This window comes from Anser brachyrhynchus (assembly GCF_964034855.1).
Source record: "Anser brachyrhynchus genome assembly, chromosome: 5".
Classification (NCBI taxonomy): domain Eukaryota; kingdom Metazoa; phylum Chordata; class Aves; order Anseriformes; family Anatidae; genus Anser; species Anser brachyrhynchus.
This window is the reverse complement of record NC_137699.1, coordinates 14,410,152-14,554,330: the sequence shown is the minus strand read 5'-3', so window position 1 is coordinate 14,554,330 and position 144,179 is coordinate 14,410,152. Positions and strand designations below refer to the sequence as shown.

The window sequence follows — 144,179 nt, the reverse complement described above, 5'->3', positions numbered from 1 at the left end:
ATTTGCATTATTTGGTAATCAGATCAAATTAGATGGGGAACAAATTTTAACATTGTAAATAGTCAAATAGTCTGGAGATGCTGATTCCAGCAAGTTTCCTATTAGCCAAAAGAAAAAAAGAAGAAGAAGATAAAATAAACCCCCAAATCACTTTAGCTCTTTTTAGAGCAGTGTCTGTGAAAAGCCTCTGCTGTGCAGTGGAGAGAAAGAAAGAAGTATCAGGGACAAGCCAATATGTCTATCCTCTGTGCCCTTATCAAAATGCCGATTGTATGCTGCAGATATGCATCCTTTCCCTTCACAACAAAGCAAGTTCTGAAGACACGGAATAGATCTGAATCATCAGGGGAAAGTGTATGTGAGGTAGGAAAAGAGGGAGGAAATATACTTAAAACAGCTTTTTAAAGTTTTCTCTATCTCATCTGAAGTTTCTCAGTAGCATTTTAAGGTCAGAAGAAAAGTTAGAAAAAAAAAACTCACAGTGCCTTTAATAAAGTCTCCCTCAGCAACCAGCTTGTTTTCAACAAACTAGGTAAAGCAAAAACCAGTGACAGAAATTGGCTCGAGCAGTCTAACATCATGGTTCCTTTAGCTTGTCCGCAATGAAGGAAAGGGAAGAGGTGCTACTAGGAAGTCCTGCTCCCCTTCCAAATTCGTGGAAGTGGCTTTGATTTTCCAGCTCTAACAGTCAGTGTTTGCTGCCTGTCACTTACATGGGCTATTCATACCCTGACACAAGGCTTTTGACGGTGATGTCTGGGGAAGGGGCCTGATCAAGTGTCATTGTAATTGCTGTGGGATTGGAGTGTGCAATGAAGATTAGAGGCAATGAGGAGCCAGGATCTAGCACCATGACTGAACATCAAGGGGCCAATTCTGCTTTTGCCTTAAATTACCCTGTTAAAATCATTTGAACTGATGAGTGTAAAATACCATTAACACTTTCATAAGTACTACAAACTTGCTTCATTAGATGATAGTCTAATGACAGATTTCTTATGAAACAAAATCACCTAGCTCTTCTGAATTTATGTCAACAAAAGAAGTCAGCAAAGAATTTTTCTCAACTGAAAAAAAAATGCTGTAAAAATGTGCATTTCAAATATGTATGATGAATGTTAAGATGTCCTTCAAGAAAAACACATTTTTATCCTTTTTCCCAAAATTACTGGTGGCAAAAATCTTTATTTTGGAAAGCTCCGGTACAGGTTAGAACAGTAAGCCTGACACATAAATTTGATGGATTCTTCATAATCTTTCCTCCTTGAGAAAGAACAGCTTTCCAGAATACGAAAATTACTTTCTCGATTAACATCCTTTATTCCAAAATACTCTTCTTATGGCTGTTACCATATAACAAGAATTACTCTGTTGCCTTGAAAAAACTGAAATTATTTCTGATAATCAAGCTCTTTCCTCAGGCCCTGAAAAAATCTCTCCTGAGTAACACACAACTGACAGGTGAAGAAGCAGAATTTAGCAATAAAAACTGTTTCATTACCTTCTAAAAGAGATTTCTGTTCTTTATTTGTGGTTCTTATAAATGAAGTGAGTGGCTGGACTCTGAGACATTATAAATATCTGCTAAGAGATATTATTTAAGCAAAGAGCTAATTTTCTTCAGAGTAAACAGCTGAATTGTTTAATTGATTCTGCATTTATAAAAAGATTGACATGGGAAACATTCACTGCCAAAATCAGAAACATTTTGCACAGCATGGAAAAACTACTGTTCTGCAAATATGTTGGTCCAACATAATGTAACACAGAAGTTAGAGAACAAGTCTGTAGTTCAGCTATACATGTATCCAAGTCCAAGCCACTTACCTCATCTTTCACTTCCTAATGTATGACTAATTAACTGCTTTTGCTTATAAGAGGATTACTATTTGTAGTCATTACTACTAGTAATCATTTTAAAAAAAAAAAAAAACATTTTTCTACTAGAAATGTGTTTTTGTGATAAATTAATAGAATTAATATTTGGATAAAGAAATTACTCTTTTTTCCTTTCCTCTGATCTTCAGCTCATAAAAAGATAATTTGAATTAGTTCAGTTTATGCTTGCAGATTATGCTCCTCCTGTCTCTAAATTTGGCCCACAGATCTTTCCACAGTCCTCTTAAATACAGCTCTACAAGCATGCCCATGCTGCATACATCAGGGCTGCAATGCAGGTGCTTTGGTGACTCAAAGTGTCAGAACAGTTTCTTTAAGTGTACTCCTGGACTACTTCTGGAAAGAAAAGGGAAACGGAACAGAAGACGTTGTTTAGCTAAAAGCAATGTGGTTTAACTTTTATTTGGCTGTTTAGACAAGTTCCTGTTTTCCAAACCATCCCACCCATTCACAGCATTTTAACCACTGATCTTGGTCCACATGGGGCCCTCTAAAGTCAGCATCAGGCTCTCTGTTGACTGCGGTGGGTCTTGTTATATATCCCCATGAGAAGCTGGTTTGTTAGGCTCTTTGAAGGCTGCAAAACAAAATATGGATGCCACCATGAGAGCAACCTCCTTCATTTCTAAAATAAGAGATTTATAAAATATGCTTCAAAAGCTGACTGCTAGTAAGAAATCTAAGAATGGGCATAAAGTAAGGGAAGATTTTGTTTTCAATGTTTTATTTATTCTTGAGGGGACAGAAAGAAATCCTGCAGCCTTTGAAAATATCAGGGTAGAGTGATGGAACAAGATTAAGGTAATACTTCCTGAATTTGAAAAACAATGTTTGAACAGTCCTCTGGAGGATGTATTATAAACTCAAAATTAAGCACTTTTTTAAAGAATGATTTTTAAAGTTTATCTTCATCTTTCTTTCTTCTCATAATCACTGTCTACTTTTCATGCTTCTACAGAAACCTGAGGGCTTAACATACGTATTCAGCTCACAGTAAATCTCATTATATTTCAATGCTAGGCATCCCATTGTTGTGCCAGCAAAACAGGCTACTTGTGTGAGCTTCTGTGTATTATGCTCTTTCCTAGTTCTGGATGTATATGGATCACTCAAATAGGAGAATATAGCAGTTCCTCCTGCAGATGTCCATTTATTTACAGAAGTCAAAGTTTTGTATACCAGCAACATAGCATATTATATGCCTAGGAAAAATCTTGGCAGAAGTGAAGAATTACAAAAAGCATCCAAAAAGGGGAAGTTTCTGCCCTGCACTTTGAAATGTGAACTCTCTGTGATCTATTCAATTTGCTCCAAGACTGAAATGTTTTCAACTGAAAAAAACTGTAAATGGAGCTCCAATCACCATAACTGGCAGCAAAGAATCATTAGGAATGACAAGTGGAGTATTTTTATAGTATATTTGGAGAATTCTTGAACATACACGATACTCCTCAGCCTTCTTTATTCCCCATGTAACTGCCAAGCCTTGCTGATGAGAGTGCACGCTTTGTTATTACTACACTACAGTGTAGTCCTTTGAATGGAAAAGGAACAACCTGAGGCTTTTTCTTCTACTCAAATGTTGCCTGGGTCATGGAGAGAGCAGCAGCAGAGCTGCGTCTGCCAGCCAGCAACCAAACACTAAAAAGGCACTTAGCTGGATAGTGGAGTTTGTCATCTGCACAGTAAACGGGCCACATATGTTGGTGCTATATCACCATAGTTAGACCAAAGTGCAATTCCTTGGGATCTGCAGGGTATAACTAATCAGATAGGCAGCAATAAGTGAGCTCCTGTGAACCACAGAGCTGTGCAGTGAACTATCGCGCTGTGCAATGGACCTAACAGACTGTGCATTAAGATAACTCACTATGACCTGACATAACACAGGGAAACTGGGAAAGTTGCAGTGAAATGCATATCAGCCAGAAAACAGACTTAAATAAAATGAAATGAGCTGCAGGACTGCTACGCAGTAAAGCTTGGAAAAGCGTGTTCACAGAAGAGTGCTGCAGTGTAAAATGGTAAATATATGAAAAAGGCAAATAGTTATGTGAGTGAGCTATATACAATTTAAAAAGAGAAAGAAAAAAAAAAAGAAGAAGAAGAAAATGGGAGCATCTGTTAGCATAATGTCTCTTTCATAATTTGCTGATCCATGTAACATTCTGTAGGTGGCAGTGTGGATAAACCATCTCTGAATTCATAGTGCAGTGCTTGGCTTCTTTGCATAAATAAGACAGCAATAGCTAAGCTAGCACAGGCAGACTTTGTCAGTAAGAAAACACATTTTGCATTTTTGAAAATAAACCTACTGAACATTCATGTGGCAAAGACCTCTTGGGACATACTTGTTTTCGGAACTGCAGCTACATTAGATCCTATTTCTCTCCCCCTTTATGTATCATGACAGGCCTAATTAGGATTCAGCTGGAATACACCTAATATTAATACTTTCACTTATGTAATGGCTTTTTGCAATGTACCTACATGGTTTTTTAAACCTAAGAGTTTTGAAATGTTTAGAGCCGTTTAAATCTATAACTGAAATTGTTTATAGGAGAGATGGACCAGATGATCTTAAAGGTCTTTTCCAACCTTAATGATTCAATGATTCCTCTGAGATGGACAACAAAGGCCCTTCAGTTCTTTCCTATGCCAAATAAGAGCCCTTATATAGTTTGGGTACAGGTTCAGTGGTCATAATCTTTAAAGAATATGATAACCTCAAGGTTGGGTTTGGGGTCCCGACCAGTGGGCATGGTGTCAGCCCAGCTGGGAGGCTGCAGGCGCTGGAGCTCAGGTGGGGCCCAGCAGCGGGGCCTGGGCCCAAAGCAGCTGCCATGGAATGGGGCAGGCCCTGCCCAGGCCTCACCGCAGCGCTGCTGGGGAGCCTTGCCCCAAGGCCACTGCAAAAGAGGGCAGCTCTTGGCTACGCTGGCCCTGGGCCCCCTAGGGTAAATCCCCCAGAGGGGTAAGCACTCAGGGCCCTGCACCTCCAGGAGCAGTTGAGGAGTTCAGGTTTCATCTTGAGGATATCTTAAGGAACATGAGATTAGACTGAGGCCTGCACCATAGACGCCTACATGTATTCCACTGCATCGGCATACAAATGCATGCTCATACATGAGGATCACACAATTGATCCTTACAGAAAATGGCAGAACTACTTCCCTAAATGTTATTTTCTGTGACTCCTGAGAAAGACATTAGCAGACACAAAAATGATTCACTTAGAGCTCTCAATGCATCATTCTTACATCACACTGTTTTTCCAGCTGACTCCACTTGCAGAGACATGCATTTCTGGCAAAACTCAATCCTACAGTATATCCCTTATTTTAAATTAAAAATATTTGCTCACCTTTAAAGTTGAGCAAATACAGAATATGTTGGTTTGAACTCTGTTTACTCCTTCCTCCAGTAAGCTGGATGCTAGAGAGCTGCATCCAATTTTTTATTTGAACTCTGAACAGTTCAAGGATGAATGAGACATGTTTGGCTCCTTGCTTCCTAGTTTGGCTCATCCTTACTTTGTTTTAGATTAACACTGACTGGACATTGATTTAACAATGAGAACAGTGACTCTGCACCACCAAACCAGCACTGATGAAACCCGAACGGTATATAACATCTACTTGTCCAATATAAACACATGCTATCAAGTCCTTTTAAAGAAGATACCATTCAGAAAATGCAGAATTTGTGCCTGAAATGAACTATAGCATTTTCTGATGATAACTGATTTCTACGCAGAGGCAGGGGACAATTCATTGGTCGTTGTATCACTTTATGTAGCATCGCCACCCCAGTCATGTCAAATTGTCAGACAACTAAAATGAAAACTTTCTGTACTTGACAGATATACTTGAAAGAAAATATTTTTCATTGCCAGCAAGCTGTTTTCTTTTCATTACACTTTTTTTGTTTGTTTGTTTCTTTAAAAGGGAAAATTCATTTAAAATAAAAAGATTAAATGAGGATTTTGAGCTTTATCAAGTGGAACAACTCCTAGTGTTGGTATATCCTGCCTATGAAACTAGGATGCAGACTCCCCAAAAAGGGGTTTAATCTGAGACATGAGGCTTATGCCCTTTTCTCACCTTGTGAAAAATACTATGTCATTTTAGCACAATCCAGGCTTCAGGTTTCTTTTTCAGTTTAAAGTTGGCACATTCATCAACCCAATTCCTTACTGACATTCAGTCAAGGAAATGATACATTTCATGAAACTCAATCCAGATCCACCAACACTTCATGTGGTACTTGTTTTTCCCACACATTTGCACCCAAAGTTGCCCTCAGTTACAATGTGTTCTTGTGAGGTCATGCTTGCTGGTTTTGTGGGGAAGGGATGCAGCTTTCCCCTGTGCTAGTACTGTCTTTGAGGTTAGTTGCTATGTTTCTATGCATTACTGAGTTAAAAGTTACAAACATTACAGGCATCTTTTTTTATTACTGCTGTTGTTTTATTGTGATAAGTAAGCATTCATCCAATCCAATAAACTCATTCAATACTAAAGTGCAGAGGAGAAAAAGGTTAAATTTTTTTCTCTTAAGTTATTCATTACTTTTTTTCCTTTAACATCCAGCAGGAAAGGTTTTTAAGTATCTTTAGGTACAGCTCACAGAACACACCAAGCCTACTCAGTAGGATATTTTAACTAAAGAAGCACAGACTTTTTTATGTAAGCATTCTGTTAGGCATTCATTATATCAAATATTTATCAGAAATCCATTCTTTCTCCCATATGATTTACTCATAGATCACCTACTTGCTCTTTTTGTTCTTTTTCCAGCAAACTTCCCAGTCCTATTCTACATAAATTTTAATTTTATATTTAAAATATCTTCTCTGATTTACCCACATAATTATTCATTTATTAGATCTCTAGTTGCTCCCTCCTTCGGGTCTTCCTGACCACAGGGAGCTTTGCACAGGGAAAGTCACAGAGTGGAGACTTGCTGGAGATGCTCTGCTGATACCTCTGGTCAGTGTCCCCTTCTCCTGCTTCAGTTCAACTTATGTTACCAATGAAAGGCAATATTAGGAGACTGGTCAGAGGCATATTCATACTCTAACTACTTTGATTTCAGCTGAGGTTTTCTCACAGTTAATGTCAGACAAAATTCAAAGTACTTTTGCTCTCCTAGGACACAGCTGTTCAGAGGTAAGCTCTGTGATATCATGAATCCCTAATCTTGAGAGAGGTTTAGGTAAAACATTCTTATGTTTGTGAAGCCTATGATCATAAATATATATATATGTATATTTATATAATTATCATAGGCTTCACAAACATAACACAAACATTATATATATATATATATATACATATATAAAGTAGAAATACAATTAATTTTGCAGAATTGTGCTCAGGACTTAGCAGGAAAACACTAGACATTTTAGTGAACTATTTTTGCATTTCTTTCTGACTGTCAAGGTCTGTATCTATGTACTTAGTGCAGCATTTGTGTTTGCTTGGTTTTAACTGACACTGTGCTCACCTCCTCTGAAGCTGGCTCCTGGTAAACATTTAAAAAATATATATACCCAATGTTTTTCTCTATTCAGAATTTCATTTATTTATTTATTTTAAGTCTCATTGTCATTCATTTTCTAATAGCCATCTGTTCGTGTCACTTTCTGATTAAGTTGCTGGTTCAATCATAAATGCAACGACATTTTTTAAAAGACCCAAAGTATATAATATATTTCTATATTGCCAGTGGAATAAGATTTGCAGAGACCTTCTCTTTGTTTCCTGTTCAGAAAGGAATTTTAATGACTCCTATTAAAGCTCTGTGGCAGTGTTAACCAATACTAAATATACAAAATAAAATAGAAACAGGCCTTAAGATTTTCAGTTAACATAACGTGACTGTGCAAAGCAAACCTAAGTCTATTACCTGCCTATAATGCTGACAGTTTAGGTCTGATTATTCTCATTTTTAAAGGACAGTGGATCTGGTTCCATGAGTTTTCCAGATTTCCACTGAAAACATAAAATTATTGTTAGTTTTGGTAAGCAATAACTTTGGTAATTAATATATATTAAGATTAAACCATAATTTATCTCAACAAAACTCCCTGTCTTCCACTGGCATTCTTTTTATATTCAAACATTGTGCCAACTGCCTTGAAATTTTTATTGACTTTAAGAAGGAGAGGGGATATAAACTTACTGTCTTTCTTTAGGGTTACCTGCATTTCATGTTGGTTTTAGCACAGCTACTGGAAGATCAGATGTAACTGTCAAGATATGCACACACAGAAAGCATATATTTTAAAAACATTTTTTTTTTCACAGTAAAGATTTTATTGCCTTTAAAAACATGGCAATGAGAAGATATATAAAACTAAATCTATAATTGCAAGATGGAAAAAAGAAAAAAAACAGAATTCATGGGCAATACACATGTATCAGATTTGTGGCCCTGCAGTAATGTAAATATGCCTGACTGAGGCTTATTTCTAGTTATTTACACTGCCAGTTTTGTGTTAGTTTAGACACCTTTTCTTATTTAGGTTAGAAGAAAGTGTTCTTAATTTTTTTTCCATCTCATGATTGAAAGTATCTGGCAAGTTGCATCTTAAAATTTTATGACTGCAGTAAAAATTTGAGTCCTACTTATATTTCTCCTGATTGACTTACAGTAAAAATAGAGCAGAGATGCATCTTTATATCAGTTAATCATCTGCATGCTCTGTCTTCATAATTTTTTTCATTAATACATGAATACGGTCTCCAGCTAGACTGAAATCCAATCTAAACTGTTTTCTGTTAAGAAATAGTTCCCTTCCTCTCTCTTCCACTCTGTAGGTAGTTCTTTCACATTGACAAAGCCTTTGTGATTGTTTTTGATAAACCATTAAATCAAGAACATTCGTAGAAGATAGCCTTCTGATAAAATCGATAGATCTACTCAGCAGGACTTCAGATTTCTAATCAGAAACAGGTTCTCTGTAAACTCATAAACAAGTGAAAAATCAGTACATCAGTCTTGTATACAAACTGGAAATTAGTTCTAAAATATAATCGCTTGTCTTGCAGAGTTTTGTATTGTCATGAAAGTTGTAAGTCAGGAAATCCATCTAAGTACTGCTAGTGACTATAAAAGCCAAGGCTCAGGACTGGCCTGATCTGACTCAAGCATTAGAGAGGCAATAACTGATAACAAATGTTCAAACACTCCAACAAATGACCAAACAACTTGCTCGTCTGTGCAAAAGCTATGATATACTCCACAGTACTTTTCACATAGGAAAAAATCTTTTTCTACCAAGATGATGTCAGCTACGCCATCTTGAATAATTTACTTTCTCACCCATGGCAAGGTGTATTTGATAAGGATTATAAAAGACACGTGCTCCACACAGACAATTCCTCTGGTTCATCTAATCTTCCATTACCTCTAGATCCAGAAAGATAAAATTCTTTACATAAACTAGAAGAAATATACCCATTACCATGTAGGCAAACTTATTCCCATAATATACCTATTACCCATGCAGGGTTGGTCCTTCCTCAGTTACTTGCAGCTTATGCCATGCTCTGGTTTTGTTTCACAAATAACATCCTCCATCAAACTGACAAGTACTTTTCTTTAACTTGCTCCCATAATAAATATCGCACCTACTAAATGTGCTTTCATTAGCAAAGACATGGGTGAGGCACAAAGGCCTTCTATGTGGCAGAAGACACTTTAATTTTCTGTAGCTATTGTTGAATGCTTTTATTTGTGTTTTACATCAATTCATCCTAATGCGTCTTATTATGACTGACAGGTCTGTAACGGGATTTTTTGCTATTGTCATCATGTTTCAGAAAAAAAAAAAAAAAGGGACAAGTTTTTACCAGTTTAGACCTGTAAGCATTTGTCAGCATTGGACTTACAAATTGCTGTTTATCTTTCAGCAACTGGTTGGTTAACAGGCAAAAAATAACAATGGCAATGGCAATTATGCAATTCATCCATTTTGAATTTTTCAATTTTCTGAAATTATTTTCTCTGTTTAGATCTTTAGCAAAATTCCTACTCATCTGGTTTGTGATAACAAATACAATTTCCACTTACATAAAGAAAGAGTAATGGTGTAAGGCTTTTTTAACTACCTATAGTCTTTGCTTACTTTTTTGATTCCACAGAGATGATTTGTCTTCTAGCTTATCATGCCTTCAAACAGGAAGCAATGTATTATGTATTATATAGTAGGTCTTCTTAAATTTTATATCAAATTAAGCTCACATAACATTGAAAAAAAAATCGTTGGATCAAAATGATGATTAATATCTTGGGCATAGCAGATTAAAATGTGAAAATTAAAAAGACTCATATGTTTGGCTAAACTTTTTAGGCTGGAGTCTTTTACCAAAAACTCCAAGAAAAATACATTCTTAGCTTGTATTTTTTGCAAATCAGAATGTTTTGCTTTTGAGCATGCAAAATGCTTTGGAATTTGAGAGTGTTTCTGATTAGAACCAATCACTCTGTTGAAGAAAGTTGCTGGATTTGGACCAGTTTCTGAGGAAAAGGAACTTGTAGCAGAAGAAAATCTTTTTTTTTTTTTAATATCTGGTTAGTTAAATTCTGTGATTTCAACAGATTACCTAAGGACTGAAAGGCAGAATCAGAAAGGAAATGACTTTTACCAGTGAAGGTTTTTTCTTGCAAGCAAGTTGAAACTACAATGGGAGAGAAGGGGAAATTCACAGAGCTGCCATTTATGGTGAAATTGTTGTGTTAAACAGAGCATTTTTATTTCAGATCTGTCATTTTTTGCAGTGTTAAAAATCCCAAGAGTGTTTTTGATTATGAGTGGAGTATCTAGGTGGTTGAAGGTTGCCCTACACTGCTGCAAAAAAAAAAATATTCAAACGCAGATGAGGAAAACATGCTTCTGTATCTTCATTGTGTGTTTTGTCTGCCAGCTTGTATTTCAAGGAACATTGCCCTTTGCTTGAAACAGTATAATTAAATGGGATTTACCTGACAAATGGTTAGTGATATAGAAAAGTAATATACCAAATTGGAAAGTGCAAAATCCAATTGCAACAATTATTAGGAAGCTGTTAACTTCATTAGATAATCATAATCAGCAAATAACTAAACAAATGATCAATCAAATGCTTCATCTAAAAATGCAAAAGGTCTGCAAGGAGTGGAAGAGCCAGTTACAGTACATAAAGTGTTTAATGCTGCTCCATTTCCAAAGATAAAAAAAAGAAAAGAAAAGAAAAGAAAAGAAAGAAAAGAAAAGAAAAGAAAAGAAAAGAAAAGAAAAGAAAAGAAAAGAAAAGAAAAGAAAAGAAAAGAAAAGAAAAGAAAAGAAAAGAAAAGAAAAGAAAAGAAAAGAAAAGAAAAGAAAAGAAAAGAAAAGAAAAGAAAAGAAAAGAAAAGAAAAGAAAAGAAAAGAAAAGAAAAGAAAAGAAAAGAAAAGAAAAGAAAAGAAAAGAAAAGAAAAGAAAAGAAAAGAAAAGAAAAGAAAAGAAAAGAAAAGAAAAGAAAAGAAAAGAAAAGAAAAGAAAAGAAAAGAAAAGAAAAGAAAAGAAAAGAAAAGAAAAGAAAAGAAAAGAAAAGAAAAGAAAAGAAAAGAAAAGAAAAGAAAAGAAAAGAAAAGAAAAGAAAAGAAAAGAAAAGAAAAGAAAAGAAAAGAAAAGAAAAGAAAAGAAAAGAAAAGAAAAGAAAAAAAGAAAAGAAAAGAAAAGAAAAGAAAAGAAAAAAGGGAAAAAAAACACACACACAGGTTAATTTCAGACTCTGTGAAAATACTACCTTTTGCAGACTGGAGATATAAAGTTAGTTGACATGCAGTACACCAAAGGATGCTGCGGTAAATGCACAAGCCGCATTCTGTATTACCATACAAAAGATTTCAGGAGACTAGGTATGAAATTAGTTGGGAAAGAGCTAAGTATACAACATGTTTCCAGAAAACTGAAAATATCAGAATTCTTGCATTTTTGTCAACAGCGACAAGTCTGTTTTCATTTAAAAAAAACCGCCAGAGAAAGATAAGGAAAAGATAAAGCAGGCACATCTCAAGCTATCAGATTCTTCCATCAACAGCAGACAATAGCAGCTAGCTAACAGTTGCACAAATGAAGTGGCTAGTTGATGCCTAAAAATACCTGCATGAGCTGCATGACACCACTCACAAATTTGTACAACATTTAACTATGATAGTTTTTATTTATGACTTGAGTTGTAAACATATGAGCATGATGCTTTATGTATATGCTTTACAGCTATAACCTTTGGACCTGTTTCGGATTAGATTTTGCCATATAAAGATACAAGTGAAAGAAGGATGCACAAATGTTTGACAAGCTTTGCATGCAAAAGAATCAGGATTTCTTAGCATCAGCTATGAGGAAAATGTTTTATACGTGAGGCTACTCTAAAGCTGTGAAAAGTGAATCCCCACCTGTCATCAAGGCCTGATGTTGTACTGCAATAAGCTGAAAAGATGCCCAGACCCTGTTACAGATGCAGTGCTAACAAGGCAAAGTACAACTGCAACCCTCCCTTCCTTTCTCCCCCTGTAAATCTTTATTTACTGTTGTGTACTAGTCTGTGTGTTCATTTTCAGACATCCTTTGTTTTCTGAAACAAAGCCAGGGTTTTGCATACAGTTGCTATTTGTATGTTTGTTTCAGGGGAAACCAAATCTTGTAAAAGGAATGTTTCCCTTAACCCACCTCAAAATTCACTGGACAGTTGCTCGGATAGGTATATTTACCTGAGGGGGTCAGGCTTTGAAACACACTCAGTTTATGCATTCAGGCATATGCTTGCTGTTATAAAAATATGCTTACCTAAATGGCTCCTCCTTAATCCCTTTTGCCAATGACTAAACACATCACCCCAACAAAGACTTGATTTAGACAACTTCTTATGCACAAGGCAGAGTTCAGTGTAGCTGACACAGACAGTGGAAGACTCCTGCTACTTAAAGACCACATCAGGTAATAAAGCACATGTATAACCATAGGACCTGAAAGCTTTCCTTCATAGTCATTAGATAACATTCTAGTTTATTTAGGAATATGTGATTTTATGAAGGTTATCAGTCTCCACAAACAGCACAAGTACATGTCCTTCCCATTGCATCTCATTCCCAGTTCATTACAGTTAAAATTTATTTCAGGAGAAACCTGCTGAACTGGTAGCTTCCACTGGCTTTATTTAAAACCTTAAAGACAAATGCAGATGTTATGAACTAATTTAATAAATGATTATAGAAGACAAAACCTCAGTTTACAGTATATTCCTAGTCATAATTAAAACAAGCAGCATGTGGACTTAGCTGGGGGAAGCCATGATTAGCATTCAGTGTTAGCACTGTTCAATTACAAACATTTATCCCCGGCTTTTTTCCTACAACTCAAAAGCTTTTACAGTTCATGTAACGTATTCAGTTAAACACCAAAACCAAAACATCATACATAAGCCAGTGTCAGAAAAAAGGGATAAGGTTTACAAGTGGTGGGTCTGATACTGATTTCTGTTACTCCAGGTTTTCATTACTGACTTGTAAGATTTATGAGACAATAAATTACAGCACATTTCTTTCATCTCATCATTTTCTTCCTCAGAATCATATTTTCAAAAATTATTTCAATTGTATTACTTTGATATTTCCAGAGTTTGATGGATTGGTTTTATTATTTATTTATTTATTTTTAATGGAAAGGGGATTCAGACTTAGTGAAATTTCAATTAAAAAAAATAAAACATGCAGGCAAAATCCTATGTTCATATTCAGTGATTCCATATGGAAAAGAAACTAGAAATCTGCCCTTGATACATGTGATTTACTTGGAAAAAAAAAAAAAAAGCCTATATTCTGTACACTATTAGACGCTCAGTTTTAAGATCTGTTTTTATAATTTGATACTTGCTCTGTTTACAGGTAAAGTAAGTTGATGCCACAAAGTCTTCCAAAATGAGTACACCAAACTGGACAATACTAAAATACTTCTGTTGTCTGTTCTTTATAGTTTCTTCCTTTCTTGACATATGTCAAGAAACTGTGTATGACTCTGAATATCTATAATGTCTGGTAGAGCTGAGTGTTAACACTTTGAGGAAACCATATTGCACTGGAATGTACACATCAAGTTAAAGCAACTACCTATTATGCAAAATGCAGTGATGGCAACCTTTTGCTCTGGAGAAAAGTCATCCTGAAAGGCAAACAACCCATTTTCATGTTATATTTTAAAGTCATTTGTTTCAAATACATTCATGTTGTATTATGTCATGTGATGGTGCGAAAGACCTAAAATCAAGAGGTCAAGAAAAATACTTTTTTTTTTTAACAGAAAATTTTGAAATGTACAGATTTAACTTTCATGCATGTTGAAGTATGACTCTGAAAGGGCCATGTCTCCAGTGGAGTGGAATTTCATTCCCTTACAGATTTTATCCTGTGAATACTGGATCCAAAGTATGTTATTTTAGCACGTGTTTTTCCTTCTGGCTGATTTGTTTTTTAGAACTTCAGAACTAGACATTTTTCTGATGGTCATGTGCTAAATTAATATCCTAGAAGAAACAGTTGTCCATTTAGTTGCCTCATATACATACATAAGTAAATTTTTGTTTTCTTGCCTTACAGAGATGAGCAAAGTATATTAGAGAAGATCAAGTTCATCTCCCTTCTAGGTTACTATTTGGCTCTTATTAATTCTGACTAGTAATGCATAGAGTGAGTTCATATAAGATGGCAATTTGCAAAGAACACTGAAGAATGAGAAGAAATTGAATAAACCAACTATTTCAGTGCTTTCCCCCTGGTTTGCAACATTTGGTTGCCATTCACTAGGCCATCAAACTCAATTAGGATCCTTCATAACAACCTGTCAGTCATATCTTGAAAACCCCGTATCTGTCACTGCAGCCTCCTCAGTGTCTTTTCAGTCTCTTCCCTAAGATATGTGAGTGGGTTTCAAAGTATTAGAGTTCATATTTACTGATGCTGTTTTCTTCTTCATTACACACAAAAATACTTGTTGGCTTCTTTATCCTGAAGTCCAGCTACGTTCCCTCTGGTATTTGGTACACTTTGCCTCAATTATCAGAATCAGCAGGAAGATGTGGGTTGCATGGAAGAAGTCTAAGTATTCATTACCTCTAAAAGGGATAGCAAAACCTGAAACTGGTACAGTGACAGGAACCAGCCTAACTATGGTTGATTCACAAACAAGATACCCTGAAATTAAGAGCAGTGTTGCACTTAAATTAGGAATTGCATCATTACAGCTGGACTCCATACCAGACTGGTACCACTTTGTATGCATACGTGCAGGCAGCAATGAAATGAAGCACAGCAATCCAGCATAATGGTCTATGGAAGAGGTCACATCCTCAAAAAAGGTAGTTGTTAAAGGAACAGATTGCCTGAGTTAGCCAGAAGAAGTCGGATAACTTTTTTGAAGTGTAATTTTTCGATCCAATTCAGCTTTATGAAATCCTTTCTTTTCTTTCTTTTTTTTTTTTTAAACATATACAGCTTAGAAATACAGTAACAAAATTGATAACTGAAAAATAATTGTGCAAGTCAGTGTCAGCAATATCAGAATGTGTATTTTCTTTGGATGACATTACTGATATAAACGAACAATTTGTGGGATGTCAATGGAGTTCTGTGGACAGTAAGAGACATATAAGATACTGATTAAATTGCTAAGGCTACCTGAAACTGTATGAGCAAAAAGAATATTAAGTCACAAAAATATTACTGAATGTCTCCAAGGGATAATTAAGTGAAAGTGTGTGATGTAAAAACTTGATGATGACGAAATGGGGAAGATATGGAAGAAAAGGAATGAAACCACTGAGATACAAGGCATCAGTGGGAAAGACAATTTGCAGTGGTAAAACATGATGAAGCCTAATTGTTGGAAAAGAAGGAGAAACTATGAACCAGACAAGTAATAAGAGTTGCAGGAAGTTAAAAATCTCCATTTCTTAAGATTTTACTGCAGCACTTTAAAAGGAATTGAAGTAGAAACTTATAGTTCAGTCAGAAAATCTTATCACACACAATACCGCAAGCAAAGTAAGTTGTTAGAAAATGAGAAGATTTTTTTTTCTCCTGAAAGTTGTAGCATAAGGATGAGAAAAATACAGTGACAAATGAATAAAGTTTGACTGATTTTTTGGAAAGAAGTGTGAGAAAAAAAAGTGCCATATAGTCTTTTCACAACATGGATTGACAAAAATAAAGTTCGAGTCTAGCTGGGAGCTCAGAGTGAAGCAATTCAAAGTGTACATGGAGACATATGAGCCAGAAAAATACCTAACTGGAAAGCATCAAAAAGTAAAGTAATTCACAATTACTGATAAAGCATTTAGCATGCTTACATCAGAATAAAATGATATAAAAACAAGAGAATATGTACCCAAGTGGATGGTAGAAGATGTTAAATAAAAGAGCATAGGAAAGAAAACAATTGATAATTAAAAAAACAGTGCTTATTGCCTATGATCTGGGAGCTCTTAGGGGAATTATAATGCAGCAGACATTATTCAAAAGAAAACATAGGAGTGACGTTCATTCCTCAGGGATTATGACTGTAATTCTTACTGGTCTCTTACTGGTTAGAAAAAGTAGAAGCAGGAATCAAGAGTCACGGTCATGGTCAGGAATGGGGGGAAGCAGCAATAGATCTTTCTTAGAAGCACAGCTTGAGTAGTATTAGAAGCCAGACTAAAGACCTACAGCAAGCCCGAGGAACTGATGTATATTATGTCAAAGGATAAACACAGAAAGACTATGGAAAACCAGTGGGTCAAAATGCTAGAAAATATAAAAAGCAGGGTCCAAGAATAGGAGCAAGTGCATAATACTAATTATTTGTGTTACACTAGGATCTTCTTTGCACTGGCACTCCATAAATTCAAAATTCATTGTTACAATTACTGCTTCAGTAAAAAACCTTTAAGGTGATCTGGAAAATACTGAGTAACAAAGGAAGTTTCTCACTCCTAGGTGAAGATGGACTTGCATTAGGGGTTCTAGCACAGCTTTCTTCTTCCTCATCCCTCAGATCCTGGTTGATGAAGAGAAACAGTAGTAGTGTCACTTTGATTAATAATAGAAATGATAACCTTGCTGGCAGTATAAAGAAATTTGAGAAAAATAAAATAATATAAAATAAAATCCAGACATCAAAACTGCTGTTTTAAGCACCCTCCATTCAGACTGCCTCCCATTTATCAGTATAGTAATGTATGCTATCTTCCTTCTGTGAAGAACCTGTTCTACTCTAAGGAAGGCTCACAGCTTTCTTTTTCTGCTTGGTGTCATCACAAGACAGCAGATTCCGTACACCATAAAGCTTGTCCTTCCTCTGAGGAATTTGAAATAGGATGCCCCAGGACCAGTCAGGAGGGCATTTTTGAAAACTATTAATACAAATTTTCAGAAGAACCATTTTTATTTTCCTTTGCTTACTTCCACTACTCTGCAATCTTGCGTGATTTTGAAATGAGAGGAAAGAGATGCAAGCTTCCTAGGACATCCTTGGACAAGACTGATGGCACTGCACGTTTTTGCTCATTCCAGCTGCCTACCTATCATCGCTGAAACAATAAACACTAGAGACGTATATAACCAAAAGGTGGTTGATTACCACTTGGAGTTTCAGCTCCTTGTTTAGAAAGACAAATCCAATTTCACCTGGGTGTGCTGACTGACATTAAGCTGTCTTCTGCAACATTTGTAAACAATTACCTAACCTTGGAAGTTCTGCCCCAAGGAAATGCAGAAAACCACAGCAAGGTACATTGGAATTTGTAAACTATTTCAGTGCTGTTAAAACTACACAAAACATTTAGGCCCAATGCCTCTGCTTCTTAGAGTGATTCTTCTTATTTTTCGAGTGGTTTTAATCAAATGTCCAAAGTAAATATAAATAGCTTATGCCAACCATTATGATTTGATCTTATGGTGAGACCCGATGTGAAAAGCTCTGCTCTGCTCCAAAGCTGGGTGCTATTCTGTAATTGGGAGTGCTGCACACAGCACACGAAGCATCATATGGACTCTGCATTCTCTCACAGACAATTTATTTTCACCATTGTTTCACTAGCAATCCTTGAGCTGAAATAAATATGATCTGGTTGAAAGCACAGGGTGGTCACCAATGTATAATCTGAAATCAAGTTTACCCTAGGGCCACCTGCTGATTCTATTTAGACCAAGATAGGAAGAATCAAAATATCACTTTTTTTTTTTTTTTTTTTTTTTACAAAAGCATTTGACTCACGTTCTTGATGTAATTTGACAGTTAAGTTTTTTCACACTACAAATACGTCAGCACATTTATGATACCAAATGCTTACCGATAGATCAGACAGGGCCCCCCAGGTTTGTAGAAACCGGCTGTCAGCTGCAGCTTGTACAGTTCTAACCGAACACCAGGTCCCTGCGTTTCCCAGAGCCAGATGCAGGCAACAAGAAATAGGTGGAGTAGGTGGCCATCAGAGAGAGGAGAATCTGAGACTTCTTTTGGTACCTGTCGTGGAGCTCTGCTGTGGCACGCTCCTGGGGCACCTGTTCTGCCAGTTCCCAGAAGCTGCGTGCACACGTGTGTGCGCACATGTCTGCTGACATACATAAGACGGAAAAGTGCAAGAACGGAACTTGACTGACATTTCCCTTGGGAGAGCGAGCATGTGGTGCTTGTGCTAAGATAGCTGTTGGCTATGACAGCGAGTTTTGAGAGCTCTAGGATGTCATTTACAGGGCTGTCATTACTAGAATAATTGTAATTACTGGCACACACAACAAAGCCTTCAGAAAAGCAGAAAAATGTAAGTGCTTTGCTAGCGGCAAATCTACTGAAAGATGATGACAGGTCTTGAGCAGCTGTGGAGAAACTTGCTACAGATAAGTATGGCTACATAGCCTTTATCTGTTTGTTGGCTGTTTTTGTTTTTTTTTATTTTCTTAATAGCAATATCTTTTATTTACATAGATTCTGTATGGACATATGAAAGAGAAGTTAACCAAAGATAAGGTGCACTATTCCATTTTCGCCTTCTCTGCTTCACAGCCTGGGAATCTGCAGTGCAGTGGATTAAAAGCAAAATTTTCCAAGATACCTAGCAGGCATGTGTACAGCACGAGCTGAGCATCACCCGGAGACTCTACATTAGTGCCAAATGAGCTGGCTTGGGAACTCTAAATAGTAAAGTAGCACTTAAAGCCACCCCGTTAAGAGACAGAGCTAATTAATTTGAGCAGAACTCCGTGTTAACATGGCTATACTGCTACAAGGACCCAGGGCAGTTTCTCTGTATGACCCTGTGGTGTGGCTTGTTTTATGCTGTCTGTCGCACTGATTATTTTGGTCACACTAGTACAGCATGTCATTGTGCTATGTGGACATATTTCAGAATACATCTTTTGAGAATAAGTTCAGAAACCATATACAAAATTAAGCCAGAAACCTGTGTAGAAGTGGGAATAAGGATTCCAGTTCTCCAGGAAAATCTGTGACTGGTGCTTCTCACTCTCTCTCTTTAAATGTTATTTGAAATACACTGAATTTTGGGCCTCTAAGTCCTTGAGGAACTTCAGACTATTCAACACTGATCTTCAAAAACTATTACCCAGATTGGAAAAGTAACAACATAACATTGTTTCCTGACAAAAAAGCTAGCTAAGGGAAAATGGAAAAACCTCTCTAATATTCACAAATAACGATACTTCTCAGTTCTCTGACTGGATCCTTCCAAGCAAACCCTCATCCATGTGTACAGCTCAATCAGTTTCCATCAGCATACGCTCACAGATTCAGACACATGATTAAGTAGCATTAGGAAAACATCAGTCCTAAGTGTGTAATTGCAATGTGCATTTTCCCTCTGCAATGCATCTTAGCTGAGTTTAACTGTGTTGCACCCTGCCCTGCCTAGACACATCAAGATATACACACACTTGCAGCAATACTACTTTCCTTAGGACTTCCAAGCATCTAGAAAAAGGTGTTTGACAAGTCATTTGCCCAAAAAAGAATGGGAGGGAGCATATGTTCGCTTGTAAATAATTCATGGATTTTTTCCTTCTGTTCTTCAGCTAATTTGTGGTTGTTTGGAGATTTTTCCCCCCCTATTTAAAATGTGCAAATGCCTGACAAATCATCTCAGATGCTACATTATCTGGAACCATGCCAAAGGATCACAAACAAAAGTTAATCTGCTTGCTGGTTCAATAATCATTGGGTATAGCTGATAGGAAATCAAGGACTACACATAATAGTCTTTTGGCATCTTGACTTGCTCAGGGATATTGGTTAATGGGCTGAGATGTTAAATTCCATAGTACACAGAGTCTGTGATATGGTAGATAAAGTTAAAAACAGCTAATTACTGCAGAAGATCATACTGAGAGCTCAGTCACAATTTTTTCATGGTGAGAGCTCCAGGGATCCTCCACGTTGCTTTTTGCACTCACTGCTCAGCACATAAATCCAGCAATCCCTATCAAGGACTAGTTAAGCCAAGGAGAGAGCAAAGTGTTTCACAAAAGGTGCTAAGCCACTGTGTGGATTGTTTTGAACATTCCACATATGATGATTTTGACTACTGAAAAGTTGCAGCTTACTAAGGCTGGATTTTGAAAACTCTTTCATTACCAGTAGTCACCACAGAGAAGCAAAAGAATGAGCATTCTATTCACCGATACTTCAAAACCTTACTGTGAATTGCTTTGAGATACAGGAATGATTTATCTTAAAAGGAAAAATTTAAGGGAAGCTACCAAACCATGGAAAAAAAATCTCTGAAGCTTATCACATGCTACAGAAAGTGAATATTGAAGGATGACATGTAGCAGTGCAGCTCTGGCACTTGTGATTGCTTTCAAGATTGGTTAAAGAATGCTACATAAGAAGAAGGATGTGTCTACTGTTTGTTGTAGGTGTAACGCTGATAGTGGAAGCCTATTATGGAACTATTGTTATGGTTATTACCATTTACATTGAAGTGCCATGTTGAGCTCAGAAAAACAGGAAAATATCCTAACAGCTTACTGTTGGACGTTCCAATCGATTATACACGAGATACAGCATTAGAGATATTTTACGTGAGTGTTTACAGCAGAACAACAGTTGGAACATCTGACTAGTTTTGAATCACAAAAATGCAAAGGATGTGTGGAGGCTGCAGGGTTTTCAGTTAGCCCAGACATCAGCTAAATCTGATACAGATTGCTCAGATATTCAGAAAAACAAACAAAAGCTGGTGCCCTTACCCTTTGTACTTGTCAGCCTCATCAGCTTCTTAATCAATTTGAGTATCACAGAATTACCTGTATGTAACAATTATATAGACTGTTTTTCAGGTTATTCTGCAGTGCTCTATGCATTTAACTAATTGCCAAGCCCCATACTGAAGATTAGCCTCAGTGGAAAGTGTCACTTCTTAAGTAACCTGTGAATGCTGTGGATGTGCATACAAAATATGGAATAGTGTATTTACAGCGAAAAATTCTGACAGTTTTTGAATATCTAGAACAGTATATTTACTGCACTGTGGTTTTAAAAATCTTGGAGACACAACATAAAATAACACTAAAGGTTTTAAAAGTAAAGTGATTTTTTTTTTTGGAGTGCTAATGTGGATCAAGCCTCTAGTCCTAAATATTCCCTCAACAAATAAGCTAGTATAGAATGATCAAAACTGTGGTGGCACAAAAGTATTGTTATCCAATAGTATTCAAACAGTCTTTTAGTTACTAGCTACTTAATTTTTGACTAGTAATATACAAGCTTTCTGTTCAGACAGAATATAAATTGGCAGAGATAAAATTTTAATATGGTACTCTCAAAGGAGAGTAACAGCTCATTTGAGTGCACGTATCATTTACATTTAGTAGTCAGAATGGAGCAAGGGGTAAATATTCCCATTGTAACTCCTGCCAACGCCTCATCTGTACCAGGAAAACCAATCATCCATTCAGTAAATGGAATTCACAGAATCTCAAATATATACATTTGCTGGATAATTTTTTAAGAGAACACAAGAGCAATGCAAATTTAAGAATAAAGATGTGTAGCATTAGAATCAAAAAATAAATAAATCAGTTGTACAACACAGTGAAAGAAATGAAAAAGAATTGCTTATCTTAATTGAGAAGAACAGAAATGTAGCTGTCTGCTGCTACCAGCAGTAAACAAACTGGTAGAGGCCTCAAAGCTCAAAGCAGCATATAAGGAAGAGCCTTCTCATCCCAGAAATGGAATTTCAGGCCATGCCAATGAATTAAGAAATTAATGAGAAAGCAAAGAGGTTTTTAGGAATTCAGAGTGCCAGTATGAGGAAATGCTTAACTGAACACAGGATACCTCTGCATTTCACTTCCACAAGTGGTGCCTGTGTTCAGCTTACTTGGCCCCTGCGACTTTCTGCTATCTCTGATGGCCCCGGGGTCTGTGAAGGCTCTGCAAACTAAGCAGCAGAACTTCACTTGTTGTAGTGAAAAGACAAGAGAAAAAAAAAAAAAAAAAAAAAAGGAAAAAGAAAAAAAAAAGAGAAAATCCAAATTATAAATATTAATAGAACAGTATTGGCTCTGAGTTTTTTGCATACTGTGCAAGAATTGCACTACTAAACTAGGATCTGAAGTGCAGCTGCTGACCAAGACTTCATGGGACAGAAACTGGAAAAAATTTGCATCCACTGGGAAAAACAAACAAGATCTATCCTGCTAAAATAGCATGGTCTGCATGGCATGAATACCACTATGGTGCTGTCATTTCACTACAGCAGAAACTCTAGAAATACAGGTCATGAGTCACAATGGTAAATCTAAACTCCGATCTCCACAAAACACATAATCTAACTCTGTATAATCTGTATACTTCATTTTTTTTTTCTATTTGATTAATGAGGAAAGTAACACATTTGCTTAATACATAGGGTCACTGAGATTAAGGGTAGAGTTGAGAGCCTTTATTTCAACATATTCTGCCTTTCAAAGTACTGTCTAAGGGGAGACTACTCCAACTGATTCATCTTCCGCTCCCTGAACTCTGATGAAAATGGGCCTGCCTTGTCTCATTACCTCTGCTTCAGCCCTTGGAGTCACCTCAGGGTAGTTATGACTGCTCTGCAATACATCACGAGAAATGGTTACTTACCCTCATGGGGCTCTGAACGATGGTGATAAAAGCCATGTCAGAACAGACAGTCATACATTGAGATGCCTAAGGTAGCTCTCCTTACTCTACCAAAAATAGAATGAAAAGGCAATAAGCTAACAACTACTGAAGAATTCTCTCTCCACTGTTCAACAGTTTTAAGGCACATTAATTGTTGCCTTTAGATTTTCCTGGTTGCTGGCTTACCATTCCAATTAACCTGCCTAAACTTTTAATGATGGTGTCACATGACAGAATGTAAACCGTGCCTTTTCAGTTTTCAGCTTGTTCTAAACCTTGGTAGTGAGTAAAAAGACATCCCTTTTGGCCCTTGAAGACTCCATTTTTCTCCCTAGCAAGATCATTTAAATTACAGTCCATTGTACCTAAACAGCACTGTTCCTGAGCTGAAAATGTATCTCCTGGAGCACCACCAACAAAGGCTTGCTGAACCCATCACCAGCAGGAGGCACGTGGACTCATTCCTCTTTTAAATGCTGGAACCTGCAGTGTTCTATCTGGCTCCTCTGGGACTGGATTTCATTGATTTCATTCAGTTCCTTGCTCTACTCTTTGTACATCTAGAGATTCTAGTAATATACCAAAAAGTTCCCATCAGGACATGGAATTGTGTCCCCTTATGGAGTATTCAAAAAATTTCGATCTGTAAAGGAGCTCCAAGAAAAATGTAAAAAGAGTAAACAGTAAGAATAACAATGGGGCTTTCTAATAGGTAAATACACAACACATCCAGTTCTCTCTGATACCCCCTAGACATCATATTGATGTGATTAATAGATAGCTTATCTCCTTGCTAATCTTTTACTTAAAAAGTCTTTCCTCTCCTTGCTGTCTCTGTTTAAGGACTTCCATTCTTCCATTCTAGATAGATGCTGGTGCACTCCAGACCTTTTTACTTAGTCGCTGTGGAAGGTGGAAGAACAAGGACAGCTGTTTGTACTCATTTTCGTAACAATAAATTTCACTGAACATATTAGGATTCTTTCAAGATACCAATATCCTGATCAGGTTCTGTGCAACAGGGAGGTCGTGTTGTACTGACAGCTATGCCTTGAGCCCCTTAAGTGAGAAGATAGAAAAAACACAATTTCTTCAACATATGCATAAATTATATTAGCATGGTCAATTGGCTACCCTGATGGTAAGTCGATGATTAAACCTGACAAAGAACTGACAGACTGACAGTAACTGTTTTGTCAAGACCATCCTTTTAATGGGAGAAAGATGTTACATGCATGACTAGAATTCTGTTAAAGTAGAATAGCATTTGTTAAAGACAACCTGACACAAGCACAGTTAATCCAAAATGACTCTGGCTGCACTTTTGTTGGCTTTTTGTAAAGTCATTATAAACCAACTACTCAGCTGTAGCTAGTAGAAATGGTTGCATGTCCACATGAGCCTCTGATTGATGAAAATAAAATGTAGGTTACAATGAAAAGAAATGTTTAAGTGCCTAGAATAGCTGCACGTGTTGTCATCCTCATCAGTTCAGAGAAGATGGTTTCAGTGAAAGAGCTAACTTTGCATATGTGGAGCTAAGAAAAGAACTTGCTAGCTATTTCACACCCAGCTGATGCATATTCATTCCTGTGACCATGGCAGCCCTCAAGCTTCTCTAACATTAGATTATCAAGGCACAGAGCAGCACTAGAATTAGAGCTGTCAAAAAGTGCTAAAAGCACCTATTTGCACATGTCTTGACTTACCATACTCCCAAGTTCTGGACCATTCTGTAGTGAAATGGGACTGACTTCTAGTGTGGAAAAGTTCTTGTGTTTTAACTCTCATGTAAGTGAAAAAACATGAAAGATGGCTGCAACTATGGAAGATGGCTGCAACTGAGGGGCACTTACAAAACTTAGGTTCTATCAGTTTTTGGTCCATGCTGCATTTAAAACATTTGCAAGCTTTTTTTATTTTTTGTCATGTTTGCATTGACATGAAAGAATTTACAAAATCCATTTATACTCCGTTTGTCCTGCAATGTGGTTTTACACCTTGTCTTGACTGACAGATCAAAAAATTATATATTATTGCGGAACAAACGAAGGAAAATCTTTTCATGAAATGGATGAACTATGTGACCTAGTTTCTTAGCATATAAAAATGAGGTGATTAACATCCTCCTACCTTCCTGAGGTGTTCCCAGACTTTATAGATCAATAATAAGCTATGGAAAAGTCAAATATTATTTGGGAAGCTGCAATCCAGATAAAGCCACCCTGTTAGTTATATATATATATGAAGGCTAACATGTTTCTTTATCTGAAATTTTTTAAGACTTCAGTATCTAAAGCCACAATCTGTCCATATATGACTTCCACAAAGCCAGTGAGCCCCTTCAGAAATTAATGAGCTATTCCTAAAGATTTTTCCTTAGCAAATGCAAGGCTTCATTACTTTAAAAAGTGGCATTTTTTACTTCTAGAACTGACATATGTGAGGTAAAAATGCAGTAAGGACAATACACTTCAATTTTCCCAGAAAGTAAAATCACCAAGGTCAATCCCTAGATAGGAACAGAGAAGAATATAGCTATATTACAAGAAAAAAATAAGCTCTAAGCCTCTCATGTCTAAATTTTGCACTGGGGAGTACTGCCAATGGAATGATCTTTATGACCTTGAAGAGTTAATGCTTGCATTACTTAGAGCTGTTGACTAAATGTTCAGCTAATGCTAGCATCCAGAGGCGAATGTCAAGAAATCACAGATACATAAAGATATTTATTTAAAAAATCAAGCTCATTTTAGCTACAGAAAATCTGGAAAGACCGAATGTAATGTTTAGTTTTTAAACCAATCCTCTCTACGTCTGGGTATAAACTTAGTTGTAATAGAAAGCAAACATAGAAAAAAAGACTTGCACAGTCCAACTTAATTACTGTTCTTACCATTAAATTCTTTGAGGAAGTACTGACAGGTTTGACTAGTGTTCACATACCTGTCAAATGCAGTCCTTTACTTACATATACATTTTTCTTGAAAAACTTCAAGGCTCTCTTGTAACTACTGGCTTGTTATTGAAATACATCAATATAATCTGTGTAGTCTCTAGTCTTCTTCCCAGGTAATCAACTGCATGCAAGTCTCCTGAACTCCTCATAGTCCACAAAAACCTTGGAGAATCCATTTAACTACTGCACATACTTTAGTCCTCCAATCTATTGACTGGCAAGGTAGCGTTCATTTGCCTCCCAAGTCTTCTGTTGACTTGTTTTACACCTGCTTGTAATCCCTGAATAAAAGGGCCTCCTTTATGCAGAGAAGATATCATCAATTTTCTAAAGAGCAGAGCTAAATTCTTCTGAGATCCAATTTATTTTCTGTACCAGAACACACTTAGAGAACTATTTTAACTCTTCCAGGAGTGATCTGCTAGTAATCTCCATAACGCACTTTAATACAGAAAAATTTCTGACCATGTCCAAAGGGCTAAATCAAAAGTGGAGGCTCAGCTGCGTCTTTCCATCATAAAAGTACCAAAAAAAAAGTCAAATTCTACCCTTTAGTACTCTGGCCATTCAGGCTATTTTCCTTTCCTTCTCCCTTTAAACCCTTCCAGGCCTTGCAAACTCAGCTGGGAATATTGCTAGAGGAAAAGGAAGAAAGGAGAAAAGCTTCACTACGTTCCTCTTGTCCCAGAGTTTGATAATTTTTATAGTATTAAAAAATAAAAGCACGCCAATTCTTTATGCCATTCCTGCTAGCAGCTCCATTGCTTCTTTCACATAATACTGCATTGTGAGTTATAAGTCTTGAGTGTGGCACCTGAAAGGCTGGATCTAATAGTTTCGCTTATAGCATCCTTTCAAAGACTAAAAGGGTAATGGTTCAGGTATTTCATGAAGACTTATTAGGCAACCTAAAACAGGTAACAGCAGTAGAACAATTAGTTACATTCATCAAGATCACCTGAACAAATAAGGAACAGCATGTCAGAGGCATTTGTAGTAACATCAAAAAAGAATGTAAATGTCTCCATATGTAAGTGCAGAAGGCTTGTCAGACTTTCATGCCTTCAATGTTATATTTTCCTTTCATAGAATCATAGAATGATTTAGGTTGGAACGGACCCTAAAAAGCAGCTAGTTCCAGCCACCTTCCATGGGCAGGGACACCATCCCCTACATCAGGTTGCTCAAATGTGCTCATTCCACACTGTGAAAAGTTGCTAGCATAGAGTTATGTCTTTCAGTTCTGGAATCTAGCCAGGTTTTTTTGCAGTCAGGTGTCTCCTGGCCTACTAATAGCAGGAAAAAAAAAAAAAAAAAAAAAAAGAAGAAAAAAAAAGATTAACTACAATAAATCAATGATCCAGCAAAGGGGAGAAAAAATGCAAGTACACTGAAGAGAAACAGAATGTTAGCAGTCAGGACCTGACAGAGCTGGAATCAGTTAAAAGTGTTATTCATGAAACTTGCAGGTCTCCATATTTTCCTCCCTTTCTATAAGCGCAGTGATTAAGAACAGAAAATCAGTGTTAGCATTTCCAAGTTACAGCTCACCTTGTAGCAATTAAAAATATAATCTCTCCTGCATTGCACCTAATTAAAGGTGGACTAGGAAATGGAAATACACTTAATGGCAGTGCCAGTATTTTAGAGGCATCTGCCTGTACTGACGGGAGACACCAAGGTAAGAAAGTATTAGACAATCTACGCTGAAGTCCATGTTCACCACAGACTTCCTGTAAGACTGAGCAAGTCACTGTGCACTTCAGTTGCTTGTCTGCAAAGTGAGGATGTTGGGATTTCTCATCTCTCACAAATCTTCAATATTCTAGCTGGGGTCACATCAACAAAAAACTCCTATGGACAACCAGATTAAGTTTCAGAATGGCAGGCTGAAATTATTTTTTCCCCCCACATATGTCAGATTCACAATTTTTTAATCTCCTGGAACAAATATTAAATATACCTTTGAATTAAACTTTCTTATTAATAGGTTTGCAGTACTAACAGACTAATTATACATCTACCTTGCTTAATCTCAGTAACGGTTTCCATGAAAAACCTACTAAGTTCATGACACCTCCAGTCATATTTGCCTTAAAATTATGAAAGCACAACTAGCTATTCCGAAGTAGCTTATCACCTTAGTAACCTCACTAGGAAAGCAATTTTCATAAAGATAACTTTTTTTTTTTTTTTTTTTTTTTACAACTCAGTAGTTGGAGAGCAGTGCTAAAGCATTAATTCTAATGGTATTTATTTTCAAAGGTAGCTGACCAAGCTTAAAGTAGGATGCTCAGCTATCCCAATTATGTTAGTATGATTTGTGCTAAGTTATGTAGCTATCTTAAAATTCCATCTTAGTGGCTTTTTTAGCAGTACTGAACATCCACAACAACCAATTCAAGTAGCAATTGACTTGTTACCGACTTGCACAAGTCACATAGCGAATGAGTGTCAGACATGAGAAAACAGTTCAGAGGTCACTAATCTCACCACAGTCCAATGATATTCAGAATGACAAAGTGAACATAGATGCAACGCAAGTAGAATAAAGGGCACAAATACCTTCCTTATCAAAAAGGAGAAATAGCCGCAGGAGAAGTATCAATCTTAAACAAAGCACTGTGGAGACGTTCATGTGTGCGCATTTACTTTAATTAGTAAGTGGCTATCTGCTGTTCTAACAGAAAAGAAACTTCAACAAAATAGAATGAACCTGCATGACTCCCTTGGCAAGTACAAAGCAGAATAACATTCTTTTTAAAAAGGATAGAAAGATCAGCACAAAAAAGGCAAAGACAACAAGCATAAAAAATGCACCCTCAACAAAATATGGGACTAAACTACATGGTGGATATTACACAAATAATCATTTGAGAATACAGACACTTCCCCTGCACCAACAGCTCCAGAAGAATCACAGCAGGGATGTGCTTGCTATTATACGGGTGGCATCCCTTCTATTAAATATTTTTTCATTGGTTTTTATTTTTTAAACAGTAAAAAATCCTTCAATTATTGAAAAATGTTTTTACTTGCTAAGATCTTTGGGTAACTGTATTGGAGATGTAATTTAATACTGTATGAATTCTTCAGTTTATCATATTTATTCTCAATATACTTCCTTACGACTTTGTCATACTACAAAGATCATATTGTTTGGGAAAGAGCAGCTACACATGTACTAAACATCTCCAGTTCCAAAAGGCAGAGCAGCCACTGCTCACTCACTCCATTTCGGTATGAACTAGCCTGCCAGTGTAAGGTGCATGAACTTGAGAACTTTGGCCTTGCCTTTTCTGCCTATACCATCACATCGTGAGAGATCCTGTTTGCTTGATTGATTGCTTTTTGAACTTCACACCGTAAAGTAGAAGCACTACTTCCACATTCTGTTTCTAGTTTTTGTTCTTCTTGGTCTTGATTCAAGAATTCTAATGCTTCAATTTACACCTCTGTAGGGAATTTTAGTATTCTTCTCCCATTTTTCTTATTTGGATGCCTTTTAAACCTGAAACATTTACTACAATATGAATTGCTTCTATTGTCATCCACGGTGGATTCTGTCTGTGCTTGGGGTAAAACAATGAAACCAGTACTGTCTTCTCCCTGTAGCGAGTGGCCCTAATGTTTGACTTTCAAGGCGTAATGGGACGGCTGGAGACATCTGTTTGACACAGGCTCTTGAACTTCATTCAGGAATTACAAAGGGGAAGGATGAGCAGAGAGGTTGAGGGGAACATTCCTAGGAGTGACTGTGGAATATACAGTTAACTTCATTTACTTGTAGTACACGGAATTATCCCTGTCAGTAGGGTTTGCAAGCTCAGAAACAGCACCTGGAAGGGCTCTGACAAGAAAAAAGAAAAACAGTGAAGAAAAAAGTTGACTTTCAGGTTGACTCATGCAATTTGCCAAGACTTAAGCGCAATGGGAGCACTGGAATTGAGAACAAGTGCAATTGCATTTCTTCTTTTAGGAGGGGGTAGTTCCTACCTAGTGCCTGAGGAAATTAGAGAATGTAATGACGCCTCAGTGCCAAAAGGCCCCAAAAAGTATATGCACAGCAGGGATGGTGAGGGGAATCAATTGACTTAATCTGACTTTAATTAATTCCATAATGAGCATATAATTTCACCCTTCTGCAGTATGGAACATATTAATTATGAGTACAAAGAATAAACCCAATAAAAACAAAGCAAAATTAGAACTGTAATTTCCTTTCCCATACTGCTAAATGGAGAAGGAAAAACAAGGCAGCACTAGCCCACAGGTTTCTAGCTTGTGCCTGACTGAAAACAAAAACATACCAAAAATCCCAACATAATTAGCTAAGCATACAGTACATTTTTCTAATTTAAACCTTTCCAGTTGTTTTGATTTTTATGGAAACATATTATTTCATTAGCCCCAAAAAACCTCGCATTTCAGCCCTTGCTTAAAGCATCAGTAATAAGATGCAAAAGGCCTGTATCATGAAAATTGAAGATTACAATATGAAAATATTTTAAAAGTTCTTAATAGTTTGGTACAGGTTAAGGTATGAGAGAGCAGAGCTGGCTAACTGAATATTCACCCAACCCTGCCAGACCTAGAAAGAACATAATCTTCAAGTATCTTATTCTTGTTGAATTGTTTAAGCCAACATTGTTAAAAAAGACCAAAACAGGCACTATTTCCAGACAACATGTGACCGGTTACATTATAATGTATTGTATCAAGGAACACATGCCATGGTGCATTTCCAGTGCCCAGCATAGCAGTAGTGCCCAGCGCAAGAGGCAGTGGGCGCAACCTGGAACAGGTTTAAGTTCCATCTAAAGATCAGGAAGCATTTCTGTACTGTGCATGTCACGGAGCACTGGCACAAGTTGCCCACAGAAGCTGTGGAGTCTCTCTCCTTGGAGATCTTCATAAGCTGCCTGGACATGGTCCTGGGCAACCTGTTCTGCGCGGCCATGCTTGAGCAGGGGTTGGACCAGATGAACCCAGAGGTTCCTGCCAGCCTTAAGCGTTCTGTGGTTCTGTGGTTTCCTTCTCCATCCTTTATAGACTTCTGCTCTTTCACCGACTCATTGCTTATGGTAACCAACATACTTTTTTGCTCTGCTTCTTCAGTTTTCACGTAGATTTAAACAAGGATGCCTAAGCTCTGGACAATGTAGTGTGGATTCTGCTGGAATGGATCACTGATTCAGCTGTGCAGCTCTATGAATAAATTCCCACAGATGGTGTGAAGAGTCAGGTGTGAAGAGTCAGATGCTATCTCCTGTATAAATTCACTGCATTATTACTAACTAATAAATGTCACCTGAAATATCACCAAGGAGCAGAAAACCTTTCTAGCATGAAGTCATCTGTCAGCCTGTGCACTACTGTGAAAAATTCTGGTCACCTACGTAGTAGCTACTCAAAGCTCTGCAGTAACAACTAGGACAGAAATCAGCCTTCACAAATTAGTTTACCTGTGGCAATGCTAACATCCTGCCAAGTCATAACAGGTTTTTTCCTCAGCACAATTCTCCTTTTTCACAGCTGTCCCACAAGTGAAGATATATTGCTAGTTTTCGGTAAGACAGTTATGATAGGCAGCACCACAGTCCAATTCAGCAAAAAGGAAGAATACATACACATTTGCCAATTTGTCCCAACATCCAGCAGTGAATAAGTGAATGATTTCTCATGTCTCCATTAATCTCAGATGTGTTACTGTGCATTCTACATGAAGATTAAGAAGCCGTTTTTGCTAGCAAAAGTACTGCAAAATATTAGAAGAAGACACTGCAATAAGTTTAATCAAAAGTATATAATCACTCATGGGTTTTTATTTTCTCAAAGGTGACAAATCTGTTTGGAGCTTTCACTTTGCCATTAGGGAAAGGAGGGGAATGCTCATTTCCTCAAAGCTACACTGCTTTGCTTTTGACCTAAAGGAATTATGTTGTCAAGAATTATAATGATGCAACAGCACTTTGCTTCTTCTGTATCTGGAGGAAAGAAAAGGGACATAAGGAAAAAAAAAAAAAAGAAAAAAGCATGCAAGAAAGCAAAAGAAGCAGAACTAGCTAACAAAATGAAATTAGGAGATAAGGCAAATAAATTAACGTATCTGCAAGACTTGCCTTGCTAGTGTGCAAAGGTTTGATTCTGTTTGCTGGGTTGGGAGAGGGTGAGAGCTACACTTGGTGTTTTTTTTGGAACATTCACCACACAATAGCAGACATTGCTGTCACCTAGTATGGGATATATTGAATCCAAGTGACACAGCTGACAAAAAGAGTTATGTAGTTTCATGAGCTTGTGTACTTTATTGCTCACATTAGTTCCTGGGAAAGAGAAAGAGGGATCTCAATGGGCTGTAAATCTTCACTGACACTCCTCATGATACTGTCTCCTTGTATTAGGGAAAGTGAAGGTGACATGCGGTACCTGCCTATCATGAGTATGGCCAGCAAGAGATGTTTCTGATGCTCTGCTGTCTGACACATATCGCAGCAGACAACCAGAATCCAAGAGTGGACTGCAGAGAAGGCAATTTGGCAGTACAGCTTCTCAGAGACATTTTCATTCTTGTTACTCACATTCCTGTAGGAAGTCAAGGAATGTCAGCTGAGGGAAAGGTTTTGAATTCTCCGCAGAGTCCTACTAAAACAAAAGGGCTTGGACTCAAAAATAAATAAAATAAATAAATAAATAAATAAATAAATATGAATAAACCTCATTGTCCTCCTCTTTGCTCAAGCAATCTGAAAAAGCTGCTGAGAACTGCACAAATTGGCTCTATTTGACTTGCCTTGCAGTGGCAGATCTAACAGCTGCCAAGTCACAATGCTGCCTCCCACCAGTTGTCATGCTGTCAATGAGTATATGTGTCAGAAGGTGTAAGGTAGGCTGGTTTACCCACAATGGGGACATCATGAAGGCATCCGCCTACCACAGTGTGATGAGCTGTGGCTAGATCAGGCTAGTTCACAGGGACACATATCTGCTGGTTCCTAAGCCTGCTGAGTCAGATCAGGCTGCATTTAGATGGTTTGGAGTTTCTCTGCTTTCCTTTGTTATTCTTGCAGTCTGATGCTCTCATTCCCAACTGACTGCAAAACTGATGCAGATTGAAAAATAACAAGAAAAAGACACAAAAAGCACATTTCACCATTAGCAAGTTTGACAGCTACCTGTCATGAACCAGTGTCTCTGATGCCACAGAACATACTTGTGCCACTATATCCATATCTGACAGACAGTGCCATAGTTTTATTTCTGGTCTCAAGCGTCCTGGCTTAGAGTGAGTTAGTTTAGAAGGACTCAAACTGAGTAAATGCAGTGCTACCCAAACTGCTTTGTACTCAGGCACCAAAGTAAGCATCTTCCTGTTAGTTTGTGGGCCTGGGAAAACTGCTTGCTCCAGCAACGATAAATTGCTGGAGCAAGTAAAGACATACCTTACTTCTTATGATGCAAGACCTAGAGGTCCAGAGGAAAGACCTAGCAAAGCAGGAAATTAAGAATTATAAAAATGTGTAGACCATAGTGTCATGTGAGATGGAATTGATTTTAAATGATTGGCCTCTCACACAACAGTTATCATTTTTGTTATTTCCATTTCAGAAAGGGCTGTTTGACTACTGCGTTACTAATGCCATTAGCACTGCTGCTGGAGTGTAGTCATGCAGATTCTGCATAAGGTTTCATACACGTATGGCATTACAAGCATGACAATTTGACATCTGTTTAATTTAAAGCATATTTACAAGAGATTACACAAACCAGGAGAGTTTATCCATCTTTCTTTCAAAGATTAGATTTGTTAGGCAAAACCAAGAATACATGTATCCAGTGCATTGCAAACAGCTGTCACTTGTTTCAACAAGTCAGCATAGAGTTGTTTTCTGACACTGTTTGCTTAAGCCTTCTATGACTGTATAAGACTGCTGAAAATAAGCTAACTAATTACAATCTATGTGCAATGCAGAGTTCTCACCTAGAAGACACAGTACCAAAGGAAAAGCAGCTTTGTATTTCTGTTTAGCATAATAGACTGCAATAATAGTAAGACCTCCAAGTTCTGTTTAGGACCATTCAAAGTAATTTATAAAGTCATTCCCATAGTTCCTCTTTTTGCAGGGTTGAAACTGAGGCACTACAGTCATCTTATTAGGATTATTGATACAGACAGGAATAGATCAACTCCTTAGACCCAATGAACTACAGCACTACATTTCCATTATTCAATGTAAATTTGTTGACAAACCTCAGCCTTCAAAGTTCTACCCAGAGTAGCTAAGTCACAGTATCAGGACGGTTATCTAAAACATGGATAAGCCTTGTGGAGTCAGGGAAAATCAAGTTAAATAACTACCTGAGTACTTACAGAATATCCTGTTTCTGAACCTTTGCAGAAAAGGACATCACTGTTTTTTATGATTAGTTTCACATAAGCTGAATTTCAGATACTTTTAAATGATATAGTTGTTTTTTTAAAAAAATGTATGAAACTTGTTAAAAAGAAACAATTGCATTGCTTCACCACTTATGTCATGCAAATATATCTCCTATTAATTAAGTATGCAGCCACCTCAAAGTGTTAATGAACTTATTGTTGCATTTTCATTTACAAGATAAAGAACTATCACCCCCATTTTACAGACATGATTCCACACTAGAAAGATTACCTGACTTGCATATGTTAATCCATATGCAAGAGGAGGCAGATCAAGTAATTGCTCAGCTAGAGACTGTGCTGTGCTTGGAGAGGAATTCTAGAAATACGAATCAGGGATCACAAAACAGGTTTCCATGGTACACTAAACTCCCCTAACCACCATCCACACTGTTTTCCTTCTACGCGACATCTTTTCCACTCCTTCCAGCTTTCTGTTTTAAGTTAATTAATAAATTAATGACCTCAACATATTTCTTGCTGTAGAGAGTAGAAAAGGAGCTCCTGAATGAAGCTAGCAACAGCAGCCTGCACATATTGAAGTCCGGAGAGCTAGGATTTTGAAGGGAAAGATGAACAGGAGATAGAGTAATGAAGGTGAGAAGGAGTAAAGGACCGAGAGAGCTCACAGTGCAAACTCTAAACGTGACAAACGAAAAGGAGGTGAAATGTGGTGAAAACGTAGTATGTCTGTGATTCTCTTTAAACCAATTTGCTTGTCTCGGTGACTAATGTTAGCTGTCTGCCAGCAATGGTGGAAGTTTTCAAGTCCAGCTAAACTTTTCCTATACTACTTTTTCGTTGCAATGCTATACATAGCAAAATTTTGACTTTATATTAAGGCTAAGGCAAGCAGTGCACAATATTACTTTGCAGCCTTCATACTAGGTCAATTGAAGTCCTACCCAAGAGACAGTCACATACACCGTCATTATACTTCTCAACTTGGAGCACTCAGTCATGTTCAGGAAAATCCTTATAGGAGAACACAGAACTAACTATGCTTTGTGCTTTATTCTTGATCTGTGATTTGGGATATTACAGAACATATTCCAGGCATGCTTTCAACAGACTCACACAGGCTTTACTTTATATAGTTACTGCATGTATATTTTATGTACATATAGCTATACAGTGGTGAATAATTCAAGGAGCTGGATACACTTATAACAAGGGAGATGTGATGTTCTCATTTGATCTGCTCTGGTAAAATTATTTTCCATCACAAAATTTACACCAATGATGTGCATTTTAAATATTTAATACTATCAGAGACATCTACATGTATTTTCCTCTGAAAAGTACTTAATTGTATCACTTTAAAATGAAGCTAAAGCCAAAATTGTTTAAATTGGGTTTAACATAGGCTAGGCAATTCTTGCAAAAGTAGATGCTTTTTTTGGTATCCTGTACAAACTGTATACTCCATGCACTTTTAAGTTCAAGCCCAGTTATAAGAATAGGCCCACAAAAAGAACATTATTAAGCTCTCTATTTACTCAGTGATTCTATGTATAGTTTGTCTGGATTTAGAAGTTAGAAGATGCAGGCAGACATGCACACATATACACACCTGTATAATTAATTGCTGCAAATTCTGTACAAACACATGGTTCTTTTTTTCTTCTATTCTCTCCAAAGTAATAACAAAATGGAATACTATTTTGCTGAAAATTCATGAAACAGGAGGTGAAACAGCAGAATCTCCCCCATGGAATTAAGAATCAATGTATTTGATATTAGTATTTGATACATTAATTGATATCTCTATTCAGCAATCTGATAGGACTTTATAGACAACTAAAGAAAAAGAGCTTGTAAGGTACGCATGCAAATCTGAATTCTTACTGGCTATGTTTCCAGTTAGTTAGTCTGAGTCAGCTCTGGTCCAGAAGCTATATTGAGCCATGTTAGCATAACACCCTAGCCAGAATATGCATTTCTTCTGATGTCTTCTAACAGGGTATTTAAAGATTGTCAATGAGCTATATTTGCTCAGACACTGCACTACATATGACTCCTCGATGAAAGTTACATTAAATATATCCACTTTGACTTGTGAGCAGAACAAACTATTGCAAGTACATTTGTAAATGTAAATCTGCATAGTTTTGTAGGATCAAATTAAAAGCATTCATTATGTTCCTGTAACCTAAGCTGCATACAACAGACAATGGAGTTCTATCAAGTGTCTGCTACAATATTGCTAGATCTTCTGGTTGTGTGATAATGACTCTTTCTAGGATGCTACCCAGTTTAGTTTAAAAACAAAAAGTGAGGAATATTTCCTGCATGGTTACTTCTCTAGTAAAACTTTTACACCAATGCCATAAAAGCTAAACAGCCCGAAGCGTTAGGTCCTTTATTCATGTAGTGGATATATTAAAAGCATTTCTATCAGAAATAGGTCTCACATTGCAACGCGTGCTTACTAACAGAGAGCCATTTTCAACGGAGACAGAAGATAAATGAATACTACCAGCAATCAAAAGAACAATCTCCCTGTGCCTAACAAAAGTTACAAGAGTCTTTCGAGAGAAATCATTATACAAGGCAGTCATTTGGTCAGATTCTCTACGATCATAGTAAAGACTAGCTCCTTATTGCACCTGGCATTTCACAGAACCAGAAGAGCAACACTGACTGCATCTCATCCCTTGCATCTTCTGCAAGTCTTCCATTGCACCCTTTACATTTTACCTGTGCTGCCTATACACAGCCCTTCCTTTTTCCCTCAGTATTGCAAACAGTGAAAATGTGTAATCATGCTTTCATAGAATGAAGGTCTTTCTCTGAAGTTACTAGAAGTATCAACACACAGAAAATTTTAGGCCCCAGCATAGCTGAAGTAAATAGCTACACAGACTCAGTACAACCCACACACCCCAGTACACATACAGACAACTCTCTTGAAAACTACCAAGTGCTTAGTTAGAAATGACCTACCAACTAAACACAAAAAGTGCTATTGAAGCATACAACACTTTTCCTAAGTGTAGGAAGGTATCATTCCAGAAGTTACACTTCTTGTTGTTATCTGATTTTAAGAGACCACAGAGATAAAAGCCTTAAAGTTTTCTACTGTCAAAAAGTTTCTATGGTTGGGAAGGTTCCTTGATATACAGGCTAGATCTTTATCCTAAATCTCTATTACTCTTATCTAATCCTCATTAAACCACAATAGATAATTCCTCGTGTACTTTGGTGTAGAGAGTATCTGTACATGGCTTATCTTTTAACCAGTCTATTTTGTATAGCCTCCTTTTATCTTTCTTCCTCAGTCTAATTTAACCATTCCACACTTCCTCCACAATGCTGACTGAAAAGGCCTGAAGCTCAAAAGATTTCTGTTGATGCAGTTGGCATGTGGATCAGGTGTATGACTTCCTTGGAAAATGTAAAAGAACTACTCTTTTCTGTCACTATAACCCATCCCCAAGGTACCAAGAAAGTAAGTTTACGGGATGCTTCTTCTTTTCTTCTTAATACCTTCCGCCGGGCTTCCATCCTTCACTGAAATTAGTGTTCCAGACAAATATTAAACTGTTATGCTTTGCTTAAAACACACAAACAAATAAATTAATAATAATAAAATCAGTATCTTGTTTTGTTCATCAAAAAAATGATATATTTGCAAATTGACCGCCACCAAATACCACCTCATTCTCCTGAGATAAGATTGAAACAACATGGCTGGAGACACAAATCCGATCTGCAAGTGGAGTATGTATATCTAGGCACTTTATAAACAGAGAGAATAACTGCAAAGAGGCAGAATGTCATATTAAACCTCGGAAGTTGTTACAATTCACCCCCTTTCCTTCCAGAAAAAAAAGGGGAAAAAACAAGTCACTGTCTCAGAAGTATTAAGTGCTGTTGGAACATGGTTGTTGCTCTCCAAGAGTACTGCAGAACTAACACAACCAACTGCTTGGCTAAGGAAACAACCCAGTACAAGAGACACCAAAGGAACCTGCCTGTCTGAAGCCCCAGCTGCTGCTCCCCATTACCCACCGTGTGTTCCCCCAGCCAGCACCCAGAGGGGTGGCAGTACCCAGGCCCTGCTCACATCGGGCTGTGCAGCCCTGGGCAGCTGCAGGTCCCATGTGGGGCTGCGCAGGGCCCCTGGACACAAGAGCCCCCGGGTGCCCTGACAACTTCCTTAGCTCCTCTCTATGCCAGCTTCCCTCTTCAGAAGATGACTATACTTACACAGTCTCAGAACCATGGATGAAAACAGCTCAGTAACTTTCCTTATTACATTCCACTTCAATAAGTTGCTGTCATTAATTAGAAAAACAAAAATTATTGCTAATGTGTTGTACACTAATAAACACCAGGGCAAAATTCCTTCCTTCATTCTGCAGTCTTTATTATAATACTCGTAATTTTAAATTTGCATGTCCCTCCAAGCATGTAGAATTCAGCCACTTATGGAGGGAGAGGCTGGAAATCATCCAGCAAATAGCAGAATTATTCCACAATTAGGGAAGAAACAATTAGGTCAAGAGCAGTTGGACAGGGTCCTACTATGTCTTGGCAACAACAACAACAAATGGAAAAAAGGGAAGAAAAGGCTTTGAAACCCAGACCCAAGTTTTCCTGCTATAATCAGACTGAGTTGTCACTATTTTCACTCTTTTGCCATTGTTCTGGTGGGTTCACGAAGGCTGAGCACCTTACACATTTTCTGGTCTCTACATTTAACATTATAGGTGAAGAAAATCAAGTTTAAGAGCAAAAAATGACTGACACAAAATTAATGTCTCTTATTTGATTTGTCTGCATGTCTTAAGACATTTGATTTCATCATCTATCATTAAAAATATCTGCATGAATTTTCATTATGGCAGAAGGTTGTTCCCTATGACCTCTGTTGCCTATGACAGTACAATAGATTTTTTAAGGCTGCCACTGCTACTGCGTAATAACAGAAAGACTCTTCTAGAAAGACCACATGGGATACTGTCAGCTACTCTCTCAATAAACCTGTGGGAGAACATATATCCATTATTTATGCCTCATAAAACTTCCCAGAATTTCTGTTGCAAATACGTGGTAATTGTGTTTGGTAAATCCCAGTGGCAAAGTCTGTCCTTTCACAACTCCACAATGCACACACTATTCAATAGTCCGCATCTCCATATCACAAGCTATGTTAACAGCTGGAAAAATGGTCAAAGATCTGCCCTCCCTTCCCAGGCCATCAATGAGGCCTCTGTCCTAGTCTTGCATAATGTGGCCAGAAATATAATTGGATACGTAGCAATTTGAAGAGCCTTGAATTGTGCAGAAAGATTGGAAAGATTCCAGGCAGCTGGAACAGCAAATGTAGTAGGGGTGAAAGATGCTACATCAGATCCCCACGATGTGACAGGGTCATTTTTCATATTTTGTTTTTCATTTATGCAGGTGAAGCAAATGTTACCCTGTGGGAACTGTGCAGTTAAATAAGGTACATTTAGTAAAAGTTTTAGAAGTACCAGATGGAGAAGGACCAGAAGGTAGTAGTCACTCAACAGTATCAGAGAATGAGGACATAGCTTATTCTCAAGTGCCCCTCTAACAGTTTTATTCCTAAGGTGACTCAGGCAACTCCACAGGAAATGAGAGGATGTAAGCTTTTTTCCAATACAGTTGTTTTTGGCAAGCAAAATGCTACCACTTTAAAATTCAAGAAAAATGTACCTCTGTTTTAAAAGAATATTAAGAGACAACTAGGCATACAAGTGGGGAAGAAGAATTTGATACTCACTGAAAGAAACAGCTGATGGAGAGGAGCACTCAGGGATCAGAAAAAAAAAAGAAAAAACAAAAACAAACAAACAAACAAACAAAAAAAAACATTCTGTAAGTGAGGCCAGATCCTGTAAAAAATAAAACAATAATCAAGCATCAGGCATGAACATATCAACTGACATACAGAGATAGGGAGAATCAGATGATTTTTTTTCCAGGCTCCATCACTGAGGTTGCATACCTGCGCCCAAGAGAGAAACTCTTGACAGCGTGGGCAAAAGGAGGAAACAGGAATTGGCAAGAAGAAAGCAACAGGTACAGGTATCTTGGTTATGGAAGAACTCATAGCTACAGTACATTTCTTTCTAGTGAGAAGTAATGGAGAGGTATAATTAAACCTCAAAGGCATTTTTTTGTCTTGTGCAATTTTTCTTTGAGTAGAAAACAAGCTTTGAGGCTGCCCCAATACACTTTTACATTTGCTATAGCTACAAATGCAAAGACAACAGATGAAGACACAGCATTGATTTGTTCTTCGGTTTTATGAGAGGAGGCGCATTAATATTCACCGGGGACAAAGCACTGACCAGAAAAGAAAAAAAATAAATAAATAAAAGGAAAAGAAAAGGAAAAGCTGTCATTTCTATACTTAAAGGAATAAGGGAAAATATTATCAGGAATTGCAGATTTTTACTTCAAATGATCAGCTGAAGCACTCTGCCTTGCCTATGAATATGTGCATTTGCATGAATAGCAGCTGCTTGCTAGCTTTCATGTGGGGAAAAATTGCTAGGAGTGCTCAAAGTGATGCAAAAGAGCTAAAACAGAATTCAAGTAAGTTATGTGTAAATTAGGTTTTAAATGCTGTGAATGCTTGATTCTAAAATCAGCAGCAGTACAACAGAAGTATTTGCACTTTATTTTTTGTGGGAATTTTTGTGCATTTGGGATGACCACCACACATTACTTCTTAGTTAACTGTGTAAAAAGCATTTTAAGAAGCATGTTAGCATCCCATTTTCTCTAAGGTGAAGCAAGTTTCACAACACAGAAATCTCACATTGCAGCAGCCTTTCTTGTTACACAGCTTCCCTTCCAAATCCAAGAATCACATCACCAGTTAGGAAGGCACAGACACCTCTTTCCTGGAGGGAAGCAACTGTTAAACTGCACATAACCACACAACGTTTTACCTCAGCAGAGATCTTCTACAACTGATATAAAACATTGGCCCGATTCATACCAATACAGTGCCATAACGTTGTGGCCTTTGAGGATCAGGATTGCACACTCAAAATCACTCAGAGCACACAACAGTCCTTCCAGCTACATGTTTTCTGTGGGTGCATCAATCCAGGGCAGCCTGGGATCACACCTCACGCTCTTCCCATTTTTTTTGTTAGAAGGGGACCCAAAGAAAGACCTCTTTCTCTCCTCTTTCTTTGTGCCCTGGTTTCTGTGAGAGGAATGCCAGGGCCATAGACTGTACTGACAAGTGGGAGACAGAAGTCCCAGACTGCAGAGCCTTGCACTTGCACATGCTAAATGCAGCCCTCAGTAATTTGAACGTGCCTTGAGTCAGGTCCTTTGAGGACACCTTTGCACATGAATCTCGTCCTTTTTCCTTTTCATTCACACGCTGTATGAACATTTCTAAAAATGGTGATAAATAATACTGGTCCTGAAGTCAAGTCAAAAGACATATTTTTAAAAGTCTCTCTTTTCTCAGCACAAAAAGAAATTTTGTACAAAATATTTTTAATTTTCAAAAAAGTCAAACAAACCAAAACTACCTTCGGAAAGAGCTATAATTTCAGAAAAATATATTAATTATATTACATTATATGTATTGTAATATATTAAATATTGTATATGTATATTAAATATATTTTTAATAATATTTCAGAAAATAAATTCAGAATTTCAGGAAAACAGGCTTTATATTATCTCAAAGATAAGTCCTGAATTTTAAACTGTTACTCTTGCTGTCTTCAGGGGTTTATTTTTATGTATACACAGTTAGAAGAGAATCCATGGGACACTATTCCCCATTTGTGATTTATCCTGTAGCTTTTAAGCTATTCTTTTATGCTTTCACTACAGCTAAATGAATGCAGCAATTATTTAATTTCACTTTTGTTCCTGTTGCATTTCCTCTTTGTGTTTATTATTATTATTACCTTATTTATTTGTTTGTTTATTTATTTGCTTCAGGAAACAGTTTACCAACTTTGGGAATTAGAGAAATAGCTGAGGAGGTTCTTTCAGCTGTGCATAGATGTAGCATCAAAAGGATATTATCACTGAATAATGTTGCCAGAAGGAGAATACTATTTACAGACCCTCTGGTCCTCTAACACTGTAATGATAAGAAATGTCACTGTGGCATATTGTGCTGAATAATAAACACTCCCTACCTAACCCCTTTTAAAGTGCAAGGTGCTGGAGCTGCTAGTTATCATTAGAAAGGAAAAAGACATTCTGCTCTTTCTTCTTGGAAATGCACTGAAAATCTTCCTGCTAATTTTATCTGTGGTGGAGCAAAGAGTAGAAACTTCTCACAATATCTATATTAGGCATATGAAATATAGTTTGTCCATTGTAATTAAACAAGTTCTAAATATAACCCACTTTAATTCCAGAAACTAATTTAAAATGAAATTAGTTAATATTGCTGTGTGACATCATTAAATAAATTGTTCATGTAAAATGGCAAAAAGCCCGATAGGAAATGTGGTGTGTGTTTACTGGGATCCCTCCGTGTTCTTGATGGTGATCAGAACAAAAGCATTCTGCATGCAAACAAAAATACCTGCTGGAAACCTTTTTGTCCTTTCCAGCATAGTCTTGTCTATATTGAAAGCTATAATAGCTTTGTAGGCAGGCTAATAAACTCTCAAGTTATCTTGATAAAACTCTCGCTTCTTCTAGTATAAGTTTTTCTTTTTGTTTGTTTTTCCAGTTTAGTTTGCACTACTTTGGGAGCACCCTAAACCCTAAACTACGGTGCCTGTACAGCAGATAAACCTTACCGTGAATGACTTACTGATGCCACAGTGGAGTCACAATTCTAATGCTGTCGCAATTCTAAGTACATATTGCATGAAATTACACCAAAGGTAATCCATTCTGATATCATCACATGGATCACCACATCACCAGTCAGTCACTTTGTCACACATATGAAACTTGCAGCTGCAACTGAAGTCCTATGCAATGGTCTCATAAATGTTATGTTTTTGCTAGTTCCTGCTTTTCTTCATTGGTCTGGATTGTGACTGCACACCTCTCCCCTATCCGGATTCTGTCCCAGAGTTGATATCAAGCTATTTGCCTAATTCCTCTATCCTAGCAGTGTTTCTCTCTCTGCTTGTGGATTTGAAGAGGGTAAAGGGTTGATGAAAAGACCTAATCTGAAGATGGAGATGAAGGCATTCTGCCAAAGCTGCCTTGCACGGGAGTCGGTACAATGGATGGAGCTCACCATATGCAGTTCTGAGTCCAGCCAGGGCACTGTTTAATTTCATAGCTGCAATTGGGCCAGTTTAATATTTCATAAATACAAACCCTGACTTTGGTTGCTGCCAGTATCCGCTTTTTTTCTACTGCTTTTTTCTTGTTTATGTTTTTACATTTATCCAAAGACAACACCATAGAGCAAGAATTCCTTATTAACATTGCTCATACAAACTCATTTTTCTACTAACATGATATTAGAGCAACAGAACACAGACAAATAGGAATTCAATAGGGTGTAGATATACTCCCACTTGTGTAAAACAAAGGTATGTTCATTGTTCTTTGAAATATGGTTTTTTTTCTGTTCAGAGATTATACAAGCATTTGTATAAGCAATACAACCACAGTGAATGCAATTTTCTGTTTTGTACATTGTCATATGCACAGCTTGGAAATTAACTTTACTTCAGTTTAATTACACAAATGTATGTGGAAGTGAGCTCAAGAGGAGAAGGTGGCACATGAATAATATAAATTCATATGAAAATATGAGTTAAAATTTGTGGGAAATTTATTTGCATTATTGGCTCAGCTCTGTTTAGCACAGAAGCCATTCTTGAATACCCCTAATCACTGTTTTGTGAAGATAATTATTTTTCTTACCAAAATAATACACTGCTTGATATCCTGTCATATTTCACACTTCATTTTGCATTTATTGAGGTAATAAATATGAGGCAAATTAGAAAGAATTCTAAGAAAAACTATGATTTGGGGTGACAGGAAAGGTAATATTTTTCTGAAGAAAATTTATTACAAGAACGGGCAAATTCAGAGTTTGACTTCAGGCATCCTAGAGAGAACATTATCTGAAGTAGTCATCTGAAAGTACTTCTAAATGAAGTAGTATGAAGGCCTTTAGCTGGCTGTTATGCTGGAAGTGGCTGTTATGCAGAGAATGACAGGCTAGAAGTGTCTAAGAGAAGGGAATACAAGTTTGAAGTGTTCCCAAAAAACTTATTGCAATTCATGGGATGAAACTGAGTTTAGACAAGCTTAGGTATGTTATTGAGAAACTCATCATAACTATGTGAGGAAGTGTGAAGAAGTCTCTCCCAGAGAAAGGACGGAAGTTTCATCATTTGGGTGCCTAAACATAGATACAGAAAACACTGAAATTCTTTTAAATGAATGGGGAATAAACTGGGAGGCCAATAGAGAAAAAAAAAAAAAAAAAGAAAGAAAGAAAAAAAAACTTTGCACAGCCAAAAAATAACCAAGAAACAAATATTACTAAGGAAAAACATCTTTGCTTAAGGAGTTAGGCTGTCTGAAAGTGAATGTAGCATATATGATTCCTGAATGGAAATGACTGCATGATCTCAAGAGGTCCCTGCCAGCCTAAAAATTCTGGGATTTGGGGACTTTAATCCTTCTCTGTGGACATGCATTTTACTTTGGAGATTCAGTAGGACACTTTGCTCTATCATGGAAAATAAGTTATGATCATTTAGTCACATGGAGAATTAAACACTGACATAAATCTCTACCTAACTGCTCATGCATGAAAGAAGGCTATAAATAGCCACTAGAGGATTAAAATAGGAACTTGGGTGAATCTTAAGCAATACTTTTTTTTTTTTTCTTTACAGAAGTTAAAGTCACAGTAGCTCATTTTATTTTCCATCATTTCTATGGATACAAATGAAGCATAGGAAAACGGTCATTTTGAATTACTGTCTCTAAACACTTGAGCCACATTTTGGCATGACATTAGGGATAGACTTTATCAAAGCCCTGAGTGCACCAGCAGGGTCTAATTGCCCTGACCAGCCTGTATCCACTTGCTTCTTCAGTCCTCCTGTGCAACCTTCTCTCTTCTACCTTCACAATGTGTGGGATCAAGCTGCCTCTGTTACAGGTCTGTCTGACTACTGGGCACCTTGAAGCAGGCTCCTGTGAAAACAGCTAAGATGTGAGAAAGAGAGGTGAGAAGCCCCATCTGGGTCCCCCGTCTGTGTACTCTTTGCCTCGAGTGCTGCACCTGGGCTCATGCCTTGGCCCTTGGTCCCTGCCTGAGCTACACTGGAGGTATGCCATGCCTGTCCAGGGACCTTGCCAGTCCTGGCCTTGCTTTGTTGACACAGCTCCCTGGCGAGATGCTGAACCCCTGTAGGACAGTGCCCTTGTCAGGGAGGTCTCTGTCCTGCCTTGCTGTTAGCTCACCTTCCTTTGTGGGGAAGCCCTCTTGCTGCTCCCTTGTTGGTCTTGTGATGAACACAATAAAAGCAAAAGAAATCTAGGAATTAGATATATGTCTTTGTTAAATGGTAGACTTCCAGAAGAGTTAAGTATCATTACAGTTAATGTTAGTTAATGTTGAGTCATTCCAAAGTCTGGTATTTTGATTCCAAAATTTTTGGCCAACTATTTTGAAAGAATTGAGATTCCTTCTTCCATTCATTTTCTAGACTGTAACATGTACTCTTACTAGCTAAACAGATGGTATTTTATATTTTCAGAGGTTCTAGCTGGAGGCTAAAATTACTCTTGCTCATGGAAAGTAAGTAAGCACTTTGAAGTCCATAGAATCACAAAGGAATCCTATAAATGGAATGTATGGTACAATCACAGCCATTAAAGAACTATGTAGAAAGTTCACAGATTCATCTACTTTTCCAGGAAACCTAAAGTCATTCCTTCTTAATTTGATTAACTGGTTAAATTATGTATTAGACAAAGAGATTTTTTTGGTTTTGATGTATTTTAACTGCAAGGTTTTGAGGTAATTAGAAGGTTTTGTTGAACAGCGCCATAAAAATTAAATGCATTCTTATTAAACTGTTACCTCCAGTGCTATCTACTGAAAGCTTGATAGGGATATTTTCATGAATCTCCCTGTAGGTTTCCAATTGACAATGAATCACAGTGCTATTTCCCTAGCTAAAAGATGCCTGCAAACTTCCACTGTTTGGCAATAGATATTATTGTGGTTATCGCATCCATCTGAAGATAGCACCAGCTTTAGATAATTACAATACTTTGTTGTACTATATCTTTCACGCTGTTTCTAGTGTTTTTCCCTCACTAATCAGTTCTGGAGTTTAATTATCGTAAGAGCTTTATTTACGGTAAAATAAGTCCTGCTATCTTGTCAGAAGTAAAAGTTTGCTTTCTTCCAAGGAAATATCCATGACATCTATCCACCACACACCTTACAGTTCTTTACAGGTAAATCCTGTCAATATGTGTAGATGTTTCTTGCCTTTTCTGTTTCTGCAGCTACTTATGTTTGCTGTCTTTAAAGCCTTTGGTCTGTTCTCCATCTTTTTCTCATTGGTTCTTCCATTGTAAATGATCACAAGAGTTGGGCAAAATGCAGTACAGTTGGTGGTCCATTTTGTTTCAAATCAGCATTTGAAAGAAAAGTTCTCCCACAAGGTCTTGCCTGCTTATCATTGTAATGCAAACAATGGAGCACAAGCACAGTTTCTTGGCAGCCGTTGGCTACACAAAACATACACAAATGCTAATCATAAGTAAAGTTACACACTTGCTAAAGAGCGTAGCTTGTATATTTTGTGTTCTTAATTGCCCATAATTAAGATAGCAAATGTGAATGCTTTTGTGATAGTAGGAAAAGACAAATGAAGAACATACTGTATGTAATTGTCTGCACTGTCCCTGGACAAAGTTTTAATCAGATTGGTCCCATAGAGAAAGTATATCCTTATATGCACATGCATACTATCTGCTTTCCTATAGTCACCTGCTGAGAAAGAGTTAATTTGTCCTCAGACAGCTCTCTTGGAGCAAAGGAAGAAGGCATCTTGATGCGCCTCCTACATGGTAGGCAATGCACCATGTAAATAAATAAATCCCAAACAGTGTGCCGTAGTCCATTTGACTAATAAAACCACAATCAGCTAATGACAAGGGAAATAGACCTACCAGAAAACAAGCTGATCCAATTTTTCTGGATGTAAGACTAATTAGATAACAAGGTCTCTCAAGCCTGGTAAATCATAGCACAGCCTGGAATTCTTATTGGTGGCCACAGGGTAACTGTATAATGATTCATTAAATTGTAATGTTTTCAGATCTAATAATTCCTCCCAATCTGTTCTCCTCTCCCCTCTGCTGTGTGTAAGCGTCCTGTTACCATGTCTCTTCTGAAGAGCGAGACTCTAGATATTAGCATATGAAAGTGCACTGGGATTGATTCTACCTGTTGCAGGGAAATGAAACCACTTTATTAAGAGAAGGGATTTATGAATTTGGCCAAGGGTAGCTGCTTTGCTGCATATATCTGACACAGAGGTGATCACCCTCCCCACCCTGCTTCCTTTGCTTCAGTGCAAGATGGATGGAAACGATATAGAAAAGGATGTGATAATCTCTCAAATAAAAGGAAAAAGGTTTCCAGGGGACCACCGAAAAATGAAATTTGTACCTACGAAAATTCACTCTGCTACTTGTTCCTTCCAATAGTACCAGTAGACAGTCATTGAGATTTACTTTTTATATTAAGAAACATTGCAGTACAGCAAGTCTTCAATTATGTTCGCTAGAATAAACAGATATTTTGATACACTTCAGAGAAGCTGTATGGCTTCAGAATCCTCCATACTTTTTGGTCTGAATCGTTTTGAAATATGTTAAGCAAACACTACACTTAGCCGGTAAGCAGTTTTTCATTTGTTCATTTGTTTTGATTTTATTTTATTATTTGGTTCCATATTGGGCCAAAACACTGAAAATTATCTGTACATAGGAAGTCTGATCCCCATGTTTTCAGACTAAATCTGAATCTGAATTCATCCTCAAATATTCATACAGGTGGTGCAATAGGAACACTCACAGTGTTGCACAAGCAATATTTAGGTCAGATTTAGGATTTCAGATTCAAAAAATTAAATTGAAGGATGATTATTATATGATTATATATATATATAATATATTATATATATTATATATATATATAATATATTATATATATATATATATAATATATAATATATATATATTATATATATATTATATATATATTATATATATATTATATATATATTATTATGATTATTATAGACATAGTTTCAGAAATACAGAAACTGAAACAAAGAGAGGTGTGATCACCTATTCAGGGGGTAAGAGCAGAACTCAGGTTTCTTGAGCAAACCTAGTTGAATAGTTGTCTGCCTTGCAAGAAAATTTTACTTCTAGGGAAGAAAGAGAGGAAATTATAAGGATTTCCAGCTATGAATAAATTTTAAAACAGAATTATAGAAATAGTTTACTAGAAGCTATGCTTAAAAATTACCAAAAACAACAACCAGAAAGAAGAAATGTAGGAAGACAAAATCCGTCTTCTGATCTCCACTATACCTCCCAATGCTTCTAATTTCCAAGCTCCTTCCCCACGCCTAATGGAAAGCAAAAGGAGTAAAAGCTCTGCAAGAAGCCCTGAGACAGTAGTTGGGTGTCAGACGAGATAGAATATATGAAAATCTTGAGGTCTCTATATCCAGAGTAAAGCCCATCCCAAAATACAGATCAGATCCTAAATGCAGAAAACCTGGTAAGAAAACTGATAACCTGCAAAGCCTCATCTCAGGCTGACCTCTGACCAATTTTAGGTGCTTTGACAAAGGCCTTGGACTCTTGACCCATACGTAGAGCTCAAGTTTCCCAGATGAACACGAGCCACAAAAACTAGAATACCATCTGCAATGTAGCAACCAGACTTCCATGCAAATTTGCAGGAAATTTGTTGTTGATGTTTTTTGATGAACATTTCTTCATTTTGATAAATCAAAATTTCTGGTTAAAACATATTTTGTCAGAGTGGAAGTATCTTTACTCTTGACTCCTAGTTCTTTAGATATCATGACATTGCCTACGCACTCTCAGAAGTTAAGACTAAGTGTTTGGTTGTTTTGGAATATACACATTGTTTGTATAGACAATCTAAATATATTATCATTCAAACTGGAAAAATCTCTAATATATGGAAAAAATGTCTTGATTAAAATAAAAATTTAACATCTTGAAGAAGAAAAAGTGTTAATCACCTGAGAGAAAATTATTGCATAGTAAATATCCCTGGACATTAACGCAATAGGATTTCTTGTCCTTCTATGTTTCTGCAGAAATTCATGGAATGTCCTTTGTATGTAAATTATATGAGTCAAAGATTGGTTCTATTTTCTTCAGTTACAATTGAGTATTTCTGAGAGCCACGTTTTAATCTTAAAAAAAGCATGAACATTTTTACTCATGTCAGCAGTCACCTCTAACTACAATATTACCATAGCAGGTTCTCAGTGCGGTAATCTATGGCATCAGGAGCTATACCTCAGACTGAGACGAAAACCATTATCAAAAGCTATTTTGATTTTTATTACCGAAATACAGACTACATATATCTTGCCCTTAATTTTCATGAAGGAGCTGTGTTGTTTTCAGACATACTTGAGATAGGCAGCCTCAAATTTGAGAGAACATGTTGCAAAATTGCATTCAAACTACATGAGGTGATAGTATCAGCTAAAAAGAAGGGCTCACATGAATTAGAACTGGAGTTAAGCCTGTCCTGAATATAAACCAGAGAGTAGAGGATGGAACTAAACATGTTCAGGCCCCTTGTGATCTCGTCAGCCTCATGCCATATTTGCCATTTTACTCAGCAGTTTGTGTAGCATCTTCAAGTCTGGTTTTGATTTTAAAAAAATGTATCCTTAACAAGGCTTTTAACTTCTGATATTACCTGCAGCAATATGTTGGTCTTGTGCATGTGTAAAACTCCAGAACAGAACCACTGCTTCCTGTCAGCTGCTATCTCAAATGTCCTGTGCAGGACTACACAATTCAAAAGGGCTTGCTATCATTTTTATGCATTAAAGAACATTAGAGAAAGCTATTGAAAGCTTTTTAGATTATGATTATTGTCTGCCGTCTCTGGTTACAGCTGAGGAATGGCATGAAATGTGCGCATCATGCCATTTAGACTTGAATCCCTTTAGTCTTTTAAGAAATATTCACCCATTAAGGGTGAGAAGAAGAGAGATGCAAAGACCAAGATCTTTTAAAAGTTACCAGGATGGAAGGGTAGAGAAATGAAACTGGACTCGGTGGAATAAAACCATCTGCTCACATCTTATGTTCATACCTTATTTAACGATGTTATTTAAAAAATTTAAGAACAAGAAAATTCAGTCTTTTGTCATGTCAGTAAAATTAGGTGCCTGTTTTTCTGAATTTAGTACTGGTCTTAAAACACCTTTCCTGTAAAGATAATCTCTGAAATGGATCTTTAAGTATCTTAATTGTTACCCCTTAGTAAGAATTAGCTATAATTGATTAATAATAGCTATAAGGTCTAGAAGTGTTGTAGTTCATTGTGCTATATTTTGTGCTAAACCATTTGATAAATTTATTGGATCTCATTTCATTGCTTCCCTTTTTTCACACTTCATTATAATTTTGTTTTAAAAGAACTTCTGTTAGTTTCCTATGAATTCTGAAAGAGGACTGGGCTCAAACACAGACCCAAACAGACAGGACTTCAGGGAAGTTCAGACCCTCGGCTAAACTCTGAGGCTTACAGCCATTCTCTCTGTCTGTCCCCCACCTACCTCCTTTCCTTCTTTGACCTTGCAGCACTGTGATCACACTTAGTACAACAGAGAAACAGTGATGTGGAGAATAGTATTGACAAGGCCTTGGCCCATCTTAAAGGGTAGTACATGCAGCACACTATGTAAGTCCCCTGAAATTGAAGGAGCACTGTTTAAAGATCTGTCTATAAAATCAGGAGAGTGAGCAAGCTCTTTTTGTTTTTAAGCAAATACTATGTTTTCCTTTTAAACGATTATGACTCTCATATATATAGTTGACTGAAATCCCCAGAGCCGAAACAGTAAGCGCTACCAAATATAATAAAATGTCAGAGTTGAGAGTATAAAAATTATTTTAAGCAGGAAATCTCTGCTGTGGTTTTAATTGGAATATTATGGAGTTGGCAGAGGACTCCTTAACTTTAATTTATCTTTTTTTTTTTCTGTGAGCTAGTGATTTTTTCACTGAAAAAATCCTGTCACTGATAGTTTTCTAGAGGGGAAATATAACTGCTAATACTTTACTTTTCATTCATAGTACAATGGAATGGTGCCTGAAGTTGATAATGCAGTAAATGACATAATCAAAAATATTTTTCTCTTCATCTGCCACTTTTCCAACTTTAACAGTAGTAGTGCTTGATTCTTTTTTTGTTTGTTTTGTTTTGTTTTAATGTTAACCAAAAGGCTTTCTTTACTATTATGATGTTAGGGAACTGATTCAGAATGCTTGTATCCAAATTCAAGTCAATTGTGCAAACTGTTACCTGGCCCACAGTGGTCTTAGATGAAAACCTCTATGCTGAATGTAAAGAAAGAAAGGCCTTGGCTTCCTGCTCTGTATGCCAGTGCTTAAGCTAATGGATGACACATACATCTTCCTCTTTTTGGTAAATAAAACTAAGACTTTGGTTCTGGATAGATATGTTTGCATAATCCAGATTTTTGCAAACATTCTCAAAAGATTTCTTTTTAGTTCCGCTGTGGGAAAGAAGAAATTAACATTTAAGACATTGTCACAAAATAGAATTCAGCTGTGTTTATAAGATGCTTATTTCACCTCCTTGCACCCTTCATTAGTCGCTCTTTGCAGAAGGACTAAGACAATGAGTCACTATTCATATGGGACTTTAGAAGGTGTATAAATGTTACCTTTTATGGGAATAAAAAGAGTTTCTGAGTCCAGTTAGAAAGGAATGCACTATTGTAATGAAAAAGACTTCAGTAGTGGAGACATAATGACTGTAAATCTGAAGCAAATTTATCATTATGAAAAAATGCACCCACTCTTCCCAATAATTCTCTTTCATTAAGGCAATCTCTGGCATAATGCTGTTTTACCTTGGCAAATCTACCTATGTTTCCCACCTTCACAAATCTTGTTCCCCCAAGACAGCTCTGTAATGAGAGTGAAGTGTTTTTATTATTGCTTTTGTTAATCATGCTGCCTGCATCCTGCAAAGTGCTTCTTATTCTAAACTGTGCCAGAATTATTAGGGAATTAATCAATACTTGTTACCAATCATGATCAGAGCTGTTAATCACAGTTGTAATTACCAATTGATTAATTAACATAGCCCTGTTCAAAAGACAAGAGTCATTAAATTTCCAGTACACATAACTTTAAATTCAGCCCAATATCTACAAAGTTCTACAATTATTTTTCAACTCCCATAATTTATTACATACCGCATTTTATTATTAACTTCTATTTATTATAGTTTTTTCCAGTAACCCAAACTGGATTCCTAATCTATACATAGCTTTACACTGCATACCTACTCTAACTGTAGTAATTCATTACAATTCCTAATAATAAATGATGATGAGGTCAATGAAAACCCAACTGTACATGTTTAGGGACCTTGCCTCGAGTTATCCTTTCAGTGTGATAAATGCCCTAGCCAAAGAACAACATTTGGGTGTATTCCAGAGGGCTGATACACCAAAGTTATTTACTTCCTTCTGCTAGCAGATGCAATTTATATTAGCTTAACGGCATTTCATTCTATTAAGTTAGGTAGTGGCTTATTTTTACTGGACAGTGCATACCATCCAGCTGCTAATTCATTGACCTTTTTCCCCTATTGTTACAAGTAAAAGAATCTGAATCCATTGCTTGACATTTTAACAGAGGGAAAGGAGCCAAGCTACCAGTTACAAGTAAGACACATTTTTTTTTGCACCTTATTACTTATTAGATTTCTAAAAGAAAAATAACCAGTCTGCCTTCTGCTCTCACTACTCCATTGAAATTGCTCGTACTAAAATTCAAAGGTCAATCATAAGGCCTTGTTTCATCTGCCTCCATTTTGACACAAATTACTACTATACCTTACTTTTTTTCCTCCATTAAAGCTAATTTTGGTGGTGTCACATTGCCTTTGTTAAGAGATGTTAAGAGAAAGCACATCATAACACAACTTCTGTCAGACAATCACCTTCTTATTCCATCTTTCTCCTTCTGACTTGTGAAAGGGGCAATGCAACCAGCAGACTACTACAGCCTTTGTGTGAGCTCAGTCACTGTCGGAAGCAAAGTGAAGGTTTCACTAGGGCACCAGCCCCTATTAGTCTGGATTTCTTTTATACTCTGGAAAGTTCATGTGGGACCTATTATGTCCATATATAATCATAAGAGTTTCTCCTTACAATCTGGAATTTTGTTTTCATGGCACCACCTGAATTAAATTTTGTTTCTTCAGTCTCTCACTGCTTTAGTGTTCAATTTTGAGTAGGCCCACTAAGGTCTAACATTGTAGGTTCTTATTCAAGAGATTAGTCCTAAAATTCTCTGCAGCTACTTGTATGAGAAATGGTTTGATGTCAGCAAAACATGAATTATCTGCACTTGAGTGTCTCAGAATAGTTCATTATAACTAAAATCTTTAACCAGCTGCTGCAGCCCATGTGGAGCTCCTGCAGTAGGACAGTCAGTAGGCCTCTAAGTTTCCTTCTCCTACCTGGGAAACTTTGGTCCCGTTGCCAATCGCCAGTTCACATCTCCAGACCATACCTCTTTGGCACAGAGGTTTTTTGTGACTAGAAGATGCCTCAGTCAGGGCTGAGCCCAATTTCCCTGGGAGCTGCTCTAAGCTGAGGCCCTGGGGCCAGTACCTGACCGTGGATCCCACCTGTGGGCCAGCCGTGTCGGCCTGAGCTTGGGCCTGCCCGGTCACTGCAGATTTGTCAGTCTGTCGGGGCTGTCTGAGCCCAGCTACCTGGGACAGCTCTGCCCGTGGTGCCGTGGCAGGGAAGGAGTGCTCCATGGGGTGATGGCACAGCCCTGCCTGCCCAGCACCACCCGCCTCTCACCCCTCGCCTCCCGCCAGGGCCCTCTGCCCATGCCGCTCCCCAGCAGTGCAAGTGTTCTCATTTTTATTGGTTTCTTACACACGCCAACCTTCATTTGAGACAGTGCAGAACCTAGGCAGTTGTAAGAATACTAAATGACCTCACTCGTTTCTCTCATAACTTGAGTTTGTCTTTGAATTTCGAAATACAACCTTTTTTGGCAGGTTGAGTTCACCCTGCTGCTTTTCTGCTAATGACAACTCTCCACTCTGCAGCGACCTTTTCTTTCTTCTATTTCCTCTCCCCATCTTGCTCTCTCCTTTATAATAGCCAGTTCCTGTCTGACATCTGATGCAATCACTGTTCTTTTACCTGATTACCATCTCCTGATAATGTTTAGAAAGGGGAAACTGGTATGCCACTGGCTATGATCATCTCTTTCTGAAAGAACGCAGTATTTGAATTACCATCATCTGTTGTACAGCTCATATTTTATTATCCCCATGCAAAGTTCAAGGAATTTTGCTATCAGTTCCTATGACTTTTCAATGTAAGAAAATAATATTGGTAAAAATTAGCCCAGTGTTTAAAATAGTGTGCTGTACCACCAATCCTGCCCGGTTCTCAAATGGAAATAACACTCAGCACATACACATATCTGCCTGTCCTATTCACTCTGAGAAATCAAAACAGGCTCAACTAATGATTAAGTGCAAAAATATTTTGATGGAATATATTGCTTTAACAAATTTTAAAATCTATTACATAGAACCAGAAAAAGACTTATTTCACTGATTACTTCAGGTACTCTACATTTTTCATATGCTAAATACTGTTTCACTGTCCAATGAACACCAATTTGAAATAAATTATCCTTATACATATTAGTAATACTTTAGTATTTTACCCTAGTTAGAATACTCAAGTATTTTAAGGTGATTTAAAGATATTTAACTGTACCTAGACTTTATATTTCCATATGCATCTGTTCATATAAAGATATCTTCCCACAAACTGAGAAAGTATACCGTGATTTCAAAGTTAGGGAATTTTTTATTTTTGTTGTTCCAGGTGTATGTACATAATCATACAGCATGTTTTTCTCTTAACTTTCAACTGGATAAAGCATAGCAGAGAAAGTACAAATCATTGAAAATGTAATGACTGAATCACTAGAATTTCTAGATAGTTATACATTACATGCATATTAAAAGCAAATACCCTTAGCATGGATAATGGGATCTTACAAAGAATACCCAAGGCATTAGGGGCTATTAACCAAGAGCTCAGCAGCTCTGCAAGATCTCTGTAAGGTGAGTTCTGAAGCTGGGCTATGTCTGCTCTGCTCATTGTGCTCATTGGATCTCTGTTTCTGCCACTGCTGCCCATCCTAAGTGCTGTCATTACAGTTTGCAACTTGCTAAGCCATGCTAATTTCAGTGCTCCTGGGAGCAGAATAATAAAGGTTATGCATTGTTAAGAGCATTGCTGATTCAACTCCCATTTCCCTCAGTACAATTTTATACTGGATGTTCATTCAGCCTCACGGGGACAAATAAAAGGGGATGTTTTCAAACACTATCCATCTAAAGGATGAGGTGTCATTGTCTCTTGGCAAGTGATTTCTTCAATGGCAGAGTAGTTTGATTTGCAACAGTTATAAAACAGCTATTTCTGACCCTAGAGCATAGCAGAGTTAATTATAGTAGTAAGCAGTTTGGAGCAACTAATATTATGATGCTTTAGTTGGCATAAGAAAGAAGAGATTTGTCAAAATGTACTAACCCAGCTTCCCCAAATCCTACTTTATTTTCAGATTCAACAGGAAAATTCTTCTTGTTTTGTAATGATAGAGATAAAAATGTAATAAAGGGAAGGTGTGTCTCATTTTGTCTGTATATACTTGTCCTGGAGGCCATATTTTGGTTCCAAAGAGCATTAGCTAAAAGGCCAAACATGGTGTGCAGTCTTTCAGATAAAGAACACGTTTTTGTTATTTTCACAAGAACTGCAAGTCACAGAATGACAGCCTTCTGGCAAGGCTGGAGAAGACTTTCAAGGCTAACTGTGTATTAAATTAACCTCCCTGTTTCTCTTACCTGCTGCTCACTTTATCTTTTGTTATCAGTAAATAAAGATACTAGTGACTTAAGACAGCTTTTTTCTTTCTCCAGTTGGCAGCCCTCTTGAATTGTTAAATAAAAAATGAAATGTCATTGATAAGAATGCATGATTCATGTGTGTATGCTTAATGATTGATTATCAGAGAACATTTAATACTGAAGTACAAAGCAGAACAATAGATATTAGATTCTTGAAAAATTTTCAGCCACTCTCTTTCTCCATCCCTGACTGCATTTAATGGTTCCCATGGTGGTTGATACCTACAAGTTGATCTAAGCTCATCTTGTGGGTTACACTTCACTTCATCAAATTCTGCATACGTAACTGAAATATCTGAGCTTTCTCACGGGTTTTCTCTACTGCCCTCTCTATTTGAAATGTTCAGTGTGACATTAACACTGGATTCAGATGGATCATTATTTATTGTCTACATCTCAACTTGGTACCCATATGATGGCTAAGTAAAGAAAAAACAATTCAGAAAATTGAAATGAACTTTTGTTTCTACCAAGTCACAAATGTAAAAGTAGTTGGCTGAAAGATGGGGAGGATAAGACAGCTCCTGTTTGCTTTGTTAATATTTAAATTCTCTTTTTGTTCTCTCTACATGCTAACTATCCTTTCCTCCTCTCTGTTTTACCACGAGTCTAGAAGCACTGTGCCTCTGGACTGCATCACTTACCCCTCACAGTAGTATATTGTGTATTATACTGCTTCTAAGAAGCAGTGACAATTACTGCACATACAGCATCAAGAGAGCTCAAGACACCATGCAATTTTTGCTAGTGAATAAAACATCATAAACTTCAGTTTATGAACCAATCCCCTCTGTTGGTCTTGGCTGATCTCTGCCTAGTGGAGTAAGAGTTATGGGAGGGAAAAACAATCTTCCCCATTTTCCTGCTTAATGGATATTTTGTTCCAGAGCAGGGGAATATCAATAAAAAGGAAAGCTATTTTTACCACTGTCATTTACCAGAGCATGGCACTTTATGTTTTGCTAATTTGTATGACTGAGTTTTGACAGGGCTCTTCAGCTCTATTTTATGAATAAGATGGACAATATCACATATTTCATCCAGATTCTAAATTCTTGTCTACAGTTAGAAGAACAAAATTGCCATCACTGATAGATGAAAACTAGGGCAGAATCTTTGTCTCCATTTGAGAACACAGAGTCTAGGCAATGTATGTCCAGATTTAATGTGGGTCTGAGCGTCTTTCTTTCATATTGATTCCAAGTAATTAATAGTGTCTCTAAAAATGAAGCACAAGGTCTCCTCTCTAGCAGCTGAACTGTTAAAGTCAGCAACTATTTTGATAAACTTTGGCACTGATGACTTTCTCAGGCTGTCATCAATCCATTAGATATTCTTATGCATATTTAAATGTTCAATTTACCTTTTTTTACACTATATTTTTAGTATTCTCTATCACTATAAATAGGAGGATGTAAAGAGAAAGAAATGTTTTAGAACTAATGCCTCAGAAACTATCAGAGGAGACATCAAATTTTTAAATCAGAAGGGTTAAGAAAGATTTTTATGCAAGAATCTTCAATTTCAGAACATGTGGTTTGTCTGCCTCTGCAGTAAAAAGACAGTTTGTTTGTTTTTTTAATGGACTGTTGCAGTATCACAAAGTAAATGTAAAAGTCTGTAAAAATAAAAATGGTTAAAAATTAAAAAGTGTAAAAATGTAGTGGTTAAACTTGTAATAAATATTGGAATACCTATTTAATATAACTACACTCTGGCAGTCTGTACTGACAGAGCTCTGGGTCAGTGAGGATGCTCTTGATATTCACAATATAGTAATTTATCTCACAGAAATAAAAATGGTACTGCTTGATTCTTGCACTGCTAAGGAAAAAAAAAAAAAAAAAGAAAAAAAAAGACCAAACCACTCCCATAAAATTTCCACAAGGATTAAATCATGGCCAGGTAAGGAAGCCAAGGAAACCAAGTAAGGAAACCATAATTCTGCATTTGTTACTGTCTTCCCTTAGTAGGTTTTACAGACAATTCAGACCTCCTTAGAAACCTCCCTACTGCAGGGTCCCTAAGGTATGGCAAGAGGTCTCAGCGGATGCACATTTTCTCAGTCTGATGGTAAAAACTAAAAATTTCCAAGCCACAGGTATGGAAGATGGAGCACTGCGTGTGCCTTGGTATACTGCCCCTACTATTCTCCAAAAAGAGTTTCCATCACATAGCTCTGTACAACTGATTTCTGGCAGAAAACACCTGAGCAGAAAGGACAGATATCCTGTGTGGGCTTTAATGTACAGAAAGTATAAACAAAAACAAACTAAAAATTACAGTGGAATGTCTATGACCAACTTATCAAGCTACTCTGAGTGTTTACGTAACTTGCCTATACAAACAAACAAACAAAAAAATCTTTTCTTCATGTCATATGAAGGAATAAAGGTTGGAATTATTTGCAGAAGGTGTGCTTGCTTCTGAGCTGCGTCTGCTCTCTCCTCTGTAGACACACTGCCAACTAAGGCTAACTAATAGTACTTTTGAGAGAGAGAGAGTAGACTTTTCCAACTTGCTGAAAAGGAAAGCTTTCCATAAAAAACTGACAAGTACAGCACTCTTAAGAGAGACCCAGTTGGTGCCTTAAGTCTTGTAATAGTTAACAAAGCAGACTGTTTCAAATGTGTAAAGGACATAGCATTATTAAATGAGACTGAAAAAGCCAGTGACCTATGTACTTCTATGCATGAAATAGCTGTCAAGACCTTGTATTTCTTAGAAATTTTCCCAGCTATTCCACGAAGCTCCCTATGGAAGAACTAAGTACTGTATATGCCACAGAGATTCTCTTTGCTGCAATGAGAGAGGAAGCAGTGTAGAATCTGGGAAACAAATATATTCCTAAAAAGATTTATTTTAAAGTCTCGAGACACTGGAAAGCTAATTTCTGCAAAACATGCAATCAAAACTTCTTAGTATCAAGTTAAATCTGAACTCTATCAAGCAATAACAAACTTCTGTGAGGACTCAATATCTGCCAGTGAAAATGAATTATTGACAATATATCCCTGTATCAGTGTGGAAAAAGGATTATAGTTCCAATATTTAATCTCCATTGGCTGGGACAAGATTTTCCTGTAACTTCATGTAGCTGTACTGACAAGACAAAAATGAACTCGCTAAATTTGTTTACATGGTTTTGAACCAGGTAACAACTTCCATTCCCTGTGGTCTTGGTTGTGCCTTCTGTAAGTGCTGGCCACAGAAACTGAAGAAACCTTAGCAGGAGAATATATTATACCTAATTAAATAAATTGGAGTAAGGGAAGAAATGAATCTCTCATACTTCACACTCTTTCTGCAGTACAATTGACTTGCAGACAATGGAGGAAACCAGTGAGCTCTCTCACCTGTATTTCCCAGGATTAGCTGGAGTAACAAAGTCATTTGAGGCCTTTGTGGTTTACAGCTTTTCTCACGACAGGTCCATGAAGTTTCCTGGGTAATGCTGAGTAATGCTGTCTCTACTGTACACTTCCTAAAACAGCCTATGTTGTTCAGCTGAGCTACATTTTGCTATGCTTTGGGTACTCTGGGGAAATGTATTAGGATGACAAACGCTCTACAAATGCTGTAGTGCATGATGACACCTCCAAGAGAGGAATGACTTGATTTCAGCCATGGAACTAGAAATGATCCTTTTCTCATGCCAGATGAAAATAAAGACAGCAACAGAATTTAAAAAATAAATAAATAAATAAAAATAAAAATAAATAAAAATAAAAATAAAAATAAAAATAAAAATAAAAATAAAAATAAAAATAAAAATAAAAATAAAAATAAAAATAAAAATAAAAATAAAAATAAAAATAAAAATAAAAATAAATAAAAATAAAAATAAAAATAAATAAAAATAAAAATAAAAACAAAGCATATTACAAGATTTTAAGTAAACAGTATATTATTTTATCAGGACGTGGATACTAGATACTAGAAAGGGGGAAAAAAGCCATGTTTAACCTTCTTCAAACTGAAGTATAAAATGCCCCTTCCTCTTTCTCTGTATCCAGTTGACTAGCTATTGATACAAATATAGACTGCAGAGCCTGTCCTTGGGAAAGAAGTGTTAGCTGCAGAGGCATGGCAGCTCATGATCCTCCACCTTGGTTTTAGATTTGCTGATTGGGTCTTTCAAAATCAGTATTGATCGTGAATATGGTATGACTGACTCCCAAACCTGATTTTGATGCATCATGTGACATTGCTTCACTGGAGAGTTGTAAGAAACCTTTCTCTGCATGCTGCCCAGCCAAGTCCTATAGTCTAGCTTACTAGAGAAGCCCATCATTCCTGCAACTTGGTTGTGATATGAACATGTTTTCCTGAGCTTTTCTATAAAGTGCTGCCCAGGATGTCCCCTGACAAATTGCTATTCTGTACAAAGAAAACAGCAGTCCCTGATAACAGGCAGCAAACTGTCAATGCTTCTTTTGTTATTCACTGTCACACCATTAATCACAATGAAAATTCCTCTGACATTGTTCAAGTTCAGTAACAAATGTTTACTTCTATAGGAGAAAGCTTGGTGACACTACTAGGACACAATGTGGATTTTTTTAAGGCTCTCCACCATAATACATCTCAGACGTAGTCTGCCTATTTAGGGAGAGAGTTAGTGCTGAAAATCTTAGGGCAAGCACTATGCCCATTAGCTTTGAAAAATCATTAATATCCAATTTTCAAAAGCACTCTTTCATTCTTGTTAGTCCAACAAAAAGTAAAATTCAAGACAAATGATCAGAAGCACTCAACACTCATAGATGCTAAACATTTTTCTCTACTAATCTCAGGCTGATATCTCAGTTTGCTCACCTGTAAAACAGACACAATGAGTTAGCAAGTGTACTGGAGCCAATGCGATTGCTGCACTATCTGAATTATAATGGGTTTGCTGTCTGACAGCATTGTTCACTAATATCTAGACTATCGGAAAGCCAGTCAGGCTGGGCAAGTCACTTAGGGCATATTCTATGTCATTACATATCTCTTTCTCTTTCTATCTGCATGCAAATATACTTAGCAGTTAGATCCTCTGCTGCTTAAAGAAAATGAAGGTACATGGCTCCCTACAATTCCATATTAGTGAATAAAAAAGAGATAACTGAATGATAAAGTAGCAACAGTCGTTGTTCAAATTATTTATTACTATTATAAGTCTTTCATTTATCTTTATGTATAGGACTGTCAGCTTTTTTCCCCTCACTAGAAGGAAAGAAAAAACAAGACTTGGTGCTTGCTCTTCCAAAGAACTGTGCAAAGATTAACTAAAAGCAGATGGAAAATAATGATAGAAGGAAAAGGCCACATAAAATCAAGATTTAATGCAGCTTTAAATATAGCTTGCTCCTAAGAAAGTGTAAGATTAGAAAGGAATTTGCACTAAGGCCCTCAATATGTTATCATTTATTGCCCTTCAGTGGGAGTGTAAATGTATATGACAAATACCACCGTACCGATCTGGTAGCGTTATACTCTCCCTTTGCATTGGTGTGAAGTACCACCGAATTAGACAATATGGAATCCAGGTTATTACAGATAAAAGAAGCAGTCTTACGACTATGGTGAGTGGAAAAGTTATTTCTAAGAGAAACTTTCTGGTGTCTAATGCCCCAAAACCCAGGGTGAAGCAGTATCAGGAAAAGTATTTGTACCTTATTCCCCTGTTGGTTTCTGAAGGTAACTCAAAGTCAAGCTATAGCTCAAGAGCTTGTAAGCACTGTTACTAAAAAACAAAGTCCAAAATTCAGGAAAGAACCACCAACAATTAAGCATCACAGCTCTACTGCCCTTCTCCACAGGCAGGTCAGAGAACTATGCAGGCTGCGACAGCTGGCAGAGAGCACTCTCTCATGGAAAAGAGAGAGAGATTGTGGCACCACCTTGGTAATGATGGAGTCATTATCATATTTCCCACGCATTCAATTTCTCCAACAATTTTTTTCCTTTGAACAAAAGACAAGGTGGAATCAGTCCCTGACACATCTGGAGCATCCCCTCATCAATAAAACTATTTTAGTAACATGCCATAACTAATCTTCATATTCGCTACTCCTAAATTTTGAAAATCTGGATCCAGATTAAGTCCAGCTGGCTGCTCAGGCCATCATCTGTTGAGAAAAAATGTCTGGAGACAGAAGCTTGGCTGTCAGAGTGGCTCACTTTGTTATGCGTTTAGCAACACTGTGAATAATTTGCAGCTTCACCTAACTTCTCAGTCCCAAACAGATTCGCAGGGTACCCCCAGGGAGGCTGTTGAGATTGCTAATATTATAGCCTTGACAAAGACAGATAAGCCTCTTTCATTCAGTGCTATTTTTGGCAATGATCTTTCATCTCCATCTTCCAACCTTCTGAATCATGCCTTCAAATATTTTGGTGAATATTTATTTTAAAAGTCAATGATTTCAAAGAATTTCGTTTCTGAGAGTCAGATAAGACAGTGCAGAGAATGTCACAAAACTGAGATTCAGGAATGGCTGTTTTAAGAAACTTGGCTAAAGATGGGTGTTCTCTGTTCACGAGGAATCTGACACTGTTTAATGTGCTGTTTAAATAGCCTGACCTCAACCGAACAGTAAAGCTGAAGAGTCAGCAAACTCAGGGATGCACAAGGCTCAGTCAGGCAAATGCCTGGAGCACATCTTTTATTAAACAAGGAAAGGTAGAACCATTCTACCATGTTCTGACGGTTCAGACAGATGCTACAAGTGTTACGAGGCCCATTGCAAATTACTATTTCCACGTTCATATCATTTCCTATTATCTCTGCTCAGTCACTGTGAGGCGGCCTAATCTATTCCTCACCACACAGACCATTTTATTCTAGCTACTAAATAGCATTTCCCATTTGGGTTCTGATATCCTGCAACTGGCTCATTCACTTAAAGACAGATTTGCATACCTTACTAAAAACTGACATTTTGCAGCCAGGGAATTTAAGCACTTTCCCAGCCTGAAAGATTAACCCATTGGCTGTATGTATGTGTGTCTGCTTGTGTGTACATTTCGTTATTTAAGGCAATTGTATGAGCAGCAGTCATTAACTATTGCAGAGAATGGATGATTAGTTGTTGTGATAATGACTTTAACACTTCTTATACTGATGAATTGCTACTAAAATCAATCTATGGGCTCTAAGTTGCAAAGCACTTACACAGTTGCTTAACATAAAGCAGTTACTTTTCCAGTGGGACTGATCTATGGCTAGCCTAGCTTTATGTTAGTGTTAGGGAGTGGCTAATTAGTGATGACTTAATGTTTTAGAGCACATTTCAACATTATCAGTTCAAAATATGTACAAAAACTTTTGTTTCACAAGAAATTCTGATATTTTAACATTTTAGCTTGATATTTGAATTAAAACAAATGTGGAAATAAGAAAATTTCTCATGGGAGAGAGAGATCTTTTTTGTATTTTATTTCTTAGCTGTTAAAGACAAACATGAGCTGCAGGGAACACTTAGAAATGTGCTTCAGCAATAACTTCTGTGCAGGCCAGAAAATGAGCACCTACTCCAACGTTGGGCATGCTCAGCGTATAACTCATAGGTTATATGAGTTATATGAGGTTATAGGAGGTCAACTAGGTCTACTTACCTGGCTCTCCACCTGCTCTTGAATGTCATTTTTCTTGGGATGCCTTCTGGCAGCAGGCTTTAGGCTAGACAAATTATTCTGATGGTGACAGCTGGCTCCTGATTGCCTTTTTCATCATTCTCAGCTGTATTGATCATGTGTTACACACTTTCAAGTGCTCAGACAAGTCTCTGGGGAAAAATGGTGGCCAAGAACAGGCCACTTGTCACTGCCAGAATCGTGAATCCATGAGCAGTTCCTTATGCCTGTGCTCCAAATTTTCTGTGGGACAAAGAACAGTCAGAAGTGCAACCCTGAAAACCTCTCCTGTTGGAGGAAGACACTAGTCATCCCCTTTCCTTGGGCACTAACATAGCTATTAGTGCTCCAGCCTTATGTAGTGGATGTTCTTAAGCCTGATACTTGGTTCAACCAAGTCCTCAACAGATTTAACTTGAAACATTTAATGCAAGATGAGACTTCATCAGCTAAAATGAATGAGAAGCAGAAGATGGAAAGGTTAAAGCTTCATAAATGGAGCTATATAGTGTTTTTCAGCAGGTAAGTCTGTTCCAAGGTAACTGGAAGCAAAAGGGATGCCTTTTATGAGTTTCTGCCATGAAAAAGGCAGACATGCCACAAACATTCTAATTCTGTCCATTCGTACAAGAAGTCCAGTCAATTGTATTACAAACACAGTTTTGTTAAAATGTGTGCGACTCACAGGTGGCACCTTGCTATCAGATGCATCCCTGAATCCAGGAGTGCAAACCTTTTCAAGCATGATATAAAGTCAGCAGATGTTGTAGTAAAACATCATGCAGTATCAGATGTCACTTAGGGCTGGGGACATGGAAATACTTCTCTCATATTCCAGCAGTGGTCTTCCTGGCAATCTCGAAAGCAGGAAGTGATGAGATACAGCTTTTCACTTCTTTACATGCAGTCCTGCCTGGATGTTATTAAAAGTATGGTAAATTCACCACCAGAGGCAATGAAGTCATCAATTTCAAGCTGCTAGTTGGTCTTCCCAGTCAGATCTTATGTGTGCAGAACTGTTTAGATTGAGAGATGTGTTTTTAATGACTGGTGTGGGCCTTTAATTATGTTAACCAAAAAATGATTTTATTATAGTAACGGAGCAAACTAAAGCTGCTTCTTGCTTTTATGATTGAAATTTCTTTCAAGACTTTAATAGCAGATCACCTCCCCAAGGGTGCATTGCCTTTATTTTGATTTCTTTTTGATTAGTGCAGAGTGAAAGAAGTGATTTACTCACCCAAGAAGCAAGAATTTTTGGTGCAAGTAATGTTCTACTTGTAGAGGGAAGCTGATTCACAGAAAGCAATGATCCACCAAAATCTCCTCCAATTTGAACTGACTCTTAAAATATTTATCACCAAAGAAATTGAAGAATGCTTTCTTTTTAACTATATTTCAGTCTTTCATCAGTTTTCTAACTTTACATGATTTGTGCTAATAATATCTCCCAGATATTATCTCCCATGGTATTTTAACCTCTACTTCTCTTACAAAGGATTTTCTAGAGGAAAATTCATAGAGGAATGTAGAAGAAAATCTGATACTTAGGGTCTTGTTTGTAAACTCAAACACAAAAGAGAAGTAGGGTTGAAAAAAATATAAAAATAAACAGTGATGACACTCAAATGGCTATGTTTAGGGCATCATAGTTAACAATTCTTGGAAATGAAGTACATGCCATTGCACAGGTCAGATTGGTCAGACTGAGGCACACTGCATTGTCAGGATTATTTTCTGAGGCTTTAGTATGCAATCCAGAGGCCTTGACCTTTATTAACAAATGAAAGGCAGCATATTCTAGTAAAATATGAGACTGAATTTTTTACATATATATAAAGCTCTGTTCTAAAAAGAGGGAAAGGGAAGACCGATGAAGATAGAGATAAAATTATATTTCTCTTTAGGGGTGAACTTCAGCTGAATTGGCTGTGTGAAGGGAAAAAAAGAAAGAAAGAAAAAAAAAAGACTACCTTCTTTTTTCTCAAAATAATCTTCTTGTGGGAAGGATAGAATTATTTTTGAAAGCCATAAAGGAAGATAGCCTTTTTGCAGTGCTACAGGAATAAGTTAGAACACAGTGGTCTTAAGATTACGGGATAGGGACACAGCTGGCTTGCTTTACTGTAGAGCAGTGCAATGTCACAAGATGTTAATGTAGCATCACGACAGGCATCTCATTTTTGTTTGGCATGTGTTGTAATATGAATCACAGTATTCATGTTGGATTCCTCAGAGTTCAACATGACAGATTCAGACACTGATTCATGCTCTTATCTGAAAGCATTACAACTGCAATTTCATGTCACGTTGACAACGAAGAGGGCCTGAGGTTGGGCAAAAGTACAGAAGCCCCAGTCAAAACACTGCAGAAAGAAAAAGCAAAGAAAGAACAAACAATTGGAAAAAGGCAAACAGCATTCATGCCTCCCAGGGCTTGCAAAGATGAGTCAAGGACTTTCATTCTTCTCAAAACACTTGTCTTTCATTCCATGAAGAAAATCCAAGCAATCATAGGAAAACTTATCACTGTAAAAATCACATCATAACACTTTTTTTTTTTTTTACTAATATAAAAAATAAAATGTTGCATTTCCTTTGGTAAATGCAATGTTCACAATAGTTTGAAATAGCTGGTTCAAGTAGAAATGAATAATTTTGCCTGGGTCATGATGTGACAATAAATGTTTGTTGCATGCATACATAAAGGAATGATCAGAGACAGATTTTATAAATAGCAGAACAATTTATCTGCCTCATAGACTCATGAATATTTGAATTGAGATTTTGTGACTCAGAAAGTAGCCTGAAATCTCAATTTCCTGTCATTTCCTCCAGTAATAGTGAAGTTCTGATGCTTACTTCCATAAGGAAGTAAATCCAAGTGTTAAGAATTATATCCTCATATGATAAATATATACATTTATTGGGCAGAAGAGATGCAACAGAGTCTAGACTTGGATTTTATCCTGAACTCTTTGAGAAAAGAACTTTTGGTATTGAAGGACACAGAACTGTGAGGCAAGAGCTATAAATATGGAGTGCTCTGATAGCTGAAGTGCCATTTGCTCATTCTTGTACACCATGAATACCTTAAACCACTCACCTCTTCCCTCAGCAAAAGTGGATGAGGTGGGGAGGGGAGAGAGAAAGGCAGGCAGGCAGGAAATAGATGGTATATATAATAATGGCGATGGAAAGTGGTCTAACATATGGGTTGCTTATCTGAACAATCTCTGCTCTGCTTTAACTAGTGTTTATTAATTTCCATGACAAATTAAGAGTTGCAGTCCTCACCACAGTGATTTATAATATATTCTGTGTAAGAAATAAATTGTATCATACAAAAAATACAACCCATTAAATTCTAAATACCTCTGCATAAACACTGGATAGATAAGTGGCGTTTTGTTGTTGTTGTTTTTGTTTGTTTGTTTGTTTTCCTCTACTGCTGGTAGCTTTTCTATATAGACCAAGATCTCAACTCTGAGGTAGAAGTTAATTTTGGAGATGTGCAAGGTGCTAGGCTTGTATTTTCTTAAACAAAAGTGAGAAGAGGCGAAACAGAAACACATAAACAAATGGTCTTATGGAGTCCATTTTCCCATAATGGCTATTTATAATATATAAAAAGAAATAAGATGGTGTAGTCTGATGTTTACTGTTATCACTCAAGTTATGCGGATTAAATTATCCCTTTAGTTAAACATATGATCCTTTTGCATTTTAACCTCATCCTCTTACTTTTGTTTTTCAGTTCTAACACAGAGGTAATTGCCTGTCACTGCTGAGTAGAGTAGCATTCAGAAACAAAAAATGAGTCCCACAAGCTTTAGGAATTTCATCTCTTCACTCTTCAGGCACTGTGATGAGCTACTGCTGATAAACTACACAAGCGGTCCTAATACAGTGATCTTATAAAGGATCCTACCTACAAACAAAACCTGCAAACAAAAGCTTCAAAATTTATATTTGTTTACACTTTAGCTCATTTACCTCTAGCCTTATAGCAGTAGGCTCCAATGTGTGTTAATTATCTTGGTTTCAACTGTAGCCTGTAGTAAGACAGGAACTACTCTGTTTCAGGTTATAGAGGGAGATGACTAGAAACCTCACAACAATTAAAAGAAAAAAATTACTACCCTCAACCCACTGTCTTCCTTTTTCTCTATCATTGCAGTGTTCACACTTTTATTCATGCTTTTGTTGCAATATTTGCTAGGATCAAGAGTTGCTGCATGTAGGACAGATGTGTAACAGTCCTTGCCCAAGACACCTTACAAGCTAAGTACCAGATAAAGGACAGAAAACAGTACACGGAGCGAGGATGATTTTGGCAGGGCAAGTAACAGTACCGCGATTGGGCGATTTAATAATCATCTGCTAGGCTTCAAAGTTAACACCCTGCTAAGGCATTTATGTTTCTCTAAGCTCTCACTTCTGGCCATGTGCCCACACAGAAAGACATTGCTACAGCAGGTTATAATTGGCTTACAAAGGAAGTTTTTCCTTTGCAGTCTGTGGCCTTGAGATTTCATTTTTTTTAATAAAACAACCAAAAGCGGTCCTGAATGTAGGATTCTGAAATATAAGACAGGCTCCATAAACAGCCAGTTCATCACACTGCCTTTCACCAGCCTATTCTGATGAACATAGGCAGACTTAAAAAAAATAAAAATAAAAAAAGAAAATAAAAAAGAAAAAAGAAAAACAGGATGGAGCTTTGATCTTTCAGAATGTAAGGCAGTGGAGAAATCAAAATGTCAGAGATGTAATACCTGACTGGAAAACATGTGATACATTAAAATGCCTTTATGGTAACTACATTACGTACATAATCTGAAATGCATATTCTAGAAGATTTCAGCAAAACTGTTGGAAATGATGAAAAGTTCTGCACTGGGGGCTGTGCAGACTTGCAGCTATTCACAGCTCCAGGGCAGCTAGGAATGCTCTCAGCAGGAGAAACCGATGGCACAGATGAACATGGCTGCTGATATCTTTGGCTGCAGAAGCCCCCATATTTCTCCTATTGCAAATGAGTTATCTTGCCACATTCTCCAGAAGGCAAAGTCATGTACTGTTGTGTTTGAAAAGCCATTAATGAGGTCCATAAAAATTCTTGCAAAGCTATAAATATGAGTATAGATGAGTGTAGAGTCAGAAAGTGCTAACAACGAGATGATCAGAAGGCCATTTTTCTCCACATGCAGTGTTTTAATGAAGGATTGAAACAAACAGTCAAGTTTCTCCTTATTTCTCTCTCTCTTTTTTTTTTTACTTACATATTTTGATCACATTTTGAAATTATGCTAAATGTAGCAAGAAGCAGAAAAGTGAAAATAATTTCTACTCCTATCCAAAAAAAAAAAAAAAGGGGGGGCTCTAATCATACACTTGAAAATGCAGACATTTACCTTCACAATCTTGATTATGATTTCAGACTCTTATGTGCCCTGCTCACAAAATTCTTTCCAAATTCTATTTTTTGTGTAAATGGCATTGGACAAATATAGTGTATTAGTATAGAAGCTGGTTAGCAGTATACTGTAAAAATTGAAATGCCAGTTGCCATGATATATATAATGGCTTCCAGTCTCCCTTCTACTGTTTGCACTGGTTATGCTCTCTGGTATTTTTGAAACTGGAGAACTACATTTCTTGGGATTGTAGTTTATTTTTATTCCATATAATTGAATTTAGATTGGATGTTCTGGTACAAGACTAAGAAATGGGTTAAATAGGAGATTTGTACTATTCCAAAGCTAATTTTTCAGATGAGTTATCACTAAATTATATATTTCCAAATCTCACTTTGAAAATAAACATTTTTATCTACTTTTCTCTGTCTTCTTGTTCCTGCCCAACTTGGACGTGTTTGGATCATACTTGAATTTTTCAGACTACAAGGATTGTAACTTGTTTATATTTGTAGATGTCATTGTAGTTTTTAGGGAAGTTCTAACCATACTAATTTTCAATGAACTAGAAAGTCTTAATGTTGACAAAGCTAAATGCATTTTAGCACAGAAACCCTGATTGTATCCTAATTCTAACACTGACCTTTGGTAAGGCTGTCTGTACCCAATATATAGAATGGGCCAACAATATTTACCTATGTCACACAGCTGTTGTTTTCACCAGTAGCAAAGATTCATCTAGGGATGGTTTAGAAATGGAAAGAGATTAATCTGTCCTAAGTAGATACTTTCTGTTATAGTGTATATTGAGCCCACAGAAAGACAGGCAGTCTTCCCTCTATTCTCTCTACATCCATCAAGTGCCCTTTTCCATGTTTTTGTGACAGCAACTTTGTGTTTATTTATTTATTCTCATAACAACACCAATAATACAGGGAAAGATAGTAACTTCCTCTTAATGGAAAGTAGTTGCATAGGCAGTGAAAAGAAAGAAAGAAAGAGGTTCTGAATCCCATCTAAATGTCCAAAACCACAAATGCATGGCTACTACCAACCTCTTCCACAACGCCCCTTTCATTTCAGAGCAAGCTCTTCTAAAATACTCATATTAGTAGGTGGTAACCAATGCTTAAAAACTCCAGAGCAAAATATATAACACAGTTTTTGTTGTATAATTATCACTCAATAACATTCACTGATTAGCAAAGCAGACACACATTATGCATCATTCAGTCTGAACAGAGTAAGTTAGCTTTAGTTGTACTGACAGCAATCAGACTTTGCTAATCAAGCCTACTTGGTTTCTCTCCATTTGAAATACATCTCAGAAGCTTTTCTCTGGTTTTCTTTTTCTCTTTACAGAGCTCTGAACAGTGGAAACTGGCAGCTTGTTCTCAGGTGGGCTGGTCAGTCTTCCTCTATTTGTATAATTCAGTTATATCCATAATGGCACATTGTAAAACTACAAGAAGAAAAAGCAAACAAACAACCCAAAACAAACAAACAAAAAAAAAACCTCTTTTTTTTTTTTTTTAAAGCAGAGCTACAAGAAGAAATCATTGCACATGATTTTACCTATAATCTTTCTAGGTGGGATTTTTCCTTTTTTTATGAGAAGAAATAAACTAAAGATACTGCAACACATTTCAGACTGTGAGCTTTTAAAAAGTATCATTATCCTCATTTTTCTCCAGTCATAGATGTAGAGCAGCCCACAGGTGCTGTGTAGGGTATTTTGCAGCCTCATTTATTTAGAAATTAATCTCACCTGGCAAAGTAAAATGTATTTGCTATTCCCAGCAGTGATGACCTAAAAAGTCAGCATTAAACAGTATTTGTTAGACATTTTATAATGTAATCAGGCCTCCTTATTGATGCTCACTGCTGAGAAGGGCAGAAAGGTTCTCCCAGGGAGAGCAGCAGAAACTCAGTTTCAGCAAATCACTTAAGCAGGTGCTTAATTTAAATATGTGTTTCAATTTAAGCAGCTGCTTATATTCTGTCAAGGTAAACTGGTCTCAAAAATGTACCTCAGTGCTGTGCTAGCTGGGCCAGCGCTCTGATCAGTGTCTAAATTTGGAAACGCTCAAATTTTGGGTTTTCTTTCAAGATCTGTGAGAATTTCAGAGCTCCTACTTGCATGTTAACATACCTGCAATGAATGAGAATGTTTACTTCTTCCATATTGTGTCTCACTGGGTGATGAAGAAAGCACTGCCTAACATCAGAAAAGATAAATCAAAAGTGAAGGCTTATCTCTTCCATATTAAGAAATGCTACGTCAGGATGTGCTTTCCTTCATCTGGCAAGGTGAATAACCTTGCTTGTGAAGAAGACCAGTTGTGCAGAAGGGCTGCAATCCAACAGGCACTCACATTCCTACCACTGAGTCACAGCCGAGATTGAAAATAAATGTTCTCCTTCCTTGGGACCAGGAAAGGCCCCTCAGCCTTTTCATCAGAGCAATTGGCTGAACCGTGGCCCCCTGCCCAAATGTCACTGTAAGTAACCACATTCGGGCTGACAGAACAACCCTTTTCTCATCAGTCACTTTGAACTAGAAAAACAGCTCTTTAATATGATTTCCTAACCTCTGTGCTGGCTGTCAGAGTTACTGCACTTCTGTGACTAGTGAAGAACTTCTGTTTACCAAATTCTCAGTTCTAAATGTCTCAGATAAATTGATAGGAGTTCCTCCTGATTGGTAAGGGTACAATTAATGCTGGAAAGTGTGATAAATATGCATAGTGAACCACGTCTCTGCAACAAGGAGTTTTGCATATTTACATGTCTAATTAGGTAAATGAAAATCACAGTTATAAAAGAAAAGCAAAGATGGAGAAAGGGAAAAGAAAGGTTTTGGGCATTCTTTGTCAATAAATAAATATGCAGGGTTTTAGAAGTGTGGTTTGCACACTTGGTTTTATTCCAAATTTCACAATGCTTTTTTTCTGTTTCATTGAGCAATTTAACCTCCAGCAACAAATGTGGGCTTCTAGACACAGATGCCAAGGATGGTCAGACAAACAGATGATAAAAAAGCCACTGTCCTTTTGTTTTGGTCCTCCTTCACCAAGGATTTACTTATAACCAGAATGATCAGGTTTCTAATTTGCAGAGCATTTTGGGGATTTGGGGAGATGAAAGGCATCACTCAAATGTTAGCTATTACCATTGCAGAAGGCAATCTTTACTATCACAGTATGGGTAAGTGCTATAATTAGTGGCAGATAGCATTACTACTGTTATTCATTTGTACTACTGACAGTTCTGAAATTATCTTGAGGGGAAGAGCAGAAATTATTTCAGAATCTATTCCTGATTGTGATCCTTAATTAGTTGAGTGTATAATCCCTTAGAGACATATACTCTTTTACCTGAAAAATTACAGTAGTCACTGTTAACATGAACACCAGTATTTTGTTTTTATGTGCAGTGGGACACTAAATATGACATTTGGGACCTTTATACTTTTACTTTCTTTTGAACTTCCAGATTCAAGCTGCTACTGTCTTTTCCACAAATGTGTCTCTGGTCTGCTGAGCAAAGCATATTCATTTATTTATAACTGAGCAGACTGCAAAAATGTTAAAGAACACTTCACAAACTCAGTTTACTTTTTAATTATTTCTTTTTGAAATGTTGGTATACATGGCTTTTGTATTTGAATATTAAACTTGGCATTTCAATGTTTATTCACTTGCAAGCAATGTCCATGTACCATAAAGAATTTAAATACCAGAAATGCTCACCCTGCCTGAGAAAAAAATTTCACCCATCCAGCACTAAATTGAAACAAAACAAAACAAAACAAAAAAAACTACCTTCCTATTACATAAACAACCATGATCTGCATCAAAGTCCGCGTGACTGGCAACTGTAGATTTAACAAGTTTGTAGAGAACATAACACATTTTGTCTAAGTGGTGATTCGTGAGTAGGGCACTTAATTCAGCAAATAAATTATTTACTGTGAAAAAATGTCTTACAGTTAATTATTTCTGATAACAGAATGAAGAATAAAATCCAGTGGGTACCTTCCTCTCTCTTGGTGCTATAGCAATAATAGCAGTTAAACTATTTCATCAGCAGTTCAGCACCAAATAGTCAGGATTTGTAAGAAATGGTGGGTTTTGAATGCTCACCTTTATGATCTATTTACTTGAAGACTTAACTAACTTCTGAACCTGATAGGGCTGACATATTCATAAAATTACAAGGTATGAAGGCATATCCTTTCTCTTTAAATAAACCAGATTATTTTTGAAGAAATTCTTTTATTTCCTGAGGGGTTTGATTCTGACTTTTCTGTGCAACATGTGAATCAGTATTCTGCATAGCATGCATTGTACCGTAATAACTGCACAGATCTAAACCAAAGGAAAATATCAGTTGAATATTTACTGTGAAATACTTGATTATTCCCTATTGAACTCTCGACAGATCATTTAAACTGCTTTGATGTTTGTCTTACAACATTTTAAGATACAATTATTTATTTCAATTGTATGAAAGATGAAAATACAAACATATGTGAGGCTTGTTTCAAAGTTTTTGTTTGTTTGTTTTTTAACATAATTAAGCATTAATATGTTAAGGTATTGATAGATACTTGGAATTGATGGATATAAATATTGATAATATTTACAGAAGTTGGTGAAGTTGTGCAAGTCCATCTTAATCTACTGATCTATCTTTACCACTTTAAGGATTGTTGCTTGCAAACTTTATCAGCTTTGGGTTTTTTTGAGATACTAGGTGATATAACTTCCCTGTTTAATCACAAGAGATTGTATAAAGAAGTCCCTGTTGTCATGGGCTTAGGCAATACACCCATACAGAACACCCAAGCTAGCCATAATTTTTGGCACATCTGTGAATGGAACAGAGACTTGCCCTTTTTCCTCTAGTAGCACTACAGAAATTTACCTGTAATTTTCAGACTTTTGTCATAAATAAGGCTTTCCTCGCTTTGTGAACTTTTTGCTTTCTGGCTTGTTTCTGTGCTTTTGAAGATTGCCTAGAACGATCTACTTATAACTTTGTATTCAGGTTATCACTTAATATTCAAGAATAATGTCCTTTTTCCCAAACCATTTACTTGAGCATGACTCAAATGACATATACATATAGAAGGTAAAGCTGTGATGGCACCACCCAGTTGGAGATAGATACATTCCTGCTATGTTACATGCTGCCTATCTTTGCTCAGCCCAAAATACACCACAAATCTATCTGTATTGTGTTCTAAAAGCATTTTCAATGGGTTCTTCCATCACAAACTACTGTTTAAGATTCGTGCTTCTCATGCTTTGCCCTGCAACTGAAGCCACACTGTGGGATGCTTTTCATGCATGTTTGTATTTATGTATGTCTCAGAAATTCCTAATCTTCAGTTAACTGTGTAGTGCAGATAGCATAAATGTACCAAGTGCATTTTCCCAGACTGACTCTGAGTTAAATCTCTTTTCCTATTCCTAATCCATTCAGGTGCCTTAATATCCTTGGAGAGTGCTCACACGCATACAAAGTCATCAGCAACAGCAAAATTCATTAATAACAATGTTACCCCTTTGTTTCAGATTATTAATGAGGATGTTTAATAAGAACATGCACTAGATCCTGCACTACATTATTATTAATAACATCAATATATTTATTTAATACTTTGCAACTATTCTGCTTTTTCTAACATACTTTATCTTCTCTATTAGACTGGTGTTCTTCTGTTGTGCAGCAAACAATCCAATTTGGTACTGCATATTATTAATTTGTGCTAACGCTCCTATAAAGTAATCTTACCAATATCCTCTACATTTATTTATGTCACAAATCAAGCTGCCCAGCCTTCTTGAGTTCTTACTTTTCTGCAACATATATTCATGTTGCTTTGTTTCCGTATCATGAATGGAGATTTATTTTGGATTGACTTTACTGCTGGTTTAGCAAACACCATATTTTTTGCAACGTACCATAAACATTTTCTTTCATGACATATCCATTATGACAAGTGTTAAAAGCACTTAGCTATGAAGGGTATCTCATTTTTTCAGCTACACTTCATTTCAATTTTACTACACACAGCACACTCCATAACGCTGTACCACTTTAAAGCATCCAGTAAGTTCTGTAGCAGCCAGTCTAATATCCATACAGACTTATCCATACAGACTTGATGCTTTTTTTTTTTTTTCATTTAATGTTGCACCTTCAGTCTATTTCAGAGCTCTGTGTGACTCTCGGAACAGTTAAATACATGATTTTCATCATTAGCACAGGATTAAACTAAAGCTGAAAGATATTAGCTGATGTGCTAAGAATCCTGTGGTGAGCTACTAGTAAATCTCTAACTCAGAAATCCTGGCTCCCAGATACACGCTCTATCTTTTGAACATGAAATCTCTTAGACACTTAGTGTGTTACAATCTTATGCCAGCTATTAATATCCAACCAACTAAATCTCTTGTCTGTATGTGACACATTTAAGCATGTTATCATACTGTATTCTAATTATTCATTATAACTAACTGTTCTTCATTTTACCAGTATTCCCTTTGTATGCTATTTTACCCACTTTCTCAGCAAGAAAAGGTTATTAGTATTTATCTACAGAGGCCATGATGTACCCGAAGATATAGCAATAGTTAACATGCTCTGATTTGTATCATGGCATTGATGTGAGCAAACAGGAAGCAAGAAAGGCCAAAGGAAAGACATGCACTTTACTTTTCTCACTCTGCACAGCTTATTTCAAACACTTGGAAAGGGGCTTATTGCCTCCCTCTGTATTTGTAATACTAAGCGTCATGCGTGGTCTAGTGCTTATCTGATGGAGCAATGGTCACGGGATAGTTTCTACCTTTCAGTTTTAGAGCTCATCCGCGCACTTGCAAAGACTCAAAACCAACTAAAAGTAGTGCTTCTGGGTAGCAGTGAGGTTAAGGAAACATTTCCAAAAGTGGCTAGCAAGCCCTGACCGTCAGCACACTGCAATGATCTCTTTGCACTGCTCTGCCAGCGGCTGTGCCTGTTGCAGCACTGCGAGGAAATGTGGTGGGAAGCTCAGCCAGCTCACCCACTGGATGGTTCAGGATCCGCACGGGTACACTCTTGGGGGCCAGTCCGCAAAGCTCCACCATTTGAGGTATTGGCAACAGCCTTTGGTCTTACCAGAGCTAAAGAATCCCATCAGCTATTCACTTTAAAGATGACATGCTGCTAGCTATTTACTTGCAGAGTGCTGAAACATTTGGAGCTGACTGTGAGGATGTGTCACTCCTTTAAAGCTCTGAAAAGTCCACCTGTTACACCCTGCAAAACTGAAAACCCCATGCAGACTGAGAGAAGACCTTTGCATGAGTACAGGACAGGTTTCCTTGTGCATGCTAGAGAACAGTTAAATATTTTGTTGCAAATAGGTATGTGAAACACGATAATGGCAACCAAGTGTAAGTGTATGTAAATAACTCCATGAGACTCATACCTACTACACCCTGCTTAAAATCTATCAATAATGATCTACATGCCAAATTATAAGGTTTTGTACTATTTACAATGTTACATATTTACAAAGTTCTGTAGTAGTTTTACTAAGGAACTACATGGCTTTTTTTTTAATGAGTCTGCAATATTTGCTTATCAGATATTTTAAAAATAATAGCTCTCTGTATTAGCATCCCCAAAAATGAGGACCCTACATTTTAAGAAAACTTAAGCTCATGTGCAACAAAACAGCTCATGGAAGTATTATTCATAACACTGATCGAATATTCCCTTGCCTCACTGTAGCATATTAATGTTAAAAGTGATCAGTCTAACTTCCATGTACAGAATATTCATTAAGTGGTTTTAATCCGCATGGGAAATACCGAAATCAGTATGACAACTGAGTATTGCAACAGAAATTTCATCTTCTAACTCATATAGAATCAGGCTAGTTAAAACATGAATTATATTATAGAATAAGAGTGTGCGCTTGTAGAAAAAAAAAAGAGGTCTTAGACTTTTCTAAGATTATAAGGTGTGATAAGGAGCAATTTTCTCCCTTATTCTCTTCAATAAATGCAAAACTCAGTCCATTTTGTCCCTTACAAAAAATGGAAATTAATCAGTACCTTTACTTCATAATCTTGAACCTTGACCTTTTGAAAACAAAACCAAGATCCGGTTTTACAAAACCAAAATCTGACTGATTTCAAAACTTTCTAAACCTGTTTCTAGAGAAGAGCTATGCAGAGAAAAAGACCAAAAAAGGCCACGTGGTGCTTTAAGGAGGACTACCAAGTTGGTGAAAAGGACAACCATTCCTCCCTCTCCATGGCAAACATTAACACTGACAATGTGTTCATTGTGGTTTTGTTTTGTTTGTTTTGTTTTGCTTTTTGAGATTTTCAAATACTTCGTGAACTGCTCACAGTGAAACTCTCTCCCAGTTTCTTCTCCTAGGATTGTTTTGTTGATGCAATATGTGTTGCAGGGTCAGTTTCATGGCTGAGTAGGGTCAGCGAACATCAGCCTTCTGAGAGGGGCTTCAGGAACAAACTGAGTGGCAGATGGGAAAACAGCTTTTGGCAGCACTGGCTTTCTATTTACTGCAAGAAGAACCCAGCATCATGCCTCCTCCCCAAGCAGCTGTACTTTAGTTTACAATGGAAAAAATCCAATCAGCTCTGTCTTTTCCCCCTTCTTAATGCTTTCTTGTTTTATTTTTTAATGTGATCATGTTATTTGTTTGGTTTAATATTTTAAACTAAGTTTCTGTATTTTTTTAAGGACTGACTGCCAAGAAATTCCCTGTGATGGGATTACTTAAGAAATAAGCTACTGTCAAGAACTTTCCTTAAGCATGACAGGAATATTTAGGGAAAAAACCGTTGTCACGTTCCATCATCAAGACTTGGGATACCAGGGGCAGGCCAAACTGTTCAAGCTGTAAGGTCAAAAATGTCCAAGGGAAGGTTCAAAATGAGGACAACTAGAAAGAAAGTGATGTTTCAGGATAGTCAGAGTGTAGAAGTATCAGCTCCCTAGTCAGGGAGCATCGAGCTTCCCAGTTTCTCATTTCAGATGTAAATTAATGTACATATAAAGAATTCAGAAGGCCTAGATCTGTGACAAATAGACATGCTGATGATTTCTTTCCCCAGTTCTAGAAACCACAAGAGTTCCCATTATCTTCATTTTATTTCTTACAGGCATATCGTGCAGTCAGGTAAGGCAGTTATGTTCACAGTGTTACCAGGGCATCCCAGAACATTTCTTGCAAAAGACATGGGACTTTTCATACCCTGTGCACTGCTACCCACCTCAGAATAGAAAATTGCCTAACTATATTTTAGGGTTTTCACATGGCTACCAGACAACGACATACATGTTTGGGCTTTTGGAAAAGAACCATGAGAGTTTCCTCAGAGCGGCAACCAGAACAACATGTTAAGCACCAACCTTCTTAGTTTATTACACTGCAGAAGTAGGATTTCCTGTGTAAACTCAACATCTTTATCAGTTTGTACATTCCACATGGATTAACAAAAGGCCAGGATCTAACTCAGTGCACATTACCTGTGTAAACGAGCCCAGCAGACTTGATATAAAAGCTCACAGAAATCTTAAGTTAAATTTCATTTCTGCTCAGAAAAAAAAAAAAAAGAAAAAGAAAAAAAAAAGGTAACAATTTACATCTCAACACAACCTCAAGAAGCTTTATTAGTTCCCAAGGACACAGCTCACAAAGCATCTGCTTTGTACTCATGAAAGCTACTCACCAGTAGAAAAGTTGACTCAAAGTAAAAAAAAGCACAGTGATAAATCAGCTTTCTATCTTTGCCCTAAAAAATGGTCCGTGTTTTAGTTAGCTAGATGATATTTATATACATTTTCTATCACCTTTTATTTTCCAAGAATCGTGGAACTGCAGCACTTCTGAGACAGTGGAGAAAGCAAGCAAAAACCCCCATTATCCACAGGCTCAGACAAGTAAATCTACTTTCTATTCTACTTTCCTAGCCCTTCCTCCAAACTGATTTCTCTTAAAATACAATAAAGTACATCAAAAGAAGTTTATCTACACATTTTTTCCATTTAGAAGGACAGTAAAAACCCTAATGTTTTAAGATCTTTATCTGGGCCTTGAATGGCTTCTGTCACTACAATAGTTAGGTAGCTCAGAAGTAAAGATTCTTGCATGCTCATGTATGCATATTAAACAGACAATGCTTTTATACAAGCACTGTATGAAGATAGCAAGTATTTCACATTATTTTTTTAACAAACATTTTTAGGGCTTACATCTTAAAATAAAATTGAGATTTTTTTATTATACTAGAGATATAGATTGTATTTAAAGCTGTCATGTCATTTAATTTTGGAGTACTTCATCCAGTCCTATTGTCCGTTTTTACCACATGGAAACTGACTCACTGAAAGATAAGTCCAGGGTACAATTAAAATCTAGTCCTGAAATATAGACTGAAACATGGGCTAAAAATAGACTTCGCTGTTCAAACAAGTCTTGTGCCAAATCACAGCTCATGGCTTAATTTCAACTCAGTACAAAAAATAAGAGAGATGATTTTTCACCACCATTCCTTATCTGTTCTTCTCTACATCAGATAAATTGCTAACAGGAATCACCAAGAGGCAGATCTATATTTTTTCCCCCAGAGAAATGTGTTTCCTAACAAGGAACATCGTAAGAACTGCAGGGAAGCATGTTCTAAGTAATTGGAACTGAAGACAACTCATATTCTGGCATAAACAAAATTTTGCTGCATCAGAACCCATTAGGAAATGATTTTGTCTAGTATTAATTCCATTTCATAAAGCCTTGGTTGATGCTGACAACATTGCCTTTGTTGTTCAAACATAACTCAAAGTAATGTATTTGCAAAGCACATTCTGACAAAACAGAACAAAATAATTATTGTTATTTATTGTACCATAACACCCTTCCAGCCAAAAGAAATAAGGTTTAATACTGCTTCTTTTTTTTTTTTTTTCCAAACTCTTTGCTTGATGAACTTTCAAACAATGTCAACAGCCTTTTCATCTTAAAGCTAGTTTAAGAAATAAACATCCCATGGCAATCATCTGCTTGCATCAGATAGTAATTTTTCTGTTTCCTGCTCAGACTTGATACTTTGCATCATTTGAAACTTCTCAAGAGAAGTCAGTGGGAGGAGGTCTGGGCTCATCAGTTCTGTAAATATTTGGGATATGTGATGACTGTTTAGTTTCACTGAGACCGCAACAAAGTTAAATATTAAAGAAAGTAAATAGCATAGTAGTCTATTTTAGCTCTTATATGGCCCAAACATAAAAATTTACAGAGCCTGAAACTGAGATTCAAGAATGATGGAAACATATTGTCCTGAAAGCTCCCAAACCCAGCATGCTATCCCATTCTCACGCCGGTCATGCATCCCTGGTGAGGAAATCTAGCGGCATGTTAGTCTGTCTCTGTTACAGTCCAAATAATAAAATATGCAGGTTTTACCAATTTTGCCCAATCTTTTATGAGACACTACCCCACTATTTATTCAGCATATGACACATTAGATGCAGCACATGGTGTACCTAAGGTGTTATAACTGTATAATGTGAAGAGGACATTTGCATAGACACTAGCTCATGAGTTTTACTCAGTGAAGCATCTCCTATTGCCTTCCAAGGAAGCTAAAAGCATTACACAGGATCAGGTACAGCAATGCCTCCAGGAACATACAACATAATAAGTGGCAGTACCCATACTCTTAGTCATCATCAATGAATAAGATCTACAGCAAATTCTCCTTTTTTCTTTTTTTTCTTTTTTTTTTTCCCTACTATATGGACACACTGGTTTTATTAGGAGCTGAGCAATAATTAAGGACTGCATATAAATCCAAACTAATATTGCTATCTTTACAAAACTGTCCCTGACAATCAGTACTGTGGAATTTGCAATTTGTAGATCCTTTATGTATGTGCTGGTGCAACACCTATCTGTAATAAAAATTATAGGTATCTGTAAGTATAAGCATAAAATGACATCTATGAAAGGGTCTTCTCTCATCAGTGAACTTTTTTTTTTTATAAGATTACTCTTTAAAATACTAGTATAGGTACCTCTGACTTCAATACTACTGACAAGTCATCTTCATTTCAGTTGGTACCTGGAATATACAGTAACTTAAGAGTGCAAATCCCTCAGCAGTTGTCAAAAAGTAGTTACCACTAAAGTAGACTACCATACCTCTTTGTGATTAGGCTAAATAAAGAATACAATTTACCTTGAAGACTTATCGCCATTTGACACTAGCAGAGCGTGCTGCTGATCTCTGTTTTGTTTCCCTGATCAATTCTCATGAATGTTATTGTTCATATTGTTCTACTCTGCACTGGTGCAGCCTCAACTCGGGTACTGTGTGCAGTTCTGGGCACCACAGTACAAAAAGAATGTTAAACTGTTGGAGAGTGTCCAGAGGAGGGCAACAAAGGTGCTGAGGAGCCTAGAGAGGAAGACAGATGAGGAGCGGCTGAGGTCACTGGGCCTGTTCAGCCTGGAGAAGAGGAGGCTGAGGGGGGACCTCATCACAGCCTACAACTTCCTCGCGAGGGGGAGTGGAGAGGCAGGTGACCTATTCTCCTTAATCACCAGTGATAGGACCCACGGGAACGGTGTTAAGCTGAGGCAGGGGAAGTTTAGGCTGGACATCAGGAAGAGGTTCGTCACCGAGAGGGTGGTCGCACGCTGGAACAGGCTCCCCAGGGAAGTAGTCACTGCACCAAGCCTGTCTGAATTTAAGAAGCGATTGGACTGTGCGCTTAGTCACATGGTCTAAACTTTTGGGTAGACCTGTGCGGTGCCAGGAGTTGGACTTGATGATCCTTATGGGTCCCTTCCAACTCCGGATATCCTATGATTCTACGATTCTATGATAATTTTCATGATGCTACAACTTCACAAATTTCCTAAAGGAAGAGATGAGTATTCTAGGGAAGAAATGACTGACCAACAATTGCTGAAGCAACTCAGTTTTGTTATGTACAGCCTCACAAAGGTCCTTGCTGAACATTACTTATAGACAATCAGGAAAAGACTAATCAGTTGAAGAAGGAATCCTTTCTTATTTCCCCAGATTTTAAAGCAACACCTTAATCTGGCAATGTCCTTAGTAGGTGCTTTAATAGAGTTTCCCATGAGGCTGATCTAGCATGAGGTTACTTAATGAATGTGCAACTTTGCCTGTCTACTAAGTGGGAAAATCACTTCAATTCATCCATCTGCAAATTGCAGCGCATCTGTGGTGCAGCTGTTTATTGCATGCAATGTATGTTGAAATTTAGCGTCAAATATGACGACAAGTAGTTTCAAGTGAAATTAGAGAGAAAAGGAAGTACAACTTAGAATTAGCTTTCCTATTTTCCCAAGACATAGGTCTGGTCTGTAGTATTCATGAAAATGCAGCCAAAGCATTTTTATGATCACAGGGGGTGGGCCTCTGGTTGTTCATTAGGTGGTATTGTTACTGACCACATGTTGTTTATCTAGTTCAATGCTGACTGAGAAAGAGGATCAGTGTGTTCACGAGCATAACCTCTGGAAAGAGAGTTTTACAGTCTGATTTTTCTATCAGCTGTTGACTACACTTTGTCCTTTGGGCTTGTAACTGTTTGGGTGCTTTTTTACAACTTCCAATACAGAAGAATAGTCACATATAAAATGCTAAGCACAGACAGTTTGAAGATTGATTCAAATCTCACACTTTTTGAAGATTATCTCACTTATAATAAGGGATCCTGTGCTCTTTAAAATGCAAGAATTTCCAACTGCAGTCACTCTTCTTTTTGGGTAGGTAACAGAAAATCTGTCAAGGTCTCTCTTGTGCTATCCTCTTGCTCTTTTCTTTCTCCGTGCCGAATTCTGACAATAACACTCACTTATGCCTACGATGTTTATTTTTAGCTATAATAAAAAAATGTTCAAACACATCTGCTTAGAATTAAACAGTATTAGAGGATAGGAAAGAAAGGTTGGCGGTGTACTATTCATAATTCTACAGTACTTTAAAACTCAGCATGAATGGTTCAATAGGAAAAATCTTTCCGTTTTATTGTCTTCAAACACAAAAGTAGTCAACATCACCACTGATTGCCTGACTTGACATCCATTTCACTAGCATTTTCCTGTAGGGGCAGCAGCAGTGGAAAGGAATTTTCCACTTACATTTCTCTTTGTAATAGACATTAAGCTGACACTGTTTTTGCTTCCTATTTGTTGGTGCTATATCACTACAACTAAGAAACATCAAATCCTCTCTCATTTCTTAGAGGCAAAATTGCTGAGCAGTCAGAAGCCTTTTGTTATTTAGCTTTTCAAAGTATTTTGTAAATACATTAAACTTAGAAAAAAAAAAAGATATTTTTTGCACTAGTTAGGGCACAAAGACTGGCTATCAAAGCCAATGCAGTGCAATATTTCATTCTGGTGTGTGGAAACTGATGAATGGCTCTGGTATGAGAGGATATGATTCATATCACAATACTAATAGCTACTTGACATCATTCTACAGTTAGGTTTTCATTTGCTAAAGCCAAGATTTCTCCCCCAAACCTGTCCCAAATTCTCCAACACAAACCATTTAAACTCTGCCCCCATTTTTGCAGAACTATCTACAGGACTGCAGTTGTTACTAAGCAGAATGTGTAGGGCTGCAGAAGTGGGAAAAGTCTGAGGAATTGCTTCTGTGAATGCCATAATAAAATTGCAAAGCAGAAAACAACCTTCAGAGGTCCTCTAATTCATTCACCGATGGAATAATCAGCATGCCTATATCATTCTTCTTAAGCGTTTTTCTAACCTGTTCTTGATGGCATCTGCTGAGGAAGATCCCATGATCTCTCTGGACCATTTATTGCGAAGTAATGTTTTCCTCAGAGTTAGAAAAGATTTATCATCTACCTTGAAACACTTGCTACACTTTAAGCTCATTACTCATCATGGAGAGCAGATTATTCTTTCCTTCTCTGTAGCAACCTCTGACAGTAATATCTCCATTCTTTCTTTCTTCTTCTAGACTATCTCACAACTAGTACTTTACATGAGGTCTTATTTTCTAGATCTTTGATCATTCTTATTACTGACTTCTTGACAGGAATATAGGTGTACCTGTCTATATTCATTAATTTTCGCTTTCTCACAGGCCCTAATTTAGACAGATCATTTGCACTGTACTCCTTTTCCCAATATACCTACAGCTCTTCTCAGGATTTGGTGTCACATAAAAGTTTATTAGGCATCCTATGATAGCATCATTTATGAAACAGTTAAAGACTAGCAAATCCAGGAAAGCCTTCCAAAGAATTCCACTCAATGCATTCTTTCATTTTTTTATTCTTTTATTATTTTAAGCAAACACTATTAACTACTGTCTTGATATGGTACAAAGAAATGGAAATAAAAGAAGTTTCTTTCACACACAAAAAAAATAGAGGCTCTGAAATAGAGGCTCTAGAAATGCTACTAAAAGAGAAGTGTTTTGGAAAATGGGGGTTAGGTGATAAGAAATATGAAAAAGATAGTAGAAGAAAAGGTGGACTAACACAGAATATACTCAGAAAAATAGAATAGTGTGATAATAAATTTGGAACTAGTTCCTTAACAGTATTTGATACTTTCCTTAAAATATTTTCCTTACTTTCCTTAAAATATTTTCTAAAAATCAACTTGAGCCAAAACACAATTTTGCTTCGTCAATGGCATCTAATTATAACTAGATGATGAGGCTTTAATACTGCCTTTGACATTAATTTTTGCTTGATCCTTGTTATACTTGGCATGCAGATAAATTATATGCAGACCAATTTCCTATCTTTCCCAGGAAACAGGGCTTCTGATTTCAAATAATATTCAGTATCATTATATATTTACACTATGAAATCCTTAAAATAGCTTTTTTTCTTTGCTGACAGTAAAACATCAGGCACTCCTCTGGTGCTGTATACAATGAGAAGGAAAGGAGGGTATTCGTAAATGATGGAAAAAATTCATGAAAAAAATTCACACGTTGCATGTAATTTTAAGGACAGAAAATAACACTTAGGTCTTTTATCTGAATGACTTTGTTATTGATAATCCCAGTATCTCCTAATATTAGAGCAGTACTTATTTTGTAAAGGACTTTTTCACAAATGATTTTAAAATTATGAGCATAAAGATCTTCAGTGAACAGAAAAGGCAAATACCACAGACTATTTGCATACATAGGTTATTTTTAACTGCTGTGGTCTAAAATCATTTGTAGAATGATTAGAATTAGCTTATGTTTGCATGAAAAATTTAGCAAAATAAGACAGGATCTGATTGTCATAGTATAAAGCAGATACTAGAGAGACATAAATATATAATATAAATAGAAAGAGAGGAAAACCAAAAAAACAAGCAAACAAACACAAACAAACTACCAATAAACAAAAAACAAACATGGGAATAGATTTTTGGGTCAAGGTGCTGAGTGATATTTTGGTGCCATAAGCCAAGACAACTACTATTCATGATTTTTTGATTCCTCTTCTGCTCAAAAACAATTGAATCTAAGAGACCCAACTTTGAATTCTTCTCTAAAATGGAAAGATAAAGAACATCATGATACTTATCTCAGTCTAAGAAGGTAAAGACTACCTCATGACTGAAATTCACTGGACTTCATTATAAACATCCATCATAAGAATGCACAATACTTCTATTATGCAAAGTGTAAGGAAAAGAAACTTAAAAAGGAAAAACATACATTGGGGAGGATCTCTGCTGGGGACTGCAAGCAGGTGAGAAATGAAAGTGGAGGAAGGGCTCGTGTTTGGGAATACTTGGACAGTTAAATAGAAGGCAATCTGCTGAGGTCGGACAAATATGTCTGTCCAGACTGACAGCAGAGACAAGGATGGCCAGAGCTTGGACTGACAGATGAAGATGAGCTAATGCAGCTTACGAAATCTTCTTATCGTCCAAGCTTGAGTCTTCTGTCAGTACATGTCTTCATTTACTGAAGTGAGTCACCAGTGACAGGAGCATTACTGTGTGCAATTTAGCACAGCTGTACAGCTCCAAAGTGGAGTCAGTAACATGGCTAACAAAAGTGTGGCTACGTGTCACCTTGATCTTAACAAACAGAAGGAAACTTCAAATTAGAGCATCTTTTTATATCAAAGGTAACATATATAATCATGGATTTTTGTTTTGTTTTGTTTTGTTTTTTTGTTTTCTGTAAGCTCCTTGATTACATTTCAACACAGATGTACAGCTGCCCTGCAAAATTATCTCCGAAGCTGTTCAATTTACTTCCTACATCATGTATGTCAAATACTAAATGCTCCTGAGCAACAATTACAAATAAATTGCAGATGGTAAAATTGTTTTGAGTACCCCAAAGATCTCCAGAAGTAATGGCTGAAGCTGATAAATCTGTTTCTACTGGAAAGAAAAAGCTGATGTTTCAAAGATCAGCTTGGCATTTTACTTTATTCTGCATTACATAAAAACAAAGTAGCTGAGTCATATCTGCCAGACCACATGGGTCCTGTAGATAACTATATGAAATGAGCTGATGGATTGCCATGTATGTTGGCAACAATGATGGCATAAAAAATCCATTGTCACTATCTCTGTGAAATGGCCTTTCAGTAGGTTTTCATCAGAGAGACAGAGAAGGTAAACCACAACCTGGGAACTGTTGGGAAAAATCTACAAATCACATTCTCAGTGCTCACAAGTGTTGTGATGCTCTTAGCTGTTTTCCCTTTATTCTTCTCCAAAGCAAATAAACAGCTATGTCATAGATGCTTGAAAGTAAATCAAAGGATTACAAAATAAAGAAGAGGAAAAGCAGAACAATGTGTATAGACTCTAATGGTATGTGTTAGCAGCTGAATTCCTAGGTGACAGAAGAAATTGTTACCTAATGCCTTACTATAGAGTAAATCAAACCTCAGCACACTTCTTACATGGTACTGTTGTTGTATCACTAATGCTGGCATTTGTGAAGTAATGCCACTGATGCTGAAACAGCTTTTATGCTTTTCTTTGTTTTGTCAGAAGCACTTTAAGAATTAATATTTTCAGTAATAATACTTACAAAAAGCATAGGCTCCTATGCAGGTATTAAAATATACAGAGAAACAGCTAACAAAATGCTAACTAATAGTAAAAGATGAACTGAAGCATGAAAAATCTGTGTAAGCTATCTACAATTAATCAGACAATATCTTGAAATACCTATTAAATGGCATATAAATACATTTTGAATTAAATATAAAAAAAGAATCTTCTGCTTAAAATGCATCTTGGAGAATGAAAAATACTGATTTATATACTGCCTTCTTTCAACTTACCAAAGTATCTCAGTATTTATGCTAAAATGATGATGTGAGCATCAAATAATGTGAACAGTAGAGGAGTTTTACTTATATTGCCATTATGCTTCAGAGTTAACACCTCATTTATATCACAGCAGCCATTCACAAAGTCACAAAGTCCTTAAGCTATTTGGACAAGCTCAGAAAGGCAATGAAATTAAACAAAGGATGAATTTTTACTATGGTAAGTCTTTGCTTTTTAAAAAGCAGAGCAATTAAATAGATCATTTTGTGTCAGGTGTTTCCCCATTCTGAATATTCATGTAGGTCTGGTCATCTCATCTTAAAAACATTATTTTAAATCTAGAAACAATATACAGGAGGTAATCAAGAAAGACTCAGAGATAGAAAACAACTACAATATAAGGAATGACTATATAAAACACTTCCATTTGGAAAAGAGACAACTGGGATAGGCTACATTCTAGAAGGCTGTAAATGTTAAAAGGAAAGCAGAAAAAGAAGCACGGGATTATTTAGCACAGAAAATACAGAGTTCTCAGGAAAATTGTGAGGAAACAGTACTAGTGATAAGACAAGTACTTACTTGTAGGGTACATATAAATCTGTGGAACTCATTGTCCTAGTTTCCTAGGTTCACAGAAATATAGGTGAGCTAAACATGGGAGTAGACAAATTTACTGAGGATAGGTCCCTCAGTAGCGTTTAAACATGACGGTGCAGTCACCTTCTGCTAAAAAGCCCCATAACAATTCCATAACAATTAACCCCTGAAAGCTGTCCAAATGTACAAGGAAAACGATCACTTCACATAGGTCCAGATTCAATGTGCCTTTGAAAGAATTTTCTATAGTCACAGAGTCAGCTTAATCAGTAGGGCATTTCTTTGATTCCATGGCATTTGAAGTGACGGGATCATCCATTTTGTCCTATAAAACTGGTGGTAGGTCATATTTACTCTACAGAGTACTTGGAAATTTATCATCTTTGTCATCACTTTGTGATTTTCAAACAGTAAGTTTATATGTTTTTTCTAACAGTCATATAACTAAAACCTTAATGTCTTCAGCTGTATTCAACCCACAGTTTTAATGAGTATTTCCTAACTGAAAATAAAAGAAAACCTGAAAATAAATCTCTTATTGTTAACCAGTGTAAATATTAGTACGAGCATACTTTAGATACAAAAGAAAAGAGGTCAGGTGGCATACAAAGTATAGATTTGTTTTGCTCAATAACGACATTTTCACAGTTATTCTGACCAGAAAGGCATTTAAAAATGTCCATTTACAATCTATCTGCAATTCAAATTAACCCAGCATCAAGATCTTGAAAGTCAGTGTGCAGGTGGGCTTTCTTAAACAAATCCTTTTTGAAATGACAAATTAGCAAGTGTCATATAGACTTTCTGGCTACACCATAATAAAATCCTTAATAAATGCAGAGGTTGTCTCAGTCAGTTTAACTGTCACTTTGCTGTCTTTTTTCTTTTTTTTTTTTTGGTCATACTAACATCTTCTGTAATTTATTTTTCCCAAATGTATTCATATTCTTGCACTCTCATTGCAATACTTTCACTTGTATCATGTAGAAGCAGAAGTGTTCCATGTCAGCTTGTTAACAGCCTTCATATCTGGAGGCTATTGTCATATACATGTTCTTAAAATACTCAAGAGTTTGTTGCTTAGCTAAGGATAGAAAAATAAATGGCATAACATTTTTCTTTTCTTCAAAGAAGACTGGCTTCACTAACCAAGAGAACAGCAGGATTGAAGCCAAAATATGATTTAAATGTCCTGATTCAATCCTTTCCTCATTTCATGTTAAGACTGTAAAACATACAGGGTTCCTTGGGGCAAAAGCCATGTCTGTGTTTATTCTGTAAAATACTCGGTACATGAGGAACTTTAAAAAAAAAAAAAAATCAGCTACTATTCTTCTCCAGCATTTCTGTCACCGTGTTTACAATAATGCTTTAAGACTATTTAATTCTATAATTTTTGGAGATTTTCAGTAATCCACATAATAAAGTAACAGATATACACAGATATACACAAATCTGATGAGAACCTGAGATAGAGAGGTACCTGAACCTATAAAAAATAAATAAATAAAAATTAAGTGCCTTAAATTTTTAGAAGTCTGAGTTTTCCTGGTATGGTTAGACAACCATACAACATTAATGCAGAAACAGCTTTAGGCATTAAGCAACTGAAAACACATGCTTAGGATGGCAAATAACAAGACTGTAAAATCTGTTCCAACTCCTATGGGTTGCTGACAGGGAGCATTGCTGTGTAGCAGGAGCCTGCCTCAGGCAGTTGTGACCGAAAGCCACGCTGAGTCGATCCTGGGGAAGGTCTGCAAAACTGCAAATTCTCCCCTCTGAATCCTCAGAGCAGCAAAATCTACTTTTGCATGTACCGCTGGGATGCCCTGTCCTCATTTTGCCTAAGAAACAAATGATGTTACAGACCTGCATATTCACAGTTTCCCTTGACAGGAGTCTTGCATAAACTTGTGGAACTCACTCTCTAACTTGGAATGTGATGAATTTCTTAAGAAACACCCGTCCTCCGAATTTGGCAATGATACATCTTCTAACTCTGCCATAACCTTCTTTAAAAATCTCAGTTTACTTTTTTCTGTATCATTTTTTTATTTACACAATAAGCTGGAATTTCTGCTTATCTACAAAAAAAAGGAGGCTCAACGATGATGTTATAAAAACTTTTTCCGTGCAATATGTACAGTCCAAGATTATAAAGACAAAAAGAATTGGAAAAAAACATCCAAAATTTTTTGGTACTTATCTTGCATATAAATCACTCATTTTTTCATAATTTCTGCATCACTGAATTCAAATTGCTTTTGTTACTTTGAGCTGCAATGGGAAGTCCATAGATATCATCTATATCCTGGCTTCAGGCCAGGCATGATAGGTCTTGGAAATTCTACAGTTGTAGGCATTGGAGGAATTAAGAACACAATCCAGTTCTCCCAGAGGTCAGTGGAACTTTTTTCTTTTATAGCGACCACAAACAGAAAGCAGGTATCACATAGTTATCACAGCTGTATCAGAGCCATTAGCGCCTATCCTTACATGAAAGAAAAACATCTGGAAAGAGCTGATATGTTAACAGAGACCCTAATATAAATAATAGAAACTTAGACAACATGCAACAGGGAAGAACGAGAGAAACTCCGTTGACAAATAAGTGACAGTCCCAGCTGACTTCTCCAAGCAGCACACATGAGCCAGAGTTCCCCACTGCTCTCTATAGGGAGGCTGTACAGTGTCCTGCATTTCCTAACTACCCCCACAGATGTCACTGTTTCAGTGAATTGTTTGACATAACAGCATACTTTGAACAGGGCAAGACCATTTACAATGAAGCGGGATGATTTTTCATAAGTCTTCTGCAGAATATGGTTCAAGCTTTAGAAGTCCAGCAGAGGAAGAAGAACTGTGTGCATGTTTGTCTTTCTGCACTTTTTATCTGCTTTCAGAGGTGGCAAGACTCACATTACAGGAATTTGTAAGCATCTTTAAATTAACCAGATCAAATATGTGAGTTCTTTCTATACTTGATTCACCAAGCTTGAGGAAAAGTTTTACAAGATTAATAGACCCGACCTATCATCAGCACCGTTTGTTGCCTACTGTTACAGAGCTACACAAATATGGGACAGAAACTGCTGCATCTGCTTCCTTAGACCTTGTGGTGGCACACAGTGATTATATCATTCAGACAGAAGAAATGAAGAATCTAGTAGTGCTTGATTTTTTTTCTCATTTTGAAGTAAATATAAAGCAAAAAGATGAAAAAAGGTTTAATTATAAACTTTGTGGGAAAAAAAAATGAAGGAATAATATTAATTTGAATGCCTACTTTTACTGCTTGTGTTCTTCACATTCTAGGTGGAAAAATCCTATGTGTGTAGGATTTTTGCCTGCAGCAACTGATTTTTGTAATTTTTTACTTGAAAACAAGATACAGATAGCAATAAACTTTGAGATGTATTTTATCAAAAAGATTTAAGTGCCAAAACAAAAAACAAATAAGTCGTTCTCTTTTAGTCCTTGTGCCATTGTTGAAAAAAAAAAAAAAGCTTGCTTATTCTTAGTTAGCATATCTCCTACTTCCTATTTCTATAAATATTCTAAAAAGCAGAAAAGTACTTTTAAATTCAATTCACTAAGAACTGAGATATAAGATGTTTTTCAATACTTCATTGTGTTTATATGGCAAGGTTTGGGTTGCGGGGGACTGCAGGGATGGCCTCTGTGAGAAGAGATTGGGAACTTCTCCCATGTTGGACAGTCAGTTCCAGCCAGCTTCCAAATGGACCTGTCACTGGCCAAAGCTATGCCAAGGATGCTGGTTTTGCCTCTGTGATAACATATTTAAGAAAGGCTAAAAAATGCTGTGCATGAGCAGCTGGGATAGAGGATTGAGTAAAAGTGAGAGAAGCAACCCTGCAGAGAACAAGATCAGAGACGAATGAGTGGGAGGAGGTGCTCCAGGTGCCAGAGCAGAGGTTCCCTTGCACCCTGTGAAGACCATGGTGAAGCAGGATGTCCCCCTGCAGTCTGTGGAGCAGCACCTCAGAGCAGATATCCACACTGCAGCCCATGGAGGACCCCACATCGCAGCGGGTGGACATGCCCTGAAGGAAGCTGCTGTCCACTGAGAGCTCACTCTGGAGCAGGCTCCTGGCAGGAATTGCAGCCCCTGGGGGACCCACACTGGAGCAGTTTGTGAAGGACTGTATCCCATGGGAGGGACCCCATGCTGGAGCAGGAGTGTGAGGATGGAAAAAGTGTGAGGAAAGAGCTGCAGAGACAAAGTGTCAAGAACCGAGCAAGCACAACCCCTGTTCCCCACAGCTCCGGTGCCCGACTAAAGTTGAGCCTAGGAAGAAGAGTGTGAGGGAAAGGTATTCTCAGTTTTCTCTTTGTTTCTCTTTCTAACCTACTCAATAAATTAAATTAATTTTCCCTGAGTCAAATCTGTTTTGTCTATGACAATAGCTGGTAAGCAATCTCCCTTTCTTTATCTCAGCCTCCGAGCTTTTTTGTCTGTTTTTCTCCCCCTGTCCTACTGAGGAAGGGGAGTGAGAGAGCATCTTGGTGGGTGTCTGGAAGCCAGTGAAGGTTAACCCAACACAAAGTCAGAAAATTTAACTTAATCTTCTCAAATTAGCTTGGTGCTGTAATCACTGCTCCTATTTCCATTTTAGTTTAGCCTAATTCATCTCTCATATGCCTCCCATTTATTAACACTCCCTACATTTCTTTATACTGTGTATGGTCCATTAGGCTGATCCCATCCATCCTATGCCTCTTCTGCTGTGGCCTCACAGGAGACAGAGAATGACTGTTAAAGCAGCACTTTATACTGACAGCCAAATAAATACTTGTCATTTTAACAATGCATAGCTATCAACAGCCTTTGCAATGCTGCTCTCTTTGACTCAATCCCCATTTTGTCCATACTGCTCATCACAAAAGATCCAAAAAATGGTGTCTAGACTCAGCCATGAGGAAGATTTTACATCATGCCAGAGAGGAACAGTTTCAGCTTATCAAGTGTCTTCTCTGTAAGTGACTTGTCATCCTCAGTTGGTTGCTTCAAAAAAAATCAAGGAAGGAATTACAAAACTTGTGTATTTAGGAAATCACCATTACATTTGAGTTCAGGAATGTTAGGAAGATGATAACATAAAAAAAAGATGCCAAGATGAGCAGCAGCAGTGATAAGCTGCGGCAAAGACAGACAGGAGTGTTGACAAATCTCATATTCCTATCAGGAATCTTGCAGTAGTTATAGTCAGCCTTTAAAATTCACAGTCTGCAATAAAGTGGTCAAATAAGCAACCCAGTTTTTTGCTTACGATGCAGAGCAATTATCTAGTTCAGAAAAGAACGGAAAAGATGTATTTTATTTTTCAAAGTCAATATAATTTTAAATTGCTATGATAAGTTTTGAATGCTTGATATAGATGGTACTCAATCTTTGATGAGGAAATAGTGAAAAAATGTATTATTTCATCTGGCAAGACAGTGAAGGAAATTAAAATCAGCATACAACCTGAAGCCCATTGTTTATAAGGGTAAAGGATCCAGTAAGCTGGATGCAGTCAGCAACACCTAGTACAAAGATCTTAAGAAAAATAAAAAGATCAGTGATATCTGTGAGGTTCTAACACAGGTGGAAAGCTGCTTTCTGGAGCAAATTTAACTTGATAGGTTTGGGGGGTTTCCCCCTAGATGCATACTCCATGTGGCCACAGGATAATCATCCTGTTTCTCATTTCTTTATTTCTGTGTTTTGTACAATTTAGAATATGTATCTGTAAAATCAGCTACAACTGAATGAGTTCAGTATAGTAACCACCTTTCACCCACCTTCTTATTTTTTGTTGCAATTAATCTGTTCTGAGTACTTATATTCCTTCTGGTTCCATGTATTTACCATTGAATAAATTCTTTAGAAAAGGATCAGCAACAGGGATTCAGAAGTTATCATAAGGCAAGTAACTTAATGTTTCTTCCTAGCATAAATATTATCAAGGTCCTCAGTGAAGGGCAAATAGATAAGATTCCTTCTGCAGCCTGGCAATGTTATTCTGAAAACAGAAATCTATGACACATTCTAGAGCATAATGCAATTGCTGCCATCACAGAGTGACTAGGTGAGCAACAATTTTATAGAAAACAATCTAAGGGTTGTACTGGTTCAGAAATCGGATATGAGTCAACAATATAATGCTGTTGCAAAGACTGATACACATACTAGAAAATATATACAGAAATTATACATTACAGGTATGAAATGATGATTTGAACCTCTCTGTCCTTTCAAAGCTACTGTTTCTAGAGTACAGTCTACTTTTGCACACCAGTTTTAAGGAAGCAGACTTTTGAAGAACACAAAAATTGGTTAAAATAATCAGAGATTTAGTAGCTGAATTTTGTGATGAGAGAAATGGAGTATGAGCCTATCAGAGATGGCAAGGAGACTGTGCATACGCTAACAGTAAAAACAGAGACTATGAAAGTGCTAGATCATAGAATCATATAATCATAGAATATCCCGAGTTGGAAGGGACCCATAAGGATCATCAAGTCCAACTCCTGGCACCGCACAGGTCTACCCAAAAATTTAGACCATGTGACTAAGCGCACAGTCCAATCTCTTCTTAAATTCAGACAGGCTTGGTGCAGTGACTACTTCCCTGGGGAGCCTGTTCCAGTGTGCGACCACCCTCTCGGTGAAGAACCTCTTCCTGATGTCCAGCCTAAACTTCCCCTGCCTCAGCTTAACACCGTTCCCACGGGTCCTATCACTGGTGTTTACGGAGAATAGGTCACCTGCCTCTCCACTCCCCCTTGCGAGGAAGTTGTAGACTGCGATGAGGTCCACCCTCAGGGGGACCCTTCTCTTCTCCAGGCCGAACAGGCCCAGTGACCTCAGCCGCTCCTCATCTGTCCTTCCCTCTAGGCTCTTCACCATCTTCGTCGCCCTCCTCTGGACACTCTCCAACATTTTAATGTCCTTTTTGTACTGTGGTGCCCAGAACTGCACACACTACTCGAGGTGAGGCCACACCAGCGTAGAGCAGAATGGGACAATCACTTCCCTCGACCGACTGGCAATGCCGTGCTTGATGCACCCCAGGATACGGTTGGCCCTCCTGGCTGCCAGGGCACACTGCTGGCTCACATTCAACTTGCTGTCAACCACAACCCCCAGATCCCTCTCTGCAGGGCTGCTCTCCAGCATCTCGTTGCCCAGTCTGTACGTATAGCCAGGGTTGCCCTGTCCCAGGTGCAGGACCCGGCACTTGCTTTTGTTAAACTTCATGTGGTTGGTGATCGCCCAGCTCTCCAATCTGTCCAGATCTCTCTGCAAGGCCTTTCCACCCTCATCCGAGTCCACAACTCCTCCAAGTTTGGTGTCGTCGGCAAATTTGCTCAAAACACCTTCTAGTCCTACATCCAAATCATTTATAAAAACATTGAAGAGGACTGGCCCTAAAATGGAACCTTGAGGGACCCCACTAGTGACCATCCGCCAGCCAGATGTGGCCCCATTTACCACAACCCTTTGAGCCCTGCCCATCAGCCAATTGCTCACCCATCGTATGATGTTTTTGTTAAGTTGTATGCTGGACATTTTGTCCAGTAGGATCCTATGGGAATCCTAGATGTTCCAATGGTAAAGATAACGAACACTATTTCAGTCTGCTTGGAGACCGCTGGTGATTTTAAAGAACAATGGTTGTTAAGAATGAGATAGGTCCTGCCTTCTGACAGTGAGATAATGATTTTCAAGGTGCTTGCCATCTCTCTATTCTATGCCATCTCTCTATTCCATGATTTCTCTAACTTTCACAGAATGAGTTTCTAATTTATTATTGCATTCAGTTTTAAAATTATTTACTACACTGTCTTCCTCTATATTCTGAAGAATATATTGGGCACTGCAGCACTGCCTACTTTGTCCCCAGCGGCTGGAAATGCACACTAGTACTTCTCTCTTAGGCATGTAAATTCAGCCTGAAGATGAGCAGATCTGGCCCTACTTCAAGCTCTTCCTCTAGCTTGGAAAATTGGTGGGTGATGGACAATGTGTTAACAAGCCACTTTTAACTGAGAATTAGACTTAAGTCTCTACTCATCTGCAGTAAAATGCTAAATCTCCTTTATTCATTTGCACATCTTAAGGATTCAGTGCATAAACATGGTACCATTTCTTCAGCCAAAGTGTCTTCTTATGTTGAGCAAGTAATAGTACATCAACAATCTTTTTCTGACAGATGTTAAGTCACACTCTGCTGAACTTCCCAAATGATTTAGTGAAGCATCTGAAATGCAGCTGTGCACTTCAAAAAAAAATGTAGTCAGATTCTGAGAACGCCCAAGAGAAGACAAATCTATTACCAAAACACTGACTGCAACTACAATTCTTTGATATACGTCCCTGTATTTTCAACCAAGTGGTTCAGCAGGTTTCATGAGAATATCAGTAGTACTAAAAAGGTTTGACCACATCAACTTGGTCTGTACCAGCCCATTGATCCTTTCGATATAGGCAACCCTGTCTATCAAAGTCAGAGATGAAAGTCAGAGGTAGCTTTGACTGCAGAAACAATGAGATGGTGGAGTTCAGGATCCTAAGAGGAGGGAGCAGGGCAAAAAGCAGGACCACAACCCTGTCTTTCAGGAAAGGAGACTTTAAGCTCTTCAGAGATCTGCTTGGAAGAATCCCTTGGAATACAGCTCTAGAGACAACAGAGGCCCAAGAGAGCTTGCTGATATTCAAGAATCGCATTATCCAAGCTCAAGAATCAAGAAAGGTCCGTCCTGACAAGCACAAAATCAAGCAAAGGCAGCAGGAGGCTTGCACAGAAAAGCAAGTTGCTCGAGACTGAACTCAGACATATGGAGGAAGGTGCAAGAGGTAAAAAAAGTAGGGGCGGGTGACCCAGGAAGAAAATAGATAGACGCTTATCCTCACTGGAAGGAGGATGATGTTAGGAAGCACTTAAAACAACTGGACTTATATAGGGGGCCTGATGGGTTGCACCTGCAAGTGCTGAGGGAGCCGGCTAATGTTACTGCAAGGCTGCATTGATTATCTTTGAATGGTCATGGTGATTGGAAGAGGTTCCTGAAGACTATAAGAGAGAAAAAGTCACTATTTTCAAGAAAGGCAAGAAGGAAGGTCCACTGAACTACAGGCCAGTCAGCATCAGCTCAGTCCCTGGGAAGGTGATGAAGAAAATCCTTCCAGAGATTCCTAAACCTCCAATCTCAAATACACGAAAGACGAAAAGGTGACTGGGAGCAGAGAGCATGGATTTACGAAGGGGAAATGCTTAAGTAACCTGATGGCCTTCTACTTAGGTGGCTAAATTGGTGGATGAGCAGAGAGTAGTTGTTTACCTGCACAGATCTTTTGCATGTAAAGCATCAAATTCCAGGGAATTTTCTCTGTTCATTAAGGATCCTAAAGCACCTAAGCAGAAAATAAGGTTTACCACTTTTGTTTTGTTCTTCAAAAGCTCCAAATATTCCATGGAAGTACTTTTCAAGAAATAAGCTATAAACGTTAGATTGAGATAATATGATATCATTCTTTGATATGAAGGTAAAATAGAATCTGACAAATAGGATATAAGAAAGGGGGATTTTTGCTTTGGGCCTACTCTAGACATGAATTGAAACAGTACTGTTCACCAGATACAAATGCAGAGTCCCAAGGCTGTAAAACACAATAAGCAAATGGGGAGAAAAGTGTGCTACATCAGATCACTTTCCAACACACGAAATCTCTTCAGTTTGATCGAGCCAATAATCTGTGTGTTAAAGTCACAGTGTTTCTAATTTGTATTAGCAAACCACTGCCAGTTCCTGAAAGAGTACAGAAGGTTAATGTTCCATACACTGCTGGAGTGTCTCAAATGTGTCCACTGAGAATTTACTTTTTAAAAGAAAATTGGTATCGTATCTTCTAAAAACATTAGCTATAGGAAAAGCATAAATTATCATAAATTATGACTGTGTTATAGTCAACTGCTCTTTTGGATCTCAGCTGGAGCACTCAAGTTTTTTATCAGTCTGATTGGAAAAACTGTGGCAAATGTGCAAAGCAGTAAGTTTAGGTACTGCAGAAGCTGCAGTTTCAGTTTTCTTAGTTAAGAGATACTGATTTTATCTGTACAACTTTGGATGTGTTTTAAAGTGTTGATGATAAAATTTTTTCTTGAATCAAAAAGTTTTTTAAAAAACTGGGACAAGATATAAACAATATAATCATATTTCATATTCCATTGTTTATAAGCCAACTCTTATGAAACAAAAGAAGAACGATATTCTATATGCTCAGTTTACTTCCAAGCGAATCTGCTGGAGGCATGAGGAAAAATGAATCTACCATTTAGATTGGTAAATCTACTCCTTTGAGTGCTAAAATAATCCTTATATGGTTGATGCTGTTCTGCCTGGGATGCAAGCTTTCAGAGAAAGAAAGGACCAATGACCCACCTAAGCACTCCTGCTTCCTAAAAATCATAAGCCCTTTTCCTTTACCGCATGCACATTTATTAATGTAGGAGTACTGGGAAAACCAAGAGTAAAACTACAGAAAATTTTCTCTGGATTTTGAATTTTACACAAGTTGCTTTTTCTTCTTGTCTGAAACTATGATGCAATATTGCTGTGCTGTTTAAACCACTGGACAGTCATATTACATGCTAGAAATGGTGAATTTCAGTGAGAACCAATATCAATTATATGTAACGTGTTTTCCTAACATTATCTTCCGGAGTTCTATCAGACACCATACATACAAAGACTAGTAGCAATCTTGTCTAGTAACAACAGAAGAGTACAGGAAAGCCTCAAGATTGTTTACAAACAGTTTCTTTCAAAACTTTTCCTACTCTTTGATCAAGACTCTCACATAAACACTGCAACAGTATTATTCATGTAAATACAATATCATAAAAGGTTAGTAATATGTGTCTAGAATAGCAATTCATGTTGTTGAATTTCTGATCATCAATCTAAAGAGTTGTCATTGTAGTGGCAGATTAAATCAGAGTGGAGTTATAATCTCTCTAAACTATTTTCCAAACTGGAAATCTTACTGTGTTGGGAAAGGCGAAGGGGAAGGGGAAGGGGAAGGGGAAGGGGAAGGGGAAGGGGAAGGGAAATTAGAACAACTGAAAAAAAGAATGTACCTCTAAGCCTATTTCCAAGCATCAGTCTGCTCCGTAATTACATTTCTTACGGTTGCTGCAGACCAAATTAAAAGTAGTTGGCCACAAAGCACAAAACCCATGGAGACCTGGTGCCATTAGTAATCAGAGGTGATGATTAGTGAGAATAGCAGAGGAGACATTAAACTGTGCTAAGCTGTTAGAGAGAGACAGGCAAGATACTGAAATGTAGGCAATGTGGGAAGGAAAAAAGCAAGTGAAGCCCAAGTGACAGTAAAAATATTTTCAGCTACAGTGTTTGTATGCAAAGATCACCTAGTGAGTGAAAACCTGGCAGGCGAGTGATCGGTACTGTAGAACTCTCATCATTTAGTGGTGTGTTTTTTTGTTGTCGTTGTTTGTTTTGTTTTGTTTTTTTTTCTCTTATCCCCATTATTTTCCAATGTGTTTTCTTTTTACCTGTTTCTTTAACTTCTTATTTTGACTTGTGAACTGGTGGGAAGTATGAAATTGACAGATAAGTGACTGAAGTCCTTAATAGTCTTTCCAACAGTCACAGCATGGGCAGCAACTGAAGAAGATTTCTCCTTGCCTACTGCTTGCTAGTCTGCTCCATCTGTGTTCCAAAGAAATCTGCTCATAGAAAGTGAGAAAGTTTCACTCCATTGATCTAGCTAATCTTTCAAGCACTCCAAAAGAGTATTTACTACAAATATTGTTGGAACTGACATTTTCTGGATTCAGTTAGCATAAAAATTACATGTAAAGGGAGATATCAACGTGATAGATGTGGTCAATGAAGAACAAGACAAGAAGTGTACAGGCCACAGTTATCCCTCTAAATTAAAAAGTGGTCTTCAGCCTTGTCATGAAGGTAGTGCAAAACCTGCTGCATGTCTTTGGAACATGGCAAGATATTATTAGATAACATCTTTAATTAATATCTAATAATATTTTTAGATAATAAGATATAATTAGCAATCATTATTGACATCAGTAGGCTGTTAATCCCATAATGTCTTAGTGCAGGTTGGTGAATGTGAACCATATACAAATTAAAATCATTGAGGTTTTGATTTTTTTTTTTCTGTCCTATGGAAGATCTCACGTTTTTGGCTATTATCTGAACATAATAAAAGGCAATACAGCAATATCAGTTTATGTGATTATATCAAGCTCTGGCTGCCATCTGGGATATACACAAACTGTAATAGCATGATCAGAATCTATTTGAGTTCTTCTGGGAAAAGAGTTGTTTCTCTAGAGCAGAAAAACCTGATTTATAACTTTTATCAATCAATAAGAATGGTATAAAATCATTTATAGTATATAGATCTATTTATAGTATAAATATAGATCTCTGAACAATAGATAGTTGGGAGGACTTTGCAAGTCACAAAATCAACACATCCACAACACACAGATTTAGAAGAGATCTATTCTTGCCTTCTTAGATCTCGGAGACTGTGAAATAAACAAATTTTGAGAATAGCTGATAGTTCTTAAGTCATGAAGATAAATATCAAGAAAATAAAATATACTGAAAGGTATAAAAATAATAAAGGCATCTTAAATACAAGATACCTCCGGGACGAGCTTTGTATTGGGAGTTTCCCAGGAGAAACTGCCTCATCCACTGGAATCTTGTTTTCAAAGGCTTACTGTACTGAGTGGGTGGAAAGATATTCTGTTCTGCCTTGTTTTACATATTACCCCCTTCTCTTTTCTACATTTGCCTTGGTTCTTTGCAGTCACCTAACAAAAAGTCAAAAAATTCCTTCAACCTGATATTCAGCTCCCTCTCCCACACATACCAAACTTTGCAATAAATCATGTAGACACACTGAAATCTGTCCAAACAAGCCCCCTCCCAAGTGACACAGGAAGCTTGAAACACCACCTGACATTGTAGGCAAGATTATTAGAAGCACAGCTACATGCATCATTTAAAATCATTAGCATAAAATCAATAGCTCTAGGAAATAATTACAGTTTTCACCATGACCTTGTCCCCCATGGTACTTCATCCTCTAGGGTTATCTAATTAAGGTCTAAGAAGGATAGTTTTGTTCAAGGATTTTGCATGAAATTTAACTGATATATAGATATTGAAAGGCTCCTCCTCCATTCAGAAAAGCCCTTTAGTTCCTTGTCTTTGATTCTAAATAAAGATGCTTAGAAACCTGACGGTATGATTGTGGTTACAAATAGGTTTAATTTATGTTAAGTAATATTTAGGAAACCTTTCCGATTATAACAGAAGTGAGGTACTAAAATGAAGAGCTTACCAGAAGTATTAGAAAGGATGTGAAATTTCCTTTGCAAGCTACCTTTAAGAATAAATTTGACTGTTGTTTATATCCTACCTTGGGATAGTGCAGGTTTATCTACTCTGCATTGTTCAAGATGGGTGAACTGAGTAATATCCTGAAGTCTTTTTTCAGTCCTATCTTTGAATGCTTTCTCTTTAATAAATAAATAGCTTTCTATAATCACCTAATCTAACTCTACTTTAGTTCTCCCACTATGATCCCAGTGTGCATCCAAAATGTGTGAAAATCAAAAGCTGTTATTTTTTAACTGTTAGATTTATAAACTTCCCTTATAACAGAATGTGCAGGCATTGTCTTTACTCCTGGACACCAACACTGGCAATAAAACCTCTGAATTTGGATGTTATATGATACTTGGAGATGTTTTATTTACTGTTTGAATTCAAAAGTTCTCACTGACATGGCTTTTTAAGGCCTTCTATTCAGAACAGATGGGATATAACTAAGGTTTAACACATAAGGCTATGTCTATTTCTATTCCTAAAAGTAGAACAGACTCATTTTGTATCCCTGAGAAAGTCACTGAAGTTTTCTTAGCTTCTCAGTTTACCCAAAAAATGTAATTGACTGTTTATATCTCATGGACATAGCTGAGCACACTGTTGACAGAAAAAACAGATCTTTTTCAGAAGAATGAGTATTCAAGACATTGAATAACTCAAAATCAACGAGAGACCAAGTCACATATCAAGCCATCACTCAGAATTTTGCACAATACATTTACCACACCCAGAACTGTACAGTCACCTTCTATTTAGCATGCCTATCTTATCTGTCCCCATTGAGGCACTGTCTCCTTTGACTGCAAAGTAAACATCATGACTCTCATGGAGGTAGTAAGAAGCCAACCAGTAAGGATCACGTGCTAATCCATTCACTACAAGTCTGGAGATAGTAAAGCATACATGACTTGGTGTGCTCCTATTGTTTCCAATCTGATTAAAAGCATCTGAGCTTTCGCAAAGGATTTGTACTTACCAGATTTCCAGCATAAGTTTGTCAATTTAAGACACTTGGTAAGTTTAAGAAAGTCAAGGATTTTCCCAAAACATAGCTACCATGAGACATCTAGAACTTCAGAACAAAATGGCTGGGATTGACACAAATTTCAAGAGGAAATATTTGACAGGAAATTCACTCTGGCTGTGCCTCTACATCTGCAATTGTGAATCTGTTGTGGTGGGATAAAGCAACTTGAGCTGGGAGAATTTAAGGACTTAACTGTTCCATCACTGCCACGCCATAACATTTTCACAGGAGCATCTAAGAGTTAGCCACTGATGGATAAAACCAAACAAGACTGGCTCAAGGGAGCAGTCTTGGAATACAGGAAGAGAAGAAGCCTTTTGTGTTGGTGTATAGATGTCAAAAAATAAAAAATAATTAAATATATATACATATTAATTTAGAATAGAATCATCATCATAGAATGGTTTGGGTTGGAAGGGATCATAAAGATTATCTAATTCCAACCCCCCGCCATGGGCAGGGATACTTCCCACCAGACCAGGTTGCTCAAAGCCCCATCCAACCTGGCCTCGAACACTTCCAGGGATGGGGCATCCACAGTGCATCCACAGCTTCTCGGGATAACTTGTTCCAGTGCCTCACCACCTTCATAGTCAAGAATTTCTTCCAAATATCTCATCTAAATCTATTCTTTTTCAGTTTAAAGCCATTACTTTTTGCCCTATCACTACACTCCCTGATAAACTGTCCCTCTCCATCTTTCTTTCTTCTTCGAACTGCCCTTTGCACTTTTCTGTCAACATTTTCTGATTCCACAATCTCTCAGAGGGAAAAGGTAGAAATCATGCTGGAAATATGGGATTCAAATTAGGACAACATAAAAAAAGAGATATAATTGAGTTCTAGACTTCATTTTCCAGCAGCTATGATGCCATGGTTTTAAAGATCATCCAAAACTGTTTAGCTGCATTTCTATTAAAATCAAGCCACCTAGTCCTAAATGACAAATAGAGTATAAGGCTTGCTACTAGCTCTGGTTATTTAATGCAGACTGTCACCAGTGAGGCTGATTTCCCTGCCCTGCTCTGTCTTTGCAATGAGGCTTAATAAACACCGACAGTGATTACACAGAAATAAGATTTTAAACAGTCCCAATTCCATCCTCAGAACGGATAAGATGGCTAATAAATATGCTAAACTACAGAGAAGGCTGATTCTGAAATATGGCCTGTCTCAGGTGAAAACTATGACACTCTGGGTGCTTTCAATACAATTACATGAGATTCTTGTCTGAAATTCTCTCCCTGAGCTGTATCCAAATTGTACCCTTCACTTTCTTGTTCTAGAGAGCTACGACATGAACTGATATGTCCTCTGCTGGGAGACAACTCCATTTAAAAAAAAAAATAACAACAGTTGTACACCCAAATGAGGTCACTGTACATGTATAATAGAGAATCACATGTCATGGGTGATATTCACACAATTCAGTTGAATTCCTCTTAGCAGCATGCTCTTAGAGCATTTAAATAAGGTACAAAATTGTGCACTCATTCTGTTTTACCACTGTTTTCATTTATATAAAATATTATCAATATTATTAGAATGTACTTAAAATGCTAATCCTTAGGTACATTTGAGGGCTAGCAGGAAACATACAAATTGAGGAAAGTGGGATTATTGAAGCAAATTGGTGGAGGTTAAGGTATCATTAAGCAGTATACACTATAATATAAATATTAGGCAATAAACCTGGTTGACCTTCAATTTACTGATAATTCAATCTCACAAGAATTTTCTGGTATGGCTGGCAAGGTGACAGGTATTTATCCTATGGCCAAACCTTAACAGTTAGGTCTGTATTGAATTTAGGTTTTAGATTATCAAAACAAGGGGAGTAGGCAGGAGTAAGAACTGACCTTTATAGTTAACTGAGACATGGTTGACATTACTTAAAAAACATGAATTACAGAGGTCATTTAAAAAAAAAAATGGGAGGCTTATAACTTGAATGCTCATGGAATTCAAGTAGCAAAAATTGATAGCAAAGATAAAATAGCAACCAAGCAAAGGGATTGAAAGTAACAAGAGGCATGTCAGTAATAGGATAAGTTTTACACAGGAAAGAGGCTGACATCAAGAAATCCTCATTCGGGAATGTAAGAAAGATAATCACTAAATCTGAACAAGTAACCAGAAAAGTTATTGGCAAATTTTCCATAAGTGCTATGTCAGTAAACGTATAAATTGCTTTCCCTGCAATTTCAATGTTTAAGTGATTAATTTCGCTGAATGTTTATCAGACAAGTTAGGCTTACCAACAAGTGGTAGATGAAGTCCACTGAAGAAAAGAATCTATTCCTCACATCATGTGATGTACATCCAATCAAGAAAGAAAATTCAGTCAAAGTTATTCAGTGGAAATACTTGCAAGGAGAAATGATGTGATGATGTTTAGAAGAGATTTCATATTTTTTTTTAATCTATATTTTCTGGAAAATATTTTAATTTTTAAAAGTAGAAATCTTAGAATACCTTTCACTTGTAACAAAGTAACAGAATTATCACATATGATGAATAAGAGAGAGATGTTGTGATGTATGACTGCATCTATTTCATCAGGGCCCAATTCTCATACTCTTGATTCCATTATATCTCTCTGTAATTCTGACTGCAGTTGTGTTCTTCCTTTCTTCCTTATATCAGTTGAATACGAGGAAAATAAAATTCTATATGGTATTGAAACTGTGTATACAGGTTTCATAAAATGTATGTGATATCTGCATAGATATATGCATATGTGTATATACGCATATATACACACACAAACACATCACTTAGTTTTGCATCACTTCTACTTACATTTCACCATTCCAAGCTGTCCCTTAGTTGCATAATCAAGATTTAGGTATATGCATACACCTGGATTTTCCCAGCATCATTTGTCCAGATCCCTGACCAGAACTCAATGAAGTGTTTCAGTACATACACTATTTTATGGTACCATTAGACACCTCACTAGCGTGTATTTTGGGACTGTCCCTCCACGCAACCTCTTCTAATGATCTAACAGCCTACAAACAAGCAACCAGGGGGGTTGTGTTGCATGTTAAACCTTTAATACAAGCAGAATGCTGTGTCAGCAACAATTCTAGTTTCTTTCTTTGGTGCGATTAGATACACATGGTGAGACTTCATTTCCATCATGTTTATAGTTTCAGCATTGCCTAGGGGGGTTATAAAAACTAGTCGTGCCTGTGCAATTTTTGTGGCATGGCTAAAAGAATAGCCTTGAACTCTGAGAATGATCTCTGGATGTAAAATGGAAATGGGCTATCATTCATTCCTTTCTTTTCTGGCTACATCAAATAACACTTTGGTATTTAAACATAATCCACAATGTATAAATGCTGAGTAAGAGAGAAAGAGGGAAGCTCTCTCAGTCTGACTGTAAATTCAAATACCAAGGGAAAAAAGGTCTCCAATAAGAATACAAAAATTATCCTACACCCTGATCCTCCCTGCTTTGAACTTTTTTGAAACTATTAGACCCCAAAAACTACACAGCTTCTCTCACGAGGAGGTAGCACCTGAGAGGTGAACAGATTATGACGGTGTCATGTATTTTACCATGAAAGAAAAGGAAGATCGAATGAGTATTTATGATGACTTGTAAATGGCAAGCTGGTACAGGGCAGAATTTGATACTGCTTTTTTCAGTTTTACACAGTATAACTCTTCAATAACTGCCATTTACACAAGGCACAACATAACAGGAATATCATATCACTGCCAGGCAGGGCAGGCCTATGGCAGAGCTGGAGATCCACACCCCTGTGTTGCTGCTGGGGCAGGGACTGATGGCCCTGGGCTGAGCTGAAATGGAACTCCTAGTCCCATGGTCAGGGTCTGGGGAAGATGGTCAGGGCCAGCACGGGCTGTTAGTATCCTCAAGGCCCTGACATTATGCCACACAACATAAGAAGTCTCCATCCTTTCACGGTGCTCTTAAAATTAAAACCTGAAAAGTTGGGCAGATTTTTTTAAAAATATAAAGTAACAACTTTTTTTTTTCCAAGTCAAAAGATAGTATATGTTTTAACTCCTCTTTCTGATTTTCTCCATCTGAAAAACAGTAACTACAGTTCTTTAAGTTTATGCAATATGACAGAAAATTTAAGGGAATCTTTTTTATGATTACAAATTTTGAGTGAGGGAAATCAGGAATTAGTTCCAACAATTTTGTATTAGTGTGTAACTCTGCTATGAAGGCAAAATGCGTATTTACAAAATGCACAGTGATTCACAACCTTAAACATATTTATAGATAAAGGTGGCAAAAAGATAAACAGTAGGACAACTTTATATCCTACCAATGTGCAGTTAAAACTTGAGCACTCCTCACACGTCAGACATGTAATTTTTGACTTGTTTAATGCTTGTGATTTTTTCTTAATATTTATATTAAACTCACTGAAAAGGCATCAGTGGATCCTATAAATGACTGTATTCTCATTTTAGAGTATCCTGTCTTTTTTATTTCTTGATATTATAGATGAAAGAGTTGTGTCTAGATCTAGCATCATTTAAGATAAAGTGCCATTCTCACTGGGTGCCCTATTAGTGACAATTTTGCATTCTAATGAATCTGTAGCTACCTAGGATTTCACAGCCATCACTCTGCAGCACTTAATGGTCACTTGGAACTTCATTAACACGAATAGGAACCAGACCTCTGTGCTCTAAAATCACAAGCACTTGTCGCAGAATATAAGGAAACAAACATTATTTCTGTTATAACCATAGGAGCCATGACAAAGCTAAGGAGTTCTGAGTCCATCTAATAACAGATGGTGAGTATTTACACTGGTTAGTTTGACTAATTATTGAATGAAATAGAATTGTACATACTTAGAATAATACTGTAACAGAGAGTTTGAGATCTTAAACTGTCATTTAAAAGGAGGATTTGTCTTGCTTTTAGTAATCCTGAGGCCTACAAAAGGGATTTTAATGGATTTTTATTGAACACATTTGCATATTTCATCCCAAATCTATACTGTTGCATAGTCAGATGCGATTTAAACTCGCTGACAGAGAGAATCAAACACAGCAAAGAACATTGATTCACCATTGTGTAGTTGGACAGGACACCCCTACAAAATGACTGACTGTCAGAAAGCTGACAGATGCAAATTTGCTTTGAAAATTAATTTTGGAATGCTTAGTCATAATCTGTGGTAAGCAATTATTGATTTAAAGTGCAAAGTTTACATAAAAGTAAAAAATAAATTAGTTGGTTGCTCACAAAAAAACTTCTCTATTGATATAAATGGAGATCAGAAGGTGAGAAAGAAAAGAAGGATGAGAAAAAAGGCATAAAACACATATTATATATGCTTCAAAAATAAACAAAAACAAACAAACAACCAAACAAAACACCTTAGAAGAAATCAAAGTTCTGTGTTCTTTTATCATTTATTGTCTATTTTCTGTACTAGGCACAGTTATGAACACTTCTACATAACTTAACAAAACCCTCAGAATGGAGGAGTGGTGCCCACTCTGAATGTGTGTATGAACTAAAAGGCAAAACTGATTAGAGAACAGATGAGGTGGCAGATTTTGGATGGATGGATGCTGTGAGTTCATGTAAAAAACAACAACAAAACAAACAACCAAAACAAACAAAACAACAAACAAAACAAAACAAAACAAAAAACCACCACCACTAGTCTCTGTGGAAAAATAATTAAGGAATAGGCAGGACAGATATTCCTGGCCTATGCAGTAGTAGTATTTCATATCTGTAGGAGGAAGAGAATGAAAGAGGAAGTAAGACCTTTGACCTGTCAGAATTATTCTCCAATTTATACTTTATTTATTTAGGCAAGGAAAAAAACAAACAAACAACAACAAAAAAAAAACTATTTATTTCTTTTCTTGAACAGTCTTATCTGTTCTTATCCTGAACAGTGCTGTTTACTTTGTGTACAATATAGATTGTACAAGCTGACCCAGTCACAGTGTATCTAAACCCAGAGTCTACAAAAATGCTATCACATTCACCTTCTAAATGAGGAACAGGTTCTAATTTTTTTTATTTAAATTATTTTCTAAGAGTGTCAGTCCCAAAAGAGAGCATTTCTATTTCTGCTTACCACTCAAAATTGTAAATGCTTATCATGGTTTCTTGTGCTTCTGAACTGACAGTCCTGAATAACAGATTTGTACAAAACTGAGAATCAGTACAAGTTTTTTCTCCTATGGAACTACTTATGAAGTGCCATGATCTAAAAATGCTACATCTGCAGGGTATAAAATCAGTTGATTTCATAAGCTATTTCCATCCCTTATCTTTTTGCCTGACAATGCTAAAGTGGTAACAATCAGTTTTAGTTACCATGATGTAGTTTTGAAAGTCAAACATTACAAACTGATTTCAAAACTACCAAATATCATTCTAAGCAACTATCTGGAGGAATCTTTCTGATTCTTTCTGATATGGGCTGAATTAAATTCATAATCAAGCCAGAACACTCCTGACTGCAGATAAGAAAGAACATTATTAACTTTATTTTACTGAAATTTTTTTCAGTATGTCACATTTTCACCCATTCATGATAAATTAATGTTATATCTAACCACAGGTATGGTGGCTCCTGGAAATATGTCCACACAACCTAAAATTGTATAGAACAAGTTAAAGGAAAGTCTTTCCTTCTTTTCTATTGCCCCACTGTTTATATCGTTAGTTTATAGTATATGTAACGTTCTCTTTCCCTAGAGAAGATACTAAAAATAAAATAATTATTTTTATCAAACGTAAATTTTAATGTAGTACCTTCACACTGACCTCATATGCTTTTGTATTAATTACATCATTACATCTCACAGTCAAGCATTTTATGCTTTGGGGAATTTTAATTTGAAGCACACTGACCTTGGTACACATGTTGTTTTGTTTTGTTTTGTTTTCTGGATAAAAGGTTATAGTCTGTTCTTTAGCCTGTATACTGATACTCTAAGAATCAGCATTAAAAAAACAAATTTCCATGGAAACATGGCTCCCAAGGTATGTCTGGTTTCCTGCAAAACATAGTACCAGCAAGCAGAGAATATGATGATAAACTGACAACATAATGTTTGTATCTACCATTTATTATAAAACTATTTAAAAACTCAAAGATTTCTGCCTTTTGTCATGGAGTATATTTTTTACAATAAAAAGATCTACGATTGTTCTATACAACATTTTTAATACACTCATCAACATAGAGCCTTAATTAGATACCCCTTCTCATTTTTGTTACACTGAAAGTTATTAAATGTAAATTTGGATACCACTGTGCTCTGTTTTAGCTATAGATTTGAATTTGGCCAAATCTTACTGTCTATAAACATATAAAACCATTGTGCCACAACACTAGATGATAGATGAGAGGACTCCTTAAGAGCCATTTAAAACTAAAGCATTAGCCAGATAAGACAAGTGGGTGTATTTGCACTTATAGACTCAGAGATGCCAGAAAGAATCATAATACAACATAATTATTTCTTTGTCCACAGTAGCTCTGCAAATGCACTTCATTTCCAGTAGTCACTGCTCTCTGTTATTCTGCACCATGGTTCCCAGGCAGCTGTGTACCCTAATGCTAACTTACTGAATTTACCTTCAAAGCAAAAACTACCATTCATTCTGAACTCTGCACAACAAAGCAAAGTAGGAGAAAAGGTCACAAAATTCATTTCCTGTAATGACCTAAGCATGTATCCAAATATGAAAGACTAGTGCGTTGCTTTTTTCTTCCTCTAAATAATCATGTTCCTGGCCATTTATTCTGACAGGTCTTTAATACATGAATACAGATGAGGGAGCAAACGATAGATAAGAAATTTAAGAAAATATTTTTTGAAGGAATATTATTTATTTTATAGTCTTTGAAGAGCATCTGACAGCAAGCCATGCTACATGGCAAGCCTGACTTGCAGCAGTATAAAGAAAGCAAAGTGGCCCTGAAAACATTACTGGAAAGGAACACCTCTGAACTTATGAAGGTTGATCTTTGGCCAGTAGAATCAGTCCTGGTGGTAAGACTGGTAATTACAGGTCTTGAGAAGGAGCTGGGGGAAAATGGTTCATTTATTTCTTCACTGAAGTGTGTAAAATATATTTGTAATTACAATGAGGGTTGAAGGAAACAGAAAGCTTTGATTATCCAGAAAAGAAAACAACAAAAAATGTCTCTTAAAAAGCTTCTCTTCATTAAAAACAGATCATATTTCAGCAGGACTAAGATGCGTGGAAGAAGAGATACTACAATACAGAAGCCAATTCTCAGTTCTTGTCCCTGAATGGTGAAGTTTTCTACAATTCTATGAACAGGTTGCCCAGGGAGGTGGTGGAGTCACCGCCACTGGGGCTGTTTAAGGAAAGGTAGCATGTGGTACTTAGGGACATGGTTTAGTGGGTAATATTGGTGTTAGGGGGATGGTTGGACCAGATGATCTTGGCGTTTTCTTCCAACTTTAATGATTCTATGATTCTAAGTTCTGAAGAGCTCTTTCTGAGTAGCTTTATTTTGTATCTGCTTCTCCTTATTTTAGACCTTAAATCAAATGCTACAAGAAAAAATCTCTGATTTACTTTCCTTCAGAGTTTTAGCATTCTTCTTCTTCTATCAGAGAAATTTTGTTTGTTTGTTTGTTTGGTTTGCTGTTTTAAATATAGAAACACAGCATTCAGTGATACTCATTCTACTGGACAGTAAAACATCTTGTATAAGGATTTATTGTCATTATACTGGAGAGGCTGTGTATTACTTGAGAAATAAGGTAAAATAATTGAACTCTCATCGCTTACTGTTAAAAAAGACAGACTGGAATCAAAAGCAATCAATCAATCTTCCCACTGTCACCTTGGCCCTTCAGTCTATCGTTTTTACTCAGTCCTGCAAACCGGTACAGCTCTGCACTGCTATCAGCAATCAGTTCCTTAAATGGAGGCAGGGAGACTGAAGAAAAAAACATTAAAAAAAAAAAAAAAAGGAACTTTTAATCCTGTAACGAGTAATTCATCAGCTTCCAGTCTCAGTTTTCACACACACAGATACACCCTGCAGGCAAAGGACAGGCACTGTTTGTCGGCTGGTGATAGGCTGTGATTTGGAACCATATTGTTTGGCATCCTTTAAGGCATTAATAACAACAGCTTTTAATTCCTGGCTTTTTACAAGCAGCAGCATGTTGTATTGGTCATTGGGTTTAGACCTCTTAGCACTGCTCAGAGATTTGCTAAGTGAGTTGGGGTTTTATTCTGCTTACAAGGTGTCTCTTAAGTCATCAGCCAGATACCTCCTGGCACTGTTCCCTCAACAGGGCTAATGAATTATGACAGTTCATCTCAAATTGCCCAGCTCAAACATTTAAATGTCCACCACAATCTACCAATGAACCCATCTGACTGCCATTAGGGATCAGGGGGAGAAGCTTATTAATACACATAAGATTTGGCAGCATGTCAGACCTAATCTATCACAACAGCTGAGATAATACCCTATCCTGTGGTGAGAGGAGAGAGCACCAGCAGTGTAGCGTCACCAGGGAGGGCGCTGGTGCCATCCAGCTTTGCTGCATCTCGCTCTATCTTCCTACACTTCCTTATGTGGTACTTCGAAGGGTACCCATTTCTTTCAGCAGAGATGTTCTAATCTTTGCAAGATGTGAAATACACTTATAAAAAAGTATCTTTTGGAAGTAGGAAATCTACAGCACGTTGGTTAATTAAACATAGTACTTATCTGATCCCCTTTTCTATACCATAACCATGGCAGAACAACGTGAGCTACTAACGAGCATTTAGCTCAGTTTGCTAAGGCAATTTTTTTTCAGTCAAAGAATCTAAGTGTTATCACCACAAAATAGCTGGAGAACAAAATTAAATGTCCTAATATGTAGCTCTAGGTAGCTACATTTTTCCCTGAAAAGCCTCAAGAAGCAATTTGGGATAAAGTCCTTTTCATTTTGGAAAAACATTATTGTATCTTTGGTACTATCTCTGTTTAAATATATATCCTATACTATGAACTATTGCTTATAATTTAAGACTCATGCTTTATTTCCAATCCAAGTGAAAAACAGTTTTCTCAGAAGAAGCTACTGTGACCAAATCAAATTCACTTTTTTTTTTTTTTCTTTTTTTCTTATGGTAGGGGTAATATCCAGTAGAGAGAAACTTTTTGATAATAGAAATGTCTCTGGAGACACATAATGGGAAAGAAGGCATGTTACAGCTCATTTACTTATAGCGGTTATGTGTTAAATTGCGGATGAACTAAAACAGACTATAATTCTTTGAAAAAGGCAGCAGTGAAAGGGTTTGGAAATCTATCCCAACAGAATTGCTCTTTGAGTTAATATTCTATGGCTCAGAATATTTATCCGTATTATTGATCCTGCCTGTGTGGTATGGGCATCCAAACAGCACCAAGTAATGCTCATAGTCTTCTCCAAAAGGCTAAAACTTGGAGTGGAGCATGCTATTCACAGAAGGGATATGAAGAAGATTTCTTCAGTCAGCTTGCAATTAATTTTCCATCATGCCAACACCAGTACAAAAGTTGGAAAAACATTGTCAAAATGAGAAAACAACTGTGTAAGATTTGTTTGCCGTTATCAGCCCCTTACTTCAGTCATTCCCACAACAAACTGCCACAAGTTTTGAATACAGAGACAGAAGAGAAATATTTTGAGGCTTTCCACTGGGATGTGAAAATCATAACATTTGCCCACATCACCAAGTGCATGACAAGGCTAGGTCAGCTGCTTTAAGTTTGCAGTGACAGTGTGTTTTTGAAATAAATTTCTCGCTTAACCCAGTTTATCTTGTATTGGTTCAGTTTGCAGGCAAATTTTGATACATATTAAATGTATTCTTTGGGGATGGAGCTAAATCAGAATCTCTGCTCTGAGTATGCACCATTCTCCAGCCCTTCCTGAGGACAGCAGGCTCTCATACAAAGACTGGTCTTTTGGACAGTTTCAATCAATATGCATGGACTGATCCGGTGGACAAGAACAGATCTAGTCCCAGGTGAAACTCCCAAACTGTCTGTCATGCTGGTGTGTAGGAGTGTCAACATGTTCTGCTTTTGTCTACTCATTTACTAGCACTGCACCAAATCACTCGGTAGTATAGATTTCATCACTGAGAGCCTACCTGTAACTCATAACAAAATACAGCAAACAGCTGCTGTAATCTCAGATGTCAGAAAATTACTCATTTTAATGTGTAGTTCCTGCTGTTCTTAAAGAAAGTTATCATCCTCCAGTAGAAGGTGGGTATTTCTATTAGAAGGGCAAGGGTAACAGTAATGAAAGAATTCCCAGACCAGATTTCTATTTGCAAGCATTTGAAAGCTATTTCAAAACACAGCAAAATTATTTGCCTTCCTGAGCTTTAGAATTCATTTATATCCTTTTTTCTTCCTTTTTTTCCCCAAATTTCTCTTTCTTATCCCCAGATTGCATTGTTTTTCTCAAATGGCAGAGTCCTGCTGCCTTTTTGTCCTTTGTAGGTAAAGCTGTCTATTTTGTCCTCACCCCAAGTGTGAACCTACAGGACTCCCATTATACGTGAACCAAAGTATTAACTGAAATATTTACACACTGGTTTGAAGCATCAGTAACCTATCTATTTTGTCCTTAATATAGTCAAAGAGACAGCACATTCCTGAAGGTGTATTAATGTTATTCAGCTTCTTTTCTTTTAGCTGAATTGATCCGATTTCACGCTGCTTTAACATTGAAAGTAACTGCAACTGGACGTGTCCTGTAGGAGATACTTGCTGGGTGACCGATTCTTGGTATATGCATGATTTTTAAATTGGTTTAGAGTGCTTTGGTTCTGGTGAAAAGTGCTGGATCTGCACTCCTATGAAATTAACTATTTATTTATCTGCTAAATTTAGGGCATGATGATAAAATGATTCTAGCCACTGTTCCAGTGGGTTCATTTACAACAGTGAGACTTTACAATCAAAAAGCATATCTTTAAATCCTTTTAAAGCTAAAGAAATTTTTTTTTTAATAAAGCTTTGAAGAACAGGTGCACTTTCACCAATTTGTCCCCTAACCAAAGCCAACTACATAGTTACATATCTTTTTATGAAGACAATTTTTGTTCTCAGTTGCTAGAGAAAGGGATGCATGAAAAATATCAGTAGCTAAGTTTTCATGAAAGTAGCAGGGTGGCAGAGAAGATGATTGTCTTTGCACAATCATACATGAAGAAACAAAGCAACAGAGATTATTGTGTGGGAGTCAGCTAAATTAAAATCTGTAGGAAGAAAGAAGAAAGTACCTGTAACTCCATATACGAAGGGCAATGTTGCCAGGAAAACAAAGGCTAGGATTCTCATCAGCAGATTAACTGACAAAAGATCAAAATCCATATATATTGACACGCAAAAAAAAAAAAAAAAAAAAAAAAAAAAGACATTCAGCTACTAGATGAGCACAGTGCACTGGGTGTGGTGTATTAGCTATTAATGAATAAAGTAGCTCTCAGGTAGGAAAATCTGAATTAGGTATATGTTCCATGCAAACTAAGTATATATATCACATACATACACATGTATATACACATATATACACACCTATCTCCTTCCAAATGGGAATAATGATTTGTCTTTTAGAATAGGATCCCATGGATTATTTGCTTCTTGCTATGATAAATAAACACATTTTCTCATGACTCTTGATTCCAGCTAGGGTTTCGCTGCAAAACCTTTCACATAGGTGGTAGCTCACTTTATGATCATATTTATGGTTCATATCTCTGACATCTGGTCTGAAATCCAATCATTTCTACAGCTCATTAATGGATTTGGTGGTCTATTTCATGTAAAACTGCTAGTTTACCTTTTCTCCTAAATCTGTTATCTTAAATGAAGTTATCAACAAGATTTTTTATGTGTTTTCTCCATCTGCACTCTAACCAAGACATTAAACTATAAATTTCCTGAGTCATGGTGGTATAAACATCATTTACCCAACTTCACTAATATATTTGTTAACTCACATTACAGACTCTATCTTATGTTCCTTGACATAAGAACTGTGGTGCTTTTTGCCCTTTCTGCGTACTGTGTCCAGCACTGGTTTTGATTCTTCTTACTGCTGTAGGATTGCTCTGTTCAATCTGCGACTGCCTCTTTTTCAGATCTAGAGATAAGCCCTTGTATAGCTCACTGCAGTAACAACATCAAATAGCACCCTTCAGGATCTTCATCTAGCAATTCCAGCATTACAGTAGCTGCACTCACTGGTGGAAGTTATGAGCCACAACCACTCGTACATTTATACATGTAGAACAAACAGATTCTCAGAAACATGAGTGATAAAAGGCAAGAAAATCCTTCCAAGAAAATGAGGCCTTCTGTGATCTCAGCCCGTTATGTATCAAGTTACAAGGAGAACAAGCCTAAGCTGGTATTCACTTATCTAATACTTGGGTATGTCTACTTATGGCTGGTTACCATTCTGATGAGATACTCTTGCCACTCTAGGCAGGCAGAGCTCTATTTCATATCTTGACAATGAAAGTGCAAAAACATTTAATTCAATTTTCCTCTGAAGCCAGTATCAGAGAAAAGTTTGAATAATGCATGTGCCTTTAAACCACGGCCCCATCACTCCTCCAGTTCTCTCTCTACTTTGCTCTTGTTTTCCTATCTCATTTTGAATCAGAACAGATTATGCATAAGGCACCTCCAAGCAACGCAAACTATTTGAGAATTTAAACAAAGTCCTCTACCTTAATTAGTTGCTAAATACTTTTTTTTTTTCACGTTGGAAAGGAAGTTTATGACCATGCCAATAACTGTCATTTAATTATAAATTCCCTGACTTGTGGTGGTACAAGTATCATTTCTCTGACTTTATTAATATAACTGTTAACTCACACTGCAGACTCTGCAGAAAAGGTTATGAAAGGAATAGCAGCTTTGCTGCATTCACATACACATGACACACAGCTAATGACTAAGTTTTAAGCTTGTTACAGCTTCTCTGAGAACCTTAACAGGAAAAATCCTTAACTGAGAGAACACCTAGGAAATTCTTAACACTGCTATTCTGCTTGGAATGGAAATCTATCAGAGAAAGTGATTTTAAAAGCAGGGAACTGATGAATAATTCAGTAAAAAACATGTCAGTAACTGAAGAGACAATGGAAGAACTAGTAGTCTTTTTTTTCATCTTCTGTTATCATTACAGTGGAATGAACAAAGGTCACATCAACCCTATACAAAATAACTAACAGTTTCAGAAAAATTAAAATGGGAGTCCTTTTGACATAGCACCAAAATACAACAAGGGCAATACATTTTAAAATGACAAAATAAAATACTTTTTGTATGACAGATATCCTGTGCAGATTCAGGCTACAAAAATTGTGGGAGACAAAAAGTTATCAGGCCTAAAAACATACATAAAACGATTTACATAGCAACTGCTAGATACAGGATTAAGTCAGGATTACTTCACTTTCTATCAGTAAATGAAATTACCCTGTCCAAGTTAAGTGTGTGTGCTCACGTGTGCATGCACATGCTCATACTTGTGTGTTTGTGTGCACAGATCTGTGTGCTTATCTATAATGGGATGAGGGAAGAGGAAGTGAATGGAATTAATAGGAAATTCACCGTGATTTTGACCTCCATGTTCTGTCCTTTAATCTGTTTTTTCAAATTTTCTGATGTCTGAAGCAGTTTTATTTAGACTTTATAGCACTTTGGAATATAGAATACATTTATATAATCTAATATAATTTAACATATACATAACGTATACATAATCTAATACATTTACTTAATCTAAAATTTCACAGCAGACTTCTCTTACAGAAGAAAAAGGCTAGGAGTATTTCCCATGGCTTTGTCCTGTGGCTTTACTTCTGATTTTGCCACCTTTGACCTTTTTCAGGTAGCTTTTCCCCGATCTTTGGAAATGCATCTTTCAAAATATTAGAGGTGAGATGGGCCTGAAGAAAGACGTATTAAGAATTTCAAGAGAACTGAAAAAACATTCTAGTGATATTACTGCTTCCAAAATCCTTTAACAAATGTAAGTGTTATTTTTACTTTTCCAAGGAATACTTAATGAGCATCAAATATTCATAGAGGATAGATAATATTTAAATGACATCTTTAAATGATTAAAAATGTGAAACTTTGATAGTGATTACTACATTAAGGCCTACAATACATTTTCATTAGGCACAAACTATCTCCAAGGTGATATCAAGAAAAAAAAGATTTCAGAATTCTTTGCGCTATTTGTAAGTTCATATCCAAGCCTCCATTTTCAGGATAAAGAATTAGGGTTCAAGTCAGCAGTTCATAAGATAAATTGGTAAGGTAAATCAAGAAAAGGTCCACTCAGCCCATCATTTACCCCAGCCTATGTTCCATTTGGCTAGCCTTGACATTAGCCTCTTCCTCTGTAATTAAACAGCAGATATCCCATTCTCAGTCATGATTCTATTTTGACAGGTCAAATACCATTTGGATATGAGATAACAGGAAATGGTAGAGGAGATATAATGTAGACTGTGTATTTAAACAGTGTTTTAATATGCTCTTTCCTAGGATAATACAACTCTTTTAAAGGTGTTTTTGTGATAAAATGTAACACTCGAGTTTTCTATAGAAAAACATGCTTGAAACTGCTGCAATGACAAGCATATTAATTTTTTTGCCTATATTTCTTCTCTTGTTTCTATCAAATTAGTGCATTGAAATGCTCTGGAATGTTATTTTGAACCCTGGAGAATTGACATGTTTCCAAAAACCTAGAGTGCTTGAAGGTACAGCTGCAAAACTCAGGAGTAGTCTAGGAGATGTAAGCTCCTTCTTCAATATGTAGAACTACAGGCATGCTTATTTATATAACAGAAGCCTCAATAATTGATACTATCTACTTAAGAAAATGATTGTAACTGACTAAATACTGTGAATTAATAAGCATAAGTTGGAAATGCAATGAAAGTTAATTTGTGTCAGTTGATAATTAATTTATATTTCCTCCTGTATCACCAGGTTTACTGCTGTTTTTAAAATAATAATAATAATAAAATTTAAAAAAAAAATCTATTTAATCCTCTTGGGATAAAATTTTCTGTGCTAAAGTTACAGTTGAGAAATAAGAAGAAAACTTAGATGATTAAAGTATTAGATTAATAAAGCCAAAACAGGTTTACAAAATCCCAACCTCCCAAATTACTAGGATTATACATACTTGATTCTAAAGTTTCTAACAAACTTCCTACAAAGTTGTTTTCTTTTTTCTTTTTTTTTTTCCTGTTTCTTTCTTACAAATCTAAAACAAAGCACTGAGCTCAAAAACAGCTAATCCTGACTTTATCTTGCTCAACCACACATTCAAATTATTCTAGACCCTCGCCTATCATGTCTAGGTATAGCTAAAGTAAGGTAGAAATGTTTGCTACTTTTAAATATTAATTTTTAATGAGAGAGGGGAATGTCAGGTTTACCCATTTCATTATCTGCTTTACATAAGAGAGAAGTTCTGAATGAGGCTAGGAGATTTAGTTGACTATTTTAATAATTGTTGGAGCACAGCAAACAGCTTATCTGGCTTAGAATTATCTTAGAAGTGTTTACTTCCATTGCTCAGCAAGCCAAAAGGAAGAAGGGACAGTCTCCAAAATGTACTGACAAAGACTTGATTTTGCTCTTGCCAGAGATGCTGAGAAAACTCCTCCTGACAGGACAGAGCCATAGAAGAGCATTTAGACAGCCTTTTGTTTTGATCTGCTTTTATCTTCAACTGTCATGACAGAGGGAGACAAAACAGCAAGGCCAGAGCACCTGCCCAAGAACATTCTGTCTTTCTTCTAATACTGTTGGAGAGAAAAGGAAGAGACCAAAAGCACCTTGCTAACTGCTTGTTTTCTACAAATGTCAGAGAGTGCGAGAGTAGAAACAGAACATTTGAAGAAAATCATCCAGGAAAGTCTCTAAGTTTATAACCCAACTAACATCTTTTCTTTTACCAAGTACAGGCAAGTTGTTCTACAATAATTTTCACCAGCTTCTAGTAACTTTTCTGAGATGATACAGGGATTGCAATCACTTCGGAAAAGCAACAGTGTTTTTTCATCCCCTGTGGAATAGAAGTGTGGGAGGGATAAAGGGCGGGGTAGGGTAGCAAAAAGAAAGAAAAGCTGATGGTTTCAAGGGACCACAATAAGGAGCCTCCTGGTTGGGCACAATGCAGAATTACATTAGTTGCAGATGATCTATGATACTATAAAGACTGTAGAGCCACATTAAAAATAATAATTAATAATAAAGTTATTTAGTTTCCCTGCTTACCCATGGTTCTTGTTTTCTTTCCAATCTCCTCCCCGTAGAGTAAATACTTCAGGAACTAAGCATTAGGGAGAGTGACAGGGACTCAGAGATTTACTTTTGTATGAGGAAGGTTAGCTACAGAACACTGATTTTTACCATTTTACTAGAATAACTGCAAGATCCTGCCTTACAGTGCCACTTGGACATGTGATAGAAGTGAGAGTGATGGTATTTGAAATCCTCATCTACTGAGGAGTTATTCCTTTTTATTAAAGGGGTCTTGGTAAATAACCTCTTGCATTCTCGACCACAGGAAAAGCTTACTTAAGAGTAGCACAGATCTATGGTTGTCATATAAGTCAGACATCATCAAGGTCTTTGATCAGAACAATCAGACGTAGTCATACATGAGTAAACAAAGGTTTCCTGTCCCCGGATAAAGTTTCTCCTTCATATGCTTTTATTTCCCTGTTATAATTCTTAATTCAGATGTAAACATACAGTTTAAGTCTTCAGACAAGCACAAGCTGCTAAGCGATGAAACTTCGTGAAAAGGTTGAGTGCATTCTGAGATATCCAGGCCTTCCCTCCCATGCAACGGAAAGTTTCTTATTTTAGAGCTCAGATATTATCAGTTTTTTAAAACTGCATGTTTATTTTGAGATGTCCTAGGCAAACTATAGAGCGAGTACTGATTTTCTTAACATATGTTGTAAGTCCTGCTGAGGCTGTTGTGACACTGATTACGTAGGCTTAGAACTTCCATCTAACAAAGACAATAAACTTGCAAATTTTGTAGTTTTCTTCAATATGCATTAAATGTCTTTGAGACGGTGATTAGTTTGCATAATTTCTAGGAGGTTGACAAAGGCCCACAGTGGTCCCCCCAGAATAGTACAGTGATGTATTCTGAGAGAATTGTAATGCAGAAAGGAAAAAGGTAAGGTCAAATCCTTTCCTAGATAGGGAAACTATTAGATGTTTACAACAAAAGACAGAATACATACAGTCAGGGGAGAAGGAATATTGAATTTCTCTATCATCACCCTTATACAAATAAATCTTTTGGTATCAGCTAATAAAAAGCTACACTAATCAAACTGATCCAGACAGTTTGATTCCAGTCCAGAGGGACAGAAATCTCTTCACTTCTGGGATAATCATCAAAAGTACTGTCCCCTTAGTGCCAGGAGCAGGATTATTGTTCTGTCATTAACCTCCTATAGAGGTAGCTGGAAAACTGCCAGTTACAGAAAATATTTTCTCATCACCAGGCATAAATTTAGCGTTCTGTAGATGACATGAATTAGACCAAGAGACACAGCTTGCTTGAACAGGCACCCAAAACCAGAGTTATGCAGCTCCCTCATCATATGGCTACTTTTCTCCTACATTGTTCTGCAGTATATGATAGACTTCTAGCAGAAGACATCCATCCTGGACTCTCCAGAGACAGAAAATCTTCTGGGAAAATAAGATATGGAGATACTGGCTGCCCATACTGTCCAGTCTGCTGTGACTACAGCCAGCTGGCACAGCCAGAGAAACGGAACAAGCCTGCCAAAAAAACCACAGTTCTTCTGTGGCTAAGATGCTAAAATACACCCTTTTTTGGGAGGCATGGGGAGAGGGGTAGCTCGTTGTTTGTTTTGCTTATTAAGCAAGTCTAATTGAGCTGAATGTGTTACTTCAACAGATACTTTCCCTCTAACACCTAAACCACAAGCCAGCCTCAGAGAGGAGTTAAAAAGCAAAACTTGCCTCTATCAGTTTGCTTACTTTTCTAGAGATTATCTGTGGCAGGTATGCTATTTTAACTAGGATGTTGTTGAAGAATGTATTTCATTACCCTTGACATATGGCATTTTCTATTTTAAAAGATCCCAGGTTCCTCTGCAGCAATCTTATCTCCAAACTGTGCAATTTAGCTCAAGCTTCTCTCTTTTTTTTTTTTCTGTGTAAATTCAACAAATTTGATATTGCTACACAGTGTTCTTTGCATCTATCAGTCTGCTAACCTTCACTTACCTATTTTGTGTGCTTGTGCATATTGTTATTACTGGCAAACTGCTAAAGCCAGAATCATCTGATAAGACACCAGAGAATGTGGATGGCTCTAACATGACCATTCTAGACTGTTATGATATAATGTGGATATCAGAAGATCTAAACACCTTTGGCAGCTTATTTTAGAGGAAAAACATTAATGTTTATCATCCAGCCTATCGCTGTCAAACTCTGGCTCTAGCCATGCTACTCTAAGGACAGTTCATTAGCATTTACATCAGGCAATTTTGAGAAGTCTTTTTGTGTGTGTCCTCAAGCAATGCAGGATATAAAAAGACTGGTGATGTTAGGGGGCATGAATTTGTGCTTATACAACTTGAAACATATAAAAAAGACCGAGTAAACTGATAATTTTTTTTTTTTTAAAGAAACTTTCTAATAGTAAGAGATGTACATTAGGCTTCTGTTCAGACACCAACAAGCCCTGGGTTGTAGGTCTAGTTTCTTTCTCTACTCCTTTTGAATGTCTTAGCTCTACAACATGTGTTGCTTTCATTGATTAATTTGTATTGATGCTGTACAAACAATGAAAAATTGTCCTTGACATAGAGAGCTTACAACATAAATATGAAAATAAATGCCACTACAAAATTGTCCTCACCCACTGAGAGGAAGTCCAGTGACTAATGAGACTTTTGTTTTACTTATGCATATATTTCTCTCCCTCATTCTCCTACTCTTAATAAGCTAGGATCCAGTAACAGAGAGAAATACTTAACTTCAGAGAAGCAGTAAAATGATTTGACAGAGTCCTAACGTAGCTGCTAAATATCTTTCTCTGCTCTTCGTATAATACCTGCCATCTAAAACTGATGTTACATGGCATTGGCTTTGGATTTGGCAGTGGGTGGAGAACTAACAGACCACCACTGTCAAAGGAAAAAAATATTCTGCTGAATAGCATATGCAGTCTCACAAATATGTGAGACTTGCCTGAGAAGAAACATTAAAACATCAGATAGGAATCAGTGTAGCCCTTATATATAAGAACAGTTTGATTTCAGTGCAGTAGAAAAGCTGTCTTGTTCTCACCCATCTACAGTGCAGGTATGCAGGCAAAGAGAAATTCAAATTGTTGTCGATGTTAATGACATTCCTATTTCCTGAATCCTAGCTGAATATCAAATTTCTGATGGAACACGTCTGAAAATGCTCTTCTGTTCCAGCTTCATTCATCCCTTGCAACAGACAGCTACTTATCAGCCAAAATTTTCCAAGAGATTTTGTGGCTGCTGAGATAGAGGATCATGAACCTATATTAATCCTGTCATCTGAATTTAAGTTTGATACTTAACTGGAAAAGTTAAAAAAAAAAAGAAAAAAAAAAACCTCTGCCTTTGGCTCCATTTTCAATGTCATTTTTTTTCACAGGTCACACTGTTGATCTTGAGTAAAGTGTATGCTTTTTGTTCACATCTGAGACATAATGAACTGCCTTCCATTCTGTAAATGGCAAGGTCACAGAGATGTTTTGTTGATAAATTTTCTTTAACGATTTGGGTTCTTAACTCTGGTGCTTTGTCTCTAATCCACTTTTGAAACTCCACTGCTGGGGAAAAATGCTGCTGTTTGTGTACTAGGGAAAAAATGTTGCTATCTGTGTCCTAGAAAAGTCAGACAAATGGCTTAGCATCAGAAAAAAATATCAGTAGTGTGTTGATTTTTCCACTTCCCAATTTATCATGTAACAGGAGAAATATTACAACCAATCTTCTAAAAGACTGAAAATGCAAATAGCTGAGAAGAAACACTTTCTCAGGGGCTACCACACTTCCCCCCCCCCCCCCAAAAAAAAAAAAAAATTAATGATTACATTTTGTGCAAATTTGCATTTGGTGGATCAAGTCCTGCATATTTGAACTAGCATACTAGTTAAGAAATCCTTACAGTCAAATTTCTGACTGACAGTTTTCCACTCTCTCCATTTTAAAGCACTTTGGCGCCATAGTTCTTATGACTGCTTCTGTGTGCTGGCAATTACTCTGATTAAAAACCCATTTGAGAGCTTCTAAGGTGACAGCTAAAAGCTTTAATCCTCCCTGTGATTTGTACACTGTTGTCAAAACACAAGAACAGTTATTTAATAATGTAGCCAGCCCAAGTATTAACATATAAGAATGCAAAAGGAAGAACTTACTGAGGGAGAACACAGAATGACAAGAAACTTTAGATTATATTTATGTTGTTCAAATTCTGGTAGGCTTAGAACTTCAGGAGCCACTTCCGTACATCAGAATAGACCAAAGGTTTGCTGTAATTTTATGGTAGTTTTATAGTCATGTAGAAGTTGTCTGGATGGTAGAATTCCTATACAGCACATATTATTAAAATATTCTGTTCTCCCTTTGTCATTTTTAATCCCAGTATCAGTTTCACTGCTCAGTATGACCCATTCTGGGATTCTGAATTCTCCTGTAGAAAGGAAATCCCTAATACTCGTTTCCCTTCAGTTTGTAGTGGACAAGGTATCATGCTCTGCTGAAATAATAAAAGGAAAATATCTTTCATTGCTTAATTATTAGGAACATAAAGCTATATATTTGTACTGGGTATTGAAATTAAGCTGAGAAAACTGAAAGAAGACAACAGTTATTTACCTGATGTGACTTTTGAATCATTTTCTTTTGTGTCATTTCAATTGTATTATATTTTGAGTATAATTTTATACTAATTAGGGAATAAACTGCATAATATATATATATATTTAAAAAAATAAGATTTTAAATCATAGAGAGAAAATAAATTATGATGTTATAGTACAATAGGAATATCATGAAGTACTGGAAAGCTGAGAAAGATGACAACCTATCATTTTTTTTTCTTAACTTCCATCCTTTTTTAAAAATTTTCCCAGAACAAAAGATTGAAATAAAGCAGGTATCTATCCAAATGGGAGTACACTAGTGATCTTTGAGAAGACTTTTTTTCCATTAGGTACCCACATTAGGTACCCACATTAGGTACCCAACTCACATTTGCAGACAGTAGAGACCAATCAATAAGATATGTATAAATAAAGTTTCTACAGTTAAATTGATACAGATTCTCCTTTTCCTGGAATCATTCTTATCTCTGTCTCATTCAGAGAAACAGAACAAATGTCTTCTTTAAATTTCTCTGACAATTTTGTCCACAGAGACTTATTATTTACTAATTATTTATATACTTATTTATTCTGCTGTTTCTGTTTTGCTGTTTTCATTCCTTGGTCTGCCTGCCATGATAAACTATTCAGTGACATGGGATTAAGGGCTTCATTAACTCCAGAAGACAGCAACCCAAAACATCCTAAGTACTCGATGTACTTTTTGTAAATTCAGAACTGCCCAAGAACTCTTCCTATTCTTTCAGAAGCTCTACATAAAATAAATTTAAGGAGTTAGAAGTTGTTAACTTTGTCTGCTCTCATACCCATGATTTTTGCCAAAATATGGTCTGAACAGCATTTATAACCAAAGCAAAGCTTTCAAGTATTCCCGTCATATCCTTATTCCTGGATGTACTCATACTCTGATCACTTTTCACACCACAATTTGAACAAGTAGTTGGCTTCTTTTTTGTCCATAATGCTGTTTTGCCAAATTAGTTCACATGGCTATAACATTCATAGGTATGGGATTAGCAGACTCAGAATAGAACACAAGCATTAATGGATTATGGACAGCTTTTAGCATGCAAGCCAAAAATTTTCCTTCACAGATAAGTAAATTTGAAAGGAGACTTTTGTCCTTCCTTGATAACATGAATAAATGTTATTAACTATCATGTTTATTTAAGTCCCAGTCAATCTCACTTGGAGTGAGCAGGTAGCCAACATATTTGTGACAGTAATTTGCTGATACAATCTCTTATCTAGCCATGAAGAGGACGAGTACTGCACTTGGAAATGGACTATGTAAATTCACTCACTTTACATTTCAACAACAAAAATAAATAAATAGATAGGTATTTACTTGCTCATTTAGTATCAAATGGCAAGTGGGGAGGAGAAGGAAATGGGAATTCACTTAACCAGTGACTGAGAACAAACATGTCTTTACTCCCTCCCATTAGGAATTTATATATATTGATAAGATCGCTCTTTTGTGTCTGGGTATTATTGACTTAGGCCAGACACAGACCAATGTTCAGTTCAAGGTCAATGCTGGAAGAAAAGGAATATATAGTTGTGATTGGAATCAGGCTGTGACATGAAGTCAAGTGAAGGGGTAATCTACTAGAAATGTTGTTCCCCAAGAATTCATCCTCTCGCTAATGGTAAGGGGTCCTTGTCTCATGCCTCAAGATTTCGTTTTAGTTTTAGGCTAAAAGTCTGGGTTAGGAGACAAAGCATTAAGCTGCAGTTGGAATGTGGCTGGAAAGAAGCTGCCAAGGGATGAGGGAGATGTAAGGTCTTCAGAGAATTTATTTTTATTCTGATAACATCCCCCCCCCCAAAAAAAAAAAAAGACCTCCAGATTAATTCTCAAATCCACTTTATGACCCTCTCCCTCCTTAACAGTTATGTTGTATAGTATAATTACATAATTACCTCAAGAGACACTGGAAAAACAGTCTGATCAAGAACTTTCGTTTCCTCGTATCTCTTTTCTCCTCAGGCTGGTTATCCTCTTGGTCAGAATATGGGTGGTATTTATAGCATGTGATGCCTCCTGTTAGTAGGTGACAAGAATTAAAAAATCAAATTAATGAAAGGTACAGAAGCATACACTCACATGTACATGAAAACTTACTCCTTTAGTAAACTGGTGACATTAGAATACAGTCAAATACAGGCTGACTAGAGCATTCCCTTAACCTTAAAAACAGAGAAGATCTGTATCATGTTAAAAATAAATAAATACATAAATAAGGAGAGCACAATTGGGCAGTTAGTACCAAAGTAGAAGACAATATAAAGCATTGCTCAAGTTTGAAGTGTGCAGACAGTATCAGATGCAGGGGTACCAATAATTACGTTGAAATAAAGTTTTATTCAGGTTACAGGTACTCAATAGACAAGTTTTTTTCTTTCCTATACAATACATTAATTTTAACAAAAAATTTAGCAGATTCCCCAAAATAGATGTGTTTTTTTTTCCTTTAGTCTCTTTATCCATGCTGTCTATCTGATATTTAGTCTTTGTAAATAAATCAACAGTTCATAGTAGCATCAGAAATTTTTGTCCCATTGATTTCCCATAGCAATGAAGTGCCATATTAGCTCAAGGTGAAGAAGTTAATAGTATGAGAACAACAGAGTAATAGTGGAGGAATTATGCACCCAACTGCACATATAAGTTTGAAATTTTATCTTTGTGTTCTTGTGATATTGCAAATTTTGAGAGCAAATCAAAAATTGTTAACATCTAAGAATATTGAATTACCTACTTATTGATAAAATCGGCATCCTTAAACATGTTTGTGTATGAAATGAGCATGAATGATACAAAATATTGTTTACTAGCATCAGTTGAATTTCCTAATCTTTTGCGCATTTTTTTTTCTGTTGTTGCTTTTCCTCCCTCTGTGATACAACTTCAGATGAAAGGGTGGGATAGAGAAGGAGAGCGTGTCTTAATATAGGCACAAATATCCTGAATCAGAGCATATGTGTCATGGCTACAGCCTCCCTCTGAAAGTGTCTAAAATGAAAGACAACAAAAGCTTTCATATTCATAATATATCTACTAACAATGGAGTGCTTCTTTGGGACATAGCTCCAGATTTATATTTATAGGTTAAAACATAAGTTCAGCAATGTAAAAACAATCTTGCTGCTGACTAAAAAGAATGTGCCCATGCTACCGTGTTACCTCACACTCAAGTTTGCACAGAAGTCTATATTATCCAGTTATTTACACTGCAATATTAGCTTGAAAAACAGCTTAAATTTAGGAGATCCCAGACTGATAAAGAACTGTCAAATCCCAACTCCTGAAACCTACTAGGCAAACTAGCCAGCAATCTCCATCTTGACTGGTCGGACAGTAGCCACATGCTGCTATTCCTACAGTTGGGGCAACATTTAGCAGAGATGAAAGTTCTAATTTGAAAATTTTGCTCCCACTGTTGGTAGTTCCAACAGATGAGTTGAAGTGACCAAGCAGATTTTGATAGACCTGAACTCATCTGTTCAAAAGTGTAAAACAGAAAACAATTTTGTTATACTCTAAGTGCAGCTAGTTTTAAGACATAAGGTTTATAAATTTAATATCAAAGTACATTAATCAGCCAGAGGCAAAATTTCTACTGGATATTTGATAATGAGTTTCTTTTCTAGTAATTCGTAACATTTGTTGACTTTTTGGCAATTGTTGATCACTAAACTGATGCTTTTATGGAGCTATCACTCATAACCCCATGATCGCACTCCTAAGTAGTAATGGTCAGGTCTAAATCCATCATTTAACACATGAAGATAAGGCTTTTTTTTTTTTTATGTTATTTGATATTTATCTAAACTGAATTCCATTTCTTATTTTATTCTCTACCGAGTTTTATAAAGTCTGTTTATCTAGTCTTGTGAAGATAGTCTTCATCTACACTATTCTGAAAATCTAGTGTCAGGAGCAAAGTTAGTCACCCTACCATTCTTTGTCCTTTCCCAAATCACTTACAAATACATAGAAAATACTGTTAAGCCTCTCTAAATCAGTATTCTTTGTACAAAACAATACACAGTATTCTCACAAAAGCATACATACACAGCAATAAGATAAGGAATGATTCTTTGAATATTCTTCCAAAATTCAGCAGTTTACCATCTGGGAACTTTTGCAACTAGAGATGGAGATTCTTTATTTAGAAGTTCCAGATGGATTTTTCTTCCATGTATTTGTTTTCCGAATCTATATAAATTTTAACGATCCACAGATTTCCTTAACAAGACCAGGGTGTAATCATTTTTCCACCTTGGACAAAAGACATTAAAAAAACAACCCCAAAATTAGTCAAATTTTGTCTTTCTGTTTCTGAGCAAAGAATAGCAACTGACAGGTTTTTTTGTTGTTGTTGCTTTCCCTTTATGACTTTAAATGATGCATTGAAGTAATAAACCTTTTGGATCTTTCTCTAGTGCAAATCCAAACTGGATTTTGGTCAGTTAAATTAAACCACTGTCTATCCTGTCTCATTACAGCAGAAAGCATTTGTTTCAATACATTTTTTTCCATACATTCTTGTTTTGATTGTCTCTCTATACATTTCAGAATGAGGAAAACAGTCCTTGTTATACTATAATTTGACATTATATAGACAATCACTGATAGTAAGGGACAACCAATGTTCAACTCCAGTGCATGTGTTAGGTTACAGGAATGAGCATGACACATAGGCATATGTGTGACTATAACGACTGTAATATGGAATTTCAGCTCAATGAAGTAACCACAGGAATTCACAAAAGGCAGAATAAATCCCTGTATTTTCCTTGCAGCTTCTAGTAGCTTCAACACTGATGAAAAAAAAATGGAAGGATCCATAAGTGCTAGGCTTTATCACTACAGCCAAATTATGCATGATCTGATCTCTGATCCTATGCTCAACTGATTCTGTTTTACTTTCAGTAATTATGATTTATTGTCATTGTGTCAGAGAAAAGCACTGAATGCTGATAACTTTGTGAATATTGTTGGCTGATTACATTTCACTGTAAACAATAGCTTCCAAACATGTAAGAACTGGGTGTGATCACCCTGTAGACAGCAGAGACAAAATGCAGTTTAGGAACCCTTGAAATGTGCTCTGTTCTTAGCAATCTTGGAGTATTCACACAGTAAAATGGAGATCAGATGAGAAATAGTACTAAATAGATGCAACTGACTTTGGTGACATATACACTAATGCTCCGAGAGTGGCAAGCAGAGCAGCCAACTTAACTGTGAGTGTCAGAAAACAATTAAATTTGCTATTGTACTCTTCTTGGCTGGAACAGACTTAATTTTCATCATAGTCTCCATGTTTTGGATTTGTGGGAAAAAAATGGTGTTGATAACACATTGATGATTTAGTTATTGCTGAGCAGTGCTTATACAGGGTCAAGGTGTTTTGTTTCTCACACTGCCCCACCAGGGAGAGAAAGGAGGATGAAGGGGGACATGTTCAGACTGATGGTGTTTGTCTTCCCAAGAAACCATTAAGCGTGATGAGCCCTTCTTTCCTGGAAATGGCTGAACATCTACCTGCTGATGGGAAATGGTGAAATTATTTTGGTTTGCTAGTGCTTCCAGCTTTTGTTTCACTTATTAAACTCCCTTTATCTCAATCCACAGTTTTCTCACTTTTACCTGTCTGATTCTCTTCCCTGTCCCACTGGAGATGAGTGAGCAAGTGGCTGTGTGGTACTTAGCTGCCTGCCAGAGTTAATCCACAACAAGAGGTTTCTTGAAAGAAGCACAGAAGCTTAATACCTCAGTAAAGTGGGAATCCACACAATATTGGACCATGGTAAAACAAGTTGTTCCTAAAAATTATCAGTAGTAAAATACATAATATTGACATATACATTTTTGTTTCATAAGTTAACAAGCAATAAAGCGAGTGAGGCAGTTCAAGTCTCTCTTACAGAGACTGCAGTAAAGTATCAGCAAAAATTGAATTTAAAAAGTCCTTGCATTAAAATATGTAGTACATCTATTATGCATTATGCAGGCATTTTTCAAAACAGGAAAGCTATCAGCATACTTGTTATGTTCCGGACTATTATTCTTACTGTGAATCATGAATACTGTGATTAAGTGTCTTGCCAACAACTTGCAGAATACACGGGTCTGTTTACATCTTACAAATGGAGACCTTTTTTACTTTCTTCTTTACATTTTACCACCCTTCTTCATGTCAGTTAAACTGCAAGATTAGACTTATGGATCTGTAATTTACCAGTATTTCTTAGCATTATGTAAAAGTTTTGTTCCATTTTTCCCAACACGTCTGGCCAATGATCCAGGATATCTTCACTGGAATTCCTGGCAGGATTTTTTCATAAAATACTCCATAACAAGGAAATTTCAAAATCAAGTGTTCTTTGGAGACCTCAGAGTCTCCAAGCCCTCATTAAATTGTCATTTATACAATATGCTTGCAAGCCACCGGGGTCATTTTGTGAAGGTACATCACAAAGGGAAAGCAGTAAATCTCAGTAAATATTTCACAACTGTCGCTGGCAATTAAAATTTTAAATGGCATTTTCTCTGCATAGCTTATACAATGAGATTCAAAAGGCAACTGCAGGTTCACCCAGATAAAATGAGTGAACTTCTGTTCTGTATTATTTCATACTGAGAGAAAAAAACATATGTTAAATTGGAATACAATATGCCATGTTGTGGTACCCCACCATGTAGTAAAAAAAAAAAAAAAAAAAAATCTACAGTGTTCTTTTGGCTATGAGGGTTATATACTTTTAGGAACTCATTTCATTTCAAATATACTGAATTATTTTATCATAAAATAATTCAGAGAGTGAAAATCTATTTTCTTTCTTGCTTTTTGAGAAATTCGGTCTCTGTTGCTGTGGTTTCTCTCTCTTGCTGTGAAAGACCTTCACTGAATTCAGTCTAGACAATCTCTTCAGTGTTTCCATTTTCCATTAGACTGGAAACAGGATTATATGATATTTCCACACAGTTTTAGAAGTTTTCAATCCACCAGTCATGCTGACAATTGTTTTGCAGGAACATCGTAAGTCACATCAGAGTCTCTGGAGATAGAGGTTTTTTGTTCTTTTCTTCTTCCTTCTAGCCTTCCCTTGCCTTGCCTTCCCTTCCCTTTCTTTTTCTTTTCTTCTTTTTAAAGTACTTTTGTTCCTTATACGTCTGACACTTAAAAACACTATAGAGAGGTACATTAATGTAGCTCAGCATCACTACAGAAACAAGATAACCTTTGTATCCAATAATTTTGTATACAAATACTTCTAAACTATTAGCTAATTCTCGTATCTTCTGTGAAATCTAAAGACATTTAAAGTATCATTTTGAAAAATAGGGAAAATAGGGTGGAAATTCTGGAAATGGTTTAGCAAGGGTAAGAAAGGGTAGTAAAAAAACTACTGTCACATATATGTGGATGAATATATGAAAGATGAAATTATCTTAATTTTATTACTAAAAATCGTAAAGCTACAGATGAGCTTTTACATTCCTAGTGAAGACAATCCACCCATTATTTATTCTAGATAATATATTACTTTTTTTCTTATTTAGGGACCATTTGTTAACTGCTGTCACTGCATATTACCTTACTACATCAGTAGCCCATGTGAATTAGTAAAAAACAGCTACGTAGCAAGCAAGAATGTGAGGAAGACAAGTTCAAAATTTGCTTTTTATTGTATAAATTTAGAAAAATAAATAATCAAGTAAGGCAGTCACAAAATTACCTGCATGTGTCTTGAAAGTCTTAGGAGAACTTATAAATGAAGATCACTGACATATATGAACAGAAAAAATATACACTTAAGAGTAATTAAGTATTCCATAGGGACCATTTCTAAGATGACCCACGTGCAAATTGTGTATTTCCCATCATAAACATATCTATTTAAACAAACCCATTAAATCCTCAGAGCACATAAATTTAAAAAGTTAAATTAAAATTTACTTTTTCATCATTTTTTAAATAGTAATGTTGTAATCAAGAGCTTCCTAGCCTTTTTTAATGTGTTGCTTGATTGTGTAGTTATCTTACTCTGAAATAGCAAAAAAAAAAAATGTATTTTTTTTCTAACACTATCAAGGTTATGAAATAATAATGCTGCATCATTTTTAATTACAGGTAATGTTAATAAATCTTGGGTCTTCCTCTCTGTTGTTGTCATAGGAAAGTCCATCATGCATATGAGAAAGGGAAGAAGGTATTTTGGTGTGCAACTGAACAGTTAGAAGCTTCTCAAGATGTGAATGTTAAATAGAAACCTACAGTTATCAGAGAACTGGCTGCAACATCGAAATGAAACAACTGCTTTTTCATACAGCTCCATTGCATGCTATTAGCTTCACTTACATGATTCATTACATATATATGTGCTCCTAGCAGCAGTGCTAGATTGTGGCCATATTTTTGGAAAAGCAATCAGACCTTGTATTAAAGATCATGAAACAATGCCATGAAATTATATTTTTCATGCTATCTTTATGATCACAAGCACCTAAGACTCTTTATAATTTTTTTGAAGATCCATTTTAGAGTCAATACACTCTTTTAATATTCCTGCCACAAACTTTGAAAAACACTGAGGAAGCAAAAGGGGACAGGCAGAAGAAAAGGAAGCACAAGTTCCCATAAACAATGTTCTAGTTTTTACAGTCCTGTCTCAGAGGAGTAATGACACATACTCATAAATGTAATACATAACTATGTATCTTTGACACATCAGAGATAACACAGTGGGCTCCCTTCAACTTACTCTGTGCATCAAACTGCACTACAAGCACATGGTACAGAGAACAGATGTGTCCTGGGTTCCAGTTGTGGTGAACCCCAGTGACTGATACAGGCTTAAGTGTCTTGAAAAATGATACTTCACTCAAGTCTTTTTCTTCATCGGATAGATCTGCAGAGAATGTTGAAAAACACTGTTACAAAAAATCTTGAAACAATCAAAAGCTCTGGAAAACAGAGGATATTTCTCAGTAGAGATAATGAAGGATTTCTTTTTAAATTATGATGGAAATGCACAACTGCCCAGAAAGCGCAGTAGACTTGAACCATTAGCACCTGTTGAACTACAAGACACAAAAAATTCAGGAGAGCAGTTTAAATGTGGTCATCAAACCACAGTAGTTTAGCATTTGCTACTTGCAAGATTATTTAAACTGGTTTGACCCTTAGTTGTTGAAAAACTTGATTAACTGAGTCTAGTTGCAAAAAAAAAAAAATGGAGAAAATTGGTGAAACTAGGAAGTTTTACTTCAGTTTAGCACAAAAATGCATAGACTTCAAGGGCACCTGAGAGCCAAGCGGAAGGCTAACAGATATGCAGGGACTATTTCTTAGTTGTGTTTCTCTGTGGTCTTTCTTTATGCAAAGAATTCTGTGAAGTGGATAATCATTGCTACTTTTGCTTGCCTTTGAGTCCTTACAAAAATTACTTTGTAATTACAAGCGGTGAGTTAACCCTGGCAGAAGAGAATCAGAGGGGTAAAAGTAAGAAAACTGGCCAAAAACTGCTGCCAAAACATGGCGCCATACAGATGACTATGATGAAAATTAACTCTGTCCCAGCCAAGACCAGTACAATTCCCCACTTTGTTGAGGTGTTAAACTTCAGTGTTCATTTCAAAACATCTTGGTTCCTCCTCCTTTCTATCCAACCATTCTGGAGATGCTGTTCTGTGTTACCAAAGCAAACAGGATCACAATAAAATAAATAAATAAATAAATAAATAAATCAGAAAAATAGAATGGATAAATAAGAATAGATAAATAAAACTGTAGTGCTAACATAACACTTCAATAAATAGTTTTAAAACAACAACATATGCCAAACAAATATATTTTTTAATCCAAACTTTTATAAACTAAACCAACTGTGTTTACTGTTATAGAATCAATACACTTTTGAAATGTAAATGGATCCGGCTACATGAAGTTTTGTAAATTAAGGGAATGATGTTATACTAGGTCAATATATATGCAAACATACTCTGAATATAGTACAGTTTGTAATAGCAGTCACTCACAGCATCTGATCATTAATGTCAAAGAAACTACTTTGAAAACACTAGTGATGAGAGACTGAAATGCAAAACATGATTTATAAGGTTAAATGACAAATTTATATCTCAAATAGAACATATTGTATATGAAAACAAGACAGTCATCACAGATAGGTTTTTGGCCCATGACACTTTGTGACCAAGACCTGAGGGAACAGGTGTCCCTCTCAGCTGCTACAAATCTTCCAACTCAGTCAGGTCACTTTCAACAGCCCTTTCCTTTAGTTCTTCAGATGGTGATGATTGAGAATTCAAGCAAACATCACCAGAGGTGAGAACCCAATGGGTCCTAGAACATGGAAACTCTGTCAGCAAAATGAAAAGTGTATAATGTTTTGTTTTTTTTTTTTCACAAAATGGCTGGTGTCCCTGTCTCTGTAAGATACTGAACAACAAATACAGGTGAGACTAGTTAATGCCTAGACCTACACACTTCTGTCTTAAAGTGAAATCCCTTGCTGGACTGGATCTGTAGAATTAAAACTGAAAGATTCAACAATACAACAATCATCAATTCATAAGGGCAGCTACCAGCAAAGTAAATATATGACTTTTCAAAATATCATTGCATGGAGCAACAGAAAAGGCTTTGTCCCCCCCTGCTCTCCAATGCAATCTCAGAATCAACACACACAAACTATCAGGAAACAAGCCCTGCTGGTCTCTTTATTTAGTGAAGGAAAAATTACACATCCCTTTCCAATAAACTTTTTTTGTTTCCTTCATCCTTGTAGTTCCCTTTTTCTGTCCTCTGCAAGACTGCAGGCTACCCACTCGTGACTGAGGGGACCCAGCTGCCCACGATGGCACCCCAGCAGGGGAAGGAGGGCCAGAGGTCTGTGCGCCCAGTGGGGATGTGTGGCAGACATGAGCCAACTGTACTCAAACACCCAGGAGAGCCAAGCATCTGGGGAAGAAAAAGCAAGGAGCTTTGTCCGACACCACTTCTCCTTAGAAGCGCTGTTCCTTCAGCAAGCCAGGAGCTCCTGGTCCAAGCCGGGACCACAAGGTAGCCAGCAGTAGCCCCTGACAGACCACCCTGCAGCCTCCTTGTACCTGACAAGCATGTGTCACACAAGGGGCAAAGAGCTGGTACCAGACACCCCTCACAAACCTGCCTTCTCCATCTGTCTCTCCCCACAGTCCCTGTCAGGTACGACGCAGGCTTCACAGGCAGTGTCTCCCTTGGGGCAACACACCTCAGCAGCTGTGGGACGAACCTTCGCGAGAGTCCTCAGCGCTGCCCCCAGGCTGTGGCCGCCTGCCGTGGCCGGACGGGCGCTCAAGAACCGGGCTCAGCTGTCGCGGACCCGGCCGCTGGCATCGGGGGGGGAGAACGCGAGAACAAAGGGGGAAAGCGCCGCCGCCTGGACGGGGCGGACGGCGACGGGACGAGACGGGACGGGACGGGGCGAGTTGGGATGAGACGAGATGCGATGGGATGGACAGGGCGCGGCGCGTGAGGGCTGAGGGCCGTTGGCACGGCGCGAGAGGGCTGAGGACGCCATCTTAGGGGTCGGTCCTCTCAGTAAGCGCGGCAGCGCCCTGCCCTGCTGCTGGCCCACCTGGGAGGCGCTTTAGGCGCCTTGGGGCTCAGGGGACATCAGTGCTGGGGCTGCCTCCCGGTTCCTGCACAAAGGGGAAGCAGCTTTTGGACACCCTGTCCTGCAGGGGACAGATCTACCTGCCTGCAAGCCCCACTAGGGACCGTTCTCAGGGATGTTACAGAGAGGCTGGTGAGGCTTGGCTAGACCTTGAACTTCAGCTTTGCCCCTCTTATGTGTGGCCACCACTGCTGCCAGGGTTAACGTGGAATATATCTAGAGACTGTAGGAGTGAGATGAAGGGCAGGTGGCCTGGTGGCACCCTTTTCAGTCCCCTACGTGAAGGCAAAATTTGAAATGGAAGTGAGTGTATCCAGCTGGTCAGCACCAGGCTACTTGGGTGGTGTCGCAGGCAAACTTTCTGAGGAACAAGGACTACTTGGTAGGCAAAGAAGTGGTCAAACTGGCTTACTAACCTACTGAAGAGGACTTTGTATATGCCAGGGGATGGGAACCATGATCTGAAGATGAGCGAGGGAACAAAGGACTAGAGGCACAGCATGACATGGCAGGCTTTCACACATCTGTTGTAAAAGCTGCACAGTTCAGGACAGATTTCAAATGGCTGCACACTAATATGCATAGCACATGGACTGTCTTTATTAATGACCTGGATGATGGGATGAAATGTATCTTCAGCAAGTTTGTGCATGACTTAAAAATGGGGGGAGCCACTGCTATTCAGAGCAACCTGGACAAGCTAGATAAATGAACTGACAGGAACTTCACAAAGTTTAGTGAAAGCAGGTATGAAGTCCTGCTCCTGGGGAAAAAAAAAAAAAAAAAACTCTGTGCAACTGTGCAGGCTGGGGCTGACTGAAGCAGAAAAGGACCTGGGTGTCCTGGTGGACAGCTGAACGTGAACCAGCAGTGCATCCTGGCAGCAACGACCAAGAAGTGCAGAGAAGAGATCTTTCCATTCAGCAATCTCAGCAATCAAGACAATGCCTTGAGTGCTGTATCTGGTTTTTGGTTCCTTGAGACGCTGTGCTACATTGTGCATCTTCACACATGACAACAACTGCATGCTTTGATGCTTTGTTCAAAGATATTTTTGAAAGAGAAAACTGGGTCATTGGAATGCTGTAACTAAGACTGACCTTGAACATAGGAGGACAAGACTGACCCAGTGGCAGACCTGACAAGATGTGTGACAAGACACTTGTCACACAGTGAATGCAGCAGTGGCAACTGGAGATGCAGCCTGTTGTCTCCAGGACCACTGAGGAGAGTTTGGCTCTGGATGGCTGTTTTTGAAGCTTGATGGTGCAGACATGTGGCACACAAAGGCAGACAGATGGTAAGTGTGGCGTGCAGAAGGGTGTTCACATTGAGTGGGCACAGTAGCTTCCGGAATATGTTCTCAGCCAGTAATGCTGAGCGCTCTTCAGTATAGATGTAGCAAATAGATTTTAGAAGGGGCTAGCTAAGAACAGCAAGGATGCACACTGCTCCAGGGTAATTGGTTGGAGGAAACAGCAGTTATTCCCTGAAGTATACCACAAGAACAGTATAGATTTAGCCAGAAGGATACAAAAATATTTCATATATCTATGACCCAGGCCGAGATTGATTATTCTTTCATCTGGGTTACATAAAAAAAATAACATGAGCATTTTGGTATTTCACATTGTTTCTCCAGGATTTTATAATTCCTGATGTCATTATATTATGTATATATGGTTATTTTTAATTTTCTTCATTGCCTCTTTTAATCTCATAAAAAATGTCTTTAGATCTTTTGGGAAAATCTCTTTAGATCCCAAATCCTGCTTGGATCTAAACATTTTTTTAATCCATTTTTCCATTCTGGGTTAAAAATATTAGCATCAGTGTTAAAAAAAAAAAGTCAGCTTGACTTGAATTTCTCCTTTCCCCAGTATATCAACAGTTACTGTCATTTGGAGATCAAAGCTTTTACTAATATCACATTGAATTTCTGTGATACATTTAATCCAGATTGAAACTAAAATTCGCTTTGGAATATATGCTATCATTTTCAGAAATAAATGAGTTTTAATTGGGGGCATTATTTCAGGTCCCAGAATGTCCCTTAAAGAAGCAAGAAACATCATCTGTATAATCCATAACTTAATTCACCAAGAAAAATGAATATATATAGTCCTCATTGCAATATTTACTAAATGCACTAAAAAGACTAACGATGTTAAGAAGGAAAAGGAAAGATATAATTGGAAGTTTCTTTTGACCAATCTTTCTCTTAAGAAAGCACCATCAGAGCAATCATAAAAGGATGAGTTCAAAGTTAGTGAAAGGTACCCTGAATTTTTTTTTTTGCAAGTTGCAGTATAATTATTTGTATTCATTTAAATAAAATGCCTTTTTGACCCTGGGGAAATAATTAGACAGGGTTTCACTGACTAGGCTTCTTCTGGGAAAAGTCCTCCTAATTTCTCTTGCTTTACAAATCAATGCAGCAGGTCCTGGTTGGGCAGCTGTAGTTGAAGAAGAATGATGTTGATTATAAATTACCTTTTTTTTTATTTTTATCTATGTTTATTTTAATCAATTCAGAAAGTGCATCTGGTAAGTGTTTGTAAGAGACCCAGAGAATGACAGGTCTGTAGTTTGACAGAACAGATATTAAGAAACTTACTTCACTAGAAGATTATTTTTTCAATTGTTGAAAATTAACTGTTTTTGAAATATATATATATATATTTTACTGGGAAAACATCAAAAAAGCCAAAAACTGCAATAAAAATATTTTTATTTTCCAGAAAATTAAAAAATATATTTGTTTCAGATTTCCAGGCTTTCATAAAATATTAAAGAAATTTATATTTTCAGCTAAATTTAAAAAATCTGTGTTTTTCCCATTTTGAGGAACAAAATGTGTTGGAAAGTGTTGGAAACTAAGTGCTGGAACTAACAATTGGAAACCACTATTGGAAACCTTGATATCTTTAAATGTGATTAGCCTAATTTAAACTCCAAATGCTATGTGTGAGATACAATGAAATCTATATAAACCATTACTGTTCAAAATCCAGTCTCTGAAGTGAAGCATCAGAACTAAGAGATACAAATGAGGCAAAGGTCACACAGTATCGACTCAACAGACTAACTTTGCTGCTCTAGTTAAATAACCAGTGTAGATTTATCTGAGAATCAAGAATAATTCTATTTTGGTATGTTCTTTGGGATCTTTGACTCAATACATAGGCTTTATCCACAAATCAGAAAGACCACTCATATTATTAGCAGTATCAGACTGAATGTTTTCCTATATCTTGAAAGGTAAGAGGATATATAAATCAAACTGGTCGCATATTACTCAAGGTTGTCAGCAACATCTTGCCTTAGCTGGAGAACATACCTAGAGCATTCAATAGGATTGTAGAATCAAGTGAATAAAGCAAGAATAAATTACAAACAATCAAGTAATCTTAACCGAAAGACTGGGAAGACTAACATATTTTCAGAACAACGAATCAACCCCACAATCAAAATTACAGTATAAAGAGTCTTGGTGACCCAGGTCAATTAATGCATAAGAAGTTGTATATTATATATTGAAGATGAGAACCAGCTGACATTGTCAAGAAGGATAGAATAGGGAAAATACTGTTGAACAATTTAGTTCAACTCTTCCAGGTAAACTGTGACAACAGATATACCCCAACACCCCCCTCTCCATAGAACTGCCATCGACATTATGCCATGCACACTTTCAAAGTCTTTACATTGTTAGCTTTTTAAGATTTGAGTATTAGGGTAAAGTTGTTGTTACTAATGAATTCTTTCTATTGTAATATCTTAATAAGATTTTTTTTCTGTACATAAACTTGAAATCTGTTTATGCTTTTCAGTTCTTTCTTCCTCTCCCCCCTTGCAGGTAAATAAAACAACAATGAATATGTAAAATGTGGTAGTCATGGCAATGGGAATATATGTATTAAGTGGTTCTGGCAACTTGAAATGTATTAGCTAAAGTAATAATCAAGTGCTGTTGTTTTAAACTTGACAGATTTCTGGCTCTAAGTTTTCTCTAACAGACTATAATTTCAAAGAGAACCCTGCTATAGTTGACGGAAACTTGTTCTTTAGATTGCTATAAAATCAAACTGTGAGGAATGAAGTTCTGGTTCTTTTTGGTATCAGGAGTATGTAGCGATTGTCTACTATTGTAGACTATTGTCTAATATTGCTTAGTATCATATTCTGAAACTGTAAATGAGCAAAAAAAAATGTATACATACTTTATCATCTATTTCAGTATTCTACTCCAGTAATAGCTCTTTGGAGAAGGAATAATGACAAAGTTCTACACATTTGGTAGACTTTTTTTTTTTTTTTTTTTCTGAATTGTGCCTGAAATTGTGCCAGGTAACTGAACATGTGGCATAAAAATAATTTTCAAAATTGCATCTATCCATTTTTCCCTTGCAGTAGTAGATGGCCAAAGAAGTAGAACCAGTTGCATATTCCATGACACTATGATCCAAACGTTTATCCAAATTATAAGGCTACATTATGATGGAGTCCTGAGATTTCCCACCAAACTGAAACATCCTTCCAAAATCTATGGGTCTGTTAAGACATCCATCGTGTTGAATTTCAAATTAAGAGCTAAATTCATTAGGTAAAACACATTCTTAACATCCTGGACTATCACCCTTCTTGCAATGAATGAGTCTTTTGTCATACCTGAAGAAAACAAAACTGAAACTTTAGCCCATTCCTGGATTTTTGTTTGAAAAGTAAATTATACTGAAGAACTTGATTTTATTTTCAAGGATGTTAAAGGATCATTTCATCATTAGCCATACAAAATGGGTTATGATTTAAGATTAGATTTCTGCCCTCTCTTAGTCTGCTGTTGACCTTAAAATTGTCCTTTGCTCTACAACAGACACAGCCTACTCACTTGATTGAGAAATAATATTGTAGCATGGCCTTCAAAACAGGAGAACATCAGCAGATGAGAATGACTCAAAAGGGTCAGCTTGTGGATGGTTAGCCTGAGCATTTCAAAGTAAAGTCCTTGCTTATTAAAAGCCTTCACTCTTAAGTAAGTTCCTTAGTACAAAGCTTTTGAATTGTATACATAGTACATCATACAAGTTTTTTCTTAAGATACTTTGTAAGCTCTGCTTTATAAATTGAGTCACTTTTTCTGCTGTTTGCATGTAAATATATTTTTTTTTTTATTATTCATTTTTATCATCCATGTAGAGTGAATTTTAAAGAGTACAGACTTCATGGAATTTCTAACAGAGAGGTTCATGATATTCCATCCATTAAGAGGCTTTTGCATTCAAGGAGTTTTAAATAAACACCTAGAAGAAATAAAGTTTCAGGACTAAAAAGATGCTTTGCAACTTGACTTGTTGCAAAGTCAACAAGTTCCCTGCTTCAGTCTGTCCTCTAACCTTGGAAAGCTTTGGGCTCTCTCTGTGCCTGTCAAATGCTATCGGATATTGTGTGAAAAAGCTAATACGACAGTTACTCCAACTGCTTTGTCTTTGCTTTAACTGCATCCTTCCATGAGTGTTCATAATGGTTCATCTCCATCAGGGCTCTAGAAACCAATTGGTCTGTGAAATACGTGTTTTTTGAACTAGCATATAGATTTGAATTCCACTTCAATAACTACATCTGGGTACAAACGTATGGAAAACATCCATATATATATGCACACATACATGCCACATTCTAGCAAATGAATCCACTGTGACTTTAGCGAAATTTAGCTCAATCTTAGTTTCTCCCTACCTGTCTGGAGTAGTAGAGTTCACGTACCTGACAGAAGAACTGAAACTGTTCTCCAGTTTGACTGAGATATGATCCAAAGAGGATAGTTGTCACAAAGCTTTCAGAGTGCTCTGAATTTGTAATAGATGAAGAAAGGACAAGGGAACGTGTAGGAACTCTGTGAATAGATGGCATTATATGGAAGAAATTATGTTGAAGAAAAAGAAAAAAAAAAGATGTAGTGGCTTCAATTTTTAGTGAAATGCAAAAATGTAGGAAGACTTGCATAATGCAGAATTTGTAATAGAGATAAGAACATTTAGTCTTGATATTACTGCTAATGGAGAATCCGTGCTGTCTACCCAGAAAAAGTACGTTATTGCAAGGCATATGAGGGAAATCAGTGAAGAGTGATTTTGCACCTTGTACTTGTGCTGTATTTTTACCACAGAGGCCTTTAAAGCTTTCATCCAAATGTACATTTATAGTTTTAATAGCTTAAGTAAAGATACAAATAAAATAATTGGAAATGTTTCCTAAAAACACCTGCATAGTATTTTCTTTCTGTATTGTTCCTTCCTCTTAAAACTTCCTAGTTTTTATCTTTTTCAAAATCATTTTGCTATTTTATATAAATTTTTATTACAGTTTTTCGATGCATTTTGGAAAAAAAAATCATTTTAATGATGAAAATGTACTTCACAATAAGCAAACCATTACAACACAAACATTTTTGATGACATCTGGTCCCCAAAGTTTTACTCTATTGCCACTCAGAGTGAAAAGTGTATTGATTCTGGCCTCAGGAACTGCATTCCATTCTTCCCCAATTTCAGCAGGTGATAAATCAAAGGTGACACGGCAAAAGTGAGCAAGAAGTGAGACTCTAGGGGAGGCATAAGGTAGTGCCTTCCAGTAGGCTGGAAAAACACTTTCCAAGTGACTGAATCTCAGACTTTCAAAAGCTATTCAATATTCAGAAGTACGTGCAAGAAGTTTACCAGGTTGATGTTTTTCCAATTGTCATATTTTCTCAAGAAGATGGTTTGTTTATGAAGAGTGTTGTCTCATGATGACAACAGGTACACAACAAAGTGAGTCTATGATTTACTTATTTCTGCTTGATAATCTTTCTATTGGGTCTTTGATTTATTTATTTATTTTTTTTTTGGTACTTGCACGTTCAGAGGACTGCTAGGTTGCTTTTTTTCTCCCTGGGCAAACAGGAGAAGAGGTAACTAAGTGGCTTCAGGCCTTAGCTTATTTTGAAGAACAAAAGCAATGATTTGTTCACATCAAGAACACTTCTGTGTGCTCAGAGAATTGAAAGAAATAAAAGGCAAGCACCAAATTTGTCAATCAGATAATCACACCTGCATAGCACAATGACTTAGAATAGAACAGAAAAGGTCATGAGAAAGGGAGAGAAAACGTTTTTTGAAACGGTTTAAATACAATTTCTCTTCATCTGCCTTCCATGGCATCCATTTTGTTGGAAGTGCTTCATACATTTCCTGCCATTAGGTTGAGCAGTTGGCTGA

General features: G+C 36.9%; 2 protein-coding genes and 1 long non-coding RNA gene across 3 annotated transcripts; 2 read left to right on the top strand and 1 right to left on the bottom strand.

Moving 5' to 3' along the window:
• The first annotated feature begins 27,678 nt into the window (after window positions 1–27,678).
• On the top strand, window positions 27,679–32,098 carry LOC308195288. Its single transcript, XR_013951397.1, has 2 exons — window positions 27,679–27,718; window positions 31,156–32,098. It is a non-coding gene; the product is annotated as an uncharacterized lncRNA (long non-coding RNA).
• Window positions 32,099–69,944: 37,846 nt separating this feature from the next.
• Window positions 69,945–136,551, bottom strand: LOC308196099 (uncharacterized protein). The gene is made up of 4 exons (XM_080594633.1): window positions 136,431–136,551; window positions 134,005–134,151; window positions 127,150–127,270; window positions 69,945–71,249 (listed from the first exon to the last, which is right to left on the bottom strand). Exons 1-4 carry the CDS (start codon window positions 136,441–136,443, stop codon window positions 71,219–71,221), a joined length of 312 nt encoding a protein of 103 aa, XP_080450759.1. The 5' UTR covers window positions 136,444–136,551; the 3' UTR covers window positions 69,945–71,218.
• Window positions 135,149–136,779, top strand: LOC308196097 (uncharacterized protein; the record flags this gene model as incomplete). Its single annotated transcript, XM_080594631.1, has 2 exons — window positions 135,149–136,325; window positions 136,460–136,779. The coding sequence occupies exons 1-2, from the start codon at window positions 136,184–136,186 to the stop codon at window positions 136,777–136,779; spliced, it is 462 nt and encodes a 153-aa protein (XP_080450757.1). The 5' UTR covers window positions 135,149–136,183.
• Window positions 136,780–144,179: the final 7,400 nt, after the last annotated feature.

Excerpts from the sequence above, each read along its gene's own strand:
- LOC308196099 (XM_080594633.1), bottom strand. Across the intron at positions 127,271-134,004 it reads AGTGCAGTTTGATGCACAGA|GAGGCATCACATGCTATAAA; the intron begins GTAAGTTGAAGG and ends ACCTACTAACAG. Across the intron at positions 71,250-127,149 it reads TTTTTCCAGTGTCTCTTGAG|TTTTACAATGTGCCATTATG; the intron begins GTAATTATGTAA and ends TTCTTCTTGTAG.